The 144,179-nt window shown below is 45.1% G+C and overlaps 2 protein-coding genes across 4 annotated transcripts in view; both read right to left on the bottom strand.

Annotated features, from left to right (window-relative positions):
* Positions 1–5,593, bottom strand: part of bloc1s4 (biogenesis of lysosomal organelles complex-1, subunit 4, cappuccino) — a 13,875-nt gene extending 8,282 nt beyond the window's left edge. Inside the window, exon 1 of one of the 3 annotated variants that reach the window (XM_085988873.1) lies at positions 5,333–5,593. In XM_085988873.1, the coding sequence (XP_085844999.1) occupies positions 5,333–5,521 (189 nt within the window). In that variant the 5' untranslated portion in view covers positions 5,522–5,593. The remainder of the gene's footprint in view (positions 1–5,332) is intronic. The other 2 variants (XM_085988870.1, XM_085988871.1) reach the window with 2 other exon arrangements.
* A 22,542-nt stretch (positions 5,594–28,135) lies between these two features.
* Positions 28,136–115,023, bottom strand: LOC147117681 (partitioning defective 6 homolog gamma-like). Its single transcript, XM_085988869.1, has 4 exons — positions 114,816–115,023; positions 113,431–114,529; positions 92,106–92,328; positions 28,136–30,016 (listed from the first exon to the last, which is right to left on the bottom strand). Exons 2-4 carry the CDS (start codon positions 113,500–113,502, stop codon positions 29,163–29,165), a joined length of 1,149 nt encoding a protein of 382 aa, XP_085844995.1. The 5' UTR covers positions 113,503–114,529; positions 114,816–115,023; the 3' UTR covers positions 28,136–29,162.
* Between the last annotated feature and the right edge of the window lie 29,156 nt (positions 115,024–144,179).

Here is a 144,179-nt window from a genome sequence, read left to right as displayed (position 1 = left end):
TATCAGAAAACATTTTTTTTTTTTTTTTTTAATATGGGATGTGGGCATTGCTGGCAAGGCCAGCATTTATTGCCCATCCCCAATTGCCCTTGAGGAGGTGGTGGTGAGCCGCTGCAGTCTGTGTGAAGGCACTCCCACACAGTGCTGTTAGGGAGGGAGTTCCAGGATTTTGACCCAGCGACGATGAAGGATCGGCGATATATTTCTAAGTCAGGGTGACGTGTGACTTGGCGGGGAACTTGGAGGTGGTGGTGTTCCCATGTGTCTGCTGCCCTTGTCCTTCTAGGTAGAAGAGGTCGCAGGTTTGGGAGGTGCTGCCGAAGAAGCCTTGGTGAGTTGCTGCAGTGCAACTTGTAGATGGTACACACTGCAGCCACGGTACGCCGGTGGTGGAGGGAGTGAATGTTTAAGGTGGTGGATGGGGTGCCAGTCAAGCGGGATGCTATGTCCTGGATGGTGTTGAGCTTGTGTTGTTGGAGCTGCACTCATCCAGGCAAGTGGAGTGTATTCCATTACACTGACTTGTGCCTTGTAGATGGTAGAAAGGCTTTGGGGAGTCAGGAGGCAAGACACTCGCCACAGAATACCTTGCCTCTGACTTGCTCTTGTTGCCACAGTATTTATGTGGCTGGTCCATTTAAGTTTCTGGTCAATGGTGACCCCAGGATGTTGATGGTGGGAGATTCGGCAATGGTAATGCCACTGAATGTCAAGGGGCGGTGTTTAGACTCTCGCTTGTTGGAGATAGTCATTGCCTGGCACTTGTGTGGCGCAAATGTTACCTGCCATTTATCAGTCCAAGCCTGAACATCGTCCAGGTCTTGTTGCACGCGGGCATGGACTGCTTCATTATCTGAGGAGTTGTGAATGGCGCTGAACACTGTGCAGTCATCAGCGAACATCCCCATTTCTGATCTTATGTTGGAGGGAAGGTCGCTGATGAAGCAGCTGAAGATGTTTGGGCCTAGGACACTGACCTGAGAACGCCTGCAGCCATGTCCTGGGGCTGTGATGATCGACCTTCAATCATAACAACCATCTTCCTTTGTGCTAGGTATGACTCCAGCCAGTGGAGAGTTTTACTCACCGATTCCCATTGACTTCAGTCTTATTAGGGCTCCTTGATGCCACACTCGGTCAAATGCTGCCTTGATGTCAAGGGCAGTCACTCTCACCTTACCTCTGGAATTCACCTCCTTTGTCCATGTTTGGACCAAGGCTGTAATAAGGTCGGGAGCCGAGTGATCTTGGCGGAACCCAAACTGAGCATCAGTGAGCAGGCTATTGGTGAGTAAGTGCCACTTGATAGCACTGTCGATGACACATCTTCCATCACTTTGCTGATGATTGAGAGTAGACTGATGGGGCGGTAATTGGTCGGGCTGGATTTGTCCTGCTTTTTGAGGACAGGACATACCTGGGCAGTTTTCCACATTGTCGGATAGATGTCAGTGTTGTAGCTGTACTGGAACAGCTTGGCTAGAGGCACAGCTAGTTCTGGAGCACAAGTCTTCAGCACGATAGCCGGAATGTTGTCAGGGCCCATAGCCATTGCTGTATCCAGTGGGCTCAGCCGTTTCTTGATAGCATGTGGAGTGAATCGAATTGGCTGAAGACTGGCTTCTGTGATGGTGGGGACCTCAGGAGTAGGCCGATATGGATCATCCACTCGGCACTTCTGCCTGAAGATGGTTGCAAATGCTTCAGCTTTGTCTTTTGCACTCACGTGCTGGATGGGGATATTCATGGAGCCTCCTCCTCCCGTTAGTTGTTTAATGGTCCATCACCACTGGACTGGATGTGGCAGGACTGCAGAGCTTTGATCTGATCTGTTGGTTGTGGGATCGCTTAGCTCTGTCTATAGCATGCTGCTTCTGCTTTTTAGCATGCATGTAGTCCTGTGCTGCAGCTTTCCCAGGTTGGCACCTCATTTTTAGGTACACCTAGTGCTGCTCCTGGCATGCTCTTCTACACTCCTTATTGAACCACAGTTGGTCCCCTGGCTTGATGGTAATGGTAGAGTGAGGGATATGCCAGGCCATGAGGTTACAGATTGCGCTGGAAGACAATTCTGCTGCTGCTGATGGCCCACAGCGCCTCATGGATGCCCAGTTTTGAGCTACTATATCTGTTCTGAATCTATCCCATTTAGCACGGTGGTAGTGCCACACAACACTATGGAGGGTATCCTCAGTGTGAAGACAGGACTTCGTCTCCACAATGACTGTGCGGTGGTCACTGCTACCAATACTGTCATGGACATATGCATCTGCGACAGGTAGATTGGTGAGGACGAGGTCAAGTAGGTTTTTCCCCTCGCGTTGGTTCTCAGCATCTGTCGCAGGCCCAGACTAGCAGCGATGTCCTTCAGGACTCGGCCAGCAGTGGTGCTACCGAGCCACTCTTGGTGATGGACATTGAAGTCCCCCACCCAGAGTACATTCTGTGCCCTTGCTGCTACTCAGTGCTTCTTCCAAGTGGTGTTTAACATCGCAAAGTACTGATTCATCAGCTGAGGGAGGGCGGTAGGTGGTAATCAGCAGGAGGTTTCCTTGCCTATGCTTGACCGGAAGCCATGAGACTTCATGGGATCCGGAGTCAATGTTGAGGACTCCCAGGGCCACTCCTTCCCGACTGAATACCACCGTGCCGGCACCCCTGGTGGGTCTGTCCTGCCGGTGGGACAGGACATACCCAGAGATGGTGATGGAGGAGTTTGGGACATTGGCTGAAAGGTATGATTCTGTGAGTATGACTATGTCAGGCTGTTGCTTGACTAGTCTGTGGGACATCTCTCCCAATTTTGGTACAAGACCCCAGATGTTGGTGAGGAGGACTTTGCAGGTTTGACTGGGCTGGGTGTGCCATTGCCGTGTCTGTAGCCAGTGCTGAGGTCGATGTCGGGTGGTCCATCCGGTTTCATTTTTATTATTTTGTTTTGCAGCAGTTTGTTACAGTTGGAGTGCCTTGCTAGGCCATTTCAGAGGGCAGTTAAGAGTCAACCACATTAGTGTGGGTCTGTAGTCACATATAGGCCAGACCAGGTAAGGACGGCAGATTTCCTTCCCTAAAAAGGACATTAGTAACGAAATGGGTTTTTACGACAATCTGATAGCTTCATGGTTACCATTATTGATACTAGTAATTATTCCAGATTTATTTAATTAACTGAATTTAAATTCCCCAACAACCTTTTGTAATGAGGTTTTTATTTCTACATATCAGCTTGGAGCACCAGCTAGGATTATCATGCAAATCAGAAAATTGCAGGTTCAAGTCCCATACAGGACATAACACAGGCCGAAACTTCGGTGCAGTACTGAGGGAGTGCTGCAGTGTTAGAGCTGTCATTTTTAGAATGAGACACTGAAACTAAGGCCCCATCTGCCAGGATAAGTGCATACAGAAGAGCCTAGATTACTATTGAAAGAATAGCAGGGAGTTCTCCCAGTGTCCTGACCAACATTCCTCACTCAACCAATATCAAAACATTTTTAACTGGTCATTCATTCATTTGCCAAAACAGCTCTGAAGAAGTCGTAAACATCTTTCATTTATATAGCGCATATAACATAGTAAGACGTCCCAAAGTACTTCACAGGAGCGTAATCAGATGAAAATTGACACTTAGCCGAAGGAATCATTATCAAAGAGGTAGATTGTAAGGAGAGTCTTAAAAAGGAGAGAGGGGTTTAAGGAGGAAATTCCAGAGCTTAAGGCCTAGATAGCCGAAGACACGGCCGCCAATAGTGTGCAAAGGAAATAGGGGATGCACGAGGCCAGAATTGGAGGAGCGCAGGTATCTCGGGAGGGGGGAGGGCTGGAGGAGATTACAGAGATAGGGAGAGGTGAAGCCATTGAGGGATTTGAAAACAAAGATGAGAATTTTAAAAATCCAGGCGTTGGCAGACTTGGAGCCAATGTAGGTCAGCAAGCACAGGGGTGATGGGTGAACAGGTTTGGTGTGAGTTATCCGGACTCAAAGGAAAACAGTAAACAACGCATGCAGGGCGGAACTAGGCCAATACCCATTAATAATCACTATCCAAAAAAGAGCCACCAAATTTTGGAATCACCTACAAATGAGCAACCCCCAATGCTATCACTACGACGCCCTGAAATGCCAAGAGCTGACCATAAAGAAGAATACCCTCAGTCAACTAGTCCTGGGACTCAATAAAGTAACTACTAACAATACTAACAATAACCAGCCCCAGGACAGTGACAGGGTAACACAAAGAATTCGACCCAACACAATCGTCGCTAAGCAAAAGGAAAAATATCTGTCATATTGGGCAGAAACAACAAAAACCCAAAGCAAACTCAATTGCTACTTGGCCCTAAACAGACAATACAACATAGCTGATTACCTGACCATGGTAAAGGATAACAAACTGAGAAGAACCTTGACAAGGTACAGACTTAGCGAACATAGCCTAGCGATCGAAAAAGGCAGACACAGGCAGACCAGGCTGCCAAGAGAAGACAGGCTATGCTCTCACTGCAGTCAGGGAGTAGTTGAGACAGAGATGCACTTCCTCACAGCCTGTGGAAAATATCAGGGCATCAGAGAGAATTTCTATCAAAAATTCTCACAAATATGCCCTGAATTCAGAAATCTGACTGACAACCAAAAACTCCCATTCCTACTGGGGGAGGAGAGAAGCTGTGTAACACTGGCGGCACACTATGTTACAGCTTGCCATGAACAGAGGGACAACCAGTAAACTAAGACAAGGATATATATAAACAAGGCGAAAATATATTTATAAACTCAGGGATATACCTGTTTATACACTGTATGAATGGAACCGCGTTTATGTGTTCAACCATAAATGTATTTTGATGCTTTGGCAACATAAGATGTACCTTATCATGCCAATAAAGCGATTTGTATTGTATTGTATTGTAGAATAAGGGCAGCAGAATAAAACTAAAAGTTAAGCTCTAAAACATTAACTTCTCTTCACAAATGTTAACTGGCTTGCTGTGCATTCCCATCATTGTGTTTTTTTGATTCCCATTTGCTTACATTCCTACAACAGCGACTACACTTCAAAACTACTTCATTGGCTGCAAAGTGCTTTGGGGCGTGAAAGGCGTTATAGAAATGCAAGTCCTTCTTTTAAATGCCACTCCTTTTGACCTGATTGGCTCCACTTTGCATCGACTGAGTATCTCAGGAAGCGAACTACAAGCAGCAGCTTGAACTTCCCTGGAGCAGCGAGGAAGTGGGTTAACAGACAGCCCAGGGATCAGTCCCGCCGGCACTGAACACCCGGCCCCGCCAGCCGCTGCAGGTCCCAGTGACCCCCGGCCCCCTTCAGCTCACCTCTTGCCCAGCGCCAGCTCTTAAATACCCCGAGTAGCAGCTCGCCGCGTGCTGCAGCAGCGTCTCCTGCTCACTCTCCCCACAGGCCTCGCCTTGGGCTGCCACCCTCGGGCTCTCCACCGAGCAGCCTGTTCCCTCCTCCGGCCTGCTGGCTCGGCCGCTCGGAGCTCCGAGCCACTTTCCCTCCATCGCGCCGAGTCAGTTGATTGATATCAGTCAGGCGGAGGCCGGGCCCGCCCCTTCCATCCGGGCCCAAGTAGGCCCCGCCCCTTTACATCCCCGCCCCCTCCACCCGGGCCCAGCCCCGCCCCTTTACATCCGGGCGCAATCCAGCCCCGCCCCCTCGACCCGGGCCCAGCCCCGCCCCCTCGACCCGGGCCCAGCCCCGCCCCCTCGACCCGGGCCCAGCCCCCTTTCATCCAAGTCCTACCAGATAACCTGGAGCAGTTAGCTGAGGATTTCTCTGTGTATCATAGAATGGTTACAGCACAGAAGGAGGCCATTTGGCCTGTCGAGCCTGTGCCAGCTCTCTGCAAGAGCACTTCAGCTAGTACCACTCCCTTTTCCCCCATAGCCCTGCAATTTTTTTTTCCTTCAGGTGCTTATCCAATTCCTTTTTGAAAGCCACGATTGAGTCTGCCTCCACCACCCTTTCAGGCAGTGAATTCCAGATCATCGCCACTCGCTGTGCAAAAAAGTTTTTTCTTATGTCGCCTTTGGTTCTGCCAATCACCTTAAATCTGTGCCCTCTGGTTCTCAACCCTTCTGCCAATGGGAAGTTTCTCCCTATCTACTCTGGCTAGATCCCCATGATTTTGAACACCTCTGTCATAGAAACATAGAAAAATAGGAGCAGGGGTAGGCCATTTGGCCCTTTGAGCCTGCTCCGCCATTCAATATGATCATGGCTGATCCTCTATCTCAATACCATATTCCCACTCTCTCGATACCCCTTGATGCCTTTTGTGTCTAGCAATCTATCTACTTCTTAAATATATTCAGTGACTTGGCCTCCACAACCTTCTGTGGTAGAGAATTCCACAGGTTCACCACCCTTTGAGTGAAGAAATTTCTCCTCACCTTGGTCCTAAATGTCCTAACCCGTATTCTGAGACTGTGACCCCTCGTTCTAGACCCCCCAGCCAGGGGAAACATCCTCCCTGCATCCAGTCTGTCTAGCCGTGTCAGAATTTTATACATTTCAATGAGATCCCCTCTCATTCTTCTAAACTCTAGTGAATACAGACCTAGTCGAACTAATCTCTCCTCATACGACAGTCCTGCCACCCAGGAATCAGTCTGGTGAACCTTCGCTGTACTCCCTCTATGGCAAGTATATCCTTTCTTAGGTAAGGAGACCAAAACTGCACACAGTACTCATGGTGTGGTCTCACCAAGGCCCTGTATAACTGTAGTAAGACATCCTTGCTCCTGTACTCAAATCCTTTTGCAATGAAGGCCAACATACTATTTGCCTTCCTAAATGCTTGCTGCACCTGCATGTTTGCTTTCAGTGACTGGTGTACAAGGACACCCAGGTCCCTTTCTACATCAACATTTCCCAATCTACCACCATTTAAATACTCTGCCTTTTTGTTTTTCCTACCGAAGTGGATAACTTCACATTTATCCACATTATACTGCATCTGCCATGTATTTGCCCGCACACTCAACTTGTCTAAATCGCCTTGAAGCCTCTTTTCATCCTCCTCACAACTCACAATCCCACCTAGTTTCGTGTCGTCAGCAAACTTGCAAATATTACATTTGGTTCCCTCATCCAAACCATTGATATATATTGTGAATAGCTGGGGCCTAAGCAGTACCCCACTAGTCACTGCCTGCCACCCCAAAAAAGACCCATTTATTCCTACTCTCTGTTTCTTATCTGTTAACCAATTTTCAATCCATGCCAGTATATTACCCCCAATCCCATGTGCTTTAATTTTGCACACTAACCTCTTACAGGACTTTATCAAAGGCCTTCTGAAAAGCCAAATACACCACTTCCACTGGTTCTCCCTTATCTATTCTACCAGTTACACCCTAAAAAAACTCCAGTAGGTTTGTCAAACACGATTTTCCTTTCATAAATCCATGTTGACTTTGTCTAATCCCGTTGATATTTTCTAAGTGTCCTGTTATCACATCCTTTATAATAGACTCTAGCATTTTCCCTACTACTGATGTTAGGCTAACCTAATTCCCTGTTTTCTCTCTCCCTCCTTTTTTAAATAGTGGGGTTACAATTTGCCACCCTCCAATCTGCAGGAACTGTTCCATAATCTATAGAATTTTGGAAGATGACAACCAATGCATCCACTATTTCTATGGCTACCTCTTTTAGTACTCTGGGATGCAGATTATCAGGCCCTGGGGATTTAGCCAGCACTATTTACTAATTTCCTTTAAATCCACCTTCTCACTAGACCCTTGGTTCCCTGGCATTTCTGGGAAGTTACCTGTGTCCTCTTCTGTGAAGACAGAACCAAAGTATTTGTTTAATTGCTCTGCCATTTCCTTGTTCCCCATTATAAATTCTCCCGTTTCTGACTGTAAGGGACTTACATTTGTCTTCACTAATCTTTTTCTTTTTACATACTTGTAGAAGCTTTTACAGTCCGCTTTTATGTTCCTTGCAAGTTTACTCATACTCTATTTTTCCCCTGTTAATCAATCTCTTGGTCCTTTTTTGCTGAAATCTAAACTGCTCCCAATCCTCAGGCTTGCTACTTTTTCTGGCAACTTTATATGACTCCTCTTTGGATCTAATACTATCCTTAATTTCTTTTGTTAGCCATGGTTGGGCTGCTTTTCCTTTTGTGTTTATGTGCCAGAAAGGAATGTATAACTGTTGCAATTCATGCATTCGTTCCTTAAATGTCAGCCATTGCCTATCCACCGTCATGCCTTTTAAATCTCCCCTCAAACTTCTCTGCCTTAAGGAGAACAACCCCAGCTTCTCCAGTCTATCCAAGTAACTGAAGTCCCTCAACCCTGGAACCATTCTTGTAAATCTTTTCTATACCGTCTCTAAGGCCTTCACATCCTTCCTAAAGTGTGGTGCCCAGAATTGGACACAATACTCCAGTTGAGGCTGAACCAGTGTTTTATAAAGGTTCATCATAACTTCCTTGCTTTTGTACTCTATGCCTCTATTTATGAAGCCAAGGATCCTGTATGCTTTTTAACCACTTTCTCAACCTGCCCTGTCACTTTCAACAATTTGTGCACATATACCCCCAGGTCTCTCTGTTCATGCACTCCCTTTAGAATTGCATAGTTGCTTTAGGTGCATTTGCACTGCAGCTCATGGCTTTAGCTAGGCAACAATCTATCTACAATTGCTCCGTCTCTGTCGCGTCTGTTCTGACGATGCCACCTTCCAAACTAGTGCTTCCGATATGTCTTCCTTTTTCCTTAACTGAGGATTCCCCTTCATCATGGTTGACAGGGCCCTCGACCGTGTCTGTTCCATTTCCTGTACTTCTGCTCTCACCCCTTCCCCTCCCTTCCAGAACCACGATAGGGTTCCCTTTTGTTAAATCCGTGAATCTTGATGTATGGTGTCCTTCAATAAATAGACAGAGACTGCAGAGGAACAATCAACAGGTGTTTACTGGATGAGGGTTACTCTAAAACTAACAGTACAGATCCCTACTCAGGGTTTATATACAGGTGTGGTCACTGCCGGTACTACAGTATACAGGAGCTGTAAAAAGTAGTTCTCCCCTTAAAGGTACATACACTACAATTCCTCCCCTTTTAGATTAACAGTACCATAACATTCATTTAACAATTAACACTTTTAACATGCAACATTAACTGAAAATAGTCCATTTATAAATTCAGTCTTTGGGGCGGCTTCCTGATCCTTTCTGGATAACGCCTTTCCTGAGTGTCTTGCTCTTGGTGCGGAGGCAATTCTGGCCCCCTGTCGTCGGTTGGTTCATCAGCTTCCGATGCTACTGTTTCTGGGGTAGATGCTACCTGTATGTTGAGTTCATCACCAGGTACGCGAGACATGGGGTTGACTCGTTCCTGTGACTCTAGGATCTGGTCGACATGACGCCTCACAATGTTCTCCCCAACATCCACTGTGTACATTAGTGGCCCCTGCCGTGTGCATATCGTTCCTGGTTGCCATTTCTCTGTTCGGTAGTCGCGGGCCAAGACTGGTTGCCCTACATTGAAGCTCCTTGTCGGCTTCTCATTGATGTGCTGGAATTGCTTATTCTCAACATCTCTTTGTACATTTGGTCTGAGCAAATCCAGACGAGGTCTCAACCTTCGGTTAAAGAACATCATGGCCGGGGTCTGGTTTGTGACTGCATGTGTCGCATTTCTGTAGGCTAACAGGAAATTGTCCACCTTATGCTGCAGTGGAATGTCGTCATCGCACGTGGCCCTTACTGCCTTTTTAAAGGTTTGTACGAACCTCTCAGCCAATCCATTTGTGGCTGGATGATACGGGGCGGATGTGTAATGCCTTACCCCATTCCTTTTCATAAATTTCTGAAACTCTTCGGACACAAACTGTGGTCTGTTATCAGAGCAAATCTGCTCTTGCAAGCCGTTCCTGGCAAATATGGTCCGTAGGACTGCAATCGTTTTCTCCATGGTGGTGGAGGACATTTTGATCACCTCAGGCCATTTCGAGTGCGCATCCACAGCTATTAAAAACATTGAGTCCATGAATGGACCAGCAAAATCAATATGCACCCGTTGCCATGGAGAGGAGGGCCACTCCCATGGGTGTAGAGGGGCATGTGGTGGTGCATTTTGGACCTTCTGGCATCCTGAGCAGCTCTTTGTCAGGTCCTCGTTTTGCTGATCGATCCCCGGCCACCACACATAAGCCCTAGCAAGGCTTTTCATTTTCACCCCTCCCAGATGACATTCGTGAAGCTCATTGAGCACTCTCTCCCTTAACTTGGGTGGAATTACCACTCGGGTTCCACACATCAAGGTCCCCTGGCATACTGACAGCTGTTCTCTTCTGGATGAGAATGCTGGCAACAGTGAGTCGCCATGTGTTGGCCATCCCTTCACCGTCAAGTCATATACCCGAGACAGTGTCGGGTCATTTCGGGTCTCCTTCTCTATATCCGCGTTAGTTACTGGCAAGCGTTCAATTATAGTCGAATAAAATATTTCGACAGGGTCCACTGCTGGTGCTTCCTCCGCAGTAGGCAGTGGCAGGCGTGATAGCCCATCAGCATTTCCATGCTGTTTCGTGCCCTTATACTCTATTTCATATTGGTACGCCCCTAGAAAAAGGGACCATCTTTGTAGCCGTTGCGCAGTCATCACCGGAACGCCCTTCTTTGGATTAAAGATGGAGACAAGTGGTTGGTGGTCAGTCAGCAAGGTGAACTTCTGCCCGTGCAGATAGTGGTTGAACTTTTTCACTCCCCACACTAGGCTGAGGGCCTCCCTGTCAATCTGGGCGTAGTTACGCTCGGCTGAGGTTAGTGACCGAGACGCAAAGGCTACTGGCCTCTCTGAGCCATCCGGGAATTTGTGCGACAGCACCGCGCCAATACCATAGGGTGATGCATCACACGCCAACCGAATTGGTAATGCTGGGTTGAAATGAGCCAACACCTCTTTTGATGTGATCAATTCTTTGCACTTCTGGAAAGCTCGTTTACATTCGACATTCCACTTCCATGGTACCCCCGTTTGCAGTAGGGTGTTCAGTGGGTGTAGTACTGTAGACAAATTCGGCAAGAACTTATGGTAGTAGTTCACTAACCCGAGGAACGACCTCAGTTGTGACACATTTTCCAGTGCTGGAGCCTTGACTACTGCCTCAATCTTTTCAGGGGACTTATGTAACCCCTCTTTATCAATAACGTGGCCACAATACGAGATCTGCTTCTGGACAAACTCGCATTTGTGGCGATTAGCTCGGAGCCCATATTCCTTCAATCTAGTGAGCACCTGCTCCAGGTTGGCGAGGTGATCACTGTCATTTTCGCCCGTGACCAGGATGTCGTCCAAATAACACTGGGTCCCTGGAATCCCTTGCAGGACTTGATCCATTGCCCTTTGCCAAATAGCCGGAGCTGATGCTACCCCGAACACCAGCCGGTTGTATTGGTAGAGACCTTTATGAGTGTTGATCGTGAGGTACTGTTTCGAGGCTTCTTCTACCTCCATTTGCAGGTACGCCTGGGCCAGATCAATCTTAGTGAAGCGTTTTCCTCCAGATAGCGAGGCGAAAATATCTTCAATCCGCGGAAGCGGATACTGTACCGTGTGAAGGACTGGGTTCACTGTTACCTTAAAGTCCCCACAGATGCGAACCTTCTTTGGTTCCCCAGGCGTATTACTCAACGACCTCTTCATTACAGGAACGATGGGTGTAGCCCACTCGCTCCAGTCCACTTTGGACAGTACTCCAGAATGTTCCAAACCTTCCAGCTCTGCTTCGACGGCTGGGCGGACCGCATAAGGCACCGGTCTGGCCTTAAAAAACTTTGGGCTTGCATTTTCCTCTATTTTGATCGTCGCTGTTATGCCTTTTAGTGTTCCGAGTCCCTCCTGGAACACTTCTTGTGCGTCAGTTAGCATTTTTGACAGTCGTCCAGGTGTGATGTCGTCATCCTTTTTGGCATCTACAGTCAGTGCTTGTATGGAATGCCAATCTAGCTGTATCTTCCGGATCCATTCACATCCTAGCAGTGGTGGTCCTCCATCTGGCAATACATATAGGTCCATTTTTGGTGTTTCTTTGCCGTTATATATAACGTTCACCCTTATTTTTCCTTTGGGGTAGACTTTTTGCCCCGTGTACGTCTTCAAGACAATTTCTGTATCTCTCAAGGGTATATGTGAGAATAGCCGCTTGTAGTCCCTTCGGTTTATGACTGTTAGGGCTGATCCTGTGTCCAATTCCATTTTCACTTGGACTCCGTCTATCTTGAGCGTGACCCAGATAGTTTGGTGATCCTCCATTTTGATTACATTATGTAGTTTCAGACAACCCAGCTCCTTGCTTCCGGAGTCTGTATCACTTTTCTGTTCATCTGAACTACTCTCCGTCACCTTATGTACCTTTTTGTACTTCTCCTGTGGAGATTTCTTGCTGCTGGTTTTCTTTCCCGACCTGCAGACTCTTGCTATGTGTCCTACTTTTCCACACTGTCTGCACACTTGGTCCTTGAACCAACAATCCTTATGGTCGTGTGTTGTTCTGCCGCAGCGATAACACTTCACTGCTCCATATGACATTTCATTTGTGCCATATTCTTGCGGTCTCTGTTGTATCTCTGCAGCGCCCCGTGCGGCTGCTTCGTGTGATACTGCTATGCTGAAAGCCTTGTCCAGCGTAAGATCCTTTTCTGATAGAAGCCGTTTCTGGGTTCCTTCACTTTGAAGCCCACACACAAACTTGTCCCTTAAAGTATCTGCTAGTCCCATTCCAAATTGGCAGTGTTTCGATAGCTTGCGCAGTTCCGTTAAATACTCAGCATTACTTTCGTCTTTATGCTGCTTCCTTTTGTGGAACTTAAATCTTTCTGCTATCAGCAGCGGTGTGGGGTTTACGTGGTCCTGTAGGATTGCCACTATGCTTTCAAAATCCTTTTCCACTGGCTTCTCTGGGGTTACTAGGTTTCGCAGTAAGCCATACGTTTTTGCACCCATGGAATTCAACAATACCAGTGCTTTCCTGGCATCTGGCACTTCATTCGCCTTGCAGTACACTTCTATGTGTTCTACATATGTCGCCCAATCTTCAACTTCATTGTCGAACGCTGTGACACTGCCACTCTTCGGCATCCCTGGGTGTGGTTAGACTGGCTAAAAATGGCTTCTCCTGCGCTCTCCTTTCTTCCCCCGCGGACGCTGCTCAGCCCTTGAACACCGGCCGCGCTCTGCGCATTTTGCTGCGCGCCTCTCTCGTTGACGCCGCTCGGTCTTCAACCCCGGCTGCGCCCTGTGCGCTTTACCCTCTCTCTTACCCCGTCGACGCCGCTCGGCCTTCCCCTGTGCCGTCGGTCGGCTCCAGCCGCTGCCGTCCGGGAAGGGTCTGCGCCGTACCTGCTGCCAGCCCGTCTCGCTGGAGTCTCCGCCGGATGGTCAACGCCCGTGCCCCTGGAATCGGCCTTCTTCTGCAGAGTTGCAGGTAGGTTCGAATCGACTCGTCGCCAATGTTAAATCCGTGAATCTTGATGTATGGTGTCCTTCAATAAATAGACAGAGACTGCAGAGAAACAATCAACAGGTGTTTACTGGATGAGGGTTACTCTAAAACTAACAGTACAGATCCCTACTCAGGGTTTATATACAGGTATGGTCACTGCCGGTACTACAGTATACAGGAGCTGTAAAAAGTAGTTCTCCCCTTAAAGGTACATACACTACACCTTTGTCCTCACCTTCCACCCCACCAGGCTCCACATTCAACGGATCATCTTCCACCATTTACACCACCTCCAGCGTGATGCCACTACCAAACACATCTTCCTCCCCCTCTCCCCTTTCAGCATTTCAAAAGGACCATTCCCTCCGTGGCATCCTGGTCCACTCCTCAATCACCTCCCACACCCTTCCCACAGCACCTTCCCGTGCAAGCGCAGGAGATGCAACATCTGCCCTTTTACCTCCTCCCTTCCCCTTGTCCAGGGCCCCAAACACTCCTTCCAGGTGAAACAGCGATTTACTTATACTTCTTGCAATTTAATATACTGTATTCGCTGCTCACGATGCGGTCTCCTCTGCATTGGGGAGACCAAACGCAGATTGGGTGACCACTTTGCAGAACACCTCCGTTCAGTCCGTAAACATGACCTTGAGCTTCCGGTCGCATGTCACTTTAATTCTCCACTCTACTCCCACTCTGACCTCTCTGTCCTTGGCCTCTTACACTGTTCCAACAAAGCTCAACATAAGCTCGAGGAACAGCACCTCATTTTTCAATTAGGCACTTTACAGCCTTCTGGACTCAACATTGAGTTCAACAATTTCAGACCATAACCTCTGCCCTATTTTTTCCAGATGGCAGCTGTTGATGATTCTGCCATTCCCATTTACACCTCTTCTAGACCCATCTTTTGTTTCTATACTTGTCCCATTGCCATCTCCTTTCACTTTATACAATCATACCTTTTGTCATTTAGTCACTCCTGCCTGCCACCCCATCACAGACTTGCCCTTTTGTTCTTTCCTCCCCTCCACTTGTTTAAAATCTGCTACATCTCTAACTTTTTCCAATTCTGATGAAAGGTCATCGACCTGAAACATTGGCTGCGATTTTGTCATTGGATGCGGGTTGGGAGCGGGTCAGGTGGTTTCCGGGTTCCAGTCCCGCCCCCAACTGCATCCGGCCCACAGACGTGATTTTATGTTGATTGACCTTGTTAAGCCGGCCCTGCGGGCTTGCTGGCCAATTAAGAGGAAGCCGGTCAGATGATGTCATTTGATGACGCGTCATCTGCCGGTTTTCTTAAAGGGACCACACAATTTTTTTTGACAGCTCATTTCTCAGTGTTTGACAGCATTGAGGTGCTGCAAACACTAACAGTCACTGTACAAAGGTGAACTCTTGCACCCAGACTCTCCAATGAGTCCCTCCATAGGCTAGAACAGATGGCAGCTGCAGGTGAGGTGACAGAAGCGATCTTTCACTGGTGAGAGAGGTTCTCCCAATGAGGTGAGATTAGACATCGATTTCAAAACTTGTTACTTACAGAAAAGTGTAAATGCATTAAAAATGATTTTCCCAACATTTTCTTACCTCTGAAACTCACCAGTGCACCATTGGATCCTTCACACCACTTCTGCAGCTGTCATCAATGCACAAACCTTACAGCAGACTCACAACAAAAGAGCCTGTCAACTACTATCAAGTACCTGTTAACAGGCAGGTAAGTGGCTTTAATCCTCTTCCCGCCGCTAGGTGTCAGGTCCATGTGCAAATCGGGGACCTGACACTTGGGAAAATTGTTTGGAGGCGGGTTGACGGCAGGATCGGAACCCGCCGTCAATCAAAGTGATTTTAACCCTTGACCCGCCTCCAAACCCACCCTCTCAGTGCCGGTAAAATCGCAACTATTAACCCTGTTTCTCTCTCCACAGATGCTGCCTGACCTGTTGAGTATTTCCATCATTTTCTGTTGTTGTTTCAGATTTCCAGCATCTGCAGTCTTTTGCATTTGTACTCCGTTTACATTGCTTGGCTGTTGCCTGGTTGAAACTAGACTGTCGTAAAGGAGAAAGCTCTGTGTCTGCCTGCATGCACACCAGGGAGCGTACTCCCCAAAGGTACACATTTAAATATTAAAAGAGGTGGTGTGGGAAAATTTACACTGCACGTTTAGCGTTGGTGCAAAGGCTGACAGTAAACCTACAGTGAAAATAAATCCTTACTTTCAGTTTTCATGAAAGCTCCCATCTAAGGTGCAAACCTAGATGTGACGGAACTGCAATGCATTTTTTGCTTTTTTTCTGATGAACAACATTTTCTTAGTAAAGTTTATGCACATGAAACGATGGGATGAAACAGTTTCCAACATCCAGTGTCTGCGTCATGCACTATTAGGTTAAATGAAGTGGAACCATTCCTTCTTCACAGGGCAAAGCTTCCTCTGCCCAAACTATTTGCTCAACTATTATCAACATCCATACATCTAATAAATAGATACAGAACTGGTTAGGATTCTGTCTAGTGGATAAACGGCATGATTACATTATCCCTTTTTCAAAACAAAAGCTTTTAAAATCTAATCAGTTTCATAAGTGTTCTTCAATAGAATTCTTTCAAGCATTATATATTCACTTTTTTACCTCCAGTTTATCAGATGATTTATATACCTGAGCAAGATAGCTTCTCTCACACATATTGGTGGTTTCCTGGTAACACTGGCTCATCTGTTGGTGAACCGATCTGTTCTGTAGCCAGGGTCCATGTCCACAAGGAGCTGGGTTGAAATTTCCCAAATTCTTCTTGTGATAAACAATGGACTGCCTGGTGTGGCAGCATTTGACTGAGTGTGGCATCAAGGAGCCCTAGTAAAACTGAAGTCAATGGGAATCGGGAGGGAAAAACTCTCCACTGGCTGCACAAAGGAAGATGGTTATGGTGGTTGAAGGTCAATCATCACAGCCCCAGGACATCGCTGTAGGAGTTCCTCAGGGCAGTGTCCTAGGCCCAACCATATTCAGCTGCTTCATCAATGACCTTCCTTCCAACATAAGGTCAGAAATGGGGATGTTTGCTGATGACTGCACAGTGTTCAGCGCCATTCACAACTCCTCAGATAATGAAGCAGTCCATCCCCGCATGCAACAAGACCTGGACGATGTTCAGGCTTGGGCTGATAAGTGGCAGGTAACATTCACACCACAGAAGTGCCAGGCAACGACTGTCTCCAACAAGCGAGTGTCTAACCACCTCCCCTTGACATTCAACAGCACTACCATCGCCGAAACTTAACTGGACCAGCCACATAAATACTGTGGCAACAAGAGCAGGTCAGAGGCTAGGTATTCTGCGGCGAGTGTCTCACCTCCTGACTCCCCAAAGCCTTTCCACCATCTACAAGGCACAAGTAAGGAGTGTGATGGAATACTCTCTACTTGCCTGGATTAGTACAGCTTCAACAACATTCAAGAAGCTCAACACCATCCAGGACAAAGCTGCCCGCTTGATTGGCACCCCATCCACCACCTTAAACATTCACTCCCTCTACCACCTGCGTACCGTGGCTGCAGTGTGTACCATCTACAAGATGCACTGCAGCAATTCGCCAAGGCTTCTTCGGCAGCACCTCCCAAACCCGTAACTTCTTCTATCTAGAAGGACAAGGGCAGCAGGTGCATGGGAACACCACCACCTCCACATTCCCCTCCAAGTCACACACCATCCTGACTTAGTATACACCGATCCTTCATCGTCGCTGGGTCAAAATCCTGGAACTGCCTACCTAACAGCACTGTGAGAGTACCTTCACCACACGGACTGCAGCGGTTCAAGAAGGCGGCTCACCACCACCTTCTCAAGGGCAATTACGGATGGGCAATAAATGCTGGCCATGCCAGCATCGCCCACATCCCATAAACGAATAAAAAAAACAAGAAATGTTAAAGATAGTGTTAGATTAAAGGTATAGGCTTATAATGTTGCCAAAAAGAGTAGTAAGCCTGAGGATTGGGAGGATTTTAGAATTCAGCAAAGGAGGACCAGGAAATTGATAGAGAGAAAATAGAATGAGAGTAAACTAGCAAGAGATATAAAAACAGATTGTAAAAGCTTCTCTAGGTATGTAAAAAGGAAGAGATTAGCAAAAGTAAACGTGGGTCCCTTACAGTCAGAGACAGGAGAAATTATAATGGGGAATAAGGAAATGGCAAAGACATTAAACAATTACTTTGTATCTGTCTTCACGGAAGAAGACACAAAAAATATTCCAGAAATAGTGTAATAAATAGTACTGGAGAAATTAATAGCAAACGTAACCCCGCTATTCAAGAAAGGAGGAAGAGAGAAAACAGGGAACTATAGACCAGTTAGCCTGACATCAGTAGTAGGGAAAATGCTAGAATTTATTATTAGGGACATGGTAACAGGGCACTTATAAAATCATAATATGATTGGGCAGACTCAACACAGATTTATGAATGGAAAATCGTGTTTGACACATCTGTTAGAGACTTTTGAGGCTGTAACTAGCAGGGTAAATAAGGGGGAACCAGTGGATGTAGTGTAGTTGGATTTTCAGAAAGCATTCGATAAGGTGCCACACAAGAGGTTATTACACAAAATTAGGGCTCATGAGATTGGGGGTAATATATTAGCATAGATTGAGTCTCGGTTAATGGACAGAAAACAGAGACTAGGAATAAACGGATCATTTTTGGGTTGGCAGGCTGTAACTAATGGGGTACTGCAAGGATCAGTGCTTGGGCCTCAGCTATTTACAATATATGTCAATGACTTAGATGAGGGGACTCAGTGTAATGTATCCAAGTTTGCTGATGATAGAAAGCTAGGTGGGAAAGTAAGTTATGAGGAGGATGCAGAGGCTGCAAAGGGATATAGACATGTTAAGTGAGTGGGCAAGAACATGCCAGATGGACTATAATGTAGAGAAATGTGAAGTTATCCACTTTGTTAGGAAAAATAGTATAGCAGAATATTTTTTAAATGGTGAGAGATTGGGAAATGTTGGTGTTCAGAGGGACCTGGATGTCCTTGTACATCAATCACTGAAAGTTAACATGCAGGTACAGCAAGCAATTAGGAAAGCAAATGGTATGTTAGCCTCCAGACCTACAGCAATGTGGTTGACTCTTAACTGCCCTCTGAAGTGGCCTAGCAAGCCATTCAGTTGTCACCACCACCTTCTCAAGTTCAATTAGGGATGGACAATAAATGCTGGCCTTCCCAGTGACGCCCACATCCCGTGAATGAATATATATATTAAAAAATGACTTTAACCTGCAGTCCAACATTTTTGTGTGTTTTGATTACCACAATCTTCAGCAACAAATTCACTCTCATGCTAGTATTAAAAAAAGTAAAATTAATTTGTAACATCTGGTACAGGCTCCACTTCTCAAATGCAAAGTTTAAGCTCCACATTTGTTTCTGCTTTCTGCCAATCCAGCTATTGTGATTTCCTTCACACAAGGGACCCCTTTGTGCAATATATTAATGACAGACCCATACAAGATTTTTGTTGAGATGTTAGTCTTTGCCAGATATTGGGTTCTGTAGTCATATGTAATGTCTCTATTTTAAATATTTAATTCACTGTCTCCCCACTTGTCTCATGACATACGTCTCTATAATTTAATTGTATTCTTCATGTGGTTTGGTTATAGAGGGAACACTGTGTCCCCTCAGAAAATTATAGGCTTGCGCTATTTCACTCTGTAGTTTAGGCTGGTTAATTTTATTATGTTTTGGAGGAAGGGGGTGGGTATGATTGTTGTTCACCATAATTGCTCAAATAGTAAATTTTTCACATTTGATAACCAGAATTTCAGCTTTTCTATTTTATTGTCTGGTTGGTTATTTCTTACACTCTTAGACACTCATAGATTGCATGTTTTTCTGTCCACCTTTGAATATTTGAGAATGAACAATCGAAAAAGACATCACTTCCACATTCCGCATCAGCTCTTTTTAACACTTGAGGATTCTCAATTCTCAGTATAATGTTCAGAGGTGTGATCCATTTCCCAATGCACAAGGAGTGGTGCAAATTTATATTGAAATGACGCAGTACATTCTATAGAATGTCTATCTCTATTCCGGACTGATCGAGGTCCTTAGGAGACTGTGACATTATGGCTGGGATTCTCCTCTTCAAGGTGGAGTTCTAGTGGAATGGAAATTTCCCCCACACCTGTCCCAACCCAATTCCTTGGATCTGTACTCATTTGTGATAGACAGTGGGATTCCTGCCACCAAGAGGGAGCCTGCCAGTGTGAAGAGGACAATCGCGATGGTGCTGCAAAAGAACCAATGAGGTACGTTACAGGGGCAGGAGCAGGAGCACCCCAAGGATCAGTGTCCTCCTGAAAGCTTTGTACAAAACCAGGGCTTTCATCAGGTAAGTGCTGGGGGCCAGAATGCAGGAAGAGGCTGCTGTAGTTACACTGCAGAATTCCCCTGTGAGTTCCTTATTGGGTAGAACACACAGTTAGATGATAAATTCAAACATTTATTTTTCTTCCTCTAGCTCTAGGTAACTGTGACTGGCCACAATAAATATTGCCTGGGCAAGTATTTTCTTCCACTTTGTTAGCCCCTTGAGCCTGTTCTGTCATTCAATTAAATCATGGCTGATCTCCATTTACCCACCTTTGCTCCATATGCCTTGATACCCTTAGCTAACAAAAGTCTATCTTTCTCAGTCTTGAAAGCGCCAATCGTCCTAGCATCCACAGCCTTTTGGGGGGGAGAGAGTTCCAGGTTTCTACTACCCTTTGTGTGAATATGTTCTTCCTGATTTCACTCCCAAATGGCCTTGCTCTAATTTTAAGATTATGTCCCCTTGTTCTTAATTACCCCATCAAAAGAAAGCGTTAGTCCGTATCTACCCTATCAAATCCTTTTAACATTTTAAACACCTTGATCAGATAACCCCCAATCTTCTATACACAAGGGAATACATGCCAAGTTTGTTACCTAGCCTCATAATTTAACTCTTGAAGCCCTGTTATCATTCTGCTGAATCTGCACTGCACCCCCTCCAAGGCCAATATATCCTTCTTGAGGTGTGGTGCCCAAAACTGAACACAATACTGCAGATGGGGCCTGAGCAAGGTGCTATACAACTGAAGCACCACTTCCTCTCTTTTGTATTCCAGCCCACTTGCGATAAAGGCCAACATTCCATTAGCCTTTTTGACTTCTCGTTGTACGTGCCTACTAACTTTGAATGGTTTGTGTTCTTGGGACTCTCAAATCTCTGCTCTTCTACAGTCCCTAGTTTCTCACCATTTCAAAAATACTCCAATTTATCTTTCTTAGGTCCAAAGTGGGTGGATGACTTCCATTTGCCATAGTTCTTCCCACTCACTTAATCTGTCTATGTTCCTTTGCAACTTCCTGCTTCCATCTGCACTACTTACTGTCCCTGCTAACTTAGTGTCATCAGCAAACTTGGATATATAACTCTATTCTTTCATCCAAGTTATTAATGTAGTGAAAGTTGAGACACCAGAACAGATCCCTGGGGAATACTAATTGTCACATCCCACCAGAGTACGTACCTTTTTTTCTCACTCTATGTCTTGTACCTCCCAACCAATTTCCAGCTGAAGTCAAAAGGCTACCTCCAATTCTGTCTTTATGATGCTTCTCAGTAATTGGGTTGGGGGATTGGTCCATTGTAATAAAGATCTAATGATGTAAAATGATAAGCGGATTCTCCAGTTGTATCATTTGTGCTTCACCATTTCTCTTCATGGCAACATGCCCTGAGTGACACAAAAATCATTGGAGGGTTTTGATACATTGACAGAATTGTTGGAATTATCTTGGGTAGTTCATTTTCTAGGATATCAGGCATGTTATCTGGCCTTTTGTTTTTATTACTGCTGTGACCACTTTGAGTTCTTACCCACAAATCGAAAAGGTAGAAAACTCATGGAAGAATAAAATCTTCAATATAGTGTCTGGGGCCTCCTTTATGTCTGATAGGTACACAACTATTCTCTCTGTAAAAAGATCAAATGGAAACAGAATACCCACTTCATTTCCTCATGCTACTATAGAACTATAGATTGGCTTCAGCAAAGGAACCATATAATGGATGTGATCTTCAGACGGGTTTGCCTGTGCCAGCACCATGTAAAAATGTGATTGGATCCCTGAGAAAGAGGATCGAGGAGAGGGAGAGTGCGGAATGGGGGGGGGGGGGGTGTTGGAGTGGATCAGAGAGGGAGAGAGAGAGATGGAGGGAAGATAGAGGATCAGAGGGGAGAGAGAGGATTAGAGAGGTGAGCTCGGAGGGGGAGAGGAGGAGGTCAGGAACATGGGGTGGGGGGGGGTAGAGGTCAAGAGCACGGAGAGCACAGTGGGGATGGGGGAAGAACGTGATCCAGATGGATCACGCACCTTTACACCCGCACCACATCTCCCTCTCCTCCCCCTAGACCTGGTTGATTTCTCGGAAAGCTCGGTGCGTGTGTGGCAAGTGACATCATTGGAATGAATGAAATCCGGAAGTCATGACACTGTCACTATTCACTTCATACCCAATAAACCTGTTAACAATCAGTGACCCACGCACAATGCCCTATTCTATGGTTTGGGGGGGGGGGTGAAGGTCAGGAACTTGGGCAGTGGAAGGTCAGGAACCCGGGAAAGGGAGGGGGGGGGGTGTGAAGGTCAGGAACTCATGGGGCGGGGGGGGGGGGTGGGGAAGGTCAGGAACTTGTTGGGGAGGGAAAGGTCAGAAACTCAGTGGGTGGGGAGGTGGGGGAAGGTCCTAACCCGTGAGGGTGAGCCTATGCCTGTTCTCTGAGTTCTGGAGCCTGGCAGTCAGAATTAATGGCTCAAATTACACATTACAAAGTACTTGATTACTTAGGCAGGCATAATCTAATTACACATTCCAAACAAACTGCCGGGTGTGTCTTGTCCTCCAAGGGGATCAATCAGAAATCTGGTTGTGCAAATAGACATGACCTAGATTTATTCACCAGGTGATCAGAACTATACAAAGAATGAACTATCTTTATGACTCCAGCTAGTTCCAACCACAAAGAGACCTTGGCCTAGAAATTCAGTATAGCCACGTTTGGGGCGCTACAGCCGGGCGGCCGCTAAAGTTTGCGCCCAGCGCAACTTCGCGCCACCTTCGCCGATATTCAGTGGCATCGCCCCAAGAGGTTGCTGCTGCGCTAAAGCAGGCGATGCATGACTATCATTAGGCGCTAAGCCAACGATCCAGGGCGCTAACACCGAGGACGGGCGCAGCGCAGGTGCAGCGAGTTGCTCAATGAAGGCAGACACGCTGGCGCCGGTCAGCTCTTAAAGGGGGTCGACTTGTTTGGCTGCCAAGCCCTGCACACTGCAGCCCTGAAGCAAGGCCTGACCATTGCTGGTTCATCAGTTCTACGCCCTCAACCATGGGGAAGCCCGCTATTCTTCCAAAGCCGATTACACGCTCTTGCTGCTTGTCCACGGTCATGGGGAAGGAGATGTACTGACGTCTCCTTCTGAAAAGGGCATTGTTCACCTGGCGGATGCAGCAATGTACCGCGAACTGGGAGATGTTGGCAATGTCCCCAGTAGCGGATTGGAAGGAGCCAGTGGCATCGAAGTTGAGAGCCACCGTCACCTTCACTGCCACTGACAGAGACGTCCTGCTCCTCAGCTGTGGCTGCAGATCTCTGCGAAGCAGGTGGCAGATCTCAGTGACCACCTCCCTTCTGAATCGCATCCTCCGAACACACTGCTCCTCAGACATGTTCAGATATGAGAACTGCTGGCGGTATAGCCTGGGTGGGTAAGGCCTCCTGTGCCGATGCCTGTTGGCCAATCTCCGTCTGGCCATGACTGGCACTCTCTCACGGCGTCTCTGATCCCTTTGAATGCAATGCAGAAAGCCAACGTTTCCACCCATTGCAGCCCCCATTATATGTGGCGACTCAAGGCTATGGCACTGAAAGTGAAATCCAAGTGCAAAGCTCTGGCCTGAAGCCACAAGTACCTGTGCAAGCGCTGAGTCAAAACAGAAAGCTCTCTGCCTTTGTCTCTCTCCAAATATCCGTCTCTCACACAGAGGGATTGGCACAAAATGGCTGCCACTTATACTGCAGGAGGAGTCCCCTTTAAATAGCGCCCCCCGCGCTCCGCAGCGACTGGGAACCGTTCCCCTCTACCAGTCGCTGGGGGCGCCAGGCGCAAAGAAGGGCGGCGCCACTGAATTTCCGGTTCGGGGCGCACAAAGGGCGTTGCACGATGAAATGACGTCAGGATCTGCGCGCGCAGCTGAGCGCGTGCAAAGGCTTTGCGCCGCCACTAAATCTTTACTGAAGTTGGGGAGAGGCGCAGATCGTGCTGCACCCGGCCGCTAGCCGCCTAGCGCCCCACATCTCCTCCTCCTAAGGCGCTAGCGGCTGGCGCAAACAACTGAATTTCTAGGCCCTTGAATCTCAACTAATTTGGACATGTTGCAGATATATCCTGTTTCAGCAGTTTTCTACAGACATTGGTGTTGATTTTCACTCCCTTCGCCTGGCGCTAGTGGGGTGATAATGGCCTCAAATTGGAGTTGGTTCTCTTACTGCCCCGTTAGCAGGCAATGCAGCTGGTGCCATTTTAAATGGGGCCTACATCTGGGTGTCCAAAGTACCCACTTGATTCAGGAAATAGGCCTGAATACAAAGTAAATAGGATGTTGATTGCCATTTTGGATATGAACTGGTTGGAGCTGCGCAGTGCAAATTTTAATGGATGGAAGATTCTGCAGGGCTGTTGATAATGAACCTAGATTCCTGATATGGCTCCAACCGGGCAAAGCTCTCTGCCCAGAGTGTGAATTTGTAAAATCTACCCTATAACCTCTGTTTTATGACTGTTTAAAAATGTGATCTTGGGATATGAATGATGTTGGCAAGGCTACATTTATTGCCCATCCCCAATTGTTGAGGCGGTGGTGATGATGGACCTTCTGCTTGAATTACATCAGTCCTTGTGGCGACAGTGCTCCCACAAAGCTGTTTGGTAGGGAATTACTGGATTTTACCCAGCGATGATGAAGGAATGGAGATATATGTCCCAGTCAGGATGGTGTGTGACTTGGACGTCAGTGTGCAAAAATGTTTGCTTTGCTGAATTAATTTGTATTAGACTTCAACCCCCCTTAAATCTATTAAAAAAGTGTAGTATTATAACCAGTTAGCATGCCGGTATTTCAGATAAAGTTTTACATTTTAAGAGAATAAAAATATACATGAGCACAAATCCAAATATTACATTGTGGTCTATTTTAAGTCTTGCTAAAATCACATGCATCAAAGATAGGCTCTCATCATAAATCAAAAGGTTTGCATCTCCAGTGGTGCAATCAGTGGTTTTTCCTCAACGCATGCAGAAGGCACAATTTCAAAGTTCTTTTCTTCATTATTTCCATATGTTGCTCCACAGTGCTCTCTACACAGCTACTCATTACAGGCACACTGCTACTTCACAGCCTATTGGTGGTTTCCTTTTTAGGTGATCATGAATATTGCTTCCTTGCTATATGCATATGGCACTGCATGTAGCTGGTTCAAAGTCGGTAGCTCAGTGTACTGTATTCTATTTAGTCAAGAAATTTGCAGCAAATAGGGGCTTTTGGGGATACAGTATTTTCCTTCGTAAGAAAAATTTCCAGTTTTAAGCCCATGTCTAATTTACATTTTATTTTGGTTAAATATAAATTGTCAGTGAATATACTGTTTGGGGGGGGGGGGGGGGGGGGCGGGTTGGGGAGCTGCTTTTGTACAGAGCAGCAAGTTGTGTTGTAACAGGTACCTTTAGGTATTTAATGCTAATCCTTTATCATGTAAAAAGTTGTAGGACTCCTTTTTGTGCATGGCGAGATGCTGCCTGACATACTCTTTGTTTTGGAGTAGCTGAGCTTGTACTGTGAAAGTTGTTCAAATTCTCGTGTGTTGGCAGATGCTAGAGAGTGAAGTAGTTGTATTAAATTACATACAGTGGTATGTTAACAATAGACATATATCTAATATCCAGCCTGTACTTAGTGGATGCCCAGATTTGACCTCATGCAGGAATTTAAGGGCTCCATGTCCAGGGCAAAGTGGAGGGTGGATAACTACATGCCTGTCTGGTTCCTCAATGAAAGGAAAGGCAGAGGAGCTGTGACCATTGGTACACTATGGATGTAGGGTGAGTGTACAGGATTTTGATCATCCACAAATTCATTGTCAAAGGCCAGACTTTCAAGGGACTTCCTGGGACTTGTCTGATTGGCCATGAAGGGTTAACAATGGACTCAATAATTACTACAACAACTACAAGAAAAACATCCCAAAGTGCTTGGCAGAGATGTAATTAAAAAACAAATGCAGAGCCCTATGGAAGATATTAGGAGAGGTGACCTAAACCTTGTCCAAAGAGCAGGATTTAAAGGACGGTTTTGGAGAGGGAGCAGGAGACAGAAAGTTTTAGTAAGGAAATTCGAGAGCATGGAACCTAGATGGCTGAAGGCACAGCTGATAATGATAGATTAAAGGGAGAGGGATGTACAAGATGCTTACACTTCAGTGCAGTACTCAGGGAGTTTTCGGATGAGATGTTAAACGGAGGTCCCGTCTGTGCTTTCAGGTGGATGTAGAAGATCCCATGACATTATTCGATGAAGCATAGTGGAGTTCCCTTGGGGTCCTGGCCAATATTTATTCCTCAAACAACATCACAAACAGATTATCTGGTCATGTACCATGTATGCTGTTTGTGGGACCTTGCTGTGCACCAATTGGCTGTCGTATTTCCCTACACAGTGACTATACTTCAGAAGTACTTTATTAATAATGGCTATAAAGCGCTTTGTAATGTCCTGAGGTCGTGAAAGGCACTATGAATGGAAGTCCTTTCCTTTTACCTTGAGGCACATCAAATCTTACCCTAATACCATTCTGTAAGAAATCCCACTGGAGCAATGATATGACTGCGTTGTGAAGTTTGGAAAAGTTCCGCAGAAATGGACAGCATTTACAATTGATTGAATAACTGAGGAAAATTAGCAGATATCTCTACTACATATGTGAATCAACCAATAATTATATATGAATATCGAGTTGGGGAACTATTGATTAGACTGGCTTCATTTAGCCCTAGTTAAGTGATCCTTGTGTTTAAATGAAAGGTCTTGCAGGAACAAAAATTACCCAGTTCAGCTTTTATAGCTTGATATTTACAAACAATGGTGATAAACAATCTAGTATATTGTATTCGGTGCTCACGATGTGGTCTCCTCTACATTGGGAAGACCAAACGCAGATTGGGTGACCACTTTGCGGAACACCTCCATTCAGTCCGTAAGGGTGACCCCGAGCTTACGGTCGCCTGTCATTTCAATTCACCACTCTATTCCCACTCGGACCTCACTGTCCGCGGCCTCTTGCATTGTTCCACGGAAGCTCAGCGTAAGCTTGAGGAACAGCACCTCATCTTCCGAGTAGGCAGACTCAATATCGAGTTCAACAATTTCAGATCATAACCTCGGCCTATTATATTTTTATATATTTTTTATCCACACCTTTGGTTTGTGCCTTTTCCTTTTTTCTCTCTCCCACATGGCAGCTGTCTCTCATTCTGCCAGCGCATTTCACACTTCATCTAGAGCCAGCTTCTGTCTCTTTACCTGTCCTAATACCATCTCGTCTCGTCTTGAATATCTCTTAATGTCTCTTCACCTCTCAGACCTTCCCTTTTGTTCTTTCATTCCCGCCCCCATTTCCCAGCCCCTCAAACTGGCCTTTTAATCTGTTTCATTTCCTGCTTTTTTCTCAGTTCTGAAGGGTTTCGAGCTGAAACGTTAACTCTGTTTCTCTCTCCACGGATGTTGCCTGGCCTGCTGAGTTTTTCCAGCGTTTTCTGTTGTTATTATGGTGATAAACAGTTGGATATCAGAGGAGGAGACAGAAGGATAACTGGCAGATGCAGCTGAAGAATGGGCCCATATCTGCGGAGATATCTTTTAATATAGATAAATGTAGTATAATGCACTTGGATAGAAGCAAATCCAAGCAAGTACATATCCTGCAAGGCCGAGTGCTCAAGACTGCAAGTAAGAGAAGGATTTGGATGTTACAGTGCATGAGTCACTGAAAGTCCTTGACCAGTGGTGCAAGGCTATCACAAAAATAAATTCTAGTGCAGCAGGCACATAAACCTCCTTGAACATTGCTGACACAGATTCTTGGAACCTAGGTATGAAGAGACTAAATGAAGAGTGCAGGATTTGAGTGATTTAAAACTACAAGTAGAAAAAAATGTTCTCATAAAAAGTTCACTCCAAAGCTACTGAAAACATCATTGGAAACGATGCACAACTGTCTAAATTTGGTAATAAAAGGCACCGATCAACATATTACTGTAAATTGAAAATTTCTTGGTGCAAAATGTAATGGTACTTTAGCAAACCATTAAATCAATCCAGCATTGCCAGCTTGCACCCTCATCGAAGGACCAATTAGAACCTGTAAAGGGACAGGTGCTGAAAACTGTGCCCCAAAACATAAGGAAATTGAATATAAAGTTAAATATTAATCCCAAATCACAATATATAATAATTTTCTTCACATACAAGACAAAGCATAACGCTGGTTTCCACATTCTGTATTTAGTGGGTAAACAGGTGCACTGACAGCCACTGCAGATACAAAAACAGACCCAAAATAAGAGTACACCTTACATATAAAATTGGAAATGTATACACTATAAATAAGATACCATAGTGATTTCCAGCCTAATTTAGAGGCTTAGATAACAATTACAAACTGTTCAAGCTTTGTTCTTGCTGTTTATGATATCACCTAAAGCTCTCGATTAGATTACCAATTTGTACATCACTCTTAGGTACCCATTATTCTCTACAAACTACCAACTAGCACAGTCTCCAATTTGCTGATGGAGTAATATTATTTTCAGCTCCAAAGGATTTTTCTAGAGACATATTGTAGACATATTTCTCAACATTTGTCGTGACTAAATTCCAAACATATTCAACATTAAAACATACAAACATAAAACACTGGACGTGGAAATTGGATTGGGCATTTTTAATGCTGCAAAGTTCTGGACTGCAGTAGCCAATTCCAATCGTTATTCTCTAGCAATGCATTATCGAATAAAAATAATTTTAAACACAATCTGGACTTCACTGGTTATGCACGGTTTAACAGCTGCAATGCCCAAGACCAGGTTGAGTTTGAAAAATCCAAGGTAAACTAAATTGGTACCCAGAATTATTGCGACAAATATAAACTACCGCTTTTATCCAGCAAGTGGTGCTATACAACATGATCATTTTTGCTCACAGGATATCTCTGATTTTTTTTGTCTAAAAATAATTTGGTATTGTGCCTTTTGATATAGTTTATTAAAAGCTTCACTTTCATTAAAAATAATTTTATGGTTGTAATGTTCACATCTATTTACTAACTATAGTTGAGTAATAGTGATCGCCTTTTAACATTAAAGGCAATTTAAAGAATGTCTTGCAAGATACTGAATTCCAGTAAACATGGGAAATGTTCCCAAAAATATCTGAAATTAAAAGAGTAAAAATGAACATATCTAAATTCATTGTTCTCTGTTGGCACTTTACATCAATCTAAACCAAACATTTCAAAGTGTTATGACTGTTCCATCCTCCTCAATGCCCCCTCTACTGAGAGCTAGACTATGCCTTGCCTCAGCTTTGATTGCACTCAGTGTTTGAAGTATATTTCCATTGCTTTCTCTAATGGAGCCATTGAGTGTCAGTTCCTTCTGCAGTCTCTGACTCAGATTACCACCATTTGTTCGAGAAGTGGTGAAGGATGAAGATGGCAGTTTAACTGGAATGCTCTGTGGTTCACCACAACCCTCAATAATAATGTCAGCTTCCTCATCACTTTCATCTTCAGGATTATAGTTCTGCACCACATGGGCAGAGGGTAGACTATGATGACTGGCTGTACTGTCATTGGAATGGCCAGAGCTACCAGACATACGACTGCTGCGGATGACATTGTTCCTCTGGTTCACTGGCTTTACTGTGATGATAAGGTTGTGACTGTTGGCAATCATCATGTCTGTAACTTGATCAAGAGTTTTACCCATTACTTCAATCCCATTCACCTCTAGGACTTCATCATTAACAGCAAGGAGCCCTGTACTTTCAGCTAAGCCTCCAGGCACCAGCCGCGAGATGAAGATACCTGGAACTTTTTCTAGCCCATGAGCAGTCACCCTCACACTGGTGCCATCTCGAATGTAGAATCCCAAGGGCTTTTCACACCCATGCTTGTACAGTCGGACTCTCCGGTGAGTTTCAGGCAGAATATCCACATCAATGATGGAAGAGACAGGCCTGAAGTCTTGAGGAATACTAATACTGAGGTGAACTCGTTTTCGGAGGGTATCATTACGGAGACCACCCAAAGGTTTTTTCTTTCGAGTCAGCGAATCTGTGCCAAAGAGATCGTAGTCTACCTCTTCTGAAAAAGTTGAAAAAAAAGTATTTTTCTAAATAAAGTTTTTAAATTCAACATATTGTACAGAAAAAAAACTTTATAAAAATATTAAGCACATGTTTCTATTAGATTCTGGATAAGGATGCATTTTCAATACACAAAGTTGTTTTTGAAGCTGGTTTAAACTTATTCAAATAAAATGAATTTGACTTTACTGTGTAGAGTTTTTATAATGTATTTCACTTTTTGAACAGCAATTAGAATTCACAATACAAATTAGACAAGAACATTACAATTTCAACAAACTTATCTGCTAATCAAGTTCAAACTAATTTTATGCTTTAGAAATACTGTATAGTCATACTTCTTATTGCAATTTTATACGGTTTAACTCACTCAAACCTGACCAACTTTTGTGCAGTGAAAACTCTTTAGGTTTAAGCTTTATTAGAGAAAAGAAAATCCACACACCAGATAGTCCGACACTCAATCCCCTTTTGTGATCTCGCTACTTTGGACCAGCCTGGAAGCAGATCAGGGTCACACTGGGAAAACGTGCTACTGACAGAGCATGTGGCGTACTCACCCAGTAGCACATTTTCCTTAGGCCAGGTGGATTGAATCAGCTTTTTCCCCACAGCTGACTTAAGGTTCCAAGCCTCAGGACTCATCAGAAATGAAGCCAACTAGAATTGATGCACCTCAATAGAATAGTTTTGTGTGTCCCCATTGCCTACTAGTATGGGCACTTGATCCAAAAGTCTGTGGCTCCCTTGCTCCCTTAAAATAAACAGAACCTCTTTAGGACACAACCAGCTCCCCTGTAAGATACCCTAGTTGTGTATACATATATATGTAGGATTAGGAGTTGGTTTAATCTCATATGATTGAGATTTTTGCTTTCTTTTTACTTATAATGGTGCGGATTTGTATTGTAGCTAGAAATAATGAAAAGGTTAAGTTGTTCATTCCCAGGATGCTTTAGGAATTAATGTGTCAGGCTACAATTTAGCTGACTGTGCTGTTTAGCTTCTGCTGAGGTGCATGATGTGTGATTCATGCCTGTTGACTTATTTTTGTCACCACATTATGAAACGAGATAGCCAAGACAGTCTTGAGATAGGAAGTGGGACAATAGGACAAGATGATAAACAAGTTGGCACCTGGCGTTTTGAAGGAACTCTCATTTCTGGGGGGGTCTTGTTCACAGTAACACTTGTCATGCCATAATGAATCAGCAAGGACAGTGTATGTGACTGGGGGCCTATAAAGATCTTGAGCTTTCCATAACAATTTGTAGAGAGAGTTGGGATCGAAAGGATCGATGACGGTTACATTTCTACATAGGGAAAAGTAGGGTATAATTGCATTTATTTTTCTGTATGTCTACTGCTTAAAGACATTGCAAGTGTCTGGGCTTGGTCGAACACAATAAATGGATTATGGTGCAACCATATTTGGTTTGCCAGATTTGAATTTTCTTACACCCCTCAGTCAGTAATCTACCAGAAGACCACCTAAAATGACTGATCTCGGTTGGGCAGCAAAACTGAAGATTAAAAAACGTGTTTTATAATCATATATATGTTCTTGAAACAGATAATACTTTGGGTTATACCAGAAATATTAACCTGCCTTTTCTCGGTACACATGCTAATTAATCTGCTGTGCATTTCCAGCATTTTCTGTTTTGTTTCAGGATGAAAGAGCCCATTTCTCATAGATGATTATGGGTGGTAGCTTCCCATCTACCCCATCATGCTATTCCAGCTCCATTTTATTCCAGCTCACTTATCACAATATTACTTCCAAAGTCATATCAATAAAACTGGTGCATTGCTACAACGGTCAATTTATGGAAATTTGGCTTTTCCCCTAAATTCTATGGTGATAAATTCTGTTGTGAACTTTAAGTTCTAGCTGTACCACAGCCCGAATGTACTTGTAGCATGGCCAGTACTTCGGACATGTACTTTAAAGAATTTTGCAATAGCCATACTGCAATAGTTTTACTATAAAGGCAACAATCATCAGAACTGTCTGTGGCTAAAACCATATTTCATAGATTTTAAAAAGAAAGCAAATTTGGTAGCATATTCCAGTTCCAGCTAGTTTTTTTTGGGGGGTGGGGTGGAAATCTGTTTTTAAAAACCCAAAAGTTCTTTAATTATTTACCTCCATTTATAGAATGCAACTGTTATATGTAGAATTTAAATAACATTACTTAGGCAGATAAGATTAAACAAACAAGCTGAATTCCAGAGTGGAGGAGATTTGTAAGCTTTCACATAATTACATTCCACTTTGCCCTCTACAATTCTGCCTCTGTACTTACTCTTTCCTCTGGGAATTGTGGACACTTAATTGACAGCCTTGAATATAGTTCAAAAGGACAATTACTTTCACCTATGAGTGGCAGCTAAGGAATAAAACTAGAGGACTGATGATTCAAGCAGTCTCATCCCTAGAAAACAAACGTTTTATCCAGACTCTTCTATGGGATCCGATCTTAAGAAGCAAGACCCGGACAACATCCAGGCTTGGGCTGACAAGTAACATTCGTGCCATACAATTGCCAGCCAATGACCATCTCCAACAAGAGAGAGTGCCTAACCACCTCCCCATGACATTCAATGACATTAAAAGAGCTTGCACTTGGCTCAGTTGGTGGCACCCTCACCTTTGAGTCAAAAGGTCGCAGGTGCAAGTCCCACTCCAGGGACATAAGCACAAAAATCTAGGCTGACACTCCAGTGCGGTACTGAGAGTGCGCTGCACTGTTGGAGGTGCCGTCTTTCAGATGAGACGTTAAACCGAGGCCCCGTCTGCTCTCTCAGATAGCTGTAAAAGATCCTATGGCACTATTTCGAAGAAGAGCAGAGAAGTCATTCCTGGTGTCCTAGCCAATATTTATCCCTCAATCAACATCACTAAAAACAGATTATCTGGTCATTATCACATTGCTGTTTGTGGGAGCTTGCTGTGCGCAAATTGGCTGCCGTGTTTCCTACATTCCAACAGTGAGGATACTTCAAAGGGTACTTCATTGGCTGTAAAGCACTTTGGGACGTCCAGTGGTTGTGAACGCACTATATAAATGCAAGACTTTCTTTCTTTCGTGACCTCAGGATGTCCCAAAGCGCTTGCCAGCCAATGACGTACTTTTGAAGTGTCGTCACTGTTGTAATATAGGAAACACGGCAGCCAATTTGTGCACAGCAAGGGCACACAAACAGGCAACGAGTTAATGACCAGATATTCTGTTTTAGTGGTGTTGGTCGAAGGATATCTATTAGCCAGGACACCGGGGAGAACTCCCATGATCTCCCTCAAAATAGTGCCAGTGGATTTTTTACATCTACCCAATTGGTTTAACGTCTCATCTGAAAGACGGCATCATTGACAGTGCAGCGCTCCCTCAGTACTGCATTGAAGTGTCAGCCTAGATTTTGTGCTCCAGTCTCTGGTGTGAGACTTGCTATTCTGACTGTCACCATTGACCAAAATCCTGGAACTCCATACCTAACAGCATTGTGGGAATACCATCACCACTTGGACTGCAGCAGTTCAAAAATCACCACCAACTTCTCAAGGGCAACTAAGCATCAACATTCCCTCCAGGCATTGCAGCCGCACAGCTCTCTGCTGGTCCTGCTCAGCCCGGGACTTGCTTTTCCAAGGTTAAGTTTCGCACGCGCGTGTAACAGTCAATGGGCCACGCACCCAAAAAAAATTTTTAGAGGGAACATTGTGAGACATATGCAATAAATGTAGTTATGCCCATATCCCAAGAATGAATTTTTAAAACTTAAAAATAACATTACTGAAACTTGAGATGCTATCGATTTAGCATTTTGGAGGGCTAAGGAATTACAAAAAAACTCTTTCCCCACACTGACAGCTCAAAAACATTGATGGATAGCATACAAAATCATTTCCATATAGTAGTAATTGTACTACATTGCTACCTGATATGAAGCTGTAAAACTTTGCCAAAAATTCATCCTTCCCAAACAATTTTTAATTACAGCTTTTTAGTCTCGGAGGGAGTTAGGTTCTCTTGAGCCAATTCTATTTTCCAAACTTTAATCATTCATTCCCAAGCCACTTAAATACTCCCTTTTAGCAGTAGAAATTGCTGAGCTAAGAATAAAATTGTGATTCTGCTGAATTGAAGGATGTATGGGGGGCTAAATTCGGTTGAGTTGCGCCTCCTGTTAGCGCCCTAAGAGCCTCCCGCAAAATTCAGCGGGAGGTTAGCAGCGGCGCCAACGGTTAATGCCACTGGCGATGACGTCATCGTTGTGCACAGCGCCCCGGCTGTAATATTGGGTGGCGCCCCCCGACTTACCGCCGGATGCTATGTCCGCCAGGGTCAGGGGGGCCTACCTGCGGCCAGGGCAGCGCTAGTTAAAGGGGAGGTGGCAGGCGGCCATTTTTGTTGCTGGCCGCCTGCCAGCACCTGCCCCCAGCACCCGTGAAGCCCCCCCCGTGGGGTGCTGGCTGCTCTCCGTGAGCCCGGCACTCCCGATCCCTGATGGCCCAGCTGGGCACCGGGACGCACTGCGCCAGGCCCCTCCCCTTTAACAAGGAGAGGAAGGCCTGCAGTACCACAGCGCGACTTGCCGCAGCGCCGGTGATATTGGCTCGCTGCACCCCAAGAGGGACGCGGGTGATTCCAGCAGCGCCCCTCCTCCCTCTCGGGGCGCTACCTGGGAAAATCGGCCGTGGGAGCGCTAACTTTTTCGGGGCACTAAAATTAGCGCCCTGGCGAAAGTAGCGACCCCCCCCCCCACACAATTTTTACCCCATAAACTTTAAACTTTTTCTTCCAATTCACCCCCGATACTTGCACCTTTTCTATAGCCAGTTAGTTAGTCAGTAAAGGTTCCACTCTTGTACCTCATCCAAGTGCCCATTCTTCAAGGAAACCTGAACAGCAAGTGCGAGCATGTTTTTTTTTATTCATTGATGGGATGTGGGCGTCGCTGGCTGGCTAGGCCTGCATTTAGTGCCCATCCCTAATTGCCCTTGAGAAGATGGTGGTGAGCTGCCTTCTTGAGCCACTGCAGTCCATATGGTGTAGGTACACCCACAATGCTGTTAGGAAGGGAGTTCCAGGATTTTGGCCCAGCGACAGTGAAGGAACGGCGATACAGGTCCAAGTCAGGATGGTGTGGGGCTTGGAGGGGAACTTGTAGGTGGTGATGTTCCCATGCGTCTGCTGCCCTTGTCCTTCTAAGTGGTAGAGGTCACGGGTTTGGAAGGTGCTGTTGAAGGAGCTTTGGCGAGTTGCTGCAGTGCATCTTGTAGATGGTACACACTGCAGCCACAGTGCGTCGGTGGTGGAGGGAGTGAATGTTGAAGGTGGTGGATGGAGTGCCAATCAAGTGGGCTGCTTTATCCTGAATGGTGTCGAGCTTCTTGAGTATTGTTGGAGCTGCACTCATCCAGGCAAGTGGAGAGTATTCCATCACACTCCTGACTTGTGCCTTGTAGATTTGACAGAGTTTGGAGAGGGAGAGGAGCACGAGAAAACATCATAGCAGGTCTGGATCCTATCCATACCTCATGTATGCAAGAAACACGGAGGGCTGGCAAGCAGGTACAGTGAGCAACAGGGAAGGCAAATGGCATGTTGGCCTTTATTGCAAGAGGGTTGGAGTATAAAAGAGTAAGGAAGTCTTGCTACAATTGTACAGGGCCTTGGTGAGACCACACCTGGAGTACTGTGCACAGTTTTGGTCTCCTTATCTAAGGAAGGATGTACTTGCCTTGGAGGCGGTGCAACAAAGGTTCACTAGATTGATTCCTGGGATGAGAGGGCTGTCCTATGATGAGAGATTATGTAGAATGGGCCTATACTCCCTGGAGTTTAGAAGAATGAGAGGCGATCTCATTGAAACATACAAGATTCTGAAGGGGATTGACAGGGTAGATGCTAAGAGGTTGTTTCCTCTGGCTGGAGTGTCTTAGAACTAGGGGGCATAGTCTCAGGATAAGGGGTAGGCCATTTAAGACCGAGATGAGGAGGAATTTCTTCACTCGGAGAGTTGTGAATCTTTGGATTTCTCTACCCCAGAGGGCTGTGAATTCCAGAGTCTTTGGGCAGGATTTTCATTGAGCCGTGGAGGTGGGATTGGAGGAGTGTGGGGGGCTAAAATCCTGAAATCGGGGGGCACAAACCCATCCCGCCCCCATGCCTGTTTCAAGGGAGGCGGGTACCTGACCCGCACTGGGACCCGGCCTCCCCGAGGCGGGAAGGGGATTAGTGCCAATTAACTGCCTGTTAACAGGCAGTTTTTAGCCTAATCCCTATTTTCATTCTTGAAGTGTGGGATTCCCGACAGCTCCAAACCACGCCAAGTTAGCGAGGCGGGCCGTCGGGCTGAAGGGCTTGGAGGGGTCCACATGTCCGGTGTTCAGGTGAGTGATGGGTGCGCGAGTGCAGAGGTAAGTGTGTTTGGTGTGTTTAAAGAAGTTTTACTTACCTTTACAGCCTTCCTTCCTTCAGGTCTCGGGAGTCCCTCATCTCACCGGCACAGAAAGCAGAATGGCCGCAATGTCAAAAATTGCAGCACTCAGCTTTCTGTTCCGGAGAGATCTCAATCATCCCGAGAGGAAGGCATTAACTTGGAAACAGCTGTCAAACGCTGATATTTCATCTGTTAAAAGATCTTGACAGATGAAATATCAATCTGTGACATCACCTGTTGCCGGGTGGCCCTTAATTAGCCTGCTGGGCGGGCTCAACAAGGTCAATCAAGTGAAAATCGCGTGGGTTGGCTACAGCTCGATGGAGGCGGGACTACAACCCCAAAAGTTGTAGTCCCGCCTCCTCAATGAAAATCCAGCCCTTTTGAGTATAGTCAAGGCCGAGATAGATTGATTTTTGGACTCTAGGGGAACCAAGGGATATGGAGATTGGGCGGGAAAGTGGAGTTGAGGGCGATGATCAGCCATGATCTAATTGAATGGCGGAGCAGGCTCAAGGGGCCGTATGGTCTACTCCTGCTCTTATTTCTTATGTTCTTATGTAGATGGTCATTGGATAGCAAGAATGGGAACACTGCCCAGTTGTTCCCTCCCTAGCTTAGGGACACAGCGGCCAACTGCAGCATCTTCACCACTGCCATAGCCAAGACTAGCCAGCTCAGGACAAATCTTATTGAAATGGTGATCATCCTGGGTTGTATGATTCAGTACCATACCATGAAGCACATTTACACATCAATTCACAAGGGATGCTGCTAAACACTCAACATTCAAAGGTTTTCAAAGCAATATAGGATCAAATCGCACCCTCAGGTTATACTATACAAGCAAACTTTTCAGATCACCTAGAAGTTAGTAAACTAAAAACTATAAACAGTACTACAGCACTTTTGCATTTTTTACAGAGAGCAATCTGATTAATTTGGTATTCAAATGACACATTTGCATAATTTATTCACATGCAGGAAGAGGCACTAATTTCTCACTCTACATGATCTTCATTTTAGTTCTTAATTCAGTGGCAGTCTACATTTGTATTCCTGCAGTTTGGGGAGGAACTAAAATGGGAAGAGTGTTTGCTGCTGGCCATTATGAGGAAGGCTGAACCAGCACTGATAAAATATATATTCTATTATACCAAAGTCAGGAAGCTAGAAATTTAAACTATTGAAAATTAATATATAAATGGGGATTTTCCATGACATTTTTGTAATTTTAGTATTGGGAAATGGGGCTTCAGAATATTTGGGCCAGAGGCCGTTAGCCACGGTACTGAGGAATAGGGCATGAAAATAGAAAGTGGGGGCTGGAGTACTAAAGAACGGTCTTGGTGAGGGGAGGGCAGTGAACCCAGAGCTGGAGCACTTGTGTTAGAGGTAGGAAAAGAGTGGGGGCTGTAGCACTTGAACAAGGCTTCAGTAATAGAGAAGGGGCAGAGTGGGAGCAGGAGCACATGCAGGGGGTGGGGGGGGGGGAGATAGTGGGTAGGATTAGAGGCCAGAGTGGAAGATTAACCACATGGGGCGGGTGAGATACAACAGGGAAACATCATAGCAACCAAAAGCAGGTTGAAAATATTTTGTGCCAATCTTATTACATATTAGAGGCTCATTGCTAGACTACAATCATAAAATAATAGTTACACAGAATAAAAGATTGATGCATAGATCTTCAGGTTGCAGCTGGCCATAATCTTCAGTGTAATCTGTAAGATGATTTTCAAGATGGTGAACAAAATGTTCTGGAAAGAGGTGAAAACCACTTCATATACAAACATGGGGGCTATGAAAGAGCTTAATATAGTCCAGGTTAAAATACAAATTATATAAAAAGTAGTACAAGTAATTTATATTACATCACAAATCCCAGCAAGTTTTATCAAACAAAATTAGAGCTCAGAGAAAGAGAAGGGGGGTAATTTTCATTCTGGGTACAGGTGCAAAACTGGCTGTAGTAACTTAGCTGTTCGTTTTCTGCCTGCACTCAGTGAAAATTACCCTTTTTTTGATGGGGGTGGGGTGGGGGGAAATCTAACTGCTACTCCAATGCATGACCAGCCCTGTTATTTTATACCACATGGGAGCATGGCTGTCCCATGTCGATGTTAAAATGGTCATAAATAGTGTCATCTATTAAATGTTCCCCAAGACTGTGATCTAAGCTTGGCTAAAAGTCAGTGATATTTGAGGGACACTTAACAAAAATGATCCATTTCCTAAATGAAAACCTGAAACGGGTTCTCAAAATGGTTTCCAGTTTTGTGAATACAGGAAGTTGAAAGGAGAGCAGATGGTCCCTGGGCACCTGCTGTGAGAAACCATGCTACTCCATTAACATAAACAATGTGATTTCCATTTTCAATGTTAGCGCTGTGCATATATTGGTCCGGATTTTGCGGTTGTAGTGACAGCAAAACGGTCAGCGTTTGCAGTCATTACTCGGTGAAACTGACAGCAACTACTGGCATCCATCCGCACATGCACAGTTAAACGTGGAAATCCAGAAGTTGCTGTCAGTGATTCCCTAGTGCTCCATAGTGCGCGCTGTTGATGTCACCGCGGACAGCAATCTTTAGAAATCACTGAACTGATAACGATTTAGACTTTGGAATCAAAAACACAATTTCTAAATTTGCAGATGACACCAAATTAGGGGGCATAGTCAATACTGAGGAGGACTGCAACAAATTACAGGAGGACATTAATAAACTTGCAGAATGGGCATATAATTGGCAAATGAAGTTCAACACAGATACGTGTGAGGTATTACATTTTGGTAGGAAGAATAGGGAGGTTACTTATTACTTGGAAGGTGAGAGTCTAGTTAGGGTAGAGGGACAAAGGGATCTAGGAGTACAAATACACAAATCAGTAAAGTTGCAACACAGGTTAGCAAGGCCATAACAAAAGCAAACCAAACACTAGGGTTTATTTCTAGAGGTATAGAATTGAAAAGTAGGGGAAGTTATGCTAAACCTGTATCGAACCTTGGTTAGACCACACTTCGAGTACTGCGTACAGTTCTGGTCACCATATTATTAAAAGGATATAGAGGCACTGGAGAGGGTGCAGAGAAGATTTACAAAGATGATACCAGAAATGTGAGGGTATACATATCAGGAAAGGATGAGCAGGCTGGGTTTCTTTTCTCTTGAAAAAAGGCTGAGAGGTGACCTAATAGATCTTTAAAATTATGAAAGGTTTTGATAGAATTGATAGAATGGATACAGAGAGAATGTTTCCACTTGTGGGGAAGAGCATAACCAGAGGACATCAATATAAGAGATAGTCACCAAGAAATCCAATAGGGAATTCAGAAGAAACTTCTTTACCCAGAGTGGTGAGAATGTGGAACTCGCTACCACAGGGAGTGGTTGAAGTGAAAAGTATAGATGCATTTAAGGGGAGGCTAGACAAGCATATGAGGGAGAAGGGAATAGAGGGTTATTTAGATGAGGAAAGACAGGGGGAGGCTCGAATGGAGCATAAACCCCGGCATGGACTGGTTGGGCCTAATGGCCTGTTTCTGTGCTGTACATCCTATGTAATTCTATGATGCTGTAATATCGCTGTTAAACCCCCCTCCCCCAGAACGTTAAGCCTTTTGCATGAGGCGTAACGGAGTTATTAACAGCGGTGTACTAAGTCATAACTACTGTTGAACAACTTCTCTGGCCCAGAAAAATGAATTTTATTTGTGAAATGATATATTTTACCATTATGATAAAAAAAATAGGTTATGATGATTTTTTTTAAGTTTAGGAATCATAGAATAGTACAGCACAGATGATATTTCAGCTTCTACTTTAATCGCATGCGTATGTCCCAATCTTTATTTCACTCTTTGTAAAATTTATAAAAAGTGAAGGATGATAATCAGTGCATTTCACTTCCTGGTTTGCTGTCTGTGAGAATTCAAGCTGCTTCACCTGCTTGATGACATCACTATTGCCAGACGCTGGAGATCACCTAGGACTTGGCGCCAGAATCAAACTAACATCGGGAAAGGTGAAATTGGCACCAGAGATTGCTAGATCTTTATGGGCAGCTTTCTTGGGACCAGCGGCAACAGAGTCATTTTGCTGCTGACCCCTAAATCCGGGCCATTAATCGCTAACAGGGTCCCAGCTGGCCATACACTACAAGAGTGCTATCACATCTACTGATTGAAATTATGTCGTTCTGTGGAACTTTCCTTGTAACCTGGTCAATCTCTAGCTAGTACTGGATCGGAAAAAAATTCCATGGCTTGACATCATCTTTTTGTCATGACTGCAAAATCTGTTAGCCAAATTCTAATTTTAGCTACTCAAAAGTTTTTTGTCCCCCACTTTAACACTTTGGTTTCTAAACATTCAACTACCCTTGAGAAATTTTGCAGACTCACTGTTTAAGTAGGAACTAAATGTTATCTCAATCAGTAAGAATTAACTTGACAATGCTAGACAGTAGGCGATTATTTTGTCATTGTGTGAAATTATTTTGAATTCATGTGTTTCAAAACCAAAGATCTAATATACAGTATTACTGTACTATAAATTTTGATATTGTAAACGAGAAGAGTAAGTTAATGTAGTTTTACTTTTACCATTATTTGTTACAAAGTATTAAGATGTTACAATAAATAGGAAAAATAAAAGCAAATTTAACTAAAGTAGCTGTGATAGACCAAAAGTAGAGAACTTGGGGCCAGGATTTTCCTTAGGTTGATGGTGAATTGACCAAACATTTTTGCAAACTGAAGCCCATTACTGTCCTTGACTTTCATTCGCCCCTCATGGGAAGAAATACACACTCAAATATTTAAGACAACTTTAACCACTGCATCAAAAAGTTTTCCTTTGGTCACCAGTAGCAAGAGATTAGTCTGCCTGTAACATAAGCACATTTTTTTTTCTGCCCGCCTTGAGTTGCAAAATGTACTGTAATGTAAAACTGTAGTCCTGTCCTGCCCACAGACACTGCAGACCTGAAATCATTCACACTGGTGGGAAGATTAGCTTTCACTCATGAACTCACAGCTTGTAGAAAATATCAGGGCATAAGGGAGAATTTCTACCCAAAATTCACAAAAATATGCCCGGAATTCAGAAATTTGAATGACGACCAAAAACTCCCATACCTACTAGGGGAAGAGAGAAATTGTGTAACACTAGCGGCACACTATGTTACAGCTTGCCATAAACAGAGGGACAACCACTAAATATAAGAAAAGAGTATATATAAATTATATGAATGTATATTTATACACTCAGGGATATATCTGTTTATACACTGTATGGATAGATCTGTATTTTTGTGTACAAACATGAATGTTTTTCGATGCTTTGGCAACATAAGATGTAACTTGTCATGCCAATAAAGCGATTTGAATTGAATTGAATTGACTTCTACACTCATTAGTAGTATTGCCATGAAATGAAGAACCACTCCCTTCACTCCAACTTCTGCTGTGCCCTACAATTGGAGATATGAAGAGTGAAAAATAGAATGGCTAGTAATAGTTATTTTGTTGCTACAACCAAGTAATACATTTTGGTTATACCTGTTGTAAACATTGTTCCCCCCCAAAATCCCATATTCAATTCTATTTTTTCCAATGTACCTAACGTAGTAAATTTAAATATATAGTATAAAAGTTTTGATTAGCTGTGAAAATAGGGCTAGCTCAGAACTCCTTTGTGTAATCAAATGGCCACTATGTACAAGATCACATAGTTTAAACAAATTACTCCATACATCTCTTCAAATTAATTTCAACTCCAAAAAATGACAAATTTAATAAGCTGGCATTAATTCTCAGTATACGTTCAATAAAAGAACAAAATGATTGTTGTGAAAGAATTAAAACAATTACTGATGTTGCCCATCAAAGAACATTAAGCAAAAAGAATACTGCATTACTGGGGTACTAAAACTTTTGGTTGAGAGCTCCAATTCTAAATAGTAACTGCTCCAAGGCTTGAAGACAAACTGATAGAGGACGCCATGTGCAATAAACAGTAATTAAATGATAGCCTATGTGCCATATATATCTATTTATTTAAAAAGAACATACAAACACAAATTGAAAAGCATCAGATCTCGAATCGACTTACAGCATTAGAAACAGCACACAGTATAGTTAACTACTACAGTACTTTGGATTACATTAACATTTATTTCTAAAAACTAGTCTGTTTGGTTGTAGATTAGATTTCACAAGTATCAGCCCTGCACCAGGCGCTTTCTCCACCCAGAGCGCGCCTGAAACCAAGCGATTAAAAAAGTATGAATTTTCATTTTTATTTGAACATGCAACTTTGGGGCAGGAGAATGTATTTCTAGTCTCCCTACAAACCTCTGCCCAACAGGTCTGTGGAGCACTGCCTCCACAGAACCATACCTCTACTACAGGCTCCCACAGCAACAGGTCCCATAAGTTTTCATACCGCTCAACATTCTTTTCAATCTGCAGTCCTAATCAGAAGTGTCTGAGAATGGAGAATTAACAATTGGCATTTGATTTTCAATCAATTTTACAAAACAAGGCACTAAAGAAATAAAACTTGCAACAAAGATAATGCATAGTTCAAAATGAGACTTCTCAGTTAATGACAAAGCCAAGCTTCCTGGCATGCAACGAATACATGCTGTCCAAGTGGTTTCTCGACAAGGCGCTCTCATGAATCAGCCGCCACGTACGGGTAGACATTTCAGGAAGACTCTTGGGGGAGGGAAGGGGACTAGGGAAGTCCCTGGAGAACAGCCTACAGTGATCTGTAATAAAGTACTTTCAATGACATCCCTATAAGGCAGATTGAAAGTCAGCATCAGCACCCTTCAGATCTATGGACAGCAAGTTTCCTGAACACACTACTAGGATGGTCTGAAGTAGCTTTATCATTTTGATCTGCTCCTTTATAAGGGACTTGTTCAGTACTTGAACAGCCAGAATGGGATGGGATCCTCAGAACGTTCTGAGCACGAAGAAATACTGCTAGTAAAATCTGTTCCTTTCCTGCCGTTCTTGAAATCTCAATCATTAAAGCTGACCTCTGGCAGGTACTGAATGTTGACCAGAAGAAACTGTTCCTCAGGCAGGAGTAGAGCTGTCACAGTTGACCGCGACAGCCATGGTGGCAGGTGTAGTTGGTATGAGTGAACGTTCTAGTTCTCCGGAAAATGTTTGTGGCCTTCTTTCACACAGTGAATGTGCTGGGCCTTGGGGCAATGGCTTCAGTCTACCTTGTTTCTCTTGGAGATGCAGTCATGTATCAGTCAGTGCTAGTCTCCTAAATGACAATGGTCACTAATCTTAAACGAGTCTTACATGAGTGGCCACAATTGTCGCCGAGTGTAGTCCGAGTCAGCCCAATTTGACCTATTTTTGTTTTCTATTCAGGATCTCCAGTACCATTTAGAATTGTCCCACTTGTGGTTGGATTTGAAAAATACTGAAAAAAGACTGAAGGATCAAATAGAACACTTAAATCAGGTGATCCAATCTGGATTAAAAGATACAGTCAGTCACTAAGGCAGACAGCACAACCACACTTTGTCAACTGTCTAGGTGGAACTCTTTCCAGAAACAGGAATCTACTTTAACACAGGATTGTACTCAAGACAATTAATCAGTCTGTGATCGTGGAGGAATCATCCATCCAGCAACAAACACCAGTGACCCAGTGACTTTAGAAACATAATTCATTAGGACTGATAACTTAGTGGAAATAAGATATTGTACAAAATCACAAATATGTTTAAAGCTACTGTGCAGAATGCTTTTTTTGTAAGCCCATGCTGGGGGGGGGGGGGGGGGGGGTGCGGGGAGCGAGGGTTACTGTTAGTTGCTACCTTCGGAAAACAAAACTTGACCTTTCTATGAAGTTAGGAAGTGGAAATGATTGCTGAGTGCACGGATTGTTGGCAGCTTCTATGCTGGCAATGTGTATTCAAGATTGTTTTTGCATTAAATCGGAGTAAAAGAGCAGTAGTGCGACTGAATCTTTACGCAGACAGAAGGGGAGAAATTGATGGACGGAGAGAGAAAAAAAATCATCCAAATTTATTTTGTTACGGCTGTTTGGAGATGCACAGACAGTGGTTAAAGCAGAAATTAAGAAGCTGGGTTGTCACCAAGCTTTCAACAAAGCTTAAAGGTGGGCATTGCTAGACTTGGGTCATCAGCTGGCATTGCTCCTGTACAGCAAGTCAGTTGCATTACTCGAAGCAAGGGTAAATAAACTGGTCTTGCAGAGGAAGGGAAATCTCTCCTTGTTATATAAATAGCTATAATGCAACATAGAGTCATAGAGTTATACAGCAAAGAAAGAGGCCCTTCGTGTCTGCGCCGTCCATCAAGCCCTGTCCAATCTAATCCCATTTTCCAGCATTTGGTCCATAGCCTTGTATGCAATGGCATTTCAAGTGCTCATCCAAATGCTTCTTGAATGTTGTGAGGGTTCCTGCCTCTACCACCCTTTCAGGCAGTGAGTTCCAGACTCCAACCACCCTCTGGGTGAAAAAGTTCCTCCTCAAATCCCCTCTAAACCTCCTGCCCCTTACCTTGAATCTATGCCCCCTTGTTATTGACCCCCCTACCAAGGGGCAAAGTTCCTCTTTATCTACCCTATCTATGCCCCTCATCATTTTGTACACCTCAATCAGGTCCCCCCCTCAGCCTTCTTTGCTCCAAGGAAAACAACCCCAGCCTGTTTAGTCTTTCTTCATAGCTGAGGCGCTCCATCCCAGGTAACATCCTGGTGAATCTTCTCTGCACCCTCTCCAAAGCAATCACATCCTTCCTATAGTGAGGCGACCAGAACTACACACAGTACTCCAGCTGTGGCCTTACCAGCATTTTGTACAGCTCCATCATAACCTCCCTGCTCTTATATTCTATGCCTCGGCTAATGAAGGCAAGTATCCCATATGCCTTTTTAACCACCTTATCTACCTGTTCCGCTGCCTTCAGGGATCTATGTACATGTACATGTATTAGAATCAGTCACAGAAAAAGGGAGCTTGTGGAAACTCAAAAGAAAATCCACTACAAAACATGTTCCATCTCTTTTTCTTCTTAGGCAGTCCCTCGGAACCGAGGATGACTTGCTTCCACATTAAAAATGAGTTCGCAGGTGACTGATCAAATCAAAATCAAATCAAAATCAAATTTTATTGTCATTGTTAGTGCACAAGTGCAGTACAACGAAATGTAGGCTTGCGGCTCCCTAGAGTGTACAATTTGGATTAGGACACAAACATTTCAACACGGTGGCATAGTGGTTAGCACTGTTGCCTCACAGCGCCAGGGACCCGGGTTCAAATCCGGCCTCGGGTGACTGTCTGTGTGGAGTTTGCACATTCTCCCCGTGTTTGCGTGGGTTTCCTCCGGGTGCTCCGGTTTCCTCCCACAGTCCAAAGATGTGCGGGTTAGGTTGATTGGCCATGATAAAAATTGGCCCTTAGTGTTAGGGGGGATTAAATACGTGGGGTTACGGGGTTACGGGGATAGGGCTTGGGTGGGATGGCTGTCGGTGTAGGGACCGGGTGCTAGGGTTTGGATGATCAGCCATGATCTCGTTGAATGGCGGAGCAGGCTCGAAGGGCCGAATGGCCTACTCCTGCTCCTATCTTCTATGTTTCTATGTTTCTATGTTTCTATATATATTAGCATAAATATGACCATAATAAAGTGCATCGGCAGATGTGCAGGCTTTAGTGTTTATTTGTGGAGTTCAGTAGGATGACAGCCCTGGGAAAGAAGCTGTTCCTGAATCTGGTCGTACGGGTGCGAATGCATCTGTAGCGTCTTCCAGATGGTAGGAGGGCGAACAGACTGTGGCTGGGGTGGGTAGGGTCTTTGATGATGGACCGTGCCCTCCGTAGGCAGCGTTTCTGATATATATGTTCTATGGTCGGTAGCCGGGTGCCGGTAATGCGTTGGGCAGTTTTGACTACCCGCTGCAGGAGCTACAGCTGCCGTACCATACCGTGATACAGTTTGTCAGGATGCTCTCTATAGTGCAGCGGTAGAAGTTAGAGAGGATCGGGGGTGACAGATTACATCCCTTCAGCCTCCTCAAGAAATATAGGCGCTGCTGGGCCTTCTTCACCAGAGAGGTGGTGTTGAGGGACCAGGAGAGGTCTTCCGTGATGTGGACTCCGAGGAACCTAAAGCTGGCCACCCTTTCCACCTCCGCCCCATTGATGTGGATGGGGGTGTGACTTCCACCTTTGGACTTCCTGAAGTCCACGATTATTTCCTTTGTTTTCTTGGTGTTAAGGGCCAGGTTGTTGTCGGCGCACCACTTCACGAGATGCTGGACCTCCTCCCTGTAGGCTGACTCATCGTTGTTGGTGATCTGGCCTACTACCGTGGTGTCATCTGCAAACTTGATGATGGTGTTGGAACCATTAACAGCCACACAGTCGTGGGTGAAGAGGGAGTAGAGGAGGGGGCTCAGCACACATCCTTGTGGGGCCCCCGTGTTCAGGGTCGGCGGGGGGGGGGGGGGGGGCGGGGGGGAGGTGTGGTTGCCTAATTTGACAGACTGGGGTCTGTTTGTTAGGAAGTCGAGGGTCCAGTTGCAGAGGGAAGTGTTCAGGCCAAGAGTGTGGAGTTTGGTGGCCAGCTTGTTGGGGACGATAGTGTTGAATGCTGAGCTGTAGTCTATAAACAACATTCTGATGTAGGTCTCCTTACCATCTAGGTGATTCAGTGCCGAGTGTAGAGCAGTAGTGATTGCATCCTCCGTTGATCTGTTTGCCCGATGACCAACACCAGTTTGCCTAAGGGAGGCAGGAACACTGGCTTTGATGTGGGCTAAGACCAGTCTCTCGAAACTCTTCATTATGATGGGTGTGAGTGAGACAGGTCGATAGTCGTTCAGACACGTCACAGCCGCTTGTTTAGGCACAGGAATGATGGTGGCGGTCTTGAAGCATGTAGGGACTACTGCCTGGGCCAATGACAGGTTGAAGATGGCGGTGAAGACATCAGCCAGCTGATCAGCACATTCCTTGAGTACCCGTCCAGGGATGCTATCCGGTCCAGTAGCCTTTCGTGTGTTCACTCTGCGTAAAGCGCCCCTTACGTCGGAGGTCGACAGAGTGAGCACCTGGTCTTCCGGGGGTGGCAAGGCTTTGGTAGCCGGCTCCTTGTTGTCCCTGTCGAAGCGAGCGTAGAAGTTGTTAAGCTCCTCCGGAAGGGAGGTGTCGCTGACCGGGGGACTGGTGTTTTTGCCCCTGTAGTCAGTGATGGCCTGGATGCCTTGCCACATGCGCCGGGGGTCCGAGTTGTTGCGGAAGTGATCCTCTATCCGCAGTGTCTGTTTCCATTTGGCAGTCCCGATACCCTTTTTTAGGTTGATCCTAGCTGCTCTGTAAGCCGCCGCGTCGCCAGATTTAAATGCTGCGTCGCGTGCTTTCAACAGTGAGCGGACCTCTCCGTTCATCCAGGGTTTCTGGTTGGGGTATGACCTGATATTTTTGTGGGTCGTGACGACCTCGACGCAGCTGTTGATGTAGAATAGCACTGTGGATGCGTATTCCTCGATGTCATTGTGGGCAAACATGCCCCAATCAGTGCGTTCGAAGCAATCCTGAAGCTCCGATACTGCCCCCTCTGGCCATACTTTCACTGCTCTCATTGATGTTCTCTCTCTTTTGATGAGCGGTTTGTATGCCGGGGCTAGAAACAGGGAGAGGTGGTCAGACTTCCCAAGGTGGGGGCAGGGAATGGCCTTGTAAGCGTCTACAATGCTCGTGTAGACTTGATCCAGTGTGTTCTCCCCTCTTGTGGGGCAGGAGACATTCTGGTGGAATTTCGGTAGTACAGTTTTTAGGTTTGTGTGATTGAAGTCCCCCGCGACTGAAGTTGTGCGATTGAAGTCCAATGCGGGACCTAGTGTCTCGGTCACAGGTGGGGCAGACGGTGGTTGAAGGGGCAGGTGGGTGGGGTGCTTGGGTTGACGTGCGCTCGGCTTCCACTTGCTCCCGGCGAAGAGACTCGAGGTGTTCGGCGCCTTCCCAGATGCTTCTCCTTCTTGGGCCAGGGATTCCCAGGTGTCAGTGGGGATGTTACACTTTTTCAAGGAGGCTTTGAGGGTGTCCTTGAAGCGTTTCCTCTGCCCACCTGGGGCTCTCTTGCCGTGCCGGAGCTCCGAGTAGAGCGCTTGTTTTGGGAGTCTCGTATCGGGCATGCGGACAATGTGACCCGTCCATTGGAGCTGATCGAGCGTGGTCAAAGCTTCGATGCTGGGGATGTTGGCCTGAGCAAGAACACTGATGTTGGTGCGCCTATCCTGCCAATGGATTTGCAGGATCTTGCGGAGGCAGCGTTGGTGGTACCTCTCCAGTGCTTTGAGGTGCCTACTGTACACGGTCCATGTCTCTGAGGCATACAGCAGGGCGGGTATCACTGCTGCTCTGTAGACCACGAGCTTAGTGCCAGGTTTGAGGTCCTGGTCTTCAAACACTCTCTTCCTCAGGCAACTGAAGGCTGCACTGGCACACTGAAGGCGATGTTGGACTTCGTCGTCGACGTCTGCCCTTGTTGACAGTAGGCTCCCGAGGTATGGAAAGTGGTCCATGTTGTCCAAGGCCTTGTCGTGGATTTTGATAATCGGGGGGCAATACTGTGTGGCGGGGGCAGGTTGGTAGAGGACCTTTGTCTTACGGATGTTTAGTGTAAGGCCTATGCTCTCGTACGCTTCGGTGAAGGTGTCGACGATGGTTTGGAGTTCGACCTCCGAGTGAGCACAGATGCAAGCGTCGTCTGCATACTGTAATTCGACGACAGAGGATGGGACCTTGGATTTGGACTGGAGGCAACGGAGGTTGAACAGTTTCCCGTTTGTTCTGTAAATTAGCTCCACTCCAGTGGGGAGCTTACTGAGGGTGAGATGGAGCATTGCAGCAAGGAAGATCGAAGAGCGTTGGTGTGATGACACAGCCTTGCTTGACCCCGGTTCGTACGTGAATTGGGTCTGTGGTGGAACCGTTGATCAGGATCACGGTTTGCATGTCGTCGTGAAGCAGGCGGAGGATGGTGACAAACTTTTGAGGGCAGCCGAATTTGAGGAGGACACTCCATAATCCCTCACGGTTGACAGTGTCAAAGGCCTTTCTGAGATCAATGAATACCTACATTACAAGTCTGGTGTTGAAATATTTTGCTGTTCTTGCACTACTTTGGCACATATTCTCCCTCCCACAGTAATTTACAATACAATAAAACAATAATCATGGTGTTGGGACCATCCTTTCTCTGTATAGCAAAATAGACCTACACACAATCATGAATGAATGGTTCCATGCAAAGTACTCTCCATGCAAAGTACTCTTAAAAGCAAGAAAGTTTTTGTTTGCTTTGCACATGCTGCATGAAGCTACTTCACAGGATAAATAGGGCAATCATCATCACAAAAAACATGAAACATTGATGCCCTGGTCTCTCATTCCAAAAGTACCCAAAAGGGTATTAGCAGAAAACAAAAAGAAAACTCTCAGGACATCTGCAGCTAAAAGGAAAAGGAAATCACCTACAAAAGCAAATGCGCAAAAACAACTACACATATGAACTATTTGACCATGACTGACACATTCTCTAAACACCTCACCTCATACACTCCCTCCTTTGATGGGTATACATCAGGAAATGCAAGGTGCACTGGACAGCCTGCCAGCGAGCTTGAGCGCTATGGCTCAGAGCACGGAGGAATCTAGCTCCAACGCTTTGGGACGTCCCGAGGTCGTCAAAGGTGCTATATAGATGCAAGTTATTTATTTTTGAGATGAACTGCTCTCCAACAGCTCTGGCAGCTAGCGGCACTGGTAGTTAATATTGCTTCTGCTCTTTCTCCTTCACCTCCTCCTTCTGCACTTCTCGATGCCCAGACAGTAAGGGATGGTCCCTCATTGTCACAAAGTAATGCAACATGCAGCAGTTGATCACAAATCTGGATTCATGGTCAGGGTTATCTCTTGCTGTTTGTGCAATTTTGCCATGCACAAGTTGGCTGCCGCGTTTCCTACATTACAACAGTGACTACACTTCAAAAAGTACTTCATTGGCTGTAAAGTGCTTTGGGACATCATAGCCAAGTCTCAAGGGTATAGCCCTCGTCACGGAGTAGCCAGCTTGTGGCCTGACAGACTCGTTGAAATAAAGGCGGCACAGTGGGCTGATGCAGGATGAATGAATCATGACGTCTGCCAGGAAACTGGGCACAGACCTGCGTGAGGTGCTGCCTGTGGCCATAAACAAGTTGGATGTTGAGGGAGTGAAATCCTTTTCTGTTCAGAAAGATGCCAGGCTGGTAATGGGGAAAACACAAGGCAATGTGGATCCACTCTATGGCACAGTGCACCCTGGAGATGCCTACAATGCCTAGTGGTCTCTCAGCCTGCCTTGCTCTGTCCATTGGGAAAGTAATGTAGTTATTCCTCTGCGCATCGAGAGCCTCGGTGACCTCAACAACAACTTGCATTTATAACATCTTCAATGTAATAAAACGTCCAAAGGCACTTCACAGAAGCGTTATCAAACAAAATTTGTCCCCGAGCTACACAAGAACTATTAGGACAGATGACCAAAAGCCTGGTCAAAAAGGTAGGATTGAAGGAGCGTTTTAAATGAGTAGAGGCAGAGGGGGTTAAGGATGAATTTCCAGAGCTTAGGGCCTAGGCAGCTGAAGGCATGGCTGCCAAAGGTGGAATGATTAAAATCAGGGACGTTTAAGAGGCCAGAATTGGCAGCGCGCAGAGGTCTCAAGAGGGTTGTAGGCAACGTTCCCTCTAAGCTGCGTGGCTGCGCAGCTCTCTGCCAGTCCCGCGTAGCCTGGGACCGGCTTTCCTAATGTTAAATTTCTCATATGCGCGAAACTATGAATGGGCCGTGCAGCCCCTTGAAGGGGCCACACACCTAAAAGAAATTAGGGGGACTTTGGTTGTAGGACTGGAGGTGGTTACAGAGATAGGGAGCGGCGTGGCCATGGAGCAATTTGGAAACAAGGATGAGAATTTAAAAAGTATATGAAACGATCCAATATGGCACTTGGCACACTTCTGGCACAGAATGAGCAAGCCCACGCGTCTCGCCTGTAAAACGGGCATGACACAATCGAATATCTAGGCCATGGTTTTTTATGTTGGCCAGTCATTAACCAGCATTTCAGGCTATTTCAAGTGGCTAACACTTCCCAGGGTCTTTCAAAAGCTACACAAACTTGCATAAATAAGTAGTGTTGATGCTGGCACCTTGGGCGTTGCCAAGGATCCGTTCGATCACATTGGCAATGGAATGCTCGAGATTGTCCTCAATTATCTCCCCTTTGTTTATTAATTAACACTCCAAATTACTGTGGCAAGCAGTCTGGACAACATCTGCTGGCTAAAATACTCAAAAATGCTGGATTTAACATTACAAAACCATTATAAATTAACAAAATTCAGTTCAGACAATGCAGGTTAAAAAATGCTAAGATGGTTAATGGGGGGGGGGGGGGGGAGGGACGGTAAAATTCACAAGTCTGTTAGCAAGAGGAATTGTTTAAGAGTTGGAATGCTGTACTGGGACATTCTAGCCTACTTTAGCAAATGTGGTTGGTTAAATGGCACCTGGAGGAGTGATCACAGACATTGCCTATTTTCAAGGCCTGCGTCTACTTCAAACAGTATTTAAAGTAGTCTTAATTTCAATGAGTCTTCATGCAAAGGAAATGGCAACCCATTTGTAATAAGAATTTGTAAGAGAAAGAACTGATGGCCCTAACCACAGAAACAGAAAATACTGAGAAATGAGGTGAGGCAAAACTGAATGCTTGGGGGTATGGCTCATGCATTGAACAGTGTGGAAAAGACATGTGGGTGACATTTCAATGTCAAATAAAATCTTTGGGGGTAATTTTAAAACACAAAAACAGGGGGGATGGGGTTGGGTGAGACGTTAACATTTTAAAAATCTCAAACCCAACTCCAACCCAGCCACTTCCGGTTTTAACAGAGGCAGATTGTCCATTTAAATATTATGAGGCCACGTGCCTAATAATTAACCTGTCTTCCAGGATTAACTCTGGCTGGCTGGGTTTCCCAGGCCTCAAGAAACCTGGCAGCTGAAGGGAGGCGAGGAATGCTTTGTGGAAAAGCAAGTGCCTTTACAGTACTACTTGTGGGCCAGGAGTGCTTTCTCCCAGCCCTCCAAGCTTACCTTCTGCCCTGTCAGACATCGGACCGCACCCCCCCGCGTTGAGATCCAATTCTCCAGGGATTAGGGACCGCCCCCCCCCCCCCCCAAATCCAGATCCTCTCCCCACTAACGCAGCTGCAGGCTCCCTACCTGCTCCTGGGGCTGCAGACTCCTCCAGAGTTCCCTGCCTGACAGGGAGCCAAGCCTGTCAATCAGGCTGGCTTTTGGGCAGGGAGCCTGCTAGAAAAAAAATGATACAAGCTGTGGAGTCAGAGCTCCACAGCATGTGGGGAAACCCAGACTTGGGTTTCCCCGCCAAAACTCCTGCCCCACCCCCGCTCACAGAACCCATCTGTCAGTATCAGGGTCTTTATGTCCCATAAGACTTCCTTGTAGACTGGCACTTGGGAGTAGTCTCTAGCTGCATGTGAAGAATGGTGAGAATAAGTAAAGGGAGATATCTGTACACTTGGAGGATGTTTTCCAAGTACATGCTGCCAGCCCTGAAGCTTTGCATTTTTTATGCTGTGATTACCCATGGTTTCCAGAAATTAAAATTGGCTTATAGCCAAAAAGTCAACCTACTACCAAAGTTAGCCTAATATTATGTTACAAAAAGAAAATACTGCAGATGCTGGAAATCTGAAATAAAAACAGAAAATGCTGGAGATACTCAGCAGGTCAGGCAGCATCTGTGAAGAGAGAAACAGAGTTAACGTTTCAGGTCGATGACCTTTCGTCAGAACTGTAAAAAAGCAGGAAATGGAACAGATTTTTAAGCAAGTGTAGGGGCTGGGAAAGGGGGGAGGGGATGAAAGAACAAAAGGGAAGGTCTGTGATAGGAAAGAAGGCAGGAGAGGTAAAGAGACATTGAGAGATATTCAAGGTAAAAGGAGATGGTAATGGGACAGGTTAAGAAATAAAGGATGGCTCTAGAAGAAGTGTAAATTGCGCTGGCAGAATGGAAGGCAGCTGCCATGTGGGAGATAAGAAAAAAAGACACAGACAAAAAGCGTGGATAAAAAAATGATAGGGGCCGAGGTTCTGATCTGAAATTGTTGAACTCTATGTTGAGTCCAGAGGGCTGTAAAGTGCCTAATCGAAAGATGAGGTGCTGTTCCTCGAGCTTACGCTGAGCTTCAGTGGAACAATGCAAGAGGCCGAGGACGGTGAGGTCCGAGTGGGAGTGGAGCAGAGAATTAAAGTGACAGGTGACCGGAAGCTCGGGGTCCCCATTACGGACTGAACGGAGGTGTTCCGCAAAGCCGTCACCCAATCTGCGTTTGGTCTCCCCAATGTAGAGGAGACCACATCGTGAGCAGCGAATACAGTATACTAAATTGCAAGAAGTACAAGTAAATCGCGGTTTCACCTGGAAGGGGTGTTTGGGGCCCTGCACAGTGGGAAGGGGGGGAGGTATAAGGGCATGTGTTACATCTCCTGCGCTATGTTGCCTAACTCGCTCAAAAGAAGCCCAGTTTTTTTCAAGTTTCTAAGTATATTTTTATCTTAAGGTATTAGAATGATCAGATCTCAGCAGTGCACACAGAATCACATCCATCCTATGCCACTGGCTAGGGCCCCAAACACCACTCCCGCCGACCCCCGCCGACCCCCCCCGCCGACCCCGACTCCCGCCGACCCCCGACAAATTTCCCAGTCTTATAAAATACCTTCCGAAATCCGAAATTTTCCGAAAACCGAAACACGGCTGGTCCCGAGGTTTTCGGATAAAGGATAGTCTACCTGTATACTGTATTTGCTGCTCACAGTGCTGTCTCCTCTACACCGAAGAAGCCAAGCACAAGATCGCATTGCTGAATAACTGCACTCCGTCTGCAAATGCGACCTTGAGCTCTCTGCGGCTTGCAATTTCAATTCTCTGTCCCATTCCGACCTCGATATCTTTGGCCTTCTACACTGTTCCAGGGAAGCTCACCACAAGTTCAATTAACAGCACCTAATTTTTCTACTTGGCACTTTGCAGTTCCCTGGCCTCTAGTGACTAACAACTTCAGACCTTAATTACAGCTCCCATTTTCTCTGACATTCAGTGCTATCAATATGGGATGGGTGTGGCGACATTTCCAGGGATGGGGGGGGAGCAGATTTTGTACTTACAGTGGGGAGCACCCTTGGCAAGGCGATTGCACCCTTGGTGTTGACCAGCTTTTTGTCTTCCACCAGACTCCCGGACCGCTAGCACCTGCTCCACCTTGCCGGTTTTTCACGCTTCCTTTTCTATCTATCCCCCTTTAGCTATTCACACACACTGTCGCATATAGGTCTTTTATTTCTTTGAATTCCCTCATTATCTATTTTTATCTCCTGATTATCACTGCCAGTGGCTTAGTTGGTAGCACCCTCACCTCTGAGTCAGAAGGTTGTGTGTTCAAGTCCCACTCCAGAGACTTCAGCACAAATAAAATCTAGGCCGTCACTCCAGTGCAGTACTGAGGGAGTGCTGCACTGTCGGACGTGCTGTCTTTCGGATGAGATGTTAAACCTGCCCGCTCAGGTGGACGTAAAAGATCCCACAGCACTATTTCGAAGAGCAGCAGGGGAGTTATCCCCGGTCGGTGGCCTGGCCAATATTAGTCCCTCAATCAACATAACAAAAAACAGATTATCTGGTCATTATCACATTGCTGTTTGTGGGAGCTTGCGGGGTGCAAATTAGCTGCCGCATTTCCTACATTACAACAGTGACTACACTTCAAAAAGTACTTCATTGGCTGTAAAGCGCTTTGGGACATTCGGTGGTTGTGAAAGGCACTATATAAATGCAAGTCTTTTTCTTTTTGCCATTATATCATCTCCTGTTCTCCACCCAAGCACTTGTCATTCTAATTTTCCTCCTGTGTGAGGGTCTTTATTTTCCCTTTTCCCCCTTCTTCTGTTCCTTTTCAAATGCTATTCATAATCATCTGGAATACCTTCCAGGCCTGAGGAAGGGTAATGTTCTCAAGACCTGAAACAACTGACTTCTATTTTTCCAGAGATGCTGCCTTACCTGCTGAGTATTTCCAGCCTTTTCTGGTTTTGTCTTCAGTTAATAGGCACGCTCAAAATGTACACTACCAGAATCCAAGGCATAGCAGTAAGTCATATTCACGGATCTTGACGTGTGGTACTGTTATAATGTTAGGTGCTCAACAGTTGAGCTGTTGAGGGTTGCGTTATACAGCGCAGTATTCGGTTTAAAAATAGTGAATACAACAACTTTCATTTATATAACCACCTTTAAACGTCCCAAGGTGCTTCACAGGAGCGTTATCAAACAAAATCTGGCATCAAGCCACATAAGGAGATTAGGACAGGTGATCAAAAGCTTGGACAAAAAGGTAAGTTTTAAGGAGAGTCTTAAAGGAGGAGAGAACGGTAGCGAGGCAAAGAGGTTTAGGGAGGGAATTCCAGAGCTTGGGGCCTAGGCAGCTGAAAGCATGGTCACATATGATGGAGCGGTGACAATCAGGGATGCGCGAGAGGCCAGAAGAGGTTACAGAGATGTGTGTGTGTGTGTGTGTGTGTGTGTGTGGGAAATTTGACACCACACGATGAGAATTTTAAAATTGAGACACTGCCAGACCAAGAGCCAATGTAGATCAGCAAGCACAGGGGTGGTGGGTGAATGGGACTTGGTGCGTGTTAGTATATGGGCAGTAGAGTTTTGGATGCGCTAGAGTTTACAGAGGGTGTAAGATTGGAGGCCAGCCAGGAATAGTGGAGTCTAGAGGTAACAAAGACATGGATGAGGGCTTCAGCAGCAGATGGGCTGAGGCAGGCGCAGAGACGGGTGATGTTACAGAGATGGAAATAGGCGGTCTTGGTGATGGCGAGGATATAGGGTCGGAAGCTCAGTTCAGGGTCAAATGGGACACCAAGGTTGCGAACGGTCTGGTTCAGCCTCACACAGTAGACAGGGAGAGTGGTGAAGTCGGTAGCTTGGGAACGGAGTTTGTGGAGGGGACCGTAGACAATTGCTTCGGTCTTCCCAATATTTAGGATATATTGGAAGGAAATTTCTGCTCATCCAATACTGGATGTCGGACAAGCAGAGTGACAAACCAGAGGCAGTGGAGGAGTCAAGCGAGGTGGTGGTGAGGTTGGGCTGGGTGTAGTCAGCATACATGTGGAACCTGACATTGTGTTTTTGGATGATGGCGTCATGTAGGTGAGAATTAGAAGGCCAAGGATAAATCCTTGGGGTATGCCAGAGGTAACAGTGCAGGAGTGGGAAGAGAGGCCATTGCAGCTGATTCTCTGGCTACGACTGGATAGATAGGAATGGAACCTGGAGAGGGCAGTCCCACCCAGCTGGAAAACAGAGGAGAGGCATTAGAAGATGATGGAGTGGTCAGCCTTTGAATACGTTTTACAGGAAACTTTTTTTTTATCTGGCACCGACAGGACCGACGTGGTGCCGGTTCATCAAAAATTCCGGATCACCGAGCGCTATAGTAAAAGATATGAGAGCTCTGTATAAAGCAACAAATCCTGTTGCTTAGCAACAGGTTCAGAACAATGACCACACGTTACAAGCGTCTCTGTAGCTTAGCAACAGCTGCAGCCACACCCTTGCACAGCAACAGATGGAGGAAGGTGATGCGCCATCAATTACTCAAAAGGCTGAGGTTGAGCGAGTAACAATCAGGCTTTTATTAACTAAAGAATGAAGGTCTTGTCTCGAGTGGCCGACCCGTCCAGAATACTAAGGGACTGGGAGGTAGTCACTTATATACCTGGAATAGTGGGAGGAGTCAGCCGAGGCATGTCCAGACCTGTACCTAGTGGAATACACATACACATACAGACAGGTATAACAGTGGTTTACCACATTCACCCCTTGTTTAAAAATGAGTCCGGCGGGGTGAAGTGTATTTAAAAGTTCGTGTATTGGAGTCTCTCCGGAGGTCCTGTCTGCCGCTGTGATCGACGTGGCGACGGCAGGGGTGGTGGAGCTTCCGGCGTCGCGTTCCGTGTAGGCTGGGGCCCTGGAGTGTAGTCCTCGTGGGTGACGGTCCAAGGTGAGCCGGCTGCTGGGGTTGGATATCGGGTGGTGGGGGGTGGTGGTAATGGGTAGTGGGTTACAGCGGTCCCCGAGGGTGCGAGGTCTCGTATGGAGACTATGTCCTCCCGCCCGTCTGGGTACGCAATGTAAGCGTACTGGGGGTTGGCGTGGAGGAGGTCGACCCGCTCGACCAGGGGGTCCGTTTTATTGGCCCTCACGTGTCTTCTCAGTAGTACCGGCCCTGGGGACGTCAGCCATGGTGGTAACGATGTCCCCGATGTGGACTTCCTTGGGAAGACAAACATTTTCTCGTGAGGGGTGGCATTGGTGGCAGTGCAGAGCAGTGACCGAATCGAGTGGAGCGCATCGGGGAGCACCTCCTGCCAGCGGGAGGTCGGAAGGCCCCTAGACTTTAAGGCTAGTAGGGCGGCCTTCCAAACTGTTGCATTCTCTCTTTCCACCTGTCCGTTCCCCCGGGGGTTGTAACTGGTGGTCCTGCTTGTGGCTATACCCCTAGCGAGCAGGTACTGGCGGAGTTCGTCACTCAAACGATGAGCCCCGGTCGCTATGGATATAGCTGGGGAAACCGAACAGGGTGAAGAGGCTGTTCAGAGATTTAATGACCGTGGCACTGGTCATGTCCGGGCAGGGGATAGCGAACGGGAACCGGGAGTACTCATCAATGATGTTGAGGAAGTACACATTGCGGTCGGAGGAGGGGAGAGGCCCTTTGAAATCGACGCTCAGGCGTTCGAAAGGGCGAGTGGCTTTTATCAGGTGGGCTCTGTCTGGTCTCTAAAAGTGCGGTTTGCCCTCAGCGCAGACTTGGCAGTTCTTGGTCATGGTCCTGACCTCCTCGATGGAGTAAGGCAGGTTGCGGGCCTTGATGAAGTGGAAGAACCTGGTGACCCCCGGGTGGCAGAGGTCATTGTGGAGGGCCCTCAGCCTATCGATCTGCGCGCTGGCGCAGGTGCCACACGATAGGGCATCTGGGGGTTCATTGAGCTTCCCAGGCCGGTACAAGATCTCGTAATTGTAGGTGGAAAGTTCGATTCTCCACCTCAAGATCTTGTCATTTTTGATTTTGCCCCTCTGCTTGTTGTTGAACATAAAAGCAACTGAACGCTGGTCAGTGAGCAGGGTAAATCGTTTTCCGGCCAGGTAGTGCCTCCAATGACGCACAGCCTCCACGATAGCCTGGGCCTCCTTCTCGACCGCGGAGTGTCTGGTCTCCGGGCCCTGGAGGGTTCGTGAGAAGAATGCCACAGGTCTCCCCGCCTGATTAAGGGTGGCGGCCAGAGCGAAGTCGGACGCATCGCTTTCCACCTGGAAGGGGATGGATTCGTCCACTGCGTGCATGGTGGCTTTGGCAATGTCTTCCTTGATACGGTGGAAGGCTAAGCGGGCCTCTGCCGTCACGGGAAAAGAGGTGGACTTGATCAGCAGACGGGCTTTGTCTGCATGGTAGGGGACCCACTGGGCGTAGTAGGAAAAAAACCCTAGGCACCTCTTCAGAGCTTTTAGGCAGTGGGAGTTCCATAAGGGGACGCATCCGGTCCGGGTCGGGACCGATGACCCCGTGTTCCACAACACAGCCAAGGATGGCGAGGCGGTCTGTGCGGAATATGCACTTCTCCTTGTTATATGTCAGGTTCAGGAGTTGGGCGGTGCGGAGGAATTTCTCGAGGTTTGCGTCATGGTCCTGCAAGTCATGGCCGCAGATGGTCACATTATCTAGGTAAGGGAAAGTGGCCTGCAGCTCGTTTTGATCGACCATCCGGTCCATCTCCCTTTGCAAGACGGAGACCCCGTTGGTAACGCCGAAGGGAACCCTAAGGAAGTGATAGAGGCGGCCGTTTGCCTCAAAAGCAGTATACTGGCGGTCTTCAGGGCTGATGGGGAGCTGGTGGTACGCTGATTTCAGGTCAATGGTCGAAAAGACGCGGTACTGCGCGATCTGGTTGACCATGTCAGCTATGCGGGGGAGTGGGTAGGCGTCCAGCAGGGTGTAGCGGTTAATTGTTTGGCTGTAGTCGATGACCAGGCGTCGTTTCTCGCCGGTCTTAACGACCGCAACCTGGGCTCGCCAGGGGCTGGAGCTGCCCTCAATAATCCCCTCCTTCAGGAGCCGTTCCACTTCGGTTTTGATGAAAACCCTATCCCCGGCACTGTATCGCCTGCTCTTTGTGGCGATGGGCTTACAGTCGGGGGTGAGGTTAGCAAACAGTGGGGGGGGTGGGACTCTGAGTGTGGAGAGGTTGCATCTGGTGCGCGGCGGGCAATTTGGAGGCTGCTGGCTGCGGACTGTGAGTGGGGGGAGGGGGCCACCGTACGCCATCGTAACGCTTTTGAGGTGGCACTGGAAATCCAACCCCAGTAGAACGGCAGCGCAGAGGTCGGGCAGGACCAAGAGTTTAAAATTATTGAACACAGTCCCGTCTACTACTAGTGTCACCACGCAGTAGCCGCCAATGTCCGCTGACTGGGACTCGGAGGCCATAGAAATCCGCTGGTGCGCAGGCAGGACTGGGAGAGAGCAACGCCGCACTGCGTCGGGGTGGATGAAGCTCTCTGTGCTCCCGGAGCCAAAAAGGCAGTTTATTGCATGGCCGTTTACCTTAACGTCCATTTTGGACCGAGCTAGCTGGTGCGGTCTCGTTTGGTCCAGCATCACAGAGGCCAGCGTAAGGGTCGGTGTGTCGCTGCGAGTATCAGATTGGGGGGGGGGGGGGGGGGGGTTGGCGGTCTGCTGCGTCCCGGCTGGTGTCCAAGATGGCGGCGTCCATGATTCCCATGTGGCTGGAGTCGTCCAAGATGGCTGCTGCTGCGGTGGTTCGCACATGGCTGGGGAGGCCCAAGATGGCGGCCCGCACGCGGCGCTGTTGGGGGCCCAAGATGGCGGCTCGCACGGCCCACACGCGGCGCTGCTGGCGTTCGGGGTGGCTTTGGCCTTGCAGACGCTGGCGTAGTGTCCCTTTTTCCCGCAGCCCGAGCAGGTCGCATTCTTCGCCGGGCAGCGCGCTCTGGGGTGTTTGGCCTGGCCACAGAAGTAGCATTTCTGGCCTTGGGATACTGCTGTCTGGCTTTGGGACACTGCTGCGGTAGTTGGGCCGTTGTTGGGCTGTGGCTGGGGTGGCACGGTGCTATGGGGCTGTCCTACCGTGTCCCAGGTTGTCGTTCCCCGCGGTGTCCACGGTGCAGAGGAGTAGGCATCCATGCCCCGGAAGGCTGTGTCCAGCGTTAGTGCGATGTCGGAGGCTTTGTCGAGGGTGAGGTCACTCTGCTCCAGCAGTCGCTGTCGGGTGTAGTTGGACCTGTGGCCCGCTACGAAGGCATCCCGGATCAGTTCCTCCGTGTACTTAGTGGGCGTTACCGCCTTACACCCACAGGCCCGGCCAAGCACGGACAGTGCTCGGAGGTATTCCTCAGTCGATTCCCCAGGTTGTTGCTTGCGACTCCCCAGAAGGTGCCTAGCGTATACTTCGTTCACAGGGCGCGTGTACTGGGTCTTGAGGAGCTGGAGGGCGGCTGTGTACGAGGTCGCGTCCCGGGTGACTGAGTACACTCGGTGGTTCACCTTGGAGAACAGGACAGACAGTTTGTCCGCATCCGTTTCGACCGCAGTGGAGGCAGTCAGGAATGTCTCAAAGCACGTGAGCCAGTGAGCAAACTTGGTGGAAGCGTCCGCTTCCCGACTGTCCAGGTCCAGGCATGCTGGTGTGAGGATCTTCTCCATTATAAAAAATTTAGTTAATAAAATTGATGCGCCATCAATTACTCAAAAGACTGAGGTTGAGCGAGTAACAATCAGGCTTTTATTAACTAAAGAATGAAGGTCTTGTCTCGAGTGGTCGACCCGTCCAGAATACTAAGGGACTGGGAGGTAGTCACTTATATACCTGGAAGTGGGAGGAGTCAGCCGAGGCATTTCCAGACCTGTACCTCGTGGAATACACATACAGACACAGACAGGTATAACAGTGGTTTACCACAGAAGGCAAGTAATATGAAGTATGAACCTACTCCTGAATTTTGCGGGTTAACCGAGATTTCCGGTTATTTAGGTGCCGGTAAATCGAAAGTTTCCTGTAAAACAAACCAATGGCTCCAGTAAAGCTTGGAACTTCAATGTGGGTTGGATATGCAATATTTGAAAACCCCAAATGCATCAAAATATACCTGTGTTATACTGTGCAGATGCTCTCAACTCTGCGGGCGTGTCAGGCATATCTCCCATTAGAGTGGGGGGCAATTTTGATTGGTGCAGTGTAGCCTCCCTGCTCAGAATGGCCAAGTAACATTGTTGATCACCGGATGTAGGATCAACCAAAGTAACGTCACCGTGCTCCAACTTTAATAACCAATCAGAGCATCGACTCAGGCAATGGGTTCCCAAGTGCTCTGTGGTAACCTATCAATTGACGTTTCAGAGCTCCAATCAGAACTCGATAAACAGAAGGAACCTTCAGACCAATGGTATTCCAAGTTTCATGGGAAGGGAAGAGTTGAAAATATGTGAACAAATGAGGAGAGCATGATGTGGGCAGCCATTGGGCAGCAGGGTGTCAGCCAGGGCAGTCATGGAGCTTGAAAGCAGTGGAGGTGGAACGGTGAAGGTAAGCAGGTGGCAAATGGTTGCTACACAAGTGACCCAAACTAGACCAGAAATTAGGCACCCGCCCAAAGCCATTTTTTCCCAGTAAGGTTAAAAAAAAACCTATTGGGTACAAACCTGCCCAATCTGGCAACACTGTTCACAGTATTTGCAGCTGGTGGGTATTTCTCCTGGTAGCCAACATCCCCCTCATGTGACACCTTGTTGCCCCACTCCAGTGACGTCAATGGGAACGGATGCCCATAATCCATCATTGCTATGCATGTTATTTAAGCATATCATTTCATACAAAGAAGAGTGTAAAGCCCCAATCTGCTACTAACTAGCTGTTCTAAGGGTAACAAAGTGACAGACACACATGTATAGCTAAACCCACTAACATTTAGGATAATATGTCAATTCAGTATATTAAAGTCTTTAAATCAAAATATATTATTCCTTCCCCCCCACCCCCACAGTGGATATCCAACATGCAGATGTGCTTTACTTAGTCTAGTAGTTACACTTTCTTCTCACCCTCTCCAATTAAATCAGATCACCACCAGAGGTCACCCGGTTGTTCTCTGGAGCCAAGGGTTGACAGCTGGATTAAAACAGAATACGGTGACCATGACAAATCTTAATAAACTCTAAATTAACCAAAAACAGCAAAAATGTGATGCACATTAAAAATTCAACACCAATAAAATTCCCAATTTCCTCACTAATAATGTATCAGAAAACAATAGTCCATAATATATATTTACACAGTAGAAAATCTAAGGAATTCAGCCAAGTTGTCAGTAAAGTAGGAGAGAAGTTATTTCAGATTTTTTATTTCAGTATAATTAAAATAACCCTACAGTATTGCTGAATCAGAAAAGGCGACCTGCATTTATATATCACAGCTCTCTAATATGTCTCAAAGTGCTTCACAATGAATTACTTTGAAATGCATGGATTTATGTAGGTATATGCTGTAATCACTTTAGACACCACCCCGGATAGAAATGTAAGATACACAATTAAAGTAGCATAATGTGCAGTTAGGGCTGTAATGAAGCTTAACATTTTTAGGGGGAGGCAGGAGGAAGAGCAGGGGGTAATTACTGTACCTGTTCCTGCAGGTGATGCAGAGTTTGTACTTCTGGAGCAGTAATGTCCTTTTGGTTCAGTATGTAGCACTTTTGCCTCTACATAATAAGGTTGTGGATTTGAGCCCCATACCAGGGTTTGAGCTGATAATCTAGGCTGATATTCCAGTGCAGTTCGGAGGGAGGCTACATTGCCCCAGGTACCATTCTTTGTATGAGATGTTAAACCAAGCCCCATCTGCCTGCTCTCGTGGTTCGCGTGGATTATCTTCTATGTTTCTATGTAAAGACCCCATGGCACTATTTGAGGAAAAGCAAGTTCTCCTGGTGCTTTGGCCAACATTCACATCTGAACTAATGTTACCAAAAGACACAGGTCAGTATTAAAAGTTGAAACTGCACTTAATGGAATAATTCATCGATTGCAATTCATTGGCTTTAAAGCACAAGCACAGGATGTCCTGAGGATGTGAAAAGTGCTATATAAATGCACTTAGTTACATATTTTCCTCAGGTCTAGAGGGATATTGCTGTGTATTCTTAGGTGCCATAGCAAATTGGTGAAACGGGCAAGTCATTTGGATATTGGGGAAAGATTACAGCGTGAACAAGAGAGCTTCTCATTGCTGTTATTGGGATATGGCTGGTGGAGAATAGTTACAGCATTTGTACTTCAAAGTATGATTAATTGTGTGCTGCACTTGGAGATATTTTGATATGATAAGGCACTAAATAAACACTCGCAATATTTACTTAGCAGAAAAAATAACTACTTGAAATTTGTTGGTGGTTCAGAAAGAAAAAAAATTCTAGCCTAAAAAAAAAATCAGCAACCGCAGTATTTTGAATTCAAATCCAAACACGCCAGCATACTTCATGTCAAAATCTATTTTTCCAGCCCACTCTTCTCCAAAAAATGAGCAGCTGTAGTCTTTACAATTCAAATCCAAACATGTCAGCGTACTTCATGTCACCACTTGTTTTGCCACTGAAACAATCACACCAGTTACATCCCTTTTAGCTATTTTTATTTTTCACAAAGTTAGAGGTTGCCAAACACACAGCACTTGCCACCAGGGCCATGGAATCCATACCACAATGGTATAGATTCCACATAAGTGGAAGTCAAGACAAATAGAATCACTATTTGAAATGACTCTGTAGAAATATGAAAGCAATATTAAATCCTATTTCAATAAAAATGACACACTGCTTCAGATCTCATTCATTATACATAAAATATTTCAGACTCGGGTAATTTTCCCCAGATACTTTGGCGCTAAAGAGCCTCCGAGGTGGCCAAGATGCGCTAGTTTAGTCCACGTTTAGCACAAGATGCCAGCTTGGTAAAGGAGTTGGACTAGGAACGGCCACCCAGAGGATTGCTAAGGGGCTGATTACCACTTAAATTGCCTGCTAGTGCTCATTAACGAGGCTGCACGTCATTTTGGTGGATAGCGCTTGACCCTACGCCCTCTCCCAACAGCGACCAGCTGATTTGGAGTAAACAAGTCATTGCAGAGGATTTCAAGCACTATTGTTCACTTGCTGCTGGAGGTTTGAAGAGTGGGTGCATAAACAGAGAGACCTGGAGGTAGATGTACACAAATCGTTGAAGGTGGCAGGGCAGGTTAAGAAAGCAGTTAAAAAAGCATACGGGATCCTGGGCTTCATAAATAGAGGCAGAGTACAAAAGCAAGGAAGTTATGATGAACCTTTATAAAACATTGGTTCAGCCTCAACTGGAGTATTGTGTCCAATTCTGGGCACCGCACTTTAGGAAGGATGTGAAGGTCTTAGAGAAGGTGCAGAAAAGATTTACAAGAATGGTTCCAGGGATGATGGACTTCAGTTACTTGGATGACTGGAGAAGCTGGGGTTGTTCTCTTTAGAGCAGAGAAGGCTGAGAGAGGTGTTCAAAATCATGAGTGGTCTAGACAGGGTAGATAGAGAGAAACTGTTCCCATTGGCGGAAGAGTCGAGGACCAGAGGACACAGATTTAAGGCGATTGGCAGAAGAACCAAAGGCAGCACGAGGAAAAACTTTTTTATGCAGCAAGTGGTTAGGATCTGGAATGCACTGCATGAAAGGGTGGTGGAGGCAGACTCAATTGTGGCTTTCAAAAGGGAATTGGAAGTACCTGAAGGAAAAATTTTTGCAGAGCCACGGGAAAAGGGCGGGGGAGTGGGACTAGCTGAAGTGCTCTTGCAGAGAGCTGGCAAGGGCTCGACAGACAGAATGGCCTCCTGTGCTGTAACCATTCTATGATTCTATGACTTTCGAAACATGTCAGGAGACTTTCTGGGACACATTGTCAAGACTTCAGCACTCTCTCAAAATTTATTCTGGAAATTCTCCAAGGGCTTCACCTAAAAAGAGTAAGTGCTGTGCTACTCCACCTTATTGGACATCTTATGAGTCACCAGGAGAAACGGAGCACTTGGTCATCGGCATCTTGCTAGCGGACCCCTTGGTCTGCAGGAGGAATGGGAAGAGGACACAATGCCAAGCAGAGCAGCACCAACTGCTGCAGGAGAGGGGTACAGGAGGGCGAGATGGCCTCCTTTCCGCCCTGCGGGTACAGGATATCCCTCCTCCGCTGTATCTCCTCCACCAGGATCTCTGGTGCCAGATCCGAGAACCTGTGCGCCCTCTCACTCAGTCCCTGAGCCATCCTTCGGTGGAAGTGGGTGAATGGAGCCCACATATACTGCTCCACGAAAATTGCGTCTAATCAGCACTTCAGTGCTAAACCTGCAGGTTGTCTGTTTCAGAACCTCCAGGCAAGTCCAAATATTGATAAATCAGCAATTAGGACCAAAATTGCAAGCTAAAACCAGACTTTCAAACAGTCATTCTGGACTCATTTAATGCAAGTTTTCACCCTTTTACCAAAACAATCCCCATAATCGTCAAGGCTTCTTAGACAGCACCCCCCAAACCCGCGACTTCTACCACCTAGAAGGACAAGGGCAGCAGGCGCATGGGAACACCACCACCTCCAAGTTCTCCTCCAAGTCACACACCATCCTGAACTGGAAGTATATCGCCATTCCTTCATCGTCGCTGGGTCAAAATCCTGGAACTCCCTCCCCAACAGCACTGCGGGAGTACCTTCATCACACGGACTGCAGCGGTTCAAGGCGGCGGCTCGCCACCTTGGCTTTTATCGCCCCTGGAGGTGATTGGAGCGCTAAATCAGGCGCTTCACACCTGTCTTAAGGCGCAAAGGCCGAGGAGCGAGGCGCTACCTCAGAGCGCTGGCGAAGCAAGGAAGGGCAAATCAAAATGAACCTGCAAAGTGCTGCTCAGTACTCAAAACTCCTTCACACAGCGTTGAATCTCTCCAGAATCTCTCTCTCTCTCTGACTACGTGATGCAAAAATGTCACCGACAAAAAAAGGCAGGAAGCGGTCGCCTTTAAATAGCGCTCCCCCAGTCCCTTTCTGACAGCAAAACGCTCCCCTCAACCTGTCGTTGCTAGCGGCAGGCAAGGCAAGGCAGGGGGCGCCACTCAATATCAGGTCTGGGGGCGCTAACAGGGCGTTGCGCTCTCGACGGACGTCACGATCTGCCGGTGCAGGAGATCGTGGCAGTAGTGTTTAGCGCAGCCGCAAAATGTCTAGTTAATTTCGCGAGCGGCGCAAACATCGCCGCGCCCGTGCGCTAGTTGCTTTGCGCCCCAATTGGCGCCCTCTTAAGGTGTCAACGGGAGGCGCAAACAACTGAATTACCACCCCCCCCCCTACAGTGTGTTCTGGGCAAGAATGACTGCAATGACTGGTGGTGCAGTGCCCAATATCCTCACTAATTGGTCCTCTAAATGGAACTGTAATTTTGTAGTGGCTCAAACTGCAGTTAAGGCTGGTACCACCTGATGGTCTCTAGGTGGGAGCAGCAGTATTTCTGCTATTTGTGAGATGTAAAAACAATAATAGAAACTTTACTGTGTATCATCCCAAATTGTAAATATTGAATGCAAACTTTATTCCCAGAATCTGTTAAAGATAGACTCAAGTTATAGGGTACCAGGAAAGATTTTCCAGGGAGGAATATACTCTGGAATAAAGAAGTGGATTAAGGAACATTTGTGCAGCTTCAGATAAGTAGGAGTCACATTCCTGTAAATATGCTTAATAATTTAAAATAGACTTACTAACTTTCTTTGGACATTTGCCAAATTCATGAAACCGACATCATTTGAGCAGTCACAAAACAAGTGGGAAAGCTAAATTTATTTGCAAATAAATTGCACTATTTACAATCGGATCAACTTTGGTGCTTTATAAATGGTATTCAGCATGTGACTCCTTAGCTGTTCACGTGCACCAGTTAACTGAGAATAGTACTGTGGGAGAAAATAATGTTTTCACCCCTCCTCTACTGATGGCACTGACTCATGTTGGGATGCGAATCTATGAATGTGGGCCACCCTCTTGTACCTTACCCAATTGAGCATTCTTCACATGCAAGCACAGATCATGAGTACTTGGCAGGCTATTTGATCTTAGGTGGAACCACAGCTAAGCCTAACCCTGTCCTCACAAATGCAGTTTCAAACAGATTCACAGAGTAATCAGGAACAGGATCCCTGATTGACATTACCCCTTCCTGACTTAGGGACACTGAGACAAACTGTAGAGCCCAACAAATGACCTGGCTGAGCTCGGCTGACAGCATAGACTGGGGGATTGAACCTGGAACCTTCCTGGTTTGTATGGCTCAGTCCCATACCAGGAGGTATGTGGTGTGGTGAAACGTTGTTAAAAGGAAAAACCACTTTGCCCACACCACAAGATATTTCAAGTTAGGTTGTGACAAGAGTAGCACTCAGCGGAGCCATGAAATCTATTGAAACATGATGGATAGGCATTCTTCCCATTTCTTATCAGCTAAATTCCACAAGTCACTAAGATCCATTTGGGGGTCATTACCAGATTTCATCAATTTACCATTTAAAAAAAAGTGTTCAATTAGAATACTGTAGGAACGTGGGTTCCTAACTAAAGACTGAGTTCTACTCAGGCGATCAAACAAAACGAACTTTAATGAAACAAACAGGTTTTAACAAGAAACTGCAGGATAACATCGAATGTAGGTCTGCTCTCTTCGGAGGTTCCACAAGGACTGCTAGGGCGGTCCGGTGGCTGACGTCATGACGTCATCACGTTTTTCCTGCCAGTGGGGGATCACGTGATGAACGGCATGACGTCATCACGTTTTAACCGCGCTGTTAAAGTAACCACGCTCTGTACAGTTAAACAGCATAAATAAAGGTACAGACTCAGGCTGTAGCTAACATGTTGTTAAAGGAATTATATACAAACGATCTGAGTCCTTTGGTGGCTCTGCCACAAATACCATTTTAAACAATTATGGAAAATTGAAATATATTATATTCCTGAGGGAAATTACACAAGACATTATATGCTGCTTACAGAAGCCAACTACTGTTTATATTTTGCTTACACTTCAGACTTTTACTTATCTTGGCTAAGCAAGGTTTATTGACAGGATGATGGTTTTAGAGCTTAAAATGGTTCCTTTTGGAGGTAGAGTGGTATTTGGAGGCCACAGCATAATTTGACTCAACGACAGGGAAAACATGGCCAAGATATTAAAGCCAACATTTCTGTTTCAAGTTCAAGCAAAATAATTAACATGTTGAAGTTATAACAGGTACCATCAAAAACTGAAACAGAAAACAACTTCCTCCTCCCAAAAGCAGAGTTATTAAAAAAAAGTGCCACGTACATACGATTTTCAATGTACACGAGTGAAAATTAAGGTAATTATGGAGTGCTCCTGACTGTCCTAAAGACAGGGCATCCAAAATGCAGAGAAACTGAAACAGATGGCTTTAAAAAAAGTCCTTAAAAGGCCTTGAAATTAAACCACGCCCAATTCACATTTTACTGGGAAAAACCAAGTACAACCCTTTATCTTTACGAAATATATAAACCAATGAGTTGGCCATGAAATACTGGTCACAGACCTACAATCTGCTTAGAAATATGATACATTACATTCCCACTTACCCAGGTCTAATACTACTTGCTCATCCTATTACAGACAAGGTAATTTGCCTGTGTATATTTTTGTTTGGAAATTTACAATCGTGTCATGTTGCAGCATGATCTGAACTTTGGACAAAATACCTTTAGTAAGGTGGTTTTACATTTTCTCCTGGCAAAAATTCTCAAGAATTTGCTGGTAAAAGTGAAAAGTAAACTACAAGCAACCATCAACTGATTTTAAAGTGCAGTACTAGCATAATACTTTCCCCTCTCCCTCAAGCACCTATTCTGCCATCCATTAAAAAAACATGTTAGAATTTAAAGCTTTACATCTCACACTTTGAATTAGTATAAAACGTTTCTAATTAAACACATTTCAAACAGTGGTCATATACTATTATCCAGAATGCACTTCTAAAACATTTAAAGAAAAATTATATCTCAGCTTTTTTAAATTCAGTCTTCAGGCGCTACAAAATGATATAAAACATAACACTGCAGACGAAAGTCCTGCTGACTGGAAAAAAAAGAGCATCACAGTTTGAGAGACCAGTTGGTGGTTACTAATATTACCACTGTTTTCTCTACGATCTTTTGCAGTAAACTAGGAATCTTGCAGCTGAAACAACAGAGTTGGTAATTGCCCAGTGATACGAGTATCATGTTAACCTCAGGTCCTGACATCTTCTGTATAACCTTGGTTACTGCCAGTTGGCTGAAGGCATCAACTGTTGCACTGTCTTAAACCCCTCTTCCCCTGCCCCCTCCACACACCTCCAATAACAAGTGCAAGGAGTTCATGGACTTATCACTAACATCGAGACCATCTGTTCAGCTGCCTCTGCGGCTTCCCTCCCTTCCCCATGCCCACCAAGCCAAACATCCCCCAAGATTCCACCCTGCCCTAGCTCTGAACCTGTATCTTGCTCTAGTTTCTCTCCCATATGACCTCTCCAAGCTCATTTTGTCCACGAGACCAACCTCCTTCTCCCTTGACCCTATTCCCACGAAACTGTTGACCACCTGACTTTCCTTCCTGGCTCCCATGTTAGCTGATACTGTTAACAGTTCCCTCTCCTCAAGTACTGTCCCCTTCCCCTTCTAATCTGCCATCATCACCCCCTCCTCAGAAAACCTACCCTTGACCCTACTGTCCTTGCAAACTACCACCCCATCTCCAACATTCCTTTCCTCTCCAAAGTCTTTGAACGCCTGTTCATCCTTTCCTGATCGGTATAACCTCACAGTTCTGGTATCATCCTTACAAATCTTTGGCACACCTTACCAATGCCTCTGTCCTTTTTACAATACGGCGACCATCTAGTTCTCATCTACATGCTACCCCACAGCATCATCATCCAAAAACGTGTCAGGTTCCGCATGTATCCTAACTACACCCAGCTCTACCTCACCACCTCTGTTGAACCCTCCACTGTCTCTGATTGGACAAGCAGCGTGACCAATATCCAGTACTGGATGAGAAGAAATTTCCTCCAATGAAATATTGGGAAGACCGAGACCATCGTCTTCGGACCCCACCACAAACTCCGTTCCCTAGCCACTGACTCCATCCCTCTCCCTGGCCACTGTCTGAGGCGGAACCAGACTGTTCGCAACATTGGTGTCCTATTTAACCAAAATGAGCTGTCGACCCCATATCCACTCCATCACCAAGACTGCCTGCTTCCACCTCCGTAACATCACGCTTCTCTGCCCCGCCTCAGCTTATCTACTGCTGAAAGCCTCACCCATTCCTTTGTTGCTTAGACTTGACTATTCCAATACTTTCCTGGCTGATGTTCAATCTTCCACCCTCCATAAATTTGAGCTCATCCAAAACTCTGCTGCATGTATCCTAACTCGTACTGGGCCGCATTTACCCATCACCCCTGTGCTCGCTGACCGACAATGGCTCTCAGCCCACCAATACCTCGATTAAAAAATTCTCATCATTGTTTTCATATCCCTCCACGCACTTACTCACCAATAACCTGCTCACTAGTGCTCAATTTGGGTTCCGCCTGGACCACTCGGCTTCAGACCTCATTACAGCCTTGGTCCAAACATGGACAAAAGAGCCGAATTCCAGAGGTGAGGCAAGAGTGACTGCCCTTGACATCAAGGCAGCATTTGACCGAGTGTGGCATCAAGGAGCCCTAGTCATCGACCTGAAACGTTAACTGTTTCTCTCTCCACAATGCTGCCTGACCTGCTGAGTGTTTCCAGCATTTTCTGTTGTTGTTTGGCATTACTGTACATATGCTTTTAAGTGGTTGCTGTCGTCATTGTTGTAAAAGCTGTTGTTGTAAAATTTGCCCACGGACAAAAAGGTTGCGCCCAAAGGAGTTTGTGGCCTGCTCAGTACCAAAAAAATTAGAGGGAACATTGCTATTCTCAGCTCCGAGTTTATTTCCTGTACTTCCAACTCAGTTTGTAGGTCCAAGAATCTGACAACAGCAGAGATTATTTCCCAGATTTAGTGGATTTATCTACATTTCACACATTTTCAGGTTTTCACCTTTCCCAACCAATGTAGACCTACACAAGTCCAGGAGAATTTAAGGATTGACTGAGTATAATCATTGAAGAAACTGCATTCACTGAAGCAGTGTTCCATCTTCAGGCAAAGTCTCTGATACAGAACAAATCTCTTCCAGTTTTGAGGCTGTTTCAACAGATACTTTGAAGGCTGGAGAAAATGTGTACCATATGAGTTGATCTCGGTGGCACTGCATGCAAAATTTAAATATTTTTCTCCTTCTCTCTTTCTTGTGTTTATATGCTCTTTATCTTTTGTGCTTTCTGTGTGGTCGTGTTTATTTCCAAAACCAGATTTCAGTAAAAAGCACGCATGCGCAGAAGGGGATCGGGTACGCATGTACGGCCGGGATACCGCGCGCATGCGCAGAAGGCTGCAAAATGTTCTGTATCTCATGCTCTCTTGCATTCAAATGCATCTTCTATTGATTGTTCTTTCTAGTGTTCTTGTTCACACTCCTTAATCCTTTGCTGATTGCTCATTTTTATCTTGCCTTTCTTAAAAGCCAAGGTGTAGATAAAGATAGCAGCCTCCACCTATCAAACTGGGGAATGGACAATGGGGCCAGGTAGGGAGAGGCTATCGCCAGGGCAAAGACTGTCTTGGAGGCTTCTCAACATCTGCAGGGGTCGTCTGTAATCCCTAGATTTAGTTAACATTAATGAAATATTAAAAATAGCTGTGATTTAATTTGACAGTCTGTAGTTTTGGTACAGTTACAGTTGGCTAAAAACATTGATGGGCCGACATTCAGAGCTGTGAGATTCTCTAAACTGTCATGATTTATTTCTTTTTAAATTACTAGAACTGCATTTGATCTTAAAATCTATTTAAAGAAAAGTAGTATGTTTGTTCACTTTGGAAATATGCATATTTTACCCCACCCTCCACGCCATTTCTACTGCACCCATACTATTCTCAGTCAGCAGGGTAGGAGGATCCAAGTCATGGATTTCAGTCAACAGTTCTTCTTTGCTAAATCTCCCAGGAGGCTTGCTCAATTAGTCTGAAAAAATCCCCAGGTTAGATTTCCTTCCCTCGAGCAATATTATCAAGACTGACTGTTATACAAATGTAACTTGGGACTGCAGTAGGAACGAGAGAAAATGTAGGAAAGGTATGACGGTGGACATACAATGGCTGACATTCAAGGAAATAATGCATAATTTGCAACATATATTCCTCTAGGGCATAAAAACCCAAAAGGAAAAGCGATCCAACCATGGCTAACAAAAGAAATTAAAGCTAGTATTAAGTCAAAGGAGGAAGCGTATAAATTTGCCAGAAAAAGCAGTCAGCTTGAGGATTGGGATCTTTTTAGAAATCAGCAAAGGGGGACCAAGAAATGGATAAAGGGAAAATGGAATATGAGCACAAACTAGCGAAAAATATAAAAACGGATTGTAAAAGCTTCTACAGGTATGTGAAAAGGAAAACACTGGCGAAGGTAAATGTAGGTCCTTTACAGTCAGAGACAGGAGAATTTATAATGGGGAATGAGGAAATGGCAGAGAAATTAAATAAATACTTTGTTTCTGTCTTCACGGAGAAAGACACAAAAAACCTCCCAGAAATACGAGAAAACCAAGGGTGTGACGAGAATGAGGAATTTAAAGAAATTATTAGTAAAAAAACAGCGCTAGCAAAATTAATGGGACTAAAATGTGATAAATCCCAAGGACCGGATGACCTACATCCTAGGGTTTTGAAAGAGGTGGCCATTGGGATAGTGGACACATTGGTTGTCATCTTCCAAAATTCTAGAGAGTCTGGAATGGTTCCTGCAGATTGGAGGATAGCAAATGTAACCCCGCTATTTAAGAAAAGGAGGGAGAGAGAAAACGGGGAACTACAGACCTGTTAGCCTCCCATCAGTAGTTGGGAAAATGCTGGAATCTATTATAAAGGATGCAATAACTGGGCACTTGGAAACTAATAGTAATATTGGGCAGAGTCAACATGGATTTGCGAAATGGAAGTCCTGTTTGACAAACCTATTGGAGTTCTTTGAGGATGTAACTAGTGGAGTAGACAAAGGGGAACCGGTCGATTTGGTGTATTTAGATTTTCAGAAGGCCTTCGATAAGGTCCCACACAAAAGAGGTTGGTGAACAAAATTAGGGCACATGTAATTGGGGGTAATATACTAGCATGGATTGAGAATTGGTTAACAAACAGAAAACAAAGAGTAGGGATAAACGGGTCTTTTTCAGGATGGCAGGCTGTGACTAGTGGGGTACCGTAAGGATCGGTGCTTGGGCCCCAGCTATTCACAATCTATATCAATGATTTGGATGAGGGGACTAAATGTAACATTTCCAAATTTGCTGATGACACAAAGCTAGGTGTCAGTGTCCGTTGTGAAGAGGATGTGAAGAGGCTTCAAGGGGATCTCGACAGTCTGAGTGGGCGAGAACATGGCAGATGGAATATAATGTGGATAAATGTGAAGTTATCCACTTTGGTAGAAAAAACAGAAAGGCAGAGTATTTCCTAAATGGTGAAAGATTGGGGAATGCAGATGCTCAAAGGGACCTGGGTGTCCTTGTACATGAGTCACTGAAAGTGAATGAGCAGGCGCAGCAAGCCATTAGGAAGGCAAATGGTATGCTGGCCTTCATTACAAGAGGATTTGAGTACAGGAGTAAAGAAGTCTTACTCCAATTATACAGGACCTTGGTGAGACCACACCTGGAGTACTGTGTACAATTTTGGTCTCCTTACCCAAGGAAGGATATACTTGCCATAGAGGGAGTGCAACAAAGGTTCACGAGATTGATTCCTGGGATAGCGGGACTGTCGTATGAGAAGACATTGAGTAAACTAGGCCTGTATTCTCTTGAATGCAGAAGAATGAGAGGGGATCTCATTGAAGCATACAAAATTATTACAGGGCTTGATAGGGTGGATGCTGGGAGAATGTTTCCCTTGGCTGGGGAGTCTAGAACCAGGGGTAACAGCCTCAGGATAAAGGGTAGGCCATTCAGGACTGAGATGAGAAGAAATTTCTTCACACACAGGATGGTGAATCTTTGGAATTCTCTACCCCAGAGGGGGTGGAGGCTCAGTCATTGGGTATATTCAAAACAGAAGTCGATAGATTTCTGACTAGTAAGGGCATCAAGGGATATGGCGATAGGGCCGGTGAATGGAATTGAGGCAGATCAGCCATGATCTCATTGCATGGCGGTGCAGGCTCGAAGGGCCGAATGGCCTACTCCTGCTCCTATTTCTTATGTTCTTATGTATGAAAGCAGTGAATGAGAAATATAAATGATGAAACATTAAGAATCTAGAATGTGAAAAGATAAAAAAATGAAAACATTAAAAAGATGAAATTGCAAAAACAGTAAAAGAAAAAACTAAAACAGTTAGAAGTCAAAATGAGTAAGAACAGCAAAACATTAGAGAAGTAAAGAAGCAAAATTAGGAAAGGCACAAAAAATTGAATCTCTAATAGAACGAGGGGGAAGGAATGGTTCTTGGAGAGGTACTATTAATTTGGAACAAGTATTTTTCCTCCTATTCCTTCTTTGTGGTCATATGTGGTTTCAACTTTACATCCATGCTTTGCATAAAAAAGTCAGTAAGTGAGATCCCTACACAACTCGGCTGGCACTGCAAAAGGGTAAGTAAATATACTGCGGGGTATTCAATATTCAGGAAAGATAGGCAAAAAGGAAAAGGAGGTGGGGTAGCATTGCTGGTTAAAGAGGAGATTAACACAATTGAAAGGAAGGATATTAGCGCTGATGTGGAATCTGTATGGGTAGAACTGAAAAATACCAAGGGGCAGAAAACGTTAGTGGGAGTGGTATATAGACCTCCAAACAGTAATGCAGAGGTCGGGGATGGCATTAAACGGGAAATTAGAGAAGCGTGCAATAAGGGCACAGCAGTTATCATAGGTGACTTTAATCTACATATAGATTGGGCTAACCAAATTAGTAACAATACTGTGGAGGAGGAATTCCTGGAGTGTATACGGGATGGTTTCCTGGACCAATATGTCGAGGAACCAACTAGAGATCAGGCCATCTTAGACTGAGTATTATGTAATGAGAAAGGATTAATTAGCAATTTTGTTGTGCGAGGCCCCTTGGGTCAGAGCGATCATAATATGATAGAATTCTTCATTAAGATGGAGAGTGAAATAGTTGACTCAGAGACTAGGGTCCTGAATTTAAATAAAGGGGACTACGATGGTATGAGGTGCGAGTTGGGTAGAATTGATTGGGGAATGACACTCAAAGGGTTGACGGTGGATGGGCAATGGCAAACATTCAAAGATCGTATGGATGAACTACAGAATTTGTTCATCCCAATTTGGCATAAAAATAAAACAAAAAAGGTGACTCAACTGTGGCTAACAAGGGAAATTAGGGATAGCATAAGATCCAAGGAGAGGACATATAAATTGGCCAGAAAAAGCAGTAAACCTGAGGATTGGGAGCAGTTTAGGATTCAACAAAGGAGGACAAAGGGATTAATTAAGAGGGGGAAAATAGAGTATGAGAGTAAGTTTGCAGGGAACATAAAAACTGACTGTAAAAGCTTTTATAGATATGTGAAGAGAAAAAGATTGGTAAAGTCAAGCATAGGTCCCTTGCAGTCAGAATCAGGGGAATTTATAATGGGGAACAAAGAAATGGCATACCAATTAAATACATACTTTGGTTCGGTCTTCACAAAGGAGGACACAAATAACCTCCCAAAGATGTCAGGGAACATAAGGTCTAATGACAGGGAGGAACTGATAGAAATCAGTATTTATAGGGAAATGGTGTTAGGGAAATGGATGGGATTGAGGGCCGATAAACCCCCAGGGCCTGATAATCTACATCCTAGGGTACTTAAGGAAGTGGCCCTAGAAATAGTAGATGCATTGCTGGTCATCTTCCAAAATTCGATAGACTCTGGAACAGTACCCATGGATTGGCGGGTAGCTAATGTTACCCCACCGTTCAAAAAGGGTGGTGGAGAAAAAACAGGGAATTACAGGCTGGTAAGCCTGACATCGGTAGTGGGGAAAATGCTAGAGTCCATTATAAAGGATGTAATAGCAGAGCACTTGGAAAAAAGTGACTGGATTGGACAAAGTCAACATGGATTTACAAAAGGTAAATCGTGCTTGACTAATCTACTGGAATTTTTTGAGAATGTAACTGGTAAAAATAGATAAGGGAGAACCAGTGGATGTGGTGTATTTGGATTTTCAAAAGGCTTTCGATAAGGTCCCGCATAAGAGACTAGCGTGTAAAATTAAGGCACATGGGATTGGGGGCAAGGTATTGACTTGGATAGAGAACTGGTTGGCAGACAGAAAGCAAAGAGTTGGAACAAACGGCTCTTTTTCCGAATGGCAGGCAGTGACTAGTGGGGTACCGCAGGGATCGGTCCTTGGACCCCAGCTATTCACAATATATATTAATGATCTGGATGAGGGAACTAGATGTAATATCTCCAAGTTTGCAGACGACACAAAGCTGGGTGGACGTGTGTGCTGTGAGGAGGATACCGAGAAACTCCAGTATGATTTGGACAGGTTGGGTGATTGGGCAGAAGCATGGCAGATGCATTATAACGTGGATAAATGCGAGGTTATCCACTTTGGTGTCAAAAACAGGAAGGCAGATTATATGAATGGCAATAGATTGGGAGAAGGGGGAAGTGCAACGAGACCTGGGTGTCCTTGTGCACCAGTCGCTGAAAGTAAGCATGCAGGTGCAGCAGGTGGTTAAGGCGGCAAATGGTATGTTGGCCTTCGTAGCGAGAGAGTTCGAGTACAGGAACAAGGATGTCTTGCTGCAGCTGTACAGGGCCTTGGTGAGACCACATCTGGAGCATTGTGTGCAGTTTTGGTCGCCTTATCTGAGGAAGGATGTTCTTGCCATAGAAGGAGTGCAGCGAAGATTCACCAGGCTGATACCTGGGATGGCAGGAATGACGTATGAGGAGAGATTGAGTCGATTGGGCTTGTACTCGCTGGAGTTTAGAAGAATGAGAGGGGATCTCATCGAAACTTATAAAATTCTAACAGGACTGGACAGACTAGATGCTGGAAGGATGTTCCCGATGGTCGGGGAGTCCAGAACCAGGGGTCACAGTCTAAGGATAAGGGGTAAGACAGAGGACAGAGATGAGGAGGAATTTCTTTATCCAGAAAGTGGTGAACCTGTGGAATTCGCTACCAAAGGAGGCAGTAGAGGCCAATTCATTAAATATATTCAAGAAGGAGTTGGATATATTTCTTAAGGCTAAAGGGATCAAGGGATATGGGGAGAAGGCAGGAACAGGGTACTGAATTTGGACGATCAGCCATGATCTCATTGAATGGCGGAGCAGGCTCGAGGGGCCGAATGGCCTACTCCTGCTCCTATCTTCTATGTTTCTAAATCACTCCATGGCCTCACCCTTCCCTATCTCTGTAAACTCCTCCAGCCCTACAAACCTCAGAGAACTCTGCTTTCCTCCAACTTTGGCCTCCTGTACATCCCCCATGTTCTTCACCCCACCACTGAAGGCCAGTTGCTATGCTATGGGATTCCATCCCTAAAGCTCTCTGCATGTCCACTTCTCTGTAACCCCTCCCAATCTCTCCTTTGGCTTGGTGTCTACTGTTGTCAGATTACACTCCTGTGAAGCACCTTGGGACATTTTACTATGTTAAAGGCACTATAGTAAGTTGTTGTTCTCAGACAAGTTTGATATCACTACCTGATCCCGTCATGGACATATGCATCGCAACAAATGCCCGGAACAAAGAGAGAGTCCATATATTCAAACATTCATTGATAATCATGTTGAAGGTCTTCATATCATTAAAATTCTCAACCGTGCTGAGCAAGTCTGACTCAGACATGAATACATTTCCACGACAGCATGAAATGCAGTTATTGCCGATAGTCATAGAGTCAGAACGGCACAGGTGGTCGTCATTCGGCCCATTGAGTCCACGCCAGCTCACTGCAGAGCAATCCAGTCAGTCCCATTCCCCCACTCTATTTCGTAGCCCTGCAAATTTATTTCCCTCAAGTGCCTATCCAGTCTCCCCTTGAAAATATGGAGTATTTCCACTTCCATCGGCAGCGAGTTCCAGGTCCTCATCACTCGCTGCGTAAAAAAGTTTTTCCTCACTTCCCCCCCTGTATCTTTTGCCCAAAACCCTAAATCTGTGTCCCCTAGTCCTTATACTAGGGTTGTGAAGGGGTGGAAAGTTTCCGGTAAATTTCCAGATATTTTCCATGGGAAGTTTAGCTTGGGAATTTTGCCCAAAAAAGCACATGCTAGCATAATATTGGTTTTTTTTGTATTTCTTTCATTTTTTTCCCCCCACAGGTCCTCTCTTAAAATTACTAACAGAGATGGAATCTTAATTATTAAGGAATTTCTTAATCAATATATGTTTATCTTCTTACTTGGCTTGTTTTAATAATTACAAGTTTTGTGTGTGACTGTGAACAAATGTGTCCTGATTGGTTGGATGAGTGGATGAGAGATTAGCTCCCTCTATTGGTGATGTAGCGTCCTGCGTGCACAGGTCATGCTTCCATCACATGGAGCATCAGGAAAAATTTACTCACCCTGTTGCAATCGTGCTGATCGACCGCAGTTCAACACAGAGACGAATGCCCTTTATTTCTCTGCATAGAACAATGCTACGTTTACCGTCGGATGTGTGGAAGCATTTTACCCCAAGCATTAAAGATGGAAAGATTGTGTACATGTGCAAACACTGTACAAAGCCATATATAAAGAATGCCACAAAGATGCAGCAGCATTTATCCGAATGCAACTTCACTCAAAGCTCACAGCAGTCAGCCCAGAGTTCCTCTGCTTCCATTCAAGAAGATGATGGTTCACATTCAGCATCAGGCTCCTCATCATCAGCAACTCCTGGCCCACTTGGAAGGTTCTTTGATACAATGGATAACCATAGCCAGAAGAATGCAGAGGAGTGCCTTGCTCGAGTTCTATATGCGACAGGCTCACCTCTCATGCTCACAACCAGTGTGTACTGGAAGAGATTTTTCAATGTTATTCGCCCTGCATACTGTCCTCCCAGCAGACATGCTTTGTCTACTTATTTGCTGGAGGCGGAGTATAACAGAGTCCAAGGAAAGCTCAAAGAAACGATAGAGATGGCAGACTGTGTTGCAGTTATCTCAGATGGGTGGTCAAATGTACAAGGGGAGGGCATCATAAACTACATTGTCTCCACTCCTCTCCCAGTGTTCTTCAAGAGCACAGACACAAAGGACAACAGACACACAGGCACATACATTACTGATGAGCTGAAAGCGGTCATCAACGATCTTGGATCACAAACGGTCTTTGCAGTAGTTACTGACAATGCTGCGAATATGAAGGCTGCTTGGGCTCAAGTGGAGGAGGCCTGCCCTCATATTACGTCTATTGGGTGCGCAGCTCATGGGCTCAACCTGCTCCTCAAGGACATCATGGATTTGAGAACCATGGAAACACTGTACAAGAGAGCCAAGCAAGTTGTTAAATATGTCAGGGGAAAACAGGTAGTTGCAGCAACCTACAACTCCAAGCAAACGACAAAGAACAAGAACACCACACTGACGCTGCTCAGCAACACTAGATGGGGTGGAATTGTCATAATGTACAACAGCCTTCTGGAGGGTAAGGAGTCGCTGCAAGAAATGGCAATATCCCAGTCTGGGGATATGGAAACCACCATCAAGAAAATACTGCTGGATGATGTGTTTTGTGAGAGAGTGGTTAGCAGCCTTAAACTACTCTCACCAGTAGCATCTGCAATTGCTCAGATTGAAGGAGATGACGCTGTCTTGTCAGACGCTCTCAGGCTTTTTGCTGATTTAAAAGAACAAATCAGCATTGCCCTACCCACATCCCTGCTGCTCAAAGCAGAGGAGAAGGCAATTGTTCAATTCATACAGACGCATCAAGAATTTTGTGTCAAGCCGATTCATGCTGCAGCATACATGCTGGACCCAAAGCATGTTGGGAGACCAATACTTTCTGGAGAACAAATTAACAGTGCTTAGTGTGATTTCTACCCTCTCACGCCACCTCAATCTGGACGTGGGCAAAGTTCTGGGAAGTCTGGCAAAGTTCTCTACCAAGCAAGGTCTTTGGAATGGGGATGGGATATGGGAATCATGCAAGCATATCAGTGCACATACCTGGTGGAAGGGACTTTGTGCATCTGAGGTCCTGTCACCCATTGCATCGGTGATACTCCAAATCCCACCTTCATCAGCGGCCTCTGAACGAAACTGGTCACTTTTTGGGAATATGCATGCAAAGGTGTGCAACAGGCTGAATAACAAGAGAGTGGAGAAACTGGTGGCTATCCAGGCAAACCTACAACTTATTGAGAGATACAGAAGTGTCCACCACACAGCTAGACAGTGACACAGAGGAGGAAATGGACACGTCAGAGCCAGAGTCAGAGAATCAGGAGGAGCAATTATGAGTAGAAGACTCAGAAGACTCGTGAGTAGAAGACTCAAAGGAACAAAATAAGGACAAATTACAGGCTAAATAAGCTGACGCTCTTTTTATTTTATTTTAGATGGGTCTTTTTTGTGGGGGTTCAATAAAGTTCAAAATTATAACCTAAATAAAGTTTTGAAAGCCTGTTTTTATTTGTATGGAGCAGTATGTCTATTTTGATGACAAAGATAATATAAGGGTCAGAGACAAAAACCCATCAGTGTGCAAAAAAACTCTCAATTCCCATAAATTCCCCAAAATTCCCATGGAAAGTTTCCTCTTTTAAAAATTCCCAGAATTTTGCAACCCTACCTTGTACCATCAACTAGTGGGTACAGCTTTTCTCTGTCTAGCCTATGTACACCTCTATCAAATCACCCCTCAACCTCCTTTGCTCTAATGAAAACAAATCCAGCTTCTCCAACCTGTCCTTGAAGCTAAGATCTCCCATCCCCAGAACCATTCTGGTAAATCTCCTCTGCACCCTCTCAAGGGCCTTCACATCCTTCCTAAAGTGTGGTGACCAGAACTGGACACAATACTCCAGTTGTGGCCTAACCAGCACTTTATAGAGGTTCAGCATAACGCCTGTGCAACTACAAATCTTTAATCTATCTAACACACTCTCCATAACAAATAGCTGTGAAGAAAGGCTGATGCACAATTAGTCGAGGTTTTTTTCAGTACGATGCTGGACAATGTCACCATAGATTTCAACAAGGACTCCTACAGACAATTCTGGGCAGATGGCAGTATTTTAAACTTCAACAATTTCAAGGTCAAAAACTACAATAAGGCACTGTAATTTGTGAAATTGTTCTCCCAAGCTATAAACCAACAAGCAATTTATAAAACATAGAACAGGTAAAATAACAGTGTATTTACAAACTTTGCTATCCTTCACACTCTATCAAAACAATGAAGATGCTTCTCTGAGATAGCTTAACATAAAACTGAATCTTGAAAATGGTTGTTCATCTTTTACATAGTGAAAAAACACTTGACTGGGGGTATACTTGCCCATCTACAAGCATATTATTGATCAGTTTACTTGGTCAGCCTTAAAAATGACAAGTTATACACAAGGTTGCACTGGGACAATGAACCCAAGATCATGATAGGTAACATAAAACTAAAAGCTGTGGATCATTTTACATACTCTGGTTACTCATTCGTGATGTGAAATTGTACTAGGAAAGCCTTGGGTCATGCTGCTTCAAAAAATGATACAGCCTCAAAATGGTCAATACTGCATATGCCTGTATAATCCTGTTTGGAACCAACACAGCCTGAAGCTATAGCAAACTGTTGGTGCACTGTACTTTTAGATGGCTGTGAAATCTGAACTCTGACATAGGCACATGAAACAACTAAAAAAAGATTTGACCAAAGGAATATGTAATCTCGCAAGAAAATTGATAGGACAGAATGACGAACACTGAAGTGAGGCAGCTGGCCATCACTGGTAAGCTATCAATGATCAATAGCCTGGTTATAAAGGCATAGCTCTGCTGGATTGAACGTGTTGCCAGTATCTCAGGTGAAGGGTGTCACGAAGCTGCATTCTATAGCCAGCTGATGACAGGAAAAAAAGGTGGGGTAGAAGGTACACTTGAAGGACAACCTTAGTGAAGATGTAAGGAATGTGACATTCATTCAGAAATCTGGGAAAATGTAGTCAAAGATCGTACAGTCTAGAAATCTACAATGAAGCAAGTCATCATATACTTTGAATCCAACAAGATGTTCACAGCAGAAGAAAACTATTGTTATAGAGAAGTCAGCCACCAACAGTTGGCAAACAAACAGTGGATGATTAATAAATTTGGTTGTCAACATGTGTCACGCACTGGTCCATTGAGTTACTCCCACAATTTTAATCCCATTAACTTATCTTTATGCTTACTGCCTGGTTGCAGGTATGTAGTGTTACTGAAAGATTTTCAATTAAGTGCAATTAAGGAAAACACTATTTAAATATATTCTCTGTTTAGGAAGTCAAAATGTAAGATTGAAGAGTCATTTGATAAAGCTCAAAGATCAACAAAAGATAGTTACGTTTCCAAATCCCCTTCTGGGAGAAACCCTCTTCAAAACATTTTTACTTGCAGGTTTGCTGTTCTTTGAAGGATGTAGTACGACAAAACGTTACTCCACCCGAAGTATCTTTCCCATGTGGGGAAAAACGATTTATATTTCAGCCAAAGGATACCAAAACCCACCATTACATGACATTTATACACAAGCTTCAAAAAGGCAGGAACTATTTGGCCAACATTCAAAATAACAGCAGTTTTTTAAATTCAGTGCTTTAAAACACCTCCACGATTAAAATGTTTGTTGAAAGAAAGCATCCAGATAATTAACCCATTAGCTCATTAACGAGGATTACTGAAGCAAATCTACTCCAGAGCAGTGACAAATTACATTGTTGGATACAATCATGCTTCTGGGAAATGGAGAAGAAAACAACAATTGGTAGCAGGAAAGAAAATCAGAAGTTGACTTTGTCTTTTCTATTCTCCAGTGCTCAGGAAAACAGATAGGTGTGTGACTTTAAACAAGGTATACACAGTAATAGGAGTTATTAGTTAGAAATACAAGCTTAAATAAAAATTGGGGAGAATAGAAAATGGGGAAGGCAGTGCACTGAAGTAAAACATTCAATAAAACATTTTTTTAAACTACTTTAATTGCAGAAAGTTATTAAAGAAGCTATTCTTGACATCCAAGTACAGTAGTTTTTTTTACTGAAATGTTAAAGGTTTAGTGTCATGGTGCACAAAATGAATTCCTTTTGTAAAAAAAATGGCCAGCCAGGTAGCTTCAAAATTCTGTGAAGCTTCCATTAGACTAAAGGATTAACATTTAAAAAAGTGATTTTAAAATGTGCAAATCTTTTTTCATTAAAATTCAACAGGAGAGTCACTGAGGCAAATAAAACATTCAAACAAAAAAAACACATTTTGTGTAATGCAATACTTTGTGGTTCAGTGTATGCAAGCTGCCTTAGAGGTGCTGGACAGTTTACAATAATTATGAGGCCTTAACAGACGGGTCGACCTAAATACTATGGCTGACCAATTCCAAGTCAAGTTGTGATGTTGGATGTTCTGCGTGATGATGGCATCAACTGCACATCATACTTGCAAATGATATTTGTCAGATGGGGGGAATTTTGCCGGCGCTCAGGGGGCGGGTCCGGTGGCAAAATGTTAAAAATGGGAACGGGTCCCGAACCCGCTCCCAACCCACCTCCAAATGACCGTCCCGGGAGGCGGGTCCCCGTCTCCTAACGGTGGGAAGGGGATTAGAGCCAATTAACAGGTAGTTAAAAGGCTTTTTCCCATTTTGCGCCTACTGCTGCGGGCTTCCTGACGTTGGGAAACCCTGCCAGGGCAAGTGAGATGAGCTGTGGGTCTGTTGTACTGTAACTGTAGAAATGACAGCTGCAGAGGTAGTGTGAAGGCTGCAATGGGACACTGGTAAGTATGACAGGTGAGAGAATGTTGTGGACATTTTTTTTTTTTTTTAAACTGTGGTTTGATGCTTCTGCAGGTGGCAAACTGTGATGTGTTTGTGCAGCCTAATCTCATCGGCAGAAGTGACAGATGGCTTCTGCAATGTCACATGCAGCTGCCATCTGTTTCATCCAAAGGAGAGAGTCATTGGAGAGCCTGAGTGCAAGGGCTCACCTTTGGACAGTGATTGTCAATGTTTGACAGCACCTCAATGCTGTCAAACACTGACAATTCATCTGTCAAAAAATTATGGTGCCCGTCACTAACAAAACCGGCAGATGAAGCATCATGCACGGACAGCATCTGACACCAGCTTTCCCTTAACATAGAAACATAGAAGATAGGAGCAGGAGTAGGCCATTCAGCCCTTCGAGCCTGCTCCGCCATTCAACGATATCATGGCTGATCATCCAAACCCTAGCACCCGGTCCCTACACCGACAGCCATCCCACCCAAGCCCTATCCACGTATTTAATCCCCCCTAATACTAAGGGCCAATTTTTTATCATGGTCAATCAACCTAACCTGCACATCTTTGGACTGTGGGAGGAAACCGGAGCACCCGGAGGAAACCCACGCAAACACGGGGAGAATGTGCAAACTCCACACAGACAGTCACCCGAGGCCGGATTTGAACCCGGGTCCCTGGTGCTGTGAGGCAACAGTGCTAACCACTATGCCACCGTGCCGGCAAGCCCGCAGGACGGGCTTAACAAGGCCAATCAAGGGAAAATAGCATCTGTTCGTCAGACATTGCTGGGGGCGGGACTGAAACCCAAAAACCAGCAGTCCCGCCTCGACCTCCGGATCTAAGGTAAAATCCAGCCCATAGTGTCTGTGTTAGGTAGAAAAATAGCCTTTGTAGTGTATGTACCTTTAAGAGCCCGTGTACTGTAATACCGGTAGTGACCACTCGGGTATATAAGCATGTATAGCGTCTTGTATCTTTTAGTTCACCTCCAGACTTTGTTCAGTAAACACCTGTTAAACCAACTCCTGCATTCCGTGTCTCCATTAACACACGGATACAACAGCCTTGGTCACAAAATGTCTTGATTCCCTTTTCCTTTCTGGGTTCCTAGAAGGGACACTTTAACCTGTACTCTTCAGAGGATTGGTTAAGATCTACACAAATCAAAATCTTCTGCTGCAACTCCTTCATTTTTTTTTTGAGAAAGGGTAATTTTTTATTTAATGTGTGGAATAACAGTGCTTGAAAATAAATAATGTTTTCACTTTCTGCAGTAATAAGACATCTTACCAGTTTTTTATGTCCATCCTAACCAGTATAGACTAGTAAATCCACCACAAAAAAAGCCCCGTACCATCAGCTCAAACTGGCATGTGGAAATACTTGTTGACCAGGAAGTTAGCAAAATGTCATCCAACACAAAATTCTACAATATTCATCTATATTTATACCGATAGCCTCACCGTTATTATTACCGCAAAATCCGGCCCGTTATCTTTGAACACCTGTTTCAGGGATGCCCAGAAAGCAGCCATGGAACAGGTATAATGGCCTTTCACCAACTCTGGATTTCCTGCAGATAGATGGTAGCAATAAAAGTACAATCAACAAGCCATTGGGCAAGTTGTAATATCATAACTGGCTTATACAGTACCTTAGAGCCATATAGAAGATATAACTGCCGAAGTTAGTGGAGGAACTTGATACGGTCTGCTTAATAAGACAAGAGTCCTTTGAAAATCTAAACAATTAAGCTATTTTTTCAACTCTGATTTATGAGGAATGGGATACAATCTTTGCCAAGAACTTCAGAGGTGTCTAAGAGGTGGTTATCTTGGTCTACCAATCACCTCTGCCTAAAGCCAGACTGATAGTTTTTAAGATTGCTCGATCCAGATACAAAACTGACCCCACAATTGAGAGACAGTATTTCCTATGGGGTAGTAAGACCAGACAGACTAGCAAGGCAAATCATGGTTAGAATCGCATTTCCTCCTTGTGCTCAGATTGTCTGCAATAGTGGGTATTAGGGGGGGAAAAAAGAGAAAATACGTACGGAAGCATTTGTTTCAAAGAAAAAAAATTGTTATGCTTTCAAGTAACTTATCCTTGATCGTTAAAACAATCTGCAACTTCTGTCATTCAGTTTGTCACCAAAGGCCATTGATGGGCAAACTCAAGTCTAGAATATGTTCTGGATAACCTCAGTGTGAATCTTCCACTTGTGAATTTTATCAGCCATACAGCTTAAAGCATTTGCTGTATATTGCCTTTCCTAGCTAGATGGTGTGCCATAGAATTTATCTTAAAAACTGTGGGAGTTGACACAGACACAGTTGATCAGCATCTTGTAGGGTAGCTATGACCCTGAAAACTAAGTGGGAGATGACTGAATGAACGGCAATGTGAAAGCAGATATCCTTTTATATCCATTATATTATGGCCACATAGTCTCCTGGACACTGCCTGAATAATCTGAAGCAGAGTCACCAACTCGAACTATTCCTTGCGAAGGAACTGTTTCAATGTTCAGAGATAGAAAATGCGACAGTATCATAAAAATATACCTTTGCTGATCTGGATGAATCTATAGAGCTGGACCACAAGATCCAAGCCCTGGTCTAGGACAACAGACCCTCTAATGATTCACAGTTCAGTAGAACATAGAAAACCTCAAAATTGGAAAAGACGATTAGATGAATCTACTCTCCCCGAAAAGATTTCAGGCCCATCTAGTTCAATTTGACACTGAAGAAATCTAAGCTACTTCCCCTGCAACCTCCCCAGGCAAGCTATTCCAAAAACTGACCATCTTCTCAGTGAAGTATTGCTTTCTTGCATTCTATTTGGCATTTACCCCATTTCAGCATATACTCATTCCCCTTCATTCTGCATACTAAATCTAACAGACCTGATTGATCTTATACATCCCTGAGCATTATTAACTTGAATACCTCCATCAAATCACCCCTCAGTTTTCTCTTCAAGAGTAATTATGTTTCATTCTCATACCTTTTCCAGCTCGGCTGCATCTTTCCTGTACAGAAGGTTCCAGAACAGCACGCAAAACCGCAGATGTGACCTAATCTATGCTGTATACAATGGCAGCATAACCTCCTTCAATCTATATTCTACTTTTTTGAATATAAAAAAACATCCCATTTGCCTTCTTCATTCCCAGATTTCTTTCCTGGTTTGTCTTGTTACTATTTCCTGGTTCATTGGCTCCCGGTTAAGCAACGCCTCGTTTAAGATTCTCACCCTGGTTTTCAAATCCTTCCATGGCCTCGCCCCTCCTGTAATCACCTCCAGCCCCAAAATTCTCCGAAATATCTGCGCTTCTCTAATTCTGGCCTCTTGAACATCCCCATTTTAACCATGCCTTCAGCTGCCAAGGCCCTAAGCTCTGGAATTCCCTCCCCAAACCTCTACTGCTCTTTCATCCTACCTCTTTGACCAAGCTATTGGTCATCTGCCCGTATATCTCCTTATGTGGCTCAGTGTCAAATTTTGTTTTATAACACTCCTGTGAAGCGCCTTGGGAGGTTTAACTATATTAAAAGATGCTATACAAACACAAGTTATTGTTGTTGATTAATTATATAATCACCCTGCTTACTACATACTCAAGTGCATAACATTACACTTAACAAGGAGACCATAGTTATGATCAGATTCACTTAGTTCAATCAACCTAATTTATCTCTACATAACAACAAAAATAACAAACGCACTATGCTAATCCACATCAGGGGGTCATGCTTCATGACCAACTGGTGTACCTTCAACTAATGCTGCATATTTGCCATATCCGAACATTTTACAAAATACCATGCTAACTTTGCTGAACAAAAGAGCAACTTTTCCTTCTTTATGACACCGAGTCCTGGAGGACATAGCTGTCACTCTGGGCCTGCGAAAGGTGGGGAGAAAACCAACAGGAGGCAAAAACCTACTTGACCTCCTCCTCACCAATCTACCTGCCACAGATGCATCTGTCTATGACAGCATTGGTAGCAGTGGCCACCGCAGTCATTGTGGAGACAAAGTCCCGTCTTCACACGGAGGACATCCTCCATCGTCTTGTGTGGCACTACCACCGTGCTAAATGGGATAGATTCAGAACAGATCCAGCAGCTCAAAACTGGGCTTTCATGAGGTGCTGTGGGCCATCAGTAACCCCATGGCCCGGCATATCCCTCACTCTACCATTACCATCAAGCCAGGGGATCAACCCTGGTTCAATAAGGAGTGTAGAAGAGCATGCCAGGAGCAGCACCAGGCGTACCTAAAAATGAGGTGCCAACCTGGGGAAGCGCAACACAGGACTACAGGCATGCTAAAAAGCAGCATGCTATAGATCGGGCTAAGCGATCCCACAATCCACGGATCAGATCAAAGCTCTGCAGTCCTGTCACATCCAGTCGTGAATGGTGGTGGACCATTAAACAACTAACGGGAGAAGGAGGCTCCATGAATATCCCCAGCTTCAATGACGGTGGAGCCCAGCACGTGAGTGCAAAAGACAAAGCTGAAGCATTTGCAACCATCTTCAGCCAGAAGTGCCAAGTGGATGATCCCTATCGGCCTACTCCCGAGATCCCCACCATCACAGAAGTCCGTCTTCAGCCCATTCGATTCACTTCGCGTGATATCAAGAAACGGCTGAGCGCACTGGATACAGCAAAGGCTATGGGCCCCGACAACATCCCAGCTATTGTGTTGAAGCATTGTGCTCCAGAACTAGCCACGCCTCTAGCCAAGCTGTTCTAGTACAGATGCAACATTGTCGGACAGATAGATGCCAATGTGGAAAACTGCCCAGACATGTCCACAAAAAGCAGGACAAATCCAATCCGGCCAATTACCACCCCATCAGTCTACTCTCAATCATCAGCAAAGTGATGGAAGGTGTCATCGACAGTGTTATCAAGCAGCACTTGCTCACCAATGACCTGCTCACTGATGCCCAGTTTGGGTTCTGCCAAGACCACTCGGCTCCCGACCTCATTACAGCCATGGTCCAAACATGGGCAAAGGAGCGGAATTCCAGAGGTGAGGTGAGAGTGACTGCCTTTGACATCAAGGCAGCATTTGACCGAGTGTGGCATCAAGGAGCGAGCCCTGGTAAAACTGAAGTCAATTGGAATCGGGGGGAAAACTCTCCACTGGCTGGAATCATACTTAGCACAAAGGAAGATGGTTGTGGCGGTTGAAGGTCAATCATCACAGCCCCAAGACATCGCTGCAGGAGTTCCTCAGGGCAGTGTCCTAGGCCCAACCATCTTTAGCTACTTCATCAATGGCCTTCCCTCCAACATAAGGTCAGAAATGGGGATGTTCGCTGATGACTGCACAGTGTTCAGCGCCATTCACAACTTCTCAGATAATGAAGCAGTCCATGCTCACATGCAACAAGACCTGGACGACGTTCAGGCTTGGGCTGGTAAGTGGCAGGTAACATTCGCGCCACAGAAGTGCCAGGCAATCACCATCTCCAACAAGCGAGAGTCCAACCACCGCCCCTTGACATTCAACGGCATTACCATCGCCGAATCCCCCACCATCAACATCCTGGGGGTCACCGTTGAGCAGAAACTTAACTGAACCAGCCACATAAATACTGTGGCAACAAGAGCAGGTCAGAGGCTAGGTATTCTGCGGTGAGTGTCTCACCTCCTGACTCCCCAAAGTCTTTCCACCAAGTTATTAAATAATTTATTAATCAACTTTTCCCCTCCAAGTCACACACCTTCCTGACCTCGAAGTATATTGCCGATCCTTCATCATCGCTGGATCAAAATCCTGGAACTCCCTGCCTAACGGCACTGTGGGAGTACCTTCACCACACAGACTGCAGCAGTTCAAGGCGGCAGCTCACCGCCACCTTCTCAAGGGCAATTAGGGATGGGCAATAAATGCTGGTCTTGCCACATCCCATAAACAAATGAAAAAACTCATTACAGGAAACTTTCGATTAACCGGCCCCTAAATAACCGGAACGCTCTATCCACCAGCAAAATTCAGGAGTCTGTTCAGGTTACTTTTTTTACTCTATTTGTTGCTTTGCAAGGGTGTAGCTGAAGCTGTTGCTAAGCTACAGAGACGCTTGCAACTTGTGCAGATTGTTTTGAAGCTGTTGCTAATCAACAGGGTTTGTTGCTTTATACGGAGCTCTGAGTCTTTTACTATAGCGTACAGTTATCCGGAATTGTTGATGAACTGGCAACACGTCGGTCCCATCCGTGCCGGATACCAGAAAGTTTCCTGTACATCTAAATATTCTCAAGCTAGTTTTGCATCCAATCAGATCTAAATATTGATAGTAGAGTAGCTCAAATTTTCCAATCACCCATGTATCAGGACTCAGGCCCAACAGGAGTGACTGACAGTTTAAAAAAGAAAAAGACTTGCATTTATATAGCGCCTTTCACGACCACCGGACGTCTCAAAGCGCTTTACAGCCAATTAAGTACTTTTGAAGTGGAGTCACTGTTGTAATGTGGGAAATTATTTAAAATAATAACAGTTTTCACATGGCAGTATCTATGTAGTGGGAGCTCACAAGGCACAGAATATTTATTAATCTACTTTCCATGCTTGAAACCAACGTCCCCCGTAAGCTGCAATGCCTCCCTTGCGGCCTGCCTCCCTCAATGCCCAGCCCATTCAAATTTTTGCCCATGCGGTTTCTACTATGTAAAAGCTGGTGAGCAGCCTGCGCGGGGCCTCTCAGACCACTGCGTAGCCGCGCGCACACCTTAGTGGGAACTCTGCTTGTGACCCCCATTAAAACTTAAAGCATTAACTTAGACTTGCATAAATAGCAAATATAAGTACAGTAGAATGCCAAATTTATACCACTTATGAGTGATTAGGTTTTCCTCACCTCATTGAGGAAACTGAAACCCTATTATGAGTCTCTAATTACTAGATAATCAATGATATTGATTGGGACATCCAATTTGAAAAAGATGGGAGATAATTTTATATTTTCTTGTTAATTGCATAATCACACCAAACAAGTTTTAGCTATAAATATTTGGTGTTCTATTGTAATACAAAAATCAAAAGAACATAGGAGACCAGAGACAAGAGGTGGGAGAAATTGGAGAGCTTAAATATTGGGAAAATTTTTTTCATTGGTTAGGTCCAAGTACATCATGCAGTACTTCAATAATTTATTTTCAGATGATAGTCTTCCAAAACCGTACCTTTCCGTTGTACAAAAATCCTGAGCAATGGGTTTGCCATGGAAATGGCTTTGCAGAAGTTGTCATCATTGTTGATTGGCAGCAGGTCACCATGGACATCAGCGTATCCAATTAATATATCCATGTTTGAAATGTTATGCATATGAAGGATTAGACCATAGAATTCATCAAACTTTCCAGGTTTATACCGACATAAGGAAAATCTTCGGAATTCTGCCCCAAACTGATGAGAAACAAAAATTATATTAGTACTGTACTGGAGCAAACTTAAAACTACAGAAGGAAACATTTGTTTAATAAACAAAAACTTGTATTTATATAGTGCCTTTAATGTAGTGAAATGTCCCAAGATACTTCGCAGGAGAGTTATCAAACAAAGTTTGACACAAGCCACATAAGGAGATATTAAGGCAGATGACCAAAAGCTTGGTCAAAGAGGTAGGTTTTAAGGAGTGTCTTAAAGGATAAAAGAGAGGTCATAGAGCCATAAAAGAGATGCCATAGAGGTACAGAGCTTTAGGGAAGGAATTCCAGAGTTCAGGGCCTCAGCAGCTGAAGGCACAGCTGCCAGTGGTGGAGCGATTAAAAATCGAGAATGCTCAAGGGGCCAGAATTAGAGGAGGGTTGTAGGGCTGGAGGAGATTACAGAAATAGGGAGGGGCGAGGCCCTGGAAGGATTTGAAAACAAGGATAAGAATTTTTAAATCTAGGTGTTGCTTAACTGGGAGCAAATGTAAGTCAGTGAGCACAGGGGTAATAGGTGAATGAGACTTGGTGTGAATTAGGAGACGGGCAGCAGGGTTTTGGATGAACTCAAGTTTATGGAGGGTAGAAAACAGGTGACCGGCCAGGAGTGCGTTGGAATAGTCAAGTCTAGAGGTAACAAATGGATGAGGGTTTCAGCAGCAGATAAGCTGAGGCAGGGGAGGAGTCAGGCGATGTTGCGGAGGTTCAAATATGGGGTCTGAAGTTCATCTCAGGGTCAAATATGACACCAAGGTTGTGAACAATCTGGTTCCGCCTCAGACCATTGCCAGGGAGAGGGATGGAGTCGGTGGCTCGGGAACAGAGTTTGTGGCAGGGACAGAAGACAATGGCTTTGATCTTCCCAATATTTAGTGGGAGAAAATTTCTGCGCATCCAGTACTGGATGTCAGACAAGCAGCGTGACAATTTAGAGACAGTGGAGGTGTCAAGAGAGGTGGTGGTGAAAGTGGAGTTGGGTGTAGTTAGGGTACATGTGGAAACTGACACTGGGCCGGATATTCCAATCCCTACGGGTGTGTACCCACCCATAGGGACATCGGAAATGCCGGTTTCGGGCGTGCACAGCGCATGCGCTGAAAACCCGGCATTTCCGATCTGTCAAGAATAGTCTTGACAGATCGGACGCCTGCCCTGGAGAAGGGCCTCTGCAGGCGGATAGTTCCGCTTTTTGGAGACCCTCCGCCCGCAGAAAACCCTTACAATTCTTATGCCTGGTAAAAGCTTTTACCAGGATAAGAGTAGAGAAAAAAAAAAGTTCTCACTGATTTATCATTTAAAAATACTTTTAAAAAAAGTTTATTTTTAGCCCCATAAAATACTTTAATTATTTTTTTCAAAAAATAAATTTTTGTTTAACATTTATTTAAAGTTTTACTATGTTTTTTCATTGATCTCCATTTATAGATTTGACAAGTCTTCCTGTCAAATGTACAAAGGGAGATTCCCTTCTGTGATTGGCTCCCCATGGCCCACGCGATCCCAGGGACGCTGCGAACTACATGCGCCTCTGGGATACGTGGGCTCTGCGCACTTGCAGTTTGGTGAGGCTCAGGAGCGGAAGTGCGTGCGTCCCGGGAGCCCTCCGATAAGGGCGCAGATTTTTCCAGATCGCAGGCCTCCGTCCACAGGGCCAGTGTGTTTTCGGATGATGTCACCGAGGGGCAGCATGTAGATGAGAAATAGGAGTGAGGCCAAGGATAGATCCTTGGGGGACACCAGAGCTAACAGTGCAGGAGTAGGAAGAGAAGCCATCGTAGGGGATTCTTTGGCTACGACATAGAATAACAGCCAGTTACATGAAAACAAACCAACTTTAGTCTGCTATACTGTGATAGAGATAAATATCAACACTAAAATCTCAATCTCCAATAGGCTGCTGCTTCAAAAACAATCTAGAGACGAGTTTCCTTCTTTTCCTCCTCCACCCCTTATCTAAAGTCTGGAAGCAGCATACCAGTCAGGCTCTCTTGGGAAGGGCGATCATGATTGCAAAGCTGAAGTTAGGTGGGGGAGGGAGGGGAAAAAGAGGAATTAAAAGGCATAATGTGACAAGAAGTCTCACTACTGCACTTTTGCATTTTGCAACTATGCTTTTTGAGAATAATGAAACCTACAAAGTGAGCACTGCAACTCAATGGTTCCAACAACAAAGGTGGCCAAAGCTCAATAGTTTTACATTCATCACCTGAACACAAATTGGATAACTGCTTTGGTTTGCAGGTGTTACAATTTACTGCAATATGAGACAGCCAATTTAAAATTAAAGCAAATTTTCCAAACTCAACTTGAAAATAACGTTGCATGGTTTGCTGCACCATTTTAAGGATGGAAGATTTGGAATTATTTTGTCATAAGATCTGCATATTACCCCTTTTCTCTCATTCCTTCGATGCCTCCTTCCTCCTCTTCCCCACCACAACAAATTAGAGGAAAATTAACTGATTGAAAAAGCCTGAAGGACTTTCCTTGTATCATAAATCACAGCACAAAGCTATGATGAAATTGTACTCTTGTTTACAGATAGTCAGTTCAGTAAATAAAACACAGAAATACAGTATTTAACAGATTTTTCTTCGGTGGCTTAACCTAAATGTTAGGTATTGCATATGGCCCTTATTATACCATAACTGACACTGCTGGAGGTGGTCACCAGCTGCAAATAGAAAAAAGTAGTGAGTTACAGGCACTATCACGCACCTTAAAGACAATCAGTAGTGGGGAAAAAAATTATGACGCCACTAAGTGGTCACTGGATTTGAGCTTATTTTTAATGAAAATGGATGACAGAAGACAGGCAGGCTGTGAGAAAGGGGAAATTCAGAAATAAGATAAAAAGTACAGTCCCCACCACTTACACCGTCAACGCCTCTTCATGGACAGCCGCATATATAACCGATTTAAAAGCTCAGCTGATTTCAGACAGTCAGGTCTTCAAGCAGCTTCAATCAGCTGTTTGCACTTTTAACATACTATAGTTTTACCGTCCACTGCATATAGTGTGGACAAATCGCATTAGCACGAATGTACCCGCTATATGCGGTAGGGAGTGTACTTTGAAGGCAGGGCAGCATGTTTTAAAATATAGCTTTGATGGATGTATATGTAGGCCTGTAATTTCCTGAAATGGCGTAATTGGCAAGTTACACCAAAATTTATGGTGATCTTCCCATCGGCGAGTATAAACAAGTGCCTAGCGGTATAAACGAGCGCCTCATGACTCTTCGGCTCACCCTAGCCCAGAACCAGTGCGTTACGGTTATCAGTGCGTATGCTCCAACACTGGAAGCCACAGACGAGACCAAAGAGGAATTCTACTCCAGCCTCGAACAATCCCTGCCCCGAGTCCCAACGGGCGACAAGATGATCCTCCTTGGTGACTAACGCCAGAGTTGGAAAGGACACAGACCTCTGGGGAGGTGTGATCGGCAGAGAGGGGGTAGGGAAAGCCAATTCCAATGCTACCCTCCTCCTGTCGAAATGCTTAGATCATGGCCTCGTCATAACCAACACCTTGTTCCGTCAGAGAGACAAGTACAAGGCTTCATGGCAGCACCCTCATTCCAAGCACGTGCATCTGCTGGACTACATCATCGTCCGAGCGAGGGACCGCAAGGACGTCCGCATCACCCACGCCATGACAGGAGCTGATGACTGCTGGACAGACCACCGCCTAATCTGCACCGTCATCTCCATCAACGTAGCCCTAAAACAGCGGCAGCAACAGAAACAATGCCGCAGGAAAATTAACGCTGGAGCACTCAAAAGACCCCGCTAAGAAAGCCCTATTCAGCCTGCGCCTCACAAACAACCTGACGACTCCCACTGATGCAGAGACACAGAGTGCCCACAGCGTCTGTTCTGCACGCAAGGCCTCCATAATCAGCACCTGTGAAGAGACGCTCGGTCACTCGACCAGGACAACACCAAGACTGGTTCGACGAGAATGACCAGGAGATCCAGGAGCTAATAAGCTGCAAGCGCAAGGCATTCCTGATCTGGAAACAGCAACAGAACTCAAGAGCAAGAAAGCAGCTCTACAGAAGCCTGAAGGCCGAGGTCCAACAAAAAACTCGCGACTAAAGAACAGATGGTGGTGGAGAAAGCGCAGGAGATCCAGCAGCTAGCCGACAACCATGACGTGCATGGATTCTTTCACGCAGTCAAGACCATCTATGGCCCAAGCACCCAAGGCCCTTCCCCACTGCAGGCCAAGAATGGAGAGGTACTCATCAAGGACAGAGAGGCAGTCAGTGCCCGCTGGAAGGAGCACGTCGAAGATCTCCTTAACCACGACACTGTCTTCGACACGAGTGTCCTCAACTCCATCCCACAGCATGCTACCCGCCACCATCTCAGCACAACCTCGCCCGGCATGAGGCTGAAAAGGCCATCCGACAACTGAAGAACAACAAGGCCTCAGGAGCAGATGGAATCCCCGCCGAGAGCATGACGGAGAAGCACTACTGGCGCGAATTCATGAACTCATTTCTCTTATCTGGAAGGAGGAGAGCATGCCAGGGGATCTCAGAGACACCGTAATTGTGACCATCTTCAAGAAAGGTGACAAGTCCGATTGCAGTAATTACAGAGGAGTTTCCACAGGGAAAGTCATCGCAAGAATCCTCCTCAATCGCCTTCTCCCAGTGTCGCACTAAGGGGCACAATGGACATGATCTTCACCGCACGTCAATTACAAGAGAAATGCAGGGAACAGCAGCAACCGCTGTACATGGCCTCCTTTGATCTCACAAAGGCCTTTCACAATGTCAACCGTGAGGGATTATGGAGTGTCCTCCTCAAATTCGGCTGCCCTGAAAAGTTTGTCACTATCTGGCTTTCGATAAGGTCCCGCATAAGAGATTAGCGTGTAAAGTTAAAGCACATGGGATTGGGGGCAAGGTGCTGACTTGGATAAAAAACTGGTTGGCAGACAGGAAGCAAAGAGTTGGAATAAACGGCTCTTTTTCCGAGTGGCAGACAGTGACTAGTGGGGTACCACAGGGATCGGTCCTAGGACCCCAGCTATTCACAATATATATAAATGATCTAGACGAGGGAACTAGATGTAGTATCTCCAAGTTTGCAGACGACACAAAGCTGGGTGGGCATGTGTGCTGTGAGGAGGATGCTGAGAAACTCCAGTATGATTTGGACAGGTTGGGTGATTGGGCAGAAGCATGGCAGATGCTGTATAATGTGGATAACTACGAGGTTATCCGCTTTGGTGGCAAAAACAGGAAGGCAGATTATTAGCTGAACGGCAATAGATTGGGAGAAGCAGAAGTGCAACGAGACCTGGATGTCCTTGTGCACCAGTCGCTGAAGGTAAGCATGCAGGTGCAGCAGGCGGTTAAGGCGGCAAATGGTATGTTGGCCTTCGTAGCGAGAGGGTTCGAGTACAAGAACAAGGATGTCTTGCTGCAGTTGTACAGAGCCTTGGTGAGACCACACCTCGAGTATTGTGTGCAGTTTTGGTCACCTTATCTGAGGAAGGATGTTCTTGCCATGCAGGGAGTGCAGCGAAGATTCACCAGACTGATACCTGGGATGGCAGGAATGACGTATGAGAGATTGGATCGATTGGGCTTCTACTCGCTGGAGTTTAGAAGAATGAGAGGGGATCTCATTGAAACTTATAAAATTCTAACAGGACTAGACAGACTAGATGCAGGAAGGATGTTCCCGATGGCCGGGGAGTCCAGAACCAGGGATCACAGTCCAAGGATAAGGGGTAAGCCATTTAGGACAGAGATGAGGATGAATTTCTTCACCCAGGGAGTGGTGAACCTGTGGAATTCTCTACCACAGAAGGCAGTGGAGGCCAATTCATTATATATATATTCAAGAAGGAGTTGGATATATTTCTTAAAGCTAAAGGGATCAAGGGATATGGGGAGAAGGCAGGGACAGGGTACTGAGTTTGGATGATCAGCCATGATCTCATTGAATGGCGGAGCAGGCTCGAGGAGCCGAATGGCCTACTCCTGCTCCTATCTTCTATGTTTCTATCCTCCGCCTGCTTCACGACAACATGCAAGCCGTGATCCTGAGCAACGGTTCCACCACAGACCCAATTCACGTACGAACCGGGGTCAAGCAAGGCTGTGTCATCGCACCAACGCTCTTCTCAATCTTCCTTGCTGCAATGCTCCATCTCACCCTCAGTAAGCTCCCCACTGGAGTGGAGCTAATTTACAGAACAAACGGGAAACTGTTCAACCTCCGTTGCCTCCAGTCCAGATCCAAGATCGTCCCATCCTCTGTCGTCGAATTACAGTATGCAGACGACGCTTGCGTCTGCGCTCACTCAGAGGTCGAACTCCAAACCATCGTCGACACCTTCACCGAAGCGTACGAGAGCATGGGCCTTACACTAAACATCCGTAAGACAAAGGTCCTCTACCAACCTGCCCCCACCACACAGTACTGCCCCCCGATTATCAAAATCCATGACAAGGCCTTGGACAACGTGGACCACTTTCCATACCTCGGGAGCCTACTGTCAACAAGGGCAGACGTTGACGACGAAATCCAACACCGCCTTCAGTGTGCCAGTGCAGCCTTCGGTCACCTGAGGAAGAGAGTGTTTCAAGACCAGGACCTCAAACCTGGCACTAAGCTCATGGTCTACAGGGCAGCAGTGATACCTGCCCTGCTGTATGCCTCCGAGACATGGACCATGTACAGCAGGCACCTCAAAGCACTGGAGAGGTACCACCAACGCTGCCTCCGCAAGATCCTGCAAATCCATTGGCAGGATAGGCGCACCAACGTCAGTGTTCTTGCTCAGGCCAACATCCCCAGCATCAAAGCTTTGACCACACTCAATCAGCTCCGATGGGCGGGTCACATTGTCCGCATGCCTGATGCGAGGCTCCCAAAACAAGCGCTCTACTCAGAGCTCTGGCACGGCAAGAGAGCCCCAGGTGGGCAGAGGAAACGCTTCAAGGACACCCTCAAAGCCTCCTTGAAAAAGTGCAACATCCCCACCGACACCTGGGAATCCCTGGCCCAAGACCGCACAAAGTGGAGGAGAAGCATCCGGGAAGGCACCGAACACCTCGAGTCTCTTCGCCGGGAGCAAGCGGAAGCCAAGTGCAGGCAGCGCAAGGAGCACGTGTCAACCCAAGCACCCCACCCACCCGCCCCTTCAACCACCATCTGCCCCACCTGCGACAGAGACTGTAGGTCCCGCATTGGACTCATCAGTCACCTGCAAACTCACTTTTAATGTGGAAGCAAGTCATCCTCGGTTCCGAGGGACTGCCTAAGAAGAAGAAGACAATGAAATTCTTGAGATCTCATTAGCATATGCTGGAATGCAAGAACCCATATAAAACAAATGGAAATCAGCGTAAATAACCAGGGCCCGAGGAAAGCACCGAATTCATACCATATTTCTTCAAGTCCCTCTTTATGCATGAAAATTAAAGTTTGAAGCCATCAAATCATAATTTATGTAAATTCATTTGCAAATTTTTCAATTTTAATGCAAATCATTCTGTTGCCATAAAAGGACAAGTAGTAGAATTGCTGCACTTCCTCCATTCCCAATTTCCCTGTCCTTCCTAAAGATCCTATAGCCTAGAACATTTCACTCCCATTCTCCAGTTGTAACCAAGTCGCACCTATTAGACAAATCGAGCTCCATCCATGATCCTGTCTACCCTCACCTTTCACTTCCTGCTCTCTCTGCCAATGGCCACCCAGTTTCCATTACCTGCTTCTCTGCTCCTAGCAACCTGTGGGTTGACCACCCTCTTCTGCTCCAGAAAATGTTCTCCCTCCAGAATGTTGCTGAGCATGTCCAGTTGACATTCAAGCTGTGCAACTTTCTGCTTGAGGAGAGCCATTTCTAAACACTTCATAGATATGTATTCACCTTGCATATTATGCGAGTCCAGGCAGATCCACATCACACATTGTCAGATGCTGATCCTGTCACACCTATTTATATATTTAACCCTACAGATATTTAACCCACTAAAATAAAATACTGCAGATGCCAGAAATCTGAAAATAAATTAGATATTTAACCCAGATCTTTTTACTTTGTTTAAATTATTTCCATTTACTCACTAATTTATTACTTTTACTTAATATGTTTTGAAAATCTCTTTGTCCTACACCGGAAGCTATTATATAGTAAAAACTGTAAACTTGAGTTCAGATGAACAATTTGTTTTAAAAAAAAAGTTTAATCTAACAATGTGTTATCAGGACTGACAGGAGACATAGTCACCATCGTACATATTCTCCATTAAGCTACGTGTCATTATTGGGATTGTTATAATTAAGCTATGCTAATTCAAATACAGTAAAGAATAAAGGCTTTGTTTCAGCTGGTAGGATCTTTTACGTCCACCTGAACCTTCAGATGTCTGATCTGAAAGATAGCACTGATCTCAGTCTAGATTCTGTGCTTGGGTCCTAAAGTTCCAAGGTTCTAATAGAGAGGGAGAGGGGTAGGGAGGTAGATCTTAAAAGTATAATATAAAATTAATGATTTCCACATTTAGAATGGAAAACTGCCTATGTAAACTTGTCACAATGTAATTACAGCTTCCCACTAGTGGTAGCAACACAAGTGTATTTTACTGGCAGCAAGGCTTCAAAAAAACAATGTTGCCAAACATATAAATTAGTTAATTTTTTTTCAAAAAAAATGATGCCAAACCTGCTATACTAAAACAATCATTTGCCTAATTCTATGCAGCAATCTACAAGTTCATTTTTACTCAGAAAAGAATTCTGACATGTCAAATTTACTGTATAGCAGTACTTAAAAGATGAAGAACATAAGAAATAGGAGGAGGAGTAGGCCATTCGGCCTCTCGAGCCTGCTCCGCCATTCAGTAAGATCATGGCTCATCTTCGACCTCAACGCCACTTTCCTGCACTATCCCCATATCTCTTGCTATCTAAAAATCTATCGATCTCCGTCTTGAATATACACAACGACTGAGCCTCCACAGCCCTCTGGGGTAGAGAATTCCAAAGATTCACCACCCTCTTGAGCGAAGAAATTTCTCCTCATCTCAGTCCTAAATGGCCAACCCCTTATTCCGAGACTGTGACCCCTGGTTCTAGAGGAAACATCCTCCCTGCATCTACCCTGTCAAGCCCTGCAAGATCACCCCTCATTCTTCTAAACTCCAGAGAATATAGGCCTAGTCTATTCAATCTCTCCTCATAGGACAATCCCCCTATCCCAGAAATCAGTCTGGTGAACCTTCGTTGCACTCCCTCTATGGCAAGTATATCCTTCCTTTGATAAGGAGACCAAAACTGTACACAATACTCCAGGTGTAGTCTCACCAGGGCCCTATATAATTGCACTAAGACATCTTTACTCTTATACTCAAAACCTCTTGTAATAAAGGCCAATATACCCAATTGCTTGCTGTACCTGCATGCTAACTTTCAGTGATTTGTGTACAAGGACACCCAGGTCCCTCTGAACATCAACATTTCCCAATCTCTCACCATTTAAAAAATATTCTGCTTTTCTATTTTTCCTACCAAAGTGGATAACTTCACATTTCTCCACATTATATTCCATTTGCCATGTTCTTGCCCACTCACTTAGCCTGTCTATATCCCCTTGAAGCCTCTTTACATCCTCCTCACAACTTACATTCCCACCTAGCTTTGTATCATCAATAAACTTCGATATATTACATTGTAGATTGTGAATAGAGGCCCAAGCACTGATCCTTGCGGTACCCCACTAGTTACAGCCTGCCAACCCGAAAATGACCCGTTTATTCCTACTCTCTGTTTTCTGTCAGTTAACCAATCCTCAATCCATGCTAGTATATTACCCCCAATCCTAACCGCTTGTGTGGCACCTTATCGAATGCCTTCTGAAAATCCAAAGACACTACATCCACTGGTTCCCCCTTATCTATTCTGCTACTTACAACCTCAAAAAACTCTTAACAGATTTGTCAAATACGATTTCCCTTTCATAAATCCGTGCTGATGCTACCCAATCCTATTACGTATTATTTTCTAAGTGCCCTGTTACCACGTCTTTAATAATAGATTCTAGCATTTTCCCTACTACTGATGTCAGGCTAACTGGTCTGTAGTTCCCCGTTTTCACTCTCCCTCCTTTCTTAAAGCAGTTGGTGAAACTGGTTTTGATGATTCCGATTCTTTTGCCTTCAATCTGGTTCAGTACAAACACTGAGTCGAATACCGGTTGGTTGCGTTCAACAGTTTTATTTCGTCATCCCGGGAGACTTACTCTGATACAGCACAGTCCTGACTCCAGTAGAGTCCGACAGGCTCACCAGAGCAAGTAAGTTACAAAACAAAAGGTCAAATATTTATACAGTTTCTTGACAATCCATCACATGACTGCAGTCTGACTGCTCTAAGCTAGTTACAATGTTAACTTGATCAATTCTTGTACAATATACAGTTTCTCAGCAATGTCGACATTTCACCACCATTTTATGCTGACAGGATCCTTGGCCATGCGAAGAGAGTTGATACCATATTTTGCATTCTATATCCTCAGTTTCATAAAAAGATGCTATCAAAACATTTGTTCAACAGCAAATATTCTATAAAAATGGTGGATACCAAATACTTTATCTGAAACATCCATAACTAGCACAACCATTAGCCAACTTTGCAATTAACTAAAAACATGTGCAATCCTCATTCAGCAAGTCAACTTTAATCAACTCCTAACACGTCACATAAATCCGGTCTGAACTCCGTCTCAATTATTTTAATGGTTAAAAATTATGAGATTTGCAAGAACTTGAAAAGATAACTAGAGATATCACCTGTTTGGGGCTGGGACAAGCACAGCTTTTATTTCCAAATTTAAAAACCAGAACTAGTTTTGTAGGAGCTCTCTCACTCCAAGAAACAAGACTCAGCAGCTTTTCAGAATAGGTAAACAAACAGCAGTAGATAGACACAGCAGTGCAAGCAGGTTGGGTTCACCAAGGAAGAGAAAAGCACTGCAAAAAACCATTTTAGTTTGGCACCGCAAATTCGGGTGTGAAGCTGGTTTTGCTATTGGGAGCTACAAATTTGTAAAATTCAGAATAAATTATGAAAGAAAGTTTTTTGTTTCAATAATCTAATTTCATTGTTTATTGAAGCAAACTGGAGCCAATTTTGTTGATTCGGTTCTCTTTTTAAAGTACCTGAACAAGTAACTAGGTTGGCTCTAAAAAAAAAGTACAATATAAAAGGATCGACTGAACTTAAATTTAGATTAAACATTGTAATTTTTAGTATCAGTTTGGACTTTTACTTTTGGGATTATTTCAGTGGACAATGACGCTGGAGGAGCTGGCAGTTCAGCCCAATAAATACCCATGCCTTAAACATGGAAGATAGGAGCAGGAGGAGGCCATTCGGCCCCTCGAGCCTGCTCCGCCATTCAATGAGATCATGGCTGATCATCCAAATTCAGTACCCTGTCCCTGCTTTCTCCCCATATCCCTTTAGCCTTAAGAAATATATCCAACTCCTTCTTAAATATATTTAATGAATTGGCCTCTACTGCCTTCTGTGGTAGAGAATTCCACAGGTTCACTACTCTCTGGGTGAAGAAATTCCTCCTCATCTGTCCTAAATGGCTTACCCCTTATCCTTAGACTGTGATCCCTGGTTCTGGACTCCCCGACCATCGGGAACATCCTTCCTGCATCTAGTCTGTCCAGTCCTGTCAGAATTTTATAAGTTTCAATGAGATCCCCTCTCATTCTTCTAAACTCCAACGAGTATAAGCCCAATCGACCCAATCTTTCCTCATACGTCATTCCTGCCATCCCAGGTATCAGCCTGGTACAGTACTGTAAAGATACAAAACAATTATGCTCTGAAAGTTTAAGTTTGCAATTCAGTTTTTAGGACTACAATGGGATTGACTGGGACCTACCATTGGACTGTATCTGGTCATCAAGATATTTCCCACAATACCTTCAGTTTAAGACATTCTGCTAGGATATGAAAAAAAGTATTTTTCTCACCAACTTCAATACAATCTTGGATAATCCAGTAGTCTTAAACTGGATTGGGATACTTCTGAATTTTCAGTATAGCTCTCTAAACATGAAATACAATCCTTTCCAGCACGTCATGCACACCTCGACCATCAAGGTCTCCCATGTTCCTAGCTTCAGCAACACAGCATGCTGCATCCATTGATATTTGTACGGCATATCATCGGATAAAGGATAGTCTACCTGTAATGAAGAATTTCCCTCTGCCCATTCTCTGCAGTGACAACACATTTTCCTCTATTCAGTAAATAAGGATTATACCATAACAAGATTCCTGTAACAAATAAAATTTAAACACACAAGCCTTTCCACTAACCTAAACCCAGCTACTTCTGCTCACAAGATTCAAACTTTCTTCATCTGCATAATTTTATCCCCTCCCCTTTAACTGAAGATATTGGCCCGGATTTTGCTGTAGGAATAACAATGAGGTTAACAGCACTCACCTTTATTATGGAGTAAATCGGACAGCAACTTCCAGCGTCCGCACGTGCACAGTTAAACGCTGAAAACAATCTCTAGTTACCATAAATTGCTGCTTAAAAGCTCACGAAGAGTGTGTGGGCAGCTGTAAGGGTAATGAACGGCAAGCGCTGTTCTTTCGCCACTGACCGCAAAATCGGCGCCATCGAATCTTAGCTGGGGTGCAATTCTAGAATGGTAGTTGTCTGCCAATACCTCACATAAGTGGCCTTTCTTCAATTATGAAATTTATTGTCAGAGGAAGTCAGCGGAGGTGAATCCTGATAATACTTTGAAGGTGGTTTGGTGGATATCAACCAAGAACTAGAACCCTGACCAATATTCTCCTTCAAAGCCATTAAGACAAATTGTAATCCCCTACTATCACTCCTGACAATATTATTTAACTCAAAGGGATTAAACCTGGAACCTTCCTGGTTTGTATGCCTCATTTAGTAAACCCACTAAACCATCAGGAAGCCATGAGGTTGACTCAAGTCTATGCCTCTTTACTGGGCAAACAGTTTACACAGGTTAGTTACAAGTCAAAATTGATTGAAAGATGCAAGTTTGATATACTGAAGGTGTATACACACTAAGATATTACTCCATGCATTCTCACACTATATAACCTTATCAAGCTAAATTCATGTTAAACATTCCTGAATATTTACTACAGTAAATAAAAATATCAGTATAGCTACTGAACATAAAGAGGATAATACCTACATCTCAGATAGGTGCAGTTTCAAACATTTTCCTTCCTGGCCCATAAACACTGCAAGTTAAGTATTTCAGCAACAAACTCTACAGCTATTACTGATATGCCCATTTTTAATGAAAAAGATGCAAGCTTAAAAAAATGTTGGAACCCATTGTGTTTAAGAAAAAAATGACACTACTGGCTAATTACAGAACTTGAAACTGTCTCAAAGTTTGTAAATTATCCTGATACTCAACCAGCTAGGAGCATGGTTTCCTGATCTCAGAATGTACGTAATCAGAAAATTCTGTTCTTATGACACCTATAATTACATTTTTGGAGAAATAATTTATAAGATCTTTATTAATGCCACTTGAAGACTCATTTCCACACTACTCACCTCCTCCCCTACAGCAGACTACTTTTTCAACACTTCACAGTTCTAAAGCAAATGAAAGGAGTTCCTCCCAAAGCAATGTCTTCAAATGCTGTTACAAAATTAACAAAAATGTGCACTAACACGCAAAAACAGCACAATTCCAAGCAATGTACATTCACAGTAATTTACACTCATCTCCTGGCCATTTAACATTAATAGGTAAACCCATTGTAGCCCAAAAGACAGCAGGATATTCACATCAGACATTAGTTCTACCCTGATGCAAAAGTGCAAGTCAATTAAGTATCCAGCAAAAGAAGGGAAGGATTACTCCAGATTGATCAATCATCTGTGGTGTAAGTGGCCAAGCGCACGTCAACCCAAGCACCCCACCCACCCGCCCCTTCAACCACCATCTGCCCCACCTGTGACAGAGACTGTAGGTCCCGCACTGGACTCATCAGTCACCTGCGAACTCATTTTTAATGTGGAAGCAAGTCATCCTCAGTTCCGAAGGACTGCCTAAGTAGTAGTAGTGGTGGCTCAGGACCTAAATCACTCCCTGGGACAAACTATATTACATGAAGTCAAAATAATATAAATTGAGAATTATTCACCAAGTAGATTCGCATAATTTAAAGCAATGTTTCAGGAAGGTTCACAAATTATAATTGAGAGTCTAAATCTAATCAGTGTAGGTTTCATTCAAAATTAAGTTTACACTTTATGATTTATACTGCAATCTTAGAAACTGATTTCTACTTTGCAACAAAACGTTGCTGTATAATTCTGGAATTGAGTTCCATCCCAACTCTGGAGAGCATGATTGTAGGACCCCCTAGAGGAAGTAGTCTCACACCACTTGGGTTTGATACTGCATGGATCGTAAGTGCAGCCCCTGGCATTAAACCAAGTCTACAAAGTGCTCAGGGACTTTGCAGGACCTCCTGAACATTTTTATACAAACTTACCAAGAGCCGATTTAAATGTACTGAAAATGAGGGAAGCTGCTTCCATGCATACACAATAAAATTATTGGCCGGGAGAAGAACTTTGGGTACAAACAGGAAACTGCAGAATTCTCTCCTGAATGCGACAGTCCCAATTGCAGCAAGACAATAATAAAACAGCGTACTATAAGCTGCAGATGGATACAGCAGCTAGCAATCTGAGATGAGCAGCTACAGTACTACCCTTAGCAGTAATTATAATTAAAGCTTTGCTTTCCTCAGTGTCTGCTCTGTCCCATGTGTCAGGAACTGTGCCAACAATGGAGTCTTCTCCATGGCTCAAGATTAATTTAAAGCTTAAAAACATGATAGATGATGATGAACATGCTGATGTAAAGTCAGCATTTGCTTAACATCTCTCAAAAAGGAGCAACTTGAAGACATTGGGAGAGCAGCTCATCATTAAAATTTTAAAAATTAAAATTGGGGGGGGGGGGGGGGTGGGGAGAAAGGAGAGCACAACTTGTATTTTTCAATAAGCAACACACATTAATGCCCGATGCCAATTACTTATTGGTACAGTAAAATCTGAAATATGAATGGCAGAACATGCTCGAGGGACTGAATGGCCTATTCCTTTGCCCCATGTGTGGCGAACCACCTGACGAGATGGAGACTGTCAAGTCAGGTCACCCTTCTTGCTGCAGTTCCACTGAAAACAAGTGGCATCACTTTGGACGAGCCCGAGCGCTAATCTGGAGCCACAACCACCACCCCGCCCCCCTCCCCACATTCCTAAAAACCTACCTGGTTTTCAGGCTAGTTCTAACTTGTGACCCCCACCCACCCACCCCCCCCCGCAATGCTTCCAACAAAGCCACTCCTAGACACAAAAATGACATTCCGTGGTGATGTTATGAAGCAGCCTAGCAGGAAACGAGGCAATAAAAATGACTTTGAAAAATATAAAAATTAGATAATCTTTGAACTATTTGTATCCTCTGTAATATGGAGCACTTCAAAACAGTGAATCATAATTGCTAATAAATTTTTTTTTAAATCAAGACAACCTTACAGAACTGAAATCAACATTCAATCCCAAGTGACTAGTTCTGAATACAGTACTACTGCAATGTTATATACTTCATGACAGTACCAAACACCAGGCTTAATGAATGGAAATGTGATGCGTAGACTAAAAACAGAAAATGCAGAAAGTATACAGCGTCAATCATTTAACGTATTGGGTAAGAACGTTCAACCAAACTCATTAGCATGCTATATTTCCATATAGCACCTGATAATATCTGCAAATATACCATAAGTGATAGCCAATGACAGTGCTGACAGAATTAATGATGATCTTACGCAAAATAAGCGCAATCACCCCAAAGTGCAGAGATCTACTTCAAGTGGCATTCTTTTTCCTGCACCAACATAAAATGGGAACCAACACCTGCCAACCACTTCTTTTTGAACATGGGCAAGCTAAACACATACGCGAGCATGTTGTTTTCATGTTGCAGATCTGGACAGACCATCCCTAGCCAGAGGTTGTTTTGTGGTGCCACTGGTGGTGTGGTGGAATCCACCCTGCAGTTTAAACAGGGCAGATTCCACAGCATCACAAGCTAACTTAGCCCTTAGGCTGATTCCTGACATTTATTTGAACGTTTTTATAACTCAGTGTCCTGAATCAACTTGTGCTTCCCACTGATAGGACAGGCAGACTGTAAAGGGAAAGTAAAATGCAAAACACGATAGTGCATAAAGGTACTTTGCCATTTTTGTATTTGGTGCTATTTTCCTTCTATTCAATTTTAATAGGAAAGAGAGTTAACACATTTACAACAATAACTTGCATTTATATAGCGCTTTTAACATAGTAAAACATCCCAAGGCGCTTCACAGGAGTGGTATCAAACAAAATTGGACAGCATTGGAATAATCAAGTCTAGAGGTATCAAACAAAATTTGACACCAAGCCAAGTAAGGAGATATTAGGACAGGTGACCAAAAGCTTGATCAAAGAGGTAGGTTTTAAGGAGCGTCTTAAAGGAGGAGAGGTAGAGAGACAGAGGTTTAGGGTGGGAATTCCTTAATTAGGGCCTAGGCAGCTGAAGACATGGCCGCCACTGGTGGAGCGATTAAAACCAGGGACGCACAAGAGGCCAGAATTGTAGGAACACAGAGATCTCGGAGGTTTGTAGGGCTGAAGGAGGTTACAGAGATGGGGTAAGGCCATGGGGGAATTTGAAAGAGAGGAGAATTTTAAAATGGAGGCGTTGCCAGACCAGGAGCCAATGAAGGTCAGTGAACACAGGGGTGATGGATGAACGGGATTTGGTGCGAGTTAGGATAAGGGCAGCAGAGTTTTGGAAGAGCTCAAGTTTACAGAGGGTGCAAGGTGGGAGGCCGGCCAGGACAGCACTGGAATAATCAAGTCTAGAGGTAACAACGGCATGGATGAGGGTTCTGCAGCAGATGCGTTGAGGCAGGGGCAGAGCCAGGCGATGTTACGGCGATGGAAGTAGGTGGTCTCAGTGATGGCACGAATATGGGGTTGAAGCTCATCTCAAAGTCAAGCAGGAGGCCAAGGTTGCAAACAGTCTGGTTCAGCCTCAGACAGTGGACACGGAGATAGATGGAGTGGGTGGCGGGGACCAAAGACAATGGCTTTGGTTTTCCAAATATTTAGTTGTAGGAATTTTTTGAGGATGTAACTGGTAGAATAGGGAGAACCAGTGGATGTGGTGTATTTGGACTTTCAGAAGGCTTTCGATAAGGTCCCGCATAAGAGATTAGTGTGCAAAGTTAAGGCACATGGGATTGGGGGCAAGGTACTGACTTGGATAGAGAACTGGTTGGCAGACAGGAAGCAAAGAGTTGGAATAAACAGCTCTTTTTCCGAGTGGTAGGCAGTGACTAGTGGGGTACCGCAGGGATCGGTCCTAGGACCCCAGCTATTCACAATATATAGAAATGATCTAGACGAGGGAACTAGATGTAATATCTCCAAGTTTGCAGACGACACAAAGCTGGGTGGGCGTGTGTGCTGTGAGGAGGATGCCAAGAAACTCCAGTTTGATTTGGACAGGTTGGGTGATTGGGCAGAAGCATGGCAGATGCAGTATAATGTGGATAAATGCAAGGTTATCCACTTTGGTGGCAAAAACAGGAAGGCAGATTATTATCTGAATGGCAATAGATTGGGAGAAGGGGAAGTGCAACGAGACCTGGGTGTCCTTGTGCACCAGTCGCTGAAGGTAAGCATGCAGGTGCAGCAGGCGGTTAAGAAGGCAAATGGTATGTTGGCCTTCGTAGTGAGAGGGTTTGAGTACAGGAACAGGGATGTCTTGCTGCAGTTGTACAGGGCCTTGGTGAGACCACACCTTGAGTATTGTGTGCAGTTTTGGTCGCCTTATCTGAGGAAAGATGTTCTTGCTATGGAGGGAGTGCAGCGAAGATTCACCAGACTGATACCTGGGATGGCAGGAATGACGTATGAGGAGTGATTGGGTCGATTGGGCTTGTACTCACTGGAGTTTAGAAGAATGAGAGGGGATCTCATTGAAACTTATAAAATTCTAGACTGGACAGACTGGATGCAGGAAGGATGTTCCCGATGGCCGGGGAGTCCAGAACCAGGGGTCTCAGTCTAAAGATAAGGGGTAAGCCATTTAGGACAGAGATGAGGAGGAATTACTTCACCCAGAGAGTGGTGAACCTGTGTAATTCTCTACCACAGAAGGCAGTGGAGGCCAATTCATTAAATATATTCAAGAAGGAGTTAGATATATTTCTTAAGGCTAAAGGGATCAAGGCATATGGGGAGAAGGCAGGGACAGGGTACTGAATTTGGATGATCAGCCATGATCTCATTGAATGGCGGAGCAGGCTCGAAGGGCCGAATGGCCTACTCCTGCTCCTATGTTTCTATTCATCCAGTACTGGATGTCGGACAAGCAGCATGACAAATCAGAGTCAGCGGAAGGGTTGAGAGAGGTGGTGGTGAGGTAGAGGTTGTGGTGAGATAGAGCATACATGTGGAACCTGACGTGTTTTCGGATGATGTCGTTGAGGGTGAGCACATAGATGAGAAATAGGAGGGGGCCAAGGCTAGATCCTTGGGGATTCCAGAGGTAATGGTGCATGAGTGGGAAGAGAAGCCATTGTAGGTGATTCTCTGGCTACGATTGGATATAGGAATGGAACAGGCAAGGGCAGTCCCACCCAGCTGGACAACAGGCATTGGAGGAGGATGGTGCAGTCAACCGTGTCAAAGATTGCAGATAGGTCGAGAAGGATGAGGGGGGATAGTTTATCACAGTCAGTCATATGGATGGCATTTTGACTTTGATAAAGGCCGTTTCAGTGCTGTGTCAATGGCAGAGAGTTAATTTGAGGGGTTCAAACATGGTGTTACAAGAAAGATGGGTGACAACACGTTCAAGCACTTGAGAGGAGAGAGAGGTTGGAGATGGGGTGGTAGTTTGCACGGAGTTGCCATAGTTAGTGGCCTGTGACAGGAGAACAGTTACTTCATGGACGCGACCGCTGCCAATGACAATGAAGTTGCGCATGCGCAGTTCCAGTGGTTTTTTGTTTGTTCTCACTGGACTTCCCACAGATTAGCGAGAAAGGTGAGGGGTGGAAATTTCAGGTATTGAGATGTCTGTAATGTGACTTGAAGGTGATATTAGGATGTTGTCAGCTTTGGAGAGTTTTATTGTACTCTCAGAGTGTGTTTATCGCCATCAGGTCCTCTGTCTGTTGTGGTTTGAACACGCGGCTGGTGAACAAAATGCAGGCGCAGGATGTTAGGATTTAATCGGCTGGGAAAAGGATCATTGAGAAAGAGAGTAGAGACAGTGCGGAGAGACAGAAAGAGGAGCGCTAGACAAAGAGACTGGGGAGGAAAACGAGAGGGAGGGTGGAGAAGGAACACGAGGAGCGATAGAGTAGCAGCGGTGTGATTAATTTATCAGAATGAACTACTAAAACTTCCAGTACAATTTAACGAGGAAATGTGATTTGAAGGAGATATTAGGATGTTATCAGATTGAGTGAGTTTTATTGTACTCTCGCCGAGTGTGCCTATCGCTATCAGGTCCTCTGTCTGTTGTGGTGAATGTTACTTTTTCATATTTGGCACCTGACATTTCATTTATGCGCAGAATGCTTCTGCGCAGCTTCTGGTTCGTTGGCAGCAGTCACTCCATTACTTCATTTTAAGAGTGCTTAATTGCATGATATTCTGGTACTAATGTTCCAGAATAAAGTGGGAGCTACTCAAATTAGGTGCGAAATATGTGCAAGTTCTGACAAGATGGAACAAGTCGTGCTAGAGCACAAGGCAGTTTGAACTGTCAGAGATGGATTATTGGTGGTACCTTACCTATGGTTTGCTAAGCAAACATTAGAAAAAAATGACCCAGAAAACTTCATTTGTGGAGACTGAAGGACTAAATAGGGAAATGGCCACAGCATGTGAAGCTGAATAAACACTTTATACATGTAGAGAAATATAAAGACTATGCAAAAATAAATTCCTTTCTTTGGGTCAACTTAGTGATAATCAGAGTTGCTGACATGCAAACACCATCATATACTAAAGGTCTGAAACGATTACGGTGGTTTCAGATCAAGAAACCACCTGAAAATTGCTGCAAAAATCCTGTGTGCAGTGCAATTTTTTAAAACCAGTTAACGTTCCAAATGTTGCCCGACATGGCACATCAGATCAAACAAAACTGGTCTGGGAACTGTAGCAACTATCCACTTACAAACAGGAACGGCAGCTCTGGAGTCAAATGAACACACAAAAACTCCTGCACCCAATTTCTCGCTCTGAAGTTGACCCTGGGAAAAAGATCCTAAAAAACGTCAGATCGTGATGAGCTTTTTCATATGAGAGGGGCAACAACTCTCTCCAGCAGTTCGGTTAAGCAATTTTGCTCAGTGGCCTTGCCTTGTCTGCTCCACCACCTTTCTCTCCGAAGTACACGGGTGCGTTTCGGGGGAGGGGAGAAGAAAGGAAGAGGGGCAACTGAGTGAGACAAGGGAGGGACATAAACACGTTCCAGATGTTGGCCCTGAACTTTTACGCGAGAAAGAAAAAAACAACAAACACTGATTCACATCGAAGTTTCCTCAAAGATTTAATTCGAGCGAAAGAGAAAAAAAACTTACAACTAAGTATGAAAAAAGGAATGTTTTCAAAATGTTTTATTTCTGAACCCCCCCTCAGACAGCGATTTTAAAAGCTGCCATTTGCACCTACATGTTGCGCTCCAGATTTAAACAGACGCAGGAGGTCGGAGGGGGCAAGGCAGCAGCGCGGCCGTACAACAAACCTGCAACAAGTAGCGCCCATTTAAAGCTCGGACTCTCACTCGAACCCCGACCCCGGCTCCCCACTCACCCCCCTCGACCGAGGAAACCCCATTCCCATCACTCACCCCGGAGTTTGGAGAGGGGGTGGATTGGAGGTGCAGACCTTTATTCTGTATTTTTTTTACTCGCTCACCTTACTCTTTACTTCCACGGCCACCCTGTCCAAGCACCTCAGCGTGCTGGATTTGCTGTAACTTCTGCTCATTTTCTCCGCTTCTTTTTAAACAACGTGCCCTCTGACGGGGCTCGCGACGCCTAATCCCGACAGAAGCGTCTTTTTCTTCCTCCTCCTCTCTCTCTCTCTCTCGTTCTAATTGAAATTCGAATGCGTTCTAGAAGGACGGACCGTTATCTTCGTCCGATCGAAGTAAATGCCGCGAGCGAGCACCTAGCACTCCGCGCGTTCCTTCTCCCCGACTCCCAGCTCCGACAGCTCCTCCGGGACCTACTCCCCGGCGCACCGATGTCATCACGCAAAGCCGTTGATCTCCTTCGCTCGACACCCGGTGACCATAAAAACGGTGTTTGTTCTTCCGAAACTGTAGGTGGTGCTACATTGCAGAGGCCCACATTCCCACTTGGTGATGTTAAAAGTAAGGGTCCCCAAACTTTTTTAAAATTTGTTCTTACAATCCAAGAATCTCACGCAAGATCATCATGAGATAATTTCAGATGAGGAAGACCATTGGTTCCATATTATTTCACCCTACAGTGCTCCATTGCAGTATCTAATTTTTTTTACACTTATCCAGAGTTTTTACTTCCACCATCTGGAAATGTTGATTATCCTCGACATGAAGAACTTCCTAGTACTAATGTTCCTTTGTACTAGTTTGAACCATTTCCTACTCCCACAATTAGTATTCCAGATTTACCTTTTCCATAACATTTACTATTTTATATACCTCTCCAAAATCACCTCTTACAGGTTTTCTTTCCAGGTTGAAAAGCCCAAGTTATTCTTGGCCTTGCTTCATGACTTCAGGGTGTGCCGCCTGATTTGGGCCCCCCACTCCCGCCCTGAGTTAAAAGTGGCCCCCAGGAATTAGCTTTGTTGCTGTTCTCTGCACTGCATATTTCCATAGTGTCTTGATGACACAGTACTCAAGGTGTGGTCTGATCAGAGCACTGTACAGTTTGATCATGACTTCCTCTTATATTCAAATATTTTGGCTGTGCCATTCAACGTTCAAACAGCTTTACAAAAGCAAAATACTGCGGATGCTGGAAATCTGAAATAAAAAAAGAAAATGCTGAAAATACTCAGCAGGTCAGGCAGCATCTGTGGAGAGAGAAACAGAGTTAACGTTTCAGGTCGATGACCCTTCATCAAACAGCTTTGTTGACTGCTGCTCTACATTTTGTGTAGTATAAAGTCTATTAAGACTCCTAGGTCTCTTCAATTCATCCTTAGCTATTTCAACACCATTCATGGAATACATGTGTTGCTTATTTTTGAATCCTATGTTCAGTATTTTGCACTTGTCTGCATTAAATTTCATCTGTCCATGTACTTACCTTGTCCAACTCACTCTGAGCTGCTTATTACTGATTTCACTGCTCCTATTTTGGTATCATCAGTAAATGTGACCATTTCACATTGATTATCTGAGTCTAGGTCAGTTATGTAAATGAGAAACAAGAGTGGTGCCAACATTGAACCCTGGAACATGCGACTCAGTACTTCCCTCCACCCTGACCTAACTCCTCCAATGAGTACTCATTGCTTCCTCCCTTTCAGCAAGTACCTTATCTGTTCCCAGTGTTTACCTTAAATCCCCACAACTTTGAGATTGATTAATAACCTTTCATGAGGGACAAATTACTTTTGGAACTCCCCATTTTCAGGCACTTCAATAGTTTGTGGAAAAGAACAGATCTTACTCTTGAAACTCAACTTAAAAAGGTATTTTCTTCATGAAGAAACATTGTCTTCCTTTATTTCAGGCTGAAACATATCATTCATATATTTAAGAGCAATTGATTCACAGTCACTGGAGCCCTGAAATGGGAAGAGTTCCAATCCCCAGTCTTAAATCCTTCTTTCATCTTGATGAGCACAATAAAGCTATACTTATATTCTTGTAACCAATGAGATGTGAAATGTGTCTGCTTCTCTGTGGAGTGGCTGGAATGCATAATTTTACTCCAAAATAAAAGTCAAAAATTCTGAGTCTAAATTGCTTTTTACCATCTCCCTTAGAGAATATAGGTAGAGCTCCTTGATCTTTTTCAAATAATGCAATAGGAGCTTTCATGTCCATCTGCACCATAAGATGTGGCCTCAGTTTAATGTCTCATCTGATAAACAGCGCTTCCAACAATGCAGTGCTCTTTCAGTACTGTATTGAAGTGTCAATCTGGATTATTGCTCAAGTACTGGGGTGGAACTTGCCCTCACAGCTTTATTACTGTAGTGGTAATGTTATACTACTAAAATAAACACTTTTAAATATAATTAAATAAATGTTTAAAGTTTCTCATCAGTTCTATGGTCTTTCATTCCCACATTTTCTACTTTTCCATGTTTTTGCATCTATTTTACTAATCCAAATTTAGCTTTAAATTATTTCAAATCAATATTCTATATTTTAGCTTTTCCATTGCTTTTTATCTTATTAATTTTAAATGCCAAATCTGTTTTAATTTTTTAAGTGATTCTTACTATCAATTCTGAAGATGGGACCTACATCTTCAAATATTGGCCAAAAACCGAGCTCAAAACATTCAATTCTTGAGTCAATCAAGGATCAGAACATTTAAGATTGATCTGGTCACATCACTGAAATGAGTGTCACAAGATTGACTGGTCATTTCAATGATGTGACCAGATCAATCTTAAATGTTCTGATCCTCGATTGGCTCAAGAATTGAATGCTTTGGGCTCGGTTTTTGGCCAATATTTGAAGATGTACATAAGAACATAAGAAATAGGAGCAGGAGTAGGCCAATCGGCCCCTCGAGCCTGCTCCGCCATTCAATAAGATCATGGCTGATCTGATCCTAACTGCCAATCCTCTATCACAGAACCATCTCCTAAATCTAACAGAATTAGACACACGAAATAGGAGCAGGATCAGGCTACACGGCCCCTGGGCCCGCTCCGCTACCCACAGGGCCATGACCGGTCCGAACCTAGACTCATGTCCAAATTCCTGCCCGCTCCCCGTAACCCTTAATTCCCTTTACTTCTAGGAAACTGTCTATTTCTGTTTTAAATTTATGTAATGATGTAGCTTCTACAGCTTTTTGGGGCAGCATATTCCATGGACCTACCACCCTCTGAGTGAAATAGTTCCTCCTCATCCCAGTTTTGAAAGAGCAGCCCCTTATTCTAAGACTATGCCCCCTAGTTCTAGTTTCACCCATCATCGGGAACATCTTCCCCGCATCCACCCGATCCAACCCCTTCACAATCTTATATGTTTCAATAAGATCACCTCTCATTCTTCTGAACTCCAATGAGTAGAGTCCCAATCTACTCAACCTCTCCTCATATGTCCATCCCCTCATCCCCGGGATTAACCGAGTGAACCTTCTTTGTACTGACTCGAGAGCAAGTATGTCCTTTCTTAAGTATGGACACCAAAGCTGTACGCAGTATTCCAGGTGCGGTCTCACCAATACCTTGTACAACTGTAGCAATACCTCCCTATTTTTATATTCTATCCCCCTAGCAATGAAAGCCAACATTCCATTGGCCTTCTTCATCACTTGCTGCACCTGCATACTAACCTTTTGAGTTTCGTGCACCAGGACCCCCAGATCCCTTTGTGCTTCAGTACTTTCCAGTTTCTTGCCATTAAGATAATAACTTGCTCTACGATTTTTCCTGCCAAAGTGCATAACCTCACACTTTCCAGTATTGTATTCCATCTGCCAAATCTCTGCCCACTTACTTAGCCTGTCTATCTCCCCTTGCAGGTTTTTTATGTCCTCCTCACTCACTACTTTCCCCCCCATCTTAGTATCATCTGCAAACTTTGATATGTTACACTCGGTCCCCTCCTCCAAATCGTTAATATAGATTGTAAAGAGTTGGGGACCCAGCACTGACCCCTGCGGAACACCACTAGTTACTGATTGCCAGTCTGAGAATGAACCATTTATCCCAACTCTCTGCCTTCTGTTAGATAGCCAATCCTCTATCCATGCCAGAATATTACCCCCAATCCCGTGATTTTTTATCTTAAGCAGGTCTACTCCTGCTCCTATTTGAATTGAATTGAATATTTCTTATGTTCTTATGTTAATAGCATCCCCTATTGAACCAGTGTGACATCTTTTCCACTTCCTCACACCAGCCTGTGGCCTCTCTGAGGCCAATTAGTGTGAAATTAAGGATAGTCCTGTAGTGTGGGGTTGTCAGCATAGATTTAACAGCAACATGTCCTGCATCAGAATCTACTCAAATTCCTGGAGAAGGTAATTAAAGTTAGAAGACAATTTCCAAGGAATAGAAAAGTAGCTGAATTTTCAGAAGGGACATTAAAACTCTACATGGGATGTTTCTAGGGAAAGTTAAGGCTCCTATAGCACTATTTTCCATGGGTAAGGCCTGTTATTTGACATTTCCCTCTTTTCCATTGTGATTTTCTAATATGCACCTGCAGTGGGTGAGAAATATCACAGCAGACGGGGACTCAGAAAATCTACCAATATTGTAAAATTTAATCTTGTGTAATTATTAAGGCTTAATTAAGGTTATAGTGTAGATGGATAGTGCATTAAAGGTTTAGTCATATCACCTTACTGAAGCAAGTTCAGCCATATATGGGGAGGCTCTTCTCTCGTGTACCTGGACAGGATACAAGAAAAAGTTAGTTGTCTAATAGGTGAATCTTCTCTCACCTTTGACCTCCAACGTATTTCTCTCTGTCACAACATTTTTTTTCTCCCTCTATTTTATTGTTATAAATATGTTCCTTTCAAGTTTTCTCTCTTGTCCCTCCTAATGTCCACATGGACACAAGGTTCATTGTTCTGTTTCCTACTCTAATGCCCCTATATTAACCCTCCATGTCCAATGAGAATATGGCATGCAGGAGGTTAAACTAGGGGAAGAGTACTTACCCCCCCACTTGCACGTACTCCTGACGGTTGCTGTTTTAACTCCTCTGTTTCGAAAGGTGTGTCAGGTGCTCACCTCAGGCAGTGGAGGGCCTCATAAATGCTCAAAAGTCGGGGTCCAATAACATAATTCAAACCTCAACATGATTTTAAACCTGGGCTGTGCAAATTGCACACCATGTCAACTGAACCAGGGAAAGCAGCCGCAAATGGATCCATGGTGTGCTCCTCCAGCTCCACAAGGAAACCTTGGGCCTCTCCTGCCCCAGGCTTTCCCCCCTCTCCCGACCTCCTGAGCAAACCCCTCAACCACATCCGCTCCTGCCTGCTGGCCTCCTCGTAATTCTCACCAGGTTTTGGTGGGAGTCCGTCTTGGAATATGGTGATGAGGTCCGAGGGTTAAAAAGGACCTGTCACCAGCGAGGCCATGTGAGCTTGTCGCTCCCTCCGACCTACGCAGCACTCACATCCCATGTTCAATTCAGGGCTTAACTCATTCTTTCCTGATAAGTAAAAACGAACGCACTCCTTCCCTCTCAGTCCTCCTTTCATTTTACCATCAACAGACTCTTAAAATACAAACTATGCTTCACCTAATTTCTTTATTTACCTTGTCTTCTCTCCTACTGTTTTTATCCTTTGTGGTGTCCTGCACTGTGGGCCTTTGCCGTTCACTTAGATGGGATGCTCCCTTCCCCCAAAAATTGGTTCAAATGGTATTTTTATTCCAATAGTGGTAAACAGTTATCATTGAATTCAACCAAAGAACTGCAGTTAAAAATATTAATGTTCTCTGCTATTTTCTAATTGCATTAATTGCTACTAAGCCAATGTAAAAAACAAACAGCATTCAGAAAATAGTCCAAAGACAGGACTCAATGTTACTTTCTTCCAGCACGTGCCCAAATGCCAATCTTATCTAAATAAGTTAACAATGAATGGGCACTTGTTATCAAGTTTTCATTTTACTGCTTTAATGATGGGGTAGATTTTATAAATTGGTGCTCCTGGCGCAAAGCATTGCCTGATAAGAGGGTTTATTGGGGTGCAGAGATCAGCACATCTGATCTCTCATGACTTACTGTCCATTTTGGAGAGAAAATCATGTAGAGTGCACTGAGTTCGACACCTAAATTCCAGATATGCATTCCTGTTGTGCAAAACTCTGTGTTGGGAATGCTAGTTCATAAAATCTACCCCATCTCAGTAATTTGCAACTGTCAAACTGTTATGGGAACGGTAGTATAGTGGTTATGCTACTGGACTAGTAATCCAGAGGCCTGGACTGATCCAGAGGCACAGGGCTGGATTTTCTCAATGGGGGCGCGTTGAGGCGGGACTGCTGGTTGTCGGGTTTCAGTCCTGCCCCCAAATGACGTCCGGCCAACCCACGCTATTTTCCGTTGCTTGACCTTGTTAAACCCACCCTGCGGGCTTAGCCAGCCAATTAAGGGGAAGCCGGTGACAGAGAAGCTGTCAAACACTGACAATCTCTGTTCTAAGGTAAGCCCTTGGACTGAAGACTCACCAAAACTCTCTCCTTAGCAGAAATCAGATGGCTGCTGCATCGGAGAATGCAGCAACCATTCTTTCATCTCTACCGTTGAGATGAAACACCTCCGGATCCCCAAGGGTTGAAGCCTGCAGGAAGAAGCAAAGTAAGTAAACTTTTTCTAACACTTTGCACTCACCTCTCATACTTACCCCTCCACACTTGCACCCATCACTCACCTCCACAGCGCACTTTTCGACCCCTCTCACCCCCACAGACCCACTGCTCGCCTCGCTGACCCTGGCGAGATTCGCAGCTGTTGGGAAGCCCGCACTTGTGTGGGTAAAATGGGGATAAGACTCTTAACTGCCTGTTAACTACCTGTTAACAGGCAGTTAAGTGGCAATAATCCCCTTCCCGCCTCGAGGAGACGGGTCCCAGCGCGAGTCGGGGACCCGCCTCCTGGGAAAATGGCACAGAGGTGGGTTGAGAGCGGGTTCGGTACCCGCTCCCAGTTTCTGCCATTTTCCCGGCAGTCCCGCCTCCCCAGGGCTGACAAAATTCCCCCCATGAAGTTCAAATCCCACCATAGCAAATGGGGAATTTAAATTCAGTTAATTAAGTAAATATGGAATAAAAAACTAGTATCAGTAATGGTGACTAATGGATTGTCGTAAAAACCTATCTGGTTCACTGATGTACTTATCGACTGTACGATAGCAAAATACTGCAGATGCTGGAAATCCGAAATAACAACAGAAAATGCTGGAAAAACTCAGCAGGCCAGGCAACATCCGTGGAGAGAAATTAGAGTCGATGTTTCGGGTGAACCCTTTTTCAAAACTGGAAAGGAAATAAATAAAATAGATCGAAGGCAGGGCTGCGATAGAACAAAAGAAGTAAAAGAGACATTAGGAGGTATTCAAAACCAGACGAGATGGTAATAGGACAAGTGGAGACAAAAGACGGCTCAGATTAGGTGTGAAGTGTACTGGCAGAATGAGAGACAGCTGCCATGTGGGAGAGAGAAAAAAAAGGAAAGGGGGGGAGGGAAAACCCAAAACAAAGGGGTGGAAAAAAAATATAAGTAAAAATGTAATAGGGGCCGAGGTTAGGATCTGAAATTGTTGAACTCGATATTGAGTCTGGAAGGCTGCAAAGTGCCTAATCGGAAGATGAGGTGCTGTTCCTCAAGTTTACGTTGAGTTTCCGTGGAACAATGCAAGGGGCCAAGGACAGTGAGGTCCGAGTGGGAATGGAGCGGTGAATTAAAATGACAGGCGACTGGAAGCTCGGGGTCACCCTTATGGACTGAACGGAGGTGTTCCGCAAAGCAGTCACCCAATCTGCGTTTGGTCTCCCCAATGTAGAGGAGACTGCATCATGAGCAGCGAATACAGTATACTAGATTGCAAGAAGTACAAGTAAATCGCTGTTTCACCTGGAAGGGGTGTTTGGGGCCCTGGACAGTGGGAAGGGGGGAGGTATAGGGGCAGGTGTTACATCTCCTGCGCTTGCATGGGAAGGTGCCAGGCGAAGGGGAAGGGCTGTTGGGGGTGATAGAGGAGTGGACTAGGGTGTCTCGGAAGGAGCGGTCCCTACGGAATGCTGAAAAGGGAGGGTGCGTTTGGTGGTGGGATCACTTTGGAGGTAGCGGAAATGGCGGAGGATGATCCGTTGAATGTGGAGGCTGGTGGGGTGAAAGGTGAGGACAAGGGGAACCCTATCGTGGTTCCGGGAGGGAGGGGCATGGGTGAGGGCAGAAGTGCGGGAGATAGAATGGACACGGTCGAGGGCCGTGTCAACCACGGTAGAGGAAAAAGGAAGGCATGTCAGAAGCACTGGTGTGGAAGGTGGCATCGTCGGAGCAGATACGGCGGAGACGGAGAAACTGGGAGAATGGAATAGAGTCCTTACAGGAGGCGGGGTGGGAGGAAGTGTAGTCCAGGTAGCTGTGGGAGTCAGTGGGCTTGTAGTGAATATTGGTCGATAACCTATCCCCAGAGATGGAGATGGAGAAGTCGAGGAAGGGAAGGGAAGAGTCAGAGATGGACCATGTGAAGGTGAGGGAAGGGTGGAAATTAGAGGCAAAGTGAATGAAATTGTCTAGTTCGGGGCGAGAGCAGGAAACGGCACCGATACAGTCATCAATGTATCGGAAAAAGAGGTGAGGGAGGGGACCTGAGTAGGACTGGAACAAAGAGTGTTCCACATATCCCACGAAAAGGCAGGCATAGCTAGGACCCATGCGGGTACCCATAGCAACACCTTTGATTTGGAGGAAATGAGTGGAGTTAAAGGAGAAGTTGTTCAATGTGAGAACAAGTTCAGCCAGGCGGAGGAGGGTGGTGGTGGATGGGGACTGGTCGGACCTCTGTTCAAGGAAGAAGCGGAGCGCCCTCAGGCCATCCTGGTGGGGGATGGAGGTGTAGAGGGATTGTACGTCCATGGTGAAAAGGAAGCGGTTGGGGCCAGGAAACTGGAAACTGTTAAAGTGGCGGAGGGCGTCTGAAGAGTCGCGGATGTAGGTGGGAAGAGACTGGACAAGGGGAGAAAAGATAGAGTTGAGATAGGAAGAGATAAGTTCCATGGGGCAAGAACAGGCTGAAACGATGAGTCTACCAGGGCAGTCCTGTTTGTGGATCTTGGGAAGGAGGTAGAAGCGGGCTGTGCGGGGTTGGGGAACTATGAGGTTGGTGGCCGTGGGGGGAAGATCTCCAGAGGAGATGAGGTCAGTGACAGTCTTGGAAACGGTAGTTTGATGTTCGGTAGTGGGGTCATGGTCCAGGTGGAGGTAGGAGGAGGTGTCGGAGAGTTGGCGTTCAGCTTCCGCTAGGTAGAGGTCAGTTCACCAAACAACAACAGCACCATCCTTGTCAGCGGGTTTAATGACTTATCTACTGTGCTTACCTGGTCTGGCCTATATGTGACTCCAGACCCACAGCAATTTGGTTGACTCTTAACTGCCCTCTGAAATGGCCTAGCAAGCTTACTCAGTTGTACCAAACTGCTAATAAGAACAGTGGTTCAAGAAGGCGGCTCATCAGCACCTTCTCAAGGGCAATTAGGGATGGGCAATAAATGCTGGCCTTGCTAGTGACGCTCACATCACAGAAGCACAGAAGCACAGAAACCCCACAGTGCAGATAGAGGCCATTTCGGCCCATCAAGCCTGCACCGACACATATCCCACCCTATCCCCGTAACCCCACGTATTTAATCCCCCTACCACTAAGGGTCAATTTATCATAGCCAATCAACCTAACCTGCACATCTTTGGACTGTGGGAGGAAACCGGAGCACCCGGAGTAAACCCACGCAAACACGGGGAGAATGTGCAAACTCCACACAGACAGTCGCCCGAGGCCGGATTCGAACTCGGGTCCCTGGCGTGAAAGAATAAATAAAAACAAGCTTTCACATACTTTTTTTGTTGCTGCTGGTGTAGCAGTTTAAATGATGTAGGTTCCACAGCACTGGGAGGCCAGCATATTACAGAACTGCTTCCAGTTGAAGTCGCTCTGTAATATAAACATGTCAGCTCCCTCACAGTATCAGGCTCAGCAATTTCTCAACCGCAGTTGCTCTGATAAGGTAACCAGCACTCCTCATTTGCAACTCCAGGCTTTCAACGTAAATAAACAAAAGGACGTTGAAGTTAATCAATGCAATGGTTTGATCTTGAAGAAGAAATACCAGTAGTGACACTTGCCTGTTAAAACTGCAAACCTAAATATATTCCAGAGAGGAACAATTCAGTGAAGAAAAAAAAGTGTAATTCTGCGACTCCCAACTTGGAAAGTTTGTGCAGCCACAGGCCTCAGATAAAATCTCCATAATAATTCCACTGAGTCAAAAAAGAGTGAGAAGATCTGTTTCTAATGTGCCTTGAAAATATAGCCCATAAAGCAATGAGGGTGAATTTCTGCAGGGGTTCTCCTGTTTGGGCAGAAAGTGCAAGGAAAGTTCAGCAGAGGAGTTCTCCCCAGTGTCCTGGCCAATATTTATTCCTCAATCAACACCACTAAAACAGATTATCTGGTCATTATCACATTGCTGTCTGTGGTATCTTGCTGTGTGCAAATTGGCAGGCCCGTTTCCTACATTACACCAGTGATTACATTTCAGAAGTACTTCATTGACTGTAAAGCACTTTGAGATGGCCCAAGGTCGTGAAAGGTGCTATATAAATCCAAGTTCTTTCTTTCTTTCAGGGTCAAAGGCAAGTTGTTGTTGTTGTTGCGCCCATTCAACCTCACTCTGCAGAAATATTAACCCTACCATCTCACTGTTTCTTAAATGAGTCCAGCATGAGTCTGCTCTTTCTAGCAACATGGCCCAGCAGTCAATCAATTCAATTCAATTCAATTCAAATTGCTTTATTGGCATGACAAGTTACATCTTATGTTGCCAAAGCATCGGAAAACATTCATGTTTGTTCACAAAAATGCAGATCTATCCATACAGTGTATAAACAGATATATCCCTGAGTGTATAAATATACTTTCATATAATTTATCTATACTCTTTTCTTATATTTAGTGGTTGTCCCTCTGTTTATGGCAAGCTGTAACATAGTGTGCCGCTAGTGTTACGCAATTTCTCTCTTCCCCTAGTAGGTATGGGAGTTTTTGGTCATCATTCAAATTTCTGAATTCCTGGCATATTTTTGTGAATTTTGGGTAGAAATTCTCCCTTATGCCCTGATATTTTCTACAAGATGTGAGGAAATGCATCTCTGTCTCCACCACTCCCTGACTGCAGTGAGAGCATATCCTGTCCTCTCTTGGTAGCCGGGTCTGTCTGTGTCTACCTTTAAAGAGATACTTCCTGAGGGCCGACTTTAAACCTGCCCGGCTGGTGGAAACTGGGTGGACGGGCAATTAAAATTGCTCAAACACTTACCTGCCGAGGTCCCGCTGTCTTCCAGTGGATTCCAATTTTAACTTGCTCTTTTGAACAGGTGACAGGGGCACCCAACAGAGCCCACTGGGTCCTACTTTAAATATGCAGATGGATCGCCAATGACGTCATCAGGGCCCGACTACAATTTTAACAAGTGGTCTGCACGGGGAAGCCATTGTGGTTTCCTTGCCAGGCCAGACTAGTGGGAAGAGAAGCCGGGATCAGAAAAAGCCCAGAAAGGTAAGTGTTTTTCCTTTTCTTTATATTCCTTGTGTGACCAGGAGCTCTCCTTCAGGCCCCGCAAGGAAAGTTTAGGCCTTCCCTGCCCTGGGCATCCCCCCCACCCCCCCACCTCCCAATCATGAGACTCTCCCGTGCCCCCTCCCAACCAATTACCACAGTGCGAGGGACCATTCCTACGGTCCCCAGCGGTGGCCTCCCATCGCCCAACATTCTGCTCCTGCCCGCCAGCCAGCTGCCGCTTCCCAAGAGTTGCAGGCAGGAGACTGACGGGCCTATACAGATAAGGCCCAGGAGTTAAAATCTCCCGGGCCTCACGCTGACGAGGACGGGATGGTTTTTCGTCCACCTCAGCCCCCACCTACCATCCCAAGTTAAAATTGGGGCTCTGATATCTGTCCTAAATTTAGTCTTTAGAACTCTGAACTTTTCTACCTTTATCCTGCTGCCTTGTCATCAATATAACATGTAGCATGTAACTGGGATAGTTCTAAAGAGCAGCCTATGTAAAGTAAAGCAAAAACATTATAGCCTTGGATACATTTTGAGTGACAACCTTTAGGGTTAACCAATGTCAGTATGTAAGCTGCCTGCTGTGTATTGCAACATGTAAAATAAAGAATAAGCAAAGGCATGTCCGTTCATAGCAGAGTTGCAATTATGCCTTGGGTGTAATAGTGCAGTTGCTTAATGCCTTCACCACACAGTAAGAACAAAGCTAATGCTGTTTTTTTTAAAGGGGATATCAGTCTTTGTGAAACAGTTTTTGGCAAACCTTTTTCTGTTGTGGGAAGGGAGACGATCCGGAAGAATCCTGAACTATTACTTTTACAATAACATCACATGCAAGTGATGTGTCACGTTGCAATATACATCATGTCATGTAATTGTAAACAAATGAAAAAAGGTTTACCAAACACCTTTTCATGAGGAAGTGCCCTTTTATTGAGATCTAAAAGGACGTACAGCTAGTCTGTCCATGTACAGCTTGCCTGATTGTAAATGATTGTACCTGTAACAGTTTTGAATAACCTGTATATTAAAAAAGGAGTCAGTTTTCCGATGTATCTTAGGGTAGGTAATGTCTGCACGCATAAAGGTAGGATTTCAGAGCACTGCCGCAAAGATTTAAAGACCTGTAGTAGCCAAGTATACAATGGTTTCTTTTCCTTCCGCTCTCCTATATTGCACTCACTGATAAAACTATGGATTTGGATGTAAACATGGAATTGCAGCTGGCAGATCATATAGTTTGATAAAGACTGTACAAACAAGGAAAGGAAGTGCATTATTTTAACTACATTGATGAGGGACAAATCGTAAGGGTGTGAACACAGTAAACAAAAGCTCTTTTCACTGTAAATGATCATGTTTCAATTACTTTGACATATGAAAAGCGGTGAGATTTTATTTCAAGCAAGCGAACCTCAGTAGGCGGCAAAGACAGTGGTGAGCAAGCTGCAGCAAAAGTCATATTTGATGTTTTCCTCTATGACCTACAACAACAACAACAAGTTGTCTTTATATAGCACCTTTAACGTAGTAAAACGTCCCAAGATGCTTCACAGGAGTGTTATAAAACAAAATTTGACACCGAGCCACACAAGGAGATTTAATCTTCAATTAAAACACACAGATTAAAGAAATGAAAGAGCCATTTTGAAATTCAAGTTAGTAAATCCTCTGAATTAAATTCCCATTTCATATGAACTGAATGATGGGAGTGTTTAAAGTCACACTATTTTTCACCAATGGAGGATTTTTGAAAGTGCTTCAGCTGCCTCGGCCCTAAGCTCTGGAATTCCCTCCCTAAACCTCTCCGCCTCTCTACATCTTTTTCTGCCTTTAAGACACTCCTTAAAACCGACCTCTTTGATTAAGCTTTTGGTCACCTGTTCTAATCCTGCCATATGTGGCTCGGTGTCAGTTTTTGTCTGATTACGTTCCTGTTAGTCGGCTTGGGACGTTTTACTACTTTAAAGGTGCTATATAAATGCAAGTTGTTCTTATTGCTAGAGGAGTCTATAGTAAAACCAACCACAGTGAAGCAGTAAAACTTTTTCTCCAAAATTCTCTTGATGCACTGTTTAGAAATTTGATCAAAAATGTCACTGTAACAACAAAGAAAAAATCAAAATGTAGCTGTTTCTGGGAAGGGAGTTATTTACAGTACCTATAGGAACATAGGAATAGGAAGAGGCCATTCAACTCCTCGAGTCTGTTCCACCATTCAATTAGATCATGGTTGATCTATATCTTGACTCTATTTACAGGCCTTGGTTCTATATCCCTTAATACTTTTAGCTAACAACAATTTATTGATCTTAATCTTGAAAGCTAAAATTGTCCTAGCATCCACAGCCCTTTGTGGAAGAGAGTTCCAGAGTTCTAAAACCCTTTGTGTGAAAAAGTGCTTCCTGATTTCGTTCCTGAATGGCCCAGCTCTCATTTTAAGATTATGTCCCCTTGTTCTTTATAAATGGGAACCATTTACAATGTCAGCTAGCATGAGGGGCAGAACGAACGTAGCGTGGTCAGCAGATTAGTGGGAATGGGTTCAGGAGGTGGATTTCAGGGATGCCATGAACTTAGCGAGGGCACAAAGGGAGAATAGAGAGAAACTAGAGAGAGACGTGGGTTCAGGGCTAGGGAGTGGAGGGCCTGGATGAGGTTTGGCTAAGTAGGCAAGGGGAAGAGGAGAAAGCAGTAGAGGCAGCTGAACGGAACATGAACACCTCACTCTTGTTGTTGGTGGTGAAGGGATAGGGGAGAGGGGTTTAAGGAGATGGTTGTCAGTGTAGAAAAGAGGCTGGGGGGTATCTTTGCTCTCCCAGAAAATCCCGGCGTAGTGGGTTGTTTTGGCAGAGGAGTATGAGGCCTGATAGCACTTAATGTGGTCTAGCCAGATTTAATGATGGATGGCTAAACCAGCTATGCACGAGTCTGCGCCCCTTGGACCTGAGCGAGTGAAGATGACGGCCATACTGAGGGAAAAACTGGGATTGGAGAAAGTAAAGTTTTGCTGGGGACATGAACATCAGAGGTGGAGGTGAGGGAGTGGCTGAGAAAATCAATGGCTGTAGAAGTATCCTTAAAAATGATAAAAATGCAAATCTACAGTAGTTTATTGTCTTTGGTTCCCGCCGCAACCTCCTTTCCCTAGCCACCGACTACATCCCTCTCCCTGGCAACTGTCTGAGACTGAACCAGACTGTTGGCAATCTTGGTGTTGTATTTGACCCCGAGATGAGCTTCCGACCACCAATATTCCCATGAGCACGGCCGCGCAGCGGTCTGGAGGTTCACGCAGGCCACTTGCCAGCTTCACAATGGGAAAAACCATGCATGCGCGGAAATTTGGATGGGCCACGTACCCAAAACAAAATGAAAAGGAACATTGCCGACCACATATCCGCCCCATCACTAAGACTGCCTATTTCCACCTCCGTAACATCGCCCGACTCTGCCCCTGCCTCAGCTCATCTGCTGCTGAAACCCTCATCCATGCCTTTGTTACCTCTAGACTCGACTATTCCAATGCACTCATGGCCAGCCTCCCATCTTCCACCCTCCATAAACTTAAGCTTACCAAATCTCTGCTGCCGATATGCTAACGCGCACCAAGTCCAGTTCACCCATCGCCCCTATGCTCGCTGACCTACATTGGTTCCCGATTAAGTAACACCTCGATTTTTAAATTCTCATCCTTATTTTCAAATCCCTCCATGGCTTCACCCTCCCTATCTCTGTAACCTCCTCCAGCCATACAACCCTCCGAGGTATCTGTGCTCCTCCAGTTCTGGCCTCTTGCGCATCCTCGATTTTAAATGCTCCATCATTGGCAGCCGTGCCTTCAGCTGCCTAAGCCCTAAGCTCTGGAATTCCCTCCCTAAACCTCTCTGTCTCTCTACCTCTGCTTCCTCCTTTCAGACACTCCTTAAAACCTACCTCTTTGCCCAAGCTTTTGGTCATCTGCCCTAATACCTCTTTATGTGGCTCGGTGTCAAATGTTGTTTGATAATGCTCCTGTGAAGCACCTTGGGACATTTTACTACATTAAAGGCGCTATATAAATACAAGTTGTTGTTGTTGTTTACTGTGCAATTTTCAATTTATTGAACTGCTCAAATTCTCCAAGCACAGTCAGCCTGGATTGCTGAGTACTTTTGAAATAACAACGCCTTGATTTTAAAATTGTCATCCTTGTTTTCAAATCCCTCTATGATCTCGTCACTCCCTATCTCTGTAACCTCCAACAGCCCTACAACCCTTTGAGATCTCTGTGCTCCTCTAGTAGTGGCCTCTTGCGTATCCTCGATTTTAATCACTCAACCATTGGCAGCCGTGCCTTCAGCTGCCTAGACCCTAAGCTCTGGAATTCTCTCCCTAAACCTCTCAGCCATTTTACCTCTCTCTCCTCCTTTTAGACTCTCCTTAAAACCTAAAATCATCTGTCCTAATATCTCCTTATGTGACTCGGTGTCAAATTTTGTTTGCTAATGCTCCTCTGAAGCACCTTGCAACGTTTTACTACATTAAAGGTGCTATATAAATACAAGTTGTTATTGTTGTTGTAACCATTTGTATAATGAATTGCAAATCACCAGAATAATCAGACCCCAAACTAACAAAAAGCCCAGAAAACCACTCATTTCTTACCACTGGAAGAGACCTTTTCAAACCAAATTCAAGCTAAGCACTTGTCTGTTTCAAATTAAAGTTCCAAATGTTTAAAGTATTTGTAACACCAGCTGTACATTCATCAACATGTGTCTCCTCATTGGCACGTTAACCATTTAGAACTCTTAATTTTAAACAGGAACATTTTGAATCCCAGCACTGCACCTGTTTAAAATTAGAGTGCCCATTGTTCACCAGTTGAAGTTACGTTCAATAATATGTGCTTGACTTTAAAAAAAATTTGTTCATGGGATGTGGGCGTCGCTGGCAAGGTCAGCATTTATTGCCCATCATTAGTTGCCCTTGAGAAGGTGGTGGTGAGCCGCCTTCTTGAACCGCTGCAGTCCGTGTGGTGCAGGTACTCCCACAGTACTGTTAGGGAGGGAGTTCCAGGATTTTGACCCAGCGACGATGAAGGATCGGTGATATATTTCCAAGTCAGGATGGTGTGTGACTTGGAGGGGAACTTGGAGGTGGTGGTGTTCCCATGCGCCTGCTGCCCTTGTCCTCCTAGGTGGCAGAGGTCGCGGGTTTGGGAGGTGCTGCCGAAGAAGCCTTGGCGAGTTGCTGCAGTGCATCTTGTAGATGGTACACACTGCAGCCACGGTACACCGGTAGTGGAGTGAGTGAATGTTTAAGGTGGTGGATGGGGTGCCAATCAAGCAGGCTGCTTTTTCTTGGATGGTGTCGAGCTTCTTGAGTGTTGTTGGAGCTGCACTCATCCAGGCAAGTGGAGAGTATTCCATCACACTCCTGACTTGTGCCTTGTAGATGGTGGAAAGGCTTTGGGGAGTCAGGAGGTGTGACACTCACCACAGAATAGCCAGCCTCTGACCTGCTCTTGCTGCCACAGTATTTATGTGGCTGGTCCAGTTAAATTTCTGGTCAATGGTGACCCCAGGATATTGATGGTGGGGGATTTGGCAATGGTAATGCCGTTGAATGTCAAGAGGTGGAGGTTAGATACTCACTTGTTGGAGATAGTCATTGCCTGGCACTTGTGTGGCGTGAATGTTACCTGCCACTTATCAGCCCAAGCCTGAATGTCGTCCATGTCTTGATGCATGCGGGCATGGACTGCTTCATTATCTGAGAAGTTACGAATGGCACTTCTGAGCACTGTGCAGTTATCAGCGAACATCCCCACTTCTGACCTTATGATGGAGGGAAGGTCATTGATGAAGCAGCTGAAGGTGGTTGGGCCTAGAACACTGCCCTGAGGAACTCCTGCAGCGATGTCCCGGGGCTCTGATGATTGACCTCCAACCACCACAACCATCTTCCTTTGTGCTAGGTATGACTCCAGCCAATGGAGAGTTTCCCCCCCCAATTCCCATTGACTTCAGTTTTACTAGGGCTCCTTGATGCCACAGTCGGTCAAATGCTGCCTTGATGTCAAGGGCAGTCACTCTCACCTCACCTCTGGAATCCAGTTCCTTTGTCCATGTTTGGGCCAAGGCTGTAATGAGGTCTGGAGCCGAGTGGTCCTGGTGGAACCCAAACTGGGCATCAATGAGCAGGTTATTGGTGAGTAAGTGCTGCTTGATAGCATTGTTGACGACACATTCCATCACTTTGCTGATGATTGAGAGTAGACTGATGGTAATTGGCCGGATTGGATTTGTCCTGCTTTTTGTGGACAGGACATAACCTGGGCAGTTTTACACATTGACAGTTTTATAGCTTGGCTAGAGGTGTGGCTAGTTCTGGAGCACAAGTCTTCAGCACGACAGTTGGGATGTTGTCGGGCCCACAGCCTTTGCTGTATCCAGTCTGCTTGCCGTTTCTTGATATCACGTGAAGTGAATCGAATTGGCTGAAGACTGACTTCTGTGATGGTGGGGACCTCAGGAGGAAGCCCATATGGATCATCCACTAGGCACTTCTGGCTGAAGATGGTTGCAAACATTTAAGCCTTTTCCTTTGCACTCACGTGCTGGGCTTCACCATCATTGAGGATGGGAATTTCATGGAGCCTCCTCCTCCCGTTAGTTGTTTAATGGTCCACCGCCATTCACGACTGGATGTGGCAGGACTGCAGAGCTTTGATCTGATCTGTTGATTGTGGGATCGCTTAGCTCTGTCTATAGCATGCTGCTTTCGCTTTTTAGCATGCATGTAGTACTGTGTTGCAGCTTTCCCAGGTTGGCACTGCATTTTTAGGTACACCTGGTGCTGCTCCTGGCATGCTTTTCTACACTCCTTGTTGAACCAGGGTTGGTCCCCTGGCTTGAGTGTAATGGTAGAGAGAGGGATATGCCAGGCCATAAGGTTACAGATTGTGGTGAAATGCAATTCTGCTGCTGCTGATGGCCCACAGCGCCTCATGGATACGCAGTTTTGAGCTGCTAGATCTGTTCTGAATCTATCCTTTTTAGCACGGTGGTAGTGCTACATAACAAGATGGAGGGTGTCCTCAGTGTGAAGACAGGACTTCATCTCCACAATGACTGTGTGGTGGTCACTGCTACCAATGCTGTCATAGACAGATGCTTCTGCGACAGGTAGATTGGTGAGGACGAGATCAAGTAGGTTTTTCCCTCGTGTTGGTTCTCTGACCGCCTGTCGCAGGCCCAGACTGGCAGCTATGTTCTTCAGGACTCAGCCAGCAGTGGCGCTACTGAGCCACTCTTTGTGATGGACATTGAAGTCCTCCACCCAGAGTACATTCTGTGCCCTTGCTACTCTCAGTGCTTCTTCCAAGTGGTGTTCAACATGGAGGAGTACTGATTCATCAGCTGAGGGTGGGTGGTAGGTGGTAATCAGCAGGAGGTTTCCTTGCCCATGCTTGACCTGAAGCCATGAGATGTCATGGGGTCCGGAGCTGAGGACTCCCACGGCCACTCCATCACTGTGCGATGGAGGAGTTTGGGACATTGACTGAAAGGTATGATTCTTTGCGTATGACTATGTCAGGCTGTTGCTCTCCCAATTTAGGCACAAGTCCCCAGATGTTGGTGAGGATGACTTTGCAGGGTCGACTGGGCTGGTGCCATTGTCGTGTCTGTAGCCGGTGCCGAGGTCGATGCTGGGTAGTCTGTCCAGTTTTATTCTTATTGTTGTTTTTCGTAGCAGTTTGTTTCAACTGAGTGGCTTGCTAGGCCATTTCAGAGGGCAGTTAAGAGTCAACCACATTGCTGTGGGTCACATACAGAGTCACATATAGGTCAGACCAGGTAAGGATGGCAGATTTCCTTCCCTATAGGGGCATTAGTGAACCAGATGGGTTTTTAACGACAATCCGATAGTTTACCGATACTAGCTTTTTATTCCAGATTTATTTAATTAACTGAATTTAAATTCCCTAGCTAGCATGGTGGGATTTGAATTCGTGTCTCCAGATCATTAGTCGAGGCCTCTGGATTACTAGTCCAGTAGCATAACCGTTCCAGTTAGACTCACCAGCACTTTCAACATTCATGCCTTGGAATTACAGAATATGAATTTTAGCATACAATTGCTTAAGCAGTTTAATGGCTTTGTTGAAATAGAGGACAAAGTAATTTCATACATACTGTTAAGTATTATATATGAGACTGCTACTAACTGAGTTTTATACTTGCCTCTGAGTCCGGACGTCGTGGGTTCAAGTCCTACTGCAGGACTGAACACATAATCTAAAATGACACTTCATTGCAGTAATGAAGGAGTGTTATATTATCAGAACTGCTGCCTTTCAGATGAGATGTTAAATTGCGACCCAATATGCTTCTTCAGATTGCTGTAAAAAAAAACTCCGTGGTACTATTTAAAGAAGAGCAGGTAGTTCTCCCAGTGCCCTACTTAACATTCCTCCCTCAACTAACACCACCCCAAAAACAGATTATCCAGTCACTTATTTGCTGTTTCTGGGATTTTGCTGTGTGCAAATTGGCTACTACTTTTGCCTACTCAATTATAGTGACTGCACTTCAAAAGCAATTCAGTGTGCAAAGAAGGGTTTTAGAACATCCTAAAAACATGATAAGATGCTATATAAATGCAAGATCTTGCTTTCTTCAATATTTACAAAATATATAATTTCAGGGCTGTAGAACTCTAATTTAAACAAGTACAGTGTTTAATGACATATAGTGGAAATGTTTTGATAAAAGAGCAGAAGAAGCACAAATTGATATATGAGCGGTAGGGTGAGGCAACTCCGTGTTAAGTACAATCTACTTGTTTGATGCAGAACTATTTTTTTTATCCATAATCCAGGTTTACTTGGCCATAGAATTGGAATAGTTCAGAGCAGTGCATTTTTCATTTGATTATCCAGAGCTCCAATTCCAATGCTGCAGAAACTTTGTATTCTGCCTCTGATGCTCCAGAAACCCGGCATGTGAATCAGGCAATCCAATCTGTGAACAAATTGATTTAGTATTTTGTGGGTTTTTTCAATTAATGTAATAAAAATGGTGACGTATAATGTGCACATGAAACTTGGGCAACCTATTTGGAATTTGCTAATCGAACACACTTCTTCTTCTTCTTCTCTTCCGTTCCTAGTGGCTAGTGAGGCGATCCATTTCTTCTACTGCTTTACATCCAACAAATCATGCTCTGGGTGCGTTTCCATAAGGAAGTCTCTTTTTTACATGAACAGGTCCTTAGCCTGATTCACAACCTCCTATCAGGCGAACCAGCCAGAGGCGATGGAGGGTCATCGCTCTACTCCCATCAGAGGTGACTACCCAAAATTCAGAGATGGTCCCTCACATCTCTGTTCACCAGGGCCATCCCTCACACTAGTTAATCAAATTTTATTGCAATGGTTTTGCGCAAATTAAAAAGAATATCTGTAACAATTTGACAAGTAAAAAATAGGAATTATTTGTAAGAAAAATGGATTCCCAGATATTGAGATTAATGTGTCATGAATACACCAAGGCTGACTGCATCTGCATAAATCATAATTAAATAGTGACATATATGATTAGGCTACCTTTTGCTGATATATCTAATATGGTTTAATACTACACTTCTACCTTATACTGACTTAATTATTATTCCATAAATCACCTTACATCTAACCTGAGACTTTTTTCCAATTGAGAAAATAATAACTTAAGTGAATGACACTTTTTTGTGGAGGAGCAGAATTAGAGTATATTACAAGCACATTAAGCACACAAGGGTTCTTCAAGAAATTGGGCATGTGCTTTGTGAGCCCTTACCCACCTCTTTAACAGCTCGATAGAGTCAGGACTGTTCTCTCAGACTGGAAAGAGACTCATGTAGTTCCAATTTTCTAAAAGGGGAGACAAGACAGAAACAGTGAACTATAGACCTATTAATGACTTCAGTTATAGGTAAGGTGCTTGCAGGGATGCTCTACATGATCACCTAGACAGAGAAGGAGTCATCAAGGACACCCAACGTGACTTCTGTAAAAGAAGGTTGTGTCTTACTAATTTGATTGAATTAATGCCAAGATAGAATATTGTGGAATTAGTGGGAAGCTGCCACTGTCATTAAAGAATTGGCTGCATGCCCGTAAGCAGAAAGTTACTATCAGTGGCTGTGGATTTGCTTGGAGAAAGGTAACCATTGGTGTCACACAGGAATCGGCTTTAGTACCTTTGCTCTTTACTACCTATATTAATGACCTAGATGAGCATATTGTGGGAATGACAGTGTCGAAGGCCTTTGTGAGGTCAAAGAAGGCCATGTACAACGGTTGGTGCTGTTTCTTGCATTTCTCTTGTAGTTGACGCGAGGTGAAGATCATGTCCATTGTGCCCCTTAGTGGGCGGAATCCTTATTGCGATTCTGGGAGGAGCTCTTCAGCCACTGGGAGAAGGTGATTGAGGAGGATTCTTGTGATGACTTTCCCTGTGGCAGACAGCAGGGAGACTTCTTTGTAATTGGACAACGTGGACCACTTTCCATACCTCGGGAGCCTGCTGTCAACAAGGGCAGACGTCGATGACGAAGTCCAACACCGCCTTCAGTGTGCCAGTGCAGCCTTCGGTCGCTTGAGGAAGAGAGTGTTTGAAGACCAGGACCTCAAACCTAGCACCAAGCTCATGGTCTACAGAGCAGTAGTGATACCCGCCCTCCTGTATGCTTCAGAGACAAGGACCATGTACAGCAGGCACCTCAAAGCACTGGAGAGGTACCACCAATGCTGCCTCCGCAAGATCCTGCAAATCCATTGGTAAGATAGGTGCACCAATGTCAGTGTTCTTGCTCAGGCCAACATCCCCAGCATCGAAGCTTTGACCATGCTCGATCAGCTCCGATGGACGGGCCACATCGTCCGCATGCCTGATACGAGACTCCCAAAACAAACGCTTTACTCGGAGCTCCGACATAGCAAGAGAGCCCCAGGTGGGCAGAGGAAATGCTCGAAGGACACCGTCAAAGCCTCCTTGAAAAATTGCAACATCCCCACCGACACCTGGGAATTCCTGGCCAAGGACCGCACAAAGTGGAGGAGAAGCATCCGGGAAGGCGCCGAACACCTCGAGTCTCTTCGTCAGGAGCAAGCGGAAGCCAAGCGTGAACGGCGGAAAGAGTGCATGTCAACCCAAGCACCCCATCCGCCCTTTCAACCACTGTCTGCCCCACCTGTGGGGACTGTAGGTCCCGCACTGGACTCATCAGTCACCTGAGAACTCATTTTTAGTGTGGAAGCAAGTCATCCTTGGTTCCGAGGGACTGCCTAAGAAGAAGAATTGTGAGAATGATCCACAAGTTTGCGGATGATACGAAGATTTGTGCAGGTGACTGAACAACTGCAAGCAGACCTCAATGTGTTGGGGGAATCGGCCTACGGTTGGCAAATGGCATTTAACTTAAAGAATGGCAGTGTCAGCTGGACCAATGCTAAGCATACTTACACCTTACAAAGAACAGAACTGAAGCCTGTGGTGAAAGAAACAAATCTTAGAAAGAAAGAACTTGTATTTATATAGCACTCTCGCCTCTGAGTCAGAAGGTTGTGGGTTCAAGTCCCACTCCAGAGATTTGAGCACAAAAATCTAGGCTGACACTCCAGTGCAGTACTGAGGGAGTGCTGCACTGTTGGAGGTGCTGTCTTTCGAATAGGACATTAAATCAGGACCCCATCTGCTCTCTCGGGTGGACGTAAATGATCCCATGGTACTATTTCAAAGGAGAGTAGGGAAGTTATCCCTGGTGTCCTGGCCAATATTTATCCCGCAATCAACATCATTATCACATTCCTGTTTGTGGGACCGTGCTGTGCGCAAATTGGTTGCCATGTTTCCTACGATACAACAGTGACTACACTTCAAAAGTACTTGAATGGCTGTAAAGTACTTTGGGACGTCCTGAGGTTGTGAAAGGCGCTATATAAATGCAAGTCTTTCTTTAAAACAAATAAGGTACTGTGTTTCAGTCACAGGACTGTTCATTACAAAATTAAACATACCATTGTGTCCTTGTACAAGATATTAGTTAGGCATCATTTAAAATACTGTGTCCAGTTGAGGTCCCCTCACATGATGGGTGATATTGAGGCATTGGAAAAAGAACAGAGGAGGGCCATAAGAATGATTCCCAGTTTAAAACACCTTAGCTACCCAGATAAGCTTAAAGAACTAGATCTATATACTTTAGAGATGTGTAGACTCAGCGCTGATTTGATAGAGGTCTATCAAATAATGAAAGGACTAGATTGTGTGCACGCTGATAAATTATTTCAGTTAGAAGGGTTGGGGAGGACCTATCTAATAAACTACGCAAGGGAAGAAGTAGGTTAGATGTTAGGCAGTTCTTTTCCCATAAAATAGTAGGTCTATGGAACAAGCTTGTGCAATGAGTGTTAATTCACTGTACACCTTCAAGAGAGAGCTGTAGTAGTTCCTGGCTGGTGCGGAGATCGTATCATACAAGAATTAGGTACCATATAATATAAATTATGGCCGATGTGGTCTCTTGGACTAGTTTTGATCACCTAGCAGGATTGGAGAGGACTTTTGCAGATTCTTTCCCCTAATTGGCCTTGGGTTTTTGATTTTCTTTTGCCTCTCCCAGGAGACTACATGGCACTTAGGGGACAAAGAGTTTTTTAACATGATAAATAAGGCATTGCAACTGTATGGGACAGACCAGATGGACAAGCTGGTCTTTTCCTGTTCGATGTTTTTGTATGTTTGTCTGTACAAATGGATGCCGGGTCAGTGACAATTGCAACAAGGGGACATGTCTCATGAATTTAACGTTGTAGTTCTTTGCAGCACAGTGGATTTCTCCTAGTATGGCAAACCTGGCAAAGAAATCATAACCAGCGATGGATAAAGCTGCATTCTCTACTTGCAATGTTAAGAATGATTCATAGACAGGAAGTACGGAAGGATTGTCAGGAGTTGCAACACCGGCAAATGATGACAAGCTGCCCCTAAGGCCATGAGTGCTTGTGAAATGTGAAGTAAATTTGTGATCTATCTGCAGAAATAATTGCCAAATTGTTGACTGTTGTAACCTGTTGACATGTCTGTACCTGGATCCTGGATCATACAGTAGAGTATAACTGGTTTAAGTCTCCTTTCTTTCTTTATTACGCTGTTATGATTTGAATTGTTCTCCAACACTTTTGACTTGTGTTCACGACAAAAAGGCTACTTCTACAAGCAGGTCATGTTCTCCTATGTTAAGAAATATGTGCCCTTATACATGCTGTTTATGGATTAGTGTATCCAGGATTAGCAATTACTCCCAATTGCAGAACATAGTTCATTGGAGTTCATGTGGAATAATGACTATGTTCTCCTACCTCTCCTCAAAGGTGAAAAATACCATACAGACAGACTGGTATGCACAGGCTAAAACATCCTGGTCTTGATTATTACAGAGAAGCCAAATGATTCTGCAGTGTACTGAATGGCCTAATTCTGTGTTACCATTTTGATGATTATTTATCAAGGTACAGAGAGAGGGCAGGGAAATAGGATTAGCTAGATGAAGAGCTAGTACTGGCAAAGGCATGATCGGTTGAATGGCTTGCTTCTGTGATATAACTTCTATGATTCTGTGATAGAGTAAAATACAGAATTGCAGAGTACTTAAAAACATCAGCTCATAATGGTCATCAGGCCTAGGAAAACCGTATGGAGAACAACTTCCTAGATCTTCAGAGTGCAACTTTTCAGAGTCTTCTGGATTGAATTGCCACCATCTGACCTACCCTTCCTCTGATCAGTGGGAACTCAGATCCAGGACCCAGGATAAGTTTATGGCCTCATTATGCTGTCTTCACTCCTGACGACAGTTCATGTGAGCTTTGCAGTCAGCCCCTTTAGGTGTTTGCTCGTGTAGCTGGCCTTCTGAAATGTCTTCCATGCTCAGAATTCCTGAGGTAAAATTCCCTTTGTCCCAAGAGGCTCATGATGTCACAGTTCAGTCAAGCACCTCTGGCACCGCTGGTCATTGGATGGAGCACAAGAATAGGTTGAAGTACAGAGAATCATCAGGGGAAGCAGAGTGAAAAAAGGACACTTTTACTAAGGTATATGTGCACAGTAAAAATGATTTGTGATGTCAAGTCTAGTGTTTAGAATTATGAATGTTTATTGGTTGGGCTCTGTGTTTGAGTCTTCTTGGAGGCTCACATTTACTTAGGACGGGCAAGGAGAACTGAGCTGTTCTGGTTGAAAATTAATGGTCAAGAAAAGAGCAAGGTGTTGGGTTGACATTACGAACAAGGCTGTTGGGGTTAGTGTAAGGGCTGCAAGAGAGGGTCACCTCTTTATTGGTTGGAGAAGGCGATGTTTATTGGTTATTGTTGAATATGTTTCCCTCCAGCTCATGAGACTTTTATGCTTTTTCCTCCTGCTTCTTCTTCTTAGGCAGTCCCTCGGAACCGAGGATGACTTGCTTCCACATTAAAAATGAGCTCGCAGGTGACTGATTAGTCCAATGCGGGACCTACAGTCTCTGTCACAGGTGGGGCAGACGGTGGTTGAAGGGGCGGGTGGGTGGGGTGCTTGGGTTGACGTGCGCTCCTTGCGCTGCCTGCGCTTGGCTTCCGCTTGGCTTCCGCTTGCTCCTGGCGAAGCGACTCGAGGGGTTCGGCGCCTTCCCGGATGCTTCTCCTCCACTTTGTGCGGTCTTGGGCCAGGGATTTCCAGGTGTCGGTGGGGATGTTACACTTTTTCAAGGAAGCTTTGAGGGTGTCCTTGAAGCATTTCCTCTGCCCACCTGGGGCTCTCTTGTTGTGCCGGAGCTCCGAGTAGAGCGCTTATTTTGGGAGTCTCGTATCGGGCATGCGGACAATGTGACCCGTCCATCAGAGCTGATTGAGCATGGTCAGAGCTTCGATGCTGGGGATGTTGGCCTGAGCAAGAACACTGATGTTGGTGAGCCTATCCTGCCAATGGATTTGCAGGATCTTGCGGAGGCAGCATTGGTGGTACCTCTCCAGTGCTTTGAGGTGCCTGCTGTACATGGTCCATGTCTCTGAGGCATACAGCAGGGCAGGTATCACTGCTGCTTTGTAGACCATGAGCTTAGTGCCGGGTTTGAGGTCTTGGTCTTCAAACACTCTCTTCCTCAGGCGACTGAAGGCTGCACTGGCACACTGAAGGTGGTGTTGGACTTCGTCGTCGACGTCTGCCCTTGTTGACAGTAGGCTCCCCAGGTATGGAAAGTGGTCCACGTTGTCCAAGGCCTTGTCGTGGATTTTGATAATCGGGGGGCAGCACTGTGTGGCGGGGGCAGGTTGGTAGAGGACCTTTGTCTTATGGATGTTTAGTGTAAGGCCTATGCTCTCTTATGCTTCGGTGAAGGTGTTTACGATGGTTTGGAGTTCGACCTCCGAGTGAGCGCAGACGCAAGCATCGTCTGCATACTGTAATTCGACAACAGAGGATGGGACGACCTTGGATCTGGACTGGAGGCGACAGAGGTTGAAGTTTCCTGTTTGTTCTGTAAATTAGCTCCACTCCAGTGGGGAGCTTACTGAGGGTGAGATGGAGCATTGCAGCAAGGAAGATTGAGAAGAGCGTTGGTGCGATGAAACAGCCTTGCGTGACCCCGGTTCATACGTGAATTGGGTCTGTGGTGGAACCGTTGGTCAGGATCACTGCTTGCATGTCGTCATGAAGCAGGCGGAGGATAGTGCCTCCTCAATCGCCTTCTCCCAGTGGCTGAAGAGCTCCTCCCAGAGTTGCAATGCAGATTCCGCCCACTAAGGGGCACAATGGACATGATCTACACCGCACGTCAACTACAAGAGAAATGCAGGGAACAGCACCAACCGCTGTACATGGCCTTCTTTGATCTCACAAAGGCCTTCGACACTGTCAACCATGAGGGATTATGGAGTGTCCTCCTCAAATTCGGCTGCCCTCCTCCTGCTGCTGGTTGGGTGACTGCTGAACTCTCACTGCTGACCTCCCTTCCCTTTTCTGGGAACTTCATTGGAAGGCTCTCCAGCAAGACCAAGCTATGCAGCTATGCACATCACAACTATTCTGGAAATCAGAGTTTTTGTACTGCAATGTTTGCCCTTATCGATGGAGGCAGTAGAAACGTGCCTTTAGAGTGCTGTGCTCCAGAACTATGCATGGGCTTTATTATACCTTTCTTCTGCAACAGTGGAGAGGATAAGACCAGGTGTCTTTAACCAGGGTAGCAAGAGATAACCCTTGCCATCAAGGAATCGAGATAAAGGTGTCACGGCACCTTCCTGCATATTAGCATTGACCAGGATCTTTTGCTGTTAGTTACATACCACCTGAGCTGTTGATGGAGTGAAATCCATTGTGCAGTAAAAAGTTCAGCGGATTCTAAAGTGGGGCCCCTATTGCGACCTAAGTGACGGCTATAGCCCCCTTGCATCCGGGGAAAGCCTGCCACATGATAAAGTGTAAAGTCCTCTAATGTTTTCCTGGGCTGACTTTCCAAAAGTTATAAATTGGGCTGCTGAAAAGAGCATCAGCAACTTGGCATATAGAGCACTGGGCTGCAATTTGAAATATGTTGCAGAAGTCAGCAGTTGCAACCTGAAAGGATCCTGTTGCATAGAAATTGAGGGCTGTAATGAGTTTCATCTGGAGGGGTGCAGTGGGTTTGGACTGTGGAGGTTTGGTTGCAACAGAATAGTTGCAAAGCCTCCTTATTGAACTACAGCCTCCTTAAGCAGACCTCTTGTGATTCATCCTCAAAGGAGTGGTATGGTCTGTAAACTCTGGTGGAAGGGTGCTTCACAGTTTGTCTTTTTCTTTGGTGCAGCCTTATCCTGTGTGTGTGTCTCTCTCTCTTATTTCGTCTTCATCCTGCCCCTGTTCTGCCTCCACGGTAAGGGTTTATGGGGGAATGCCCTGAAGGAATCCAATGGTAAAGGATCAAAGGTGGAAAATAGAAATTGACCCCAGGATCGTTCCGTCGCTCGGGGTTGGACCTCCCGAGGGGCTGGAGCTGGGGCTAGGCTGCGGCCTCTTCCCCAGTGTTTCTGGGCGGGGGAACCTGTCTGTGACGTCACATACACGCTGTGGACCGGGCGGGTCCAAAAGTTAAAATTCCCCCAATCTGACTATGGAACAACGCTAAACTGTTTGCTATTCAGCCATGCAGCAATATTCAGAAACATGGGCCCCGAAACTCCGATGCCAGGGTGGAAGTCGGGCACGTCACCCGACGAGGGCTAGAATTTGGGGCGGAACCCACATCCACCGGCATTCCGCCCTGCTTAAATATTGCCAATAAATTCCAGTGGGGAGAGTGGGCGAGACTTGGGGTAAACCGAAGGGAGTTCCCCGGCTATCCTGAGAATTGCTTCACTTACATCCCATTAGACCCAATGGAGGGAAGCGATTACCTTTATTAATATGGACGTTCGCTTCCTTAGGAGTTGAAGACAAACATTCCCTATTTAATCTTTGGCCCTCCCCGGGTCTCAGGGTCCTCCTATTGGAGCAGCTGTGTTCTACTCTGACATCTCTCAGCTAAGGTTCCCATTCCCAACCCTCCCGCTTTCGGTGGGAGTCTCCCGAAATCAGCGATTCCTCTCCCGAGCGCTGCCTCAAGCAGCCCGGGAGATCAGTGCCGTACTACACCCCTCCCCGCTCCAGGATGTCACTGGCTGCTGCTCAGAGAAGCCCCAGTGACATCACCCCCAGTGCCAAAGAGAGCTGCGGGTGGCTGGTGTGCAGTCGGGAGGGGACCTGGAATTGGAGGCTCAGGAATCGGGAGGGGGATGGAGACTGTGGAATGGGGGCTTGGGGAGAGATGGGGAATGGGGGTTCGGCGGGGGAAGAAATGGGGGTTAGGGGAGAGAGATGGAGACTGGGGAATGGGGGCTCCCGGAGAGATGGAGCCTAGGGAATGGGGGCTGGGGGGAGATGGTGACTGGGGAATGGGGGCTCGGGGAGAGATGGAGTCTAGGGAATGGGGGCTGGGGGGAGATGGTGACTGGGGAATGGGGGCTGGGGGGAGATGGAGACTGGAGAATAGGGGCTGGGTGGGAGAAGAGATGGGGAATAGGAGTTAGGGGATAGAGACTGGGGAATGGGGTTTGGGGATTAGGGGTTGGGAGAGAGAAGGGGACTGGGGGTTGGGGCTCAAGTGGGGTGGGGTTGGGCATGGGGAACAGCATTTCCTGCAGAGCCAGGATTAGTGGCAGCAATGTGGTGAGTGGGAGCAGCCAGTAAAGGGGTAAGTGAAACCTGGGGACCTTACTGTGGGTGAATAATGAATGATTGTTTCTACTATTGGGTGTATGAGGAACTAGGGAATAGAAACCAAGGATTTTCACTGGAAGAACCAAGAGGGAAAGGAGGACTGAGGGCTATTAGACCATGGGATCCTTCGCCACATGACAAACCCCAAAAATGGGTGCAGGGATCGCAATGCGCGATTAGCCCATGTCTGTTCATTGCAATGCAGGTAGGACGACAACTTCGTGCTTCGTGCTCCTCTCAAAGGGGAGGTGCATTGTGGCTGCTGGTGGTGCTGAGATCATTCTGAATATTGTGCTGTGGAAGAATCAACAATGGCTGACCTTGGGAGAAAGCGTGCACCAAGATTTTCGGACGCTGCAGTGGCGGTCTTGATGGAAGTGGTGGAAAGAAGGAGAGATGTCCTGTATCCTCAGAGGATCTGGAGGCCCTCCAGACACATGCTCAGAAGGCAGTGGGAAGAGATAGCAGCGGAGGTCAATGGCAGGAGTGTAGCCCCAAGGACCTGATGCAGTGCAGGAAGAAGTGTAATGATCTCACATGAGTGGTCAAGGTCATTGAGTGCATCTTCAAATGCCATATCCTACCAACTGCACCACTAGCCTCATCCACTGCTCAATTCACTGCACCCCCATCACTCACCTACCAACAATCTCTATCAATCAGGCCTCATTGAGGTTACTGGTATCGCTCATGAATTATTTGTTCAAGTAGAGCCCGAGCAGAAAGGGGCTGTTTAGGTTGCAGCCTCCCTTCCTCTTCCTCTTCTACTTCCTCCTCTCCACCTGCTCCTCCTCCACCTCCTCCTCCTCATGCTCCTCATCTTCTTGCCTGATAGGTGGTGGCAAGGGTTGTTCCCTCATGATG

The sequence above is a fragment of the Somniosus microcephalus genome, chromosome 5 (assembly GCF_052327205.1).
Source record: "Somniosus microcephalus isolate GS21.2 chromosome 5, FLI_Smic_1.0, whole genome shotgun sequence".
NCBI lineage: Eukaryota > Metazoa > Chordata > Chondrichthyes > Squaliformes > Somniosidae > Somniosus > Somniosus microcephalus.
The sequence above is the reverse complement of the archived record's forward strand: the minus strand, read 5'-3'. Positions and strand labels throughout refer to the sequence as shown.

Bases quoted from the DNA above. Each gene is read 5' to 3' on its own strand.
- LOC147117681 (XM_085988869.1), bottom strand. From the start codon at position 113,502: ATGAGCAGAAGTTACAGCAAATCCAGCACGCTGAGGTGCTTGGACAGG. The intron at 92,329-113,430 runs GTGAGCGAGTAA...GTTTCTCATCAG, and splicing joins CCGTGGAAGTAAAGAGTAAG to TTTGGGGCAGAATTCCGAAG. The intron at 30,017-92,105 runs GTACGGTTTTGG...CAACTTTTTCAG, and splicing joins GATTTTTGTACAACGGAAAG to AAGAGGTAGACTACGATCTC.